At 48.0% G+C, this 103,243-nt stretch overlaps 5 protein-coding genes across 7 annotated transcripts; 1 reads left to right on the forward strand and 4 right to left on the reverse strand.

Moving 5' to 3' along the window:
- Positions 1-3,613: 3,613 nt before the first annotated feature.
- On the reverse strand, positions 3,614-35,752 carry BAG6 (BAG cochaperone 6). 3 transcript variants are annotated; one of them, XM_063122368.1, is made up of 26 exons: positions 35,499-35,752; positions 26,898-27,006; positions 24,666-24,783; positions 22,617-22,837; positions 20,393-20,446; positions 15,814-15,888; positions 15,522-15,697; positions 15,163-15,292; positions 13,601-13,798; positions 13,215-13,494; positions 11,865-11,951; positions 11,628-11,741; positions 11,358-11,470; positions 11,152-11,236; positions 9,943-10,283; positions 8,897-9,245; positions 7,846-8,015; positions 7,712-7,765; positions 6,864-6,966; positions 6,637-6,761; positions 5,817-5,963; positions 5,381-5,440; positions 4,685-4,825; positions 4,462-4,569; positions 4,086-4,232; positions 3,614-3,947 (listed from the first exon to the last, which is right to left on the reverse strand). In XM_063122368.1, the coding sequence occupies exons 2-26, from the start codon at positions 26,973-26,975 to the stop codon at positions 3,849-3,851; spliced, it is 3,573 nt and encodes a 1,190-aa protein (XP_062978438.1). In that variant the 5' UTR covers positions 26,976-27,006; positions 35,499-35,752; the 3' UTR covers positions 3,614-3,848. The 3 variants fall into 3 exon arrangements, with proteins under 3 accessions (XP_062978438.1, XP_062978437.1, XP_062978439.1); XM_063122367.1 differs by having other exon boundaries at positions 26,898-27,003; positions 35,495-35,752; XM_063122369.1 differs by lacking the exon at positions 35,499-35,752 and adding an exon at positions 35,147-35,244.
- Positions 35,753-39,794: 4,042 nt separating this feature from the next.
- APOM (apolipoprotein M) lies at positions 39,795-52,164 on the forward strand. Its single transcript, XM_063122372.1, has 7 exons — positions 39,795-39,969; positions 42,031-42,173; positions 44,288-44,361; positions 46,653-46,751; positions 46,881-46,979; positions 48,092-48,132; positions 52,022-52,164. Exons 1-6 carry the CDS (start codon positions 39,859-39,861, stop codon positions 48,115-48,117), a joined length of 552 nt encoding a protein of 183 aa, XP_062978442.1. The 5' UTR covers positions 39,795-39,858; the 3' UTR covers positions 48,118-48,132; positions 52,022-52,164.
- Positions 52,165-59,359: 7,195 nt separating this feature from the next.
- Positions 59,360-66,251, reverse strand: C3H6orf47 (chromosome 3 C6orf47 homolog). Its single transcript, XM_063122370.1, has 2 exons — positions 66,139-66,251; positions 59,360-61,610 (listed from the first exon to the last, which is right to left on the reverse strand). Exon 2 carries the CDS (start codon positions 60,981-60,983, stop codon positions 60,357-60,359), a length of 627 nt encoding a protein of 208 aa, XP_062978440.1. The 5' UTR covers positions 60,984-61,610; positions 66,139-66,251; the 3' UTR covers positions 59,360-60,356.
- A 6,758-nt stretch (positions 66,252-73,009) lies between these two features.
- DDX39B (DExD-box helicase 39B) lies at positions 73,010-85,904 on the reverse strand. The gene is made up of 11 exons (XM_063122371.1): positions 85,846-85,904; positions 82,326-82,561; positions 82,068-82,195; positions 81,817-81,909; positions 80,437-80,620; positions 79,406-79,524; positions 77,297-77,428; positions 76,353-76,462; positions 75,584-75,728; positions 75,150-75,297; positions 73,010-73,819 (listed from the first exon to the last, which is right to left on the reverse strand). The coding sequence occupies exons 2-11, from the start codon at positions 82,534-82,536 to the stop codon at positions 73,803-73,805; spliced, it is 1,287 nt and encodes a 428-aa protein (XP_062978441.1). The 5' UTR covers positions 82,537-82,561; positions 85,846-85,904; the 3' UTR covers positions 73,010-73,802.
- A 3,651-nt stretch (positions 85,905-89,555) lies between these two features.
- Positions 89,556-96,303, reverse strand: ATP6V1G2 (ATPase H+ transporting V1 subunit G2). Its single transcript, XM_063123520.1, has 3 exons — positions 96,148-96,303; positions 95,663-95,763; positions 89,556-90,206 (listed from the first exon to the last, which is right to left on the reverse strand). Exons 1-3 carry the CDS (start codon positions 96,227-96,229, stop codon positions 90,033-90,035), a joined length of 357 nt encoding a protein of 118 aa, XP_062979590.1. The 5' UTR covers positions 96,230-96,303; the 3' UTR covers positions 89,556-90,032.
- Positions 96,304-103,243: the final 6,940 nt, after the last annotated feature.

Here is a 103,243-nt window from a genome sequence, read left to right on the forward strand (position 1 = left end):
ATTAATGAATTTACAGTTAGCTACTAGGTTAACTGCAGCTTGTCTGACACTCAGTTATCCCATAGTTTCTGGGTTCGGATGTCATGGAGCAACCTCCGATATTCCAAACGGCAGACCAATGTCACAGGCGTGGGTTTCTGTTCCGTAAAACATGTGTTCAGCGGAGTGAGGAATTGGGGAAGAATAAAAACTCTTGGCAGCAGGTGTTGGCAGCTTCTGGGGGTCAGCGGGCTGCATTGCCCTCCCCGCTCCTAATTTATAGGAAATTGCTTCAAGTGGAGCTGGAATACAACGCAGGAGTATCAGGGGCTGTGTGTTAATGCTTCTGTTTCCAGGTTGGCTTAGTGCAGCCTTCCTCAACCTGGGGCGCTCCAGATGTGTTGGACTACAACTCCCAGAATGCCCCAGCCAGCTCTGGCTGGGGCATTCTGGGAGGTGCAGTCCAACACATCTGGAGCGCCCCAGGTTGAGGAAGGCTGTCTTAGTGGGAGAACACCTGCTTTTCATGCGGAAGTCCCACGTTCGATCCCTGGCCATATCCAGGTAGGGCTGGGATATCTCCCACCTGAAACCCTGGAGAGCCATTCAGTGCCAGTCAGTGTTGGCAATACTGGGCTCGATGGGACTTGCGGTCTGACTCAAGTCTGGCAGTTTTCCAAGTTCCCAAGTCTCTAGATGAAAGAATGACTTCGGACTTCCTGCACGATTCACGACGGACTGCTCTGATTATATGGGGTAGCTTCCTGAGTCAAAGCCATTGGTCTACCTAGCTCAGTATCTGCCTGGTCGCTCCAGCAGGAGCCTTTCCCAGCCCAACCTGGAGATGCACTTGTGTTACCACGGACTTGGAGGCCGCTGTTTTATAACAATACCGTTCTGCAGCTGAATTAGCTCAGAAAGCTTGAGGTACTTCTATTGGGAAAGATGCATTCATATTTTCTGACATGGAATAATATAAAGTAGGGATGAGCCCCCATACATGATGAACTGCAGTTCCCCTTATCATTTACTGTAGCAGCGAGGAGCAACACAATCAGAAAAGCTGGATGTGGGGAGCCTCTGACCCATAAGCCAAATCCAGCCCTTCTGTGGTCCCACTCGGGGCCCCAAGGAGCCCCACCTCCTTCCTCCCAACCACCAATTGTTCTGTTGTTTCTCAGCTTCTGTACAGCTTTAGCGCCAATTCAAAAAGATTGGGATGCCTCTCCTAAGGCAGGAAGAGCATTTAGCTAAAACATGCTACCGTATTTCTTTGATTCTAAGACTCCATCGATTCTAAGACGCACCCCATTTTTAGAGATGTTTATTTGGGGGAAAAGGGCATCTTAGAATACTTCCCTCACCGCCCAGCCAACCTCCTCCCCCCCCTCCATGCTTTCTTCTAATGGTTGTGTCCTTTTCTTTTTTCCCTCTGTGAGAGAAGAAGGGGGGGCGTTGAAACAAAGAGTAAACTTAACTCTCCAGTCCCGCTCTTTACTTGTCTCTGCACCAGGGGAGGACGACACACAAGTAAGTTCCATGAAAATCGATGGGACTTACGAATAAATTTGCCTAACAAAAAACCAGGCGCTTACCCTCCCAGCTCCTCCTCGCTCACATGGCTTGAGGCTGCTGCAGGAGCGTTCTCTTTTCCTCTTACCGTATTGCTTCGATTCTAAGACGCAGTCCATTTTTAGAGCTGTTTATTTAGGAGAAAAAGTGTGTCTTAGAATCGAAGAAATACGGTAATATCTTTTCGCCCCATCCATCAGTGGTCAACAGCTTAAAAAGCCTCTCCAAAGCTGAATTTGGTCCATGGGCTCAAAAAGATTCAGCACCCGAGACTTAAGACAATGGTTTTCAAACGGCTTACTCACAAGGAAACTAATTTGTCTAAAAACCCCTCTGGATTCCTAAAGAGCAAGGGGAGCAGCAGGAAGGTCCTATCTCTAGAGTGTATAAGCAATGCCAAGAAAGCTATTTGAGAAAAAAGGTTTCCTTCAGGAAGTGGAAATTTTGACCAGATGGTAACACAGGTACACAAGCATGTAGAAAATAAACAGAAGCAGACGAGCCTATTGCTAATAACATTAGGACTAACAATTTTGTTTTTTAATATATCGCAAGCAAGAAACCAGTCAGGAAGGTGGTTAAAGGAGCACTAAAGGATTAAGAATATTGCAGAGAAACTGAAGAAAGTCTCTACATCTGTCTTCACTGCAGATGGCAACACTAAGGCAAATTAGCGGCAACAAGAAGTTCTAGCCCTTCACGATGAGTTGAAAAAACAAATCAAATCTGGATTATCCATCTGAGAGTTCGTAGTGAACTCAAATGTGAAATTTTTCTAATAAAAATATGTAATATGTTCTTAAGATCAGTCTCTGACTGGAGAGTGATGACAATTTTTAAAAGGTAGCCAGGAACGTATAGGCTGGTTAGCTTAACATCTGTTTGGGAGGGGGGAGGTAAATTAGAATCGATTATTAAAAATAATCAAGCAAGAATTGTTTGGAGATCCAAAACAATCTCTCCAAACTAGTAATAGGAATTAAAATGGCAAATGCAGTTCAATGCAAGATAAGCACATTGGGACAAAAAAAAAAAATCCCAACCACACAGATGGTTAGTTCCTGCCACCTCAGACCCCTACAAGAATAAAGTCTTGAGGATGTGGTGAATAGACTGATACAACAACCCAGTGTTCAGCAGTTGTAAAAAAATCATGTTGGGGTTAATTAAGAAAGGAATCAAAAATACAACCGCCAGTATTATAATGCCTTTATACAAATCAATGGGGTTTGTGACCACACTTTGAGTACTGTATACAGTTCTGGTCACTGAGGAGTTAGAAAAGGGCAACAAGATGATCATTGGAACAACTCCCCTATGAGGGAAGGTTAGAACAACTGGGATTAGTTAACTTAGAAAAAAGTATGTGGGGCCACGAGAGTGTTGTATAAAATTATGCATGAAAGCGGAGTACTAGAACCCAATAGGATCACTGAACAAAGCAGGGAGATTAGGGCCAGATAAAGGGACAGACAATACCAGCACTTATGAGCCTCATGTGGCGCAGAGCGGTAAAGCAGCAGTTTCTGCAGCTGAAACTCTCCCCACGGCTTGAGTTCGATCCCAGCGGAAGCTGGCTTCAGGCAGCCGGCTCAGGTCAACTCGGCCTTCCATCCTCCCGAGGTTGGTAAAATGAGTACCCAGCTAGCTGGAGGGAAAGGGAATAACGGCCAGGGAAGGCAACGGCAAACCACCCCGCTATAAGGCCTGCCAAGAAAACGGCAGCTGGCGTCCCTCCAAGAGTCAGTAATGACTCAGCGCTTGCACGAGAGGTTCCTTTCCTTTTCCATACCAGCACTTCGTTAAACTATGGAATTTTCAAGGCCAAGCAAAGCTTACGCAAGTGTGCAACTTTTTGGTAAAAAAGCCTTCGCTGGAGAAAGGTCTAGACGGAGAGCTACCTGCTTACAGCTTTACTTCCTTTTTACACAAACAACAAGCGCTCTGCAAAATAATTCCACAGCTCAATTATGCAGATGTGCCCAAGGGGAGCTACAAACCAAGAGATGAATTATTCCCCTCTCCCCCACCCCCACCCCAGCACACAAAACACACTGAGGGATGCAAGTACAACCAGGCCCTGGACAAGTGGCTTTATTGACTTGATTTCAGCAGCAACTTGGACACTCCACTGGGGGAGAAGGTCACAGCAACCAGAAGGTGGGGGGGAGGAAGTGGGAAGGAACTTAAATATCTGGCCTGAGAAGGGGGATGGCTGCCTGCATCGTGCGCGACGGGCAAAGAGGCAGCCCCAGGGAGAGTGCGGCCCCAGCCCAGGAGGGCCTGGGCAGCAGCCATTACGAGTCCTCGGCCACAAAGGCCTGCTGGGCGTTGGGGAACCGCTGGGGAGTGAAGCTCGCATCAGCTTGCAGCCGCTTCTGCAAATCGGATTTCAGCTGGAAGAGAAGAGCAGAGGGGAGGAGGAGGGGGGGGCATGAGCTTGGGGTGACCCCAAATCCCCCAACTGGGGGTGGGGAGAGGCAACATTTGCTGGGAGGCAAAGGAAGACGCCTGCCTGCCGACCCGTCCCTCACCTGCTGTCGGTAGCCTTCCTGCAGCGCCGGCTCGGCGAGGTCCCGGCTCAAGCTCTCGGCGCTCGTCAGAGGTTTCACGCCGGCGGCTTTGGCAGCTTTGTTGACCGCCTCAGACAGCAGCAGCTGGGGGCCGTCGCCCTGCATCGTCTGCGGCGCAAGGGAGAGGCTGAGCGGGGGGCCCCACAGGTGCCTGAGGCCCTGATCCGAGGCCCTCGGGGAGGGGGGGAGGGGGCCGAGCACCTGGAAGCGGCCCACGAGGCCCCGGGCCGAAAAGGGCAGCCCCCGACCAAAGGCTGCAAGGGCTGCTTCAGCAGCGCGCCAGTCCCACCGCTCGGGCCTAGGCCGCCCCTCCCGGCCCCGGGCAGGCCGCTCTCACCTTGCGCCGCTTCGCGGGCATGCCGCTCAAGTAGGCATCGCTGAGGGGCGGCTGCTGCTTGAGCTTGCGCTGGCTCTGGATGTCCTCCCGGATGATGGGCACCCACTCCTGGGGGAAGCAAGAGGGAGAGGCCGGGGCCGTGAGCAACCCCACAGCATGCCCTGCAGCGGGCGCGAGCCCTCCGCCGCCCCCACCGCCCCCTTCTCTCTCCCAGGGAACTCACGGGGGGCACCGCCGCAGCCCAGGGCTCCGCGTCGGGGGCAGGGGGCTCTCCTTGCGGCTCCTCGTGCTCCGGCTCCCCTCGCTGCTGGGGCATGGCCTCCTCCGCCGTGGTGGCCGGGGCCGGGGAGGCGGCACTGTCGCGCTGGAAGACAGGGACAAGAGAACGGGCGCGTCCAAGAGACCTCACTGCAGCGCACCCGCTCCCCACGCTCTTCCGAGAGGGGCAGGGCCCGCCCTTCGCACACACAGAGAGGTGCCGGGCTCCCTGGCTGCCATCGCGACTGGGGGAGAGGGAAAGAGCCGGAGCTCAAAACCCAGCACAGACCAAGGGTGGGACACTGCAGGAAGCAGCTCCTCGCGTCTCTCGGTTGCCTCTTGGGGCGCTGGTAGCTAAGAGGCTGAGCTGTGGAAGCAAGACGCCGCTGGGGCCAACGCTTGCCTCCACCCCACACTGGTCCATTAGATGGCCGGGGGCAAGGCAGCCAATCTGCGAGAGGGGACCATGAGGACGCGCCTGCCCCTGGCCGGGCTCCCATAAAGATCCCTGGTGATTGACACACAGCAACTCTAGGAATGGGCATTTGGATACGAAGGGTTACCGTACAGCCCCTTCCCCTCTCTGCCATCCCCCCCCCAAACATACACACAGAGCCTCCAGCCTTCCCACGTCAGCCCCTCCCCTCCTGCTCCTGCATACCTGCAGGGTTTCAGGCAGCTGCTCTGCAGCCTGGAGGTCCATGGGCTCTTCAGGAGCAGGCTGAGAAGGGAGGGCAGGGGGAGAGAAGGGAACGCATCAGGGCCTGTCCAGCCCCTTTACAACATGCCCATCCCCACAACCGCCCTCCCCAGGCCAAGCTGCTCTGCACCAGCCCCAAACCTCCAGCCGGCAGCCCCCTCGAGCCAGGACTCGCTCCCTGCCACCACCACGGCCGTCCCCTCTGGCTCTGCAGGCTGGCAAGCGGCACGACGTTTTAACCCGAGTGGGTCGAGGAGCGAAGGGAAGCCCCCTGCGCTCCCACCTCTTTCCTCTGGGTGTGCGGACCACGAGCGGCTCAGCCGTAAACCCAAGGGCCCTACTGCGAACCCTGCTCTGCTGCCCCCTATCCAAGCCGACGGCTGCCCGAGAGCCTTACCTGTGGCGGATCGCCCACCCGGCGCACGTAGTGCAGGATCTGCTCCTCTGTGACGGGCATGTGCTCCAGGATGTCCTGCAGGCGCATGCTCATCATGGTGGTGAGCCAGCTCACCAGGGACGGGTTCATGTCCGCCGACATCCGCCTCTGGCGCCGGGATGGGCCAAGGACAAGGGGGGGGGGGTGAGAAAGGGCCATCAGGACTAGGAAGGAAAACCGCTCTCTTTCACAGCAGGGGCGGCTGCTGCTCATGAGCTCCCCCTCGTTGCAATGGGCTCCAGCACCTGCACAGTGTGGAGAGTGTGGACAGGGAGACCTTTTTCTCCCTCTCCCGTAATACTAGAACCCAATAGGGTCATGCCACGAAACTGATCGGTGGGAGATTCAGGAGGGTTAAAAGGAAGGGCTTCTTCACACAGCGCAGAGTTCAATTATGGAACTCACTACCACAAGGTGTAGTGACGGCCACCAATTTGGATGGCTTTAAAAGGCGGGATACATTCCTGGAGACAAAGGCTATCAATGGCTACTAGCCCTGATGGTTGTGTGCTATCTATGTACCCAGGGCTGCTGGGGAACATGGGCGGGAGGGTGCTGTTGCACCACGTCCTCCTTGTTGGTCCCTGGCCGATGGCTGCTTGGCCACTGTGGGAACAGGGTGCTGGACTAGATGGACCCTCGGTCTGATCCAGCCGGGCACTTCTGACGTTCTTACACACACCCCACATGGGGGAGGAAAACAAATCCCCAGCCACCCGCGGGAACGGGGAAGCCCGAAGCCAGGCCAGCCAAAACGGGGCACGGCCGTCCGCCCACTCACAATGCGGTCGCTGATGACGGTGGTCAGGGCTGCCTGCTCGCCTCGCAAGCAGTAGAGGTTCAGCGCCAAGCACTCAAACAGGCCCTGGTTGCACAGCTCCAGCAGCCGGTACCCAAAGGTGTTATCTGGAGGAGGAGGAGGAGCAGGAGGAGGAGTCATACGAGGGGGTCGGAGGGGACGGAAGGGCCCCTCGGACGCCCCAGGAGGGAGCTCTGCCCTCGGCCTACCTGCGCAGTGCAGGATGTGCGTGGCGATGCGGTTGAACTGCTCCTGCAAGAACTCCAGGTTGGAGCGGGTGATGTCGACGCCGTCGTGGACTCGGACAGAGGCCTGGGGGGGGGAGGAGGGGAGCCAGGGGGGAGAGCAAGGTCAGGCCGGAGACCGGGAATGCAAGCAGAGAGTCCGCACGGAAGCGTGGGGCTGCAGACGCGTTTGCACATCGCCAGGATTGCGTCTGCCGGTATTCTACGGATGCACAAACACCACCACCACCCGCAGAAGGGGGCCGTGGTTACAAAATCCAGTTTCCAGAGAATCTGGGTTTATTTTTAGCTTATTTTTGAAATGAAGTTTCTAGCCCTTAAGGTTGAGCCAGTGGCTGAAAGGACGTGCCGGGCAAGAAGGGTGGCAGAAGATTTCCAACTGTTCAGGCGAAGGATTCCGTCTGCCACACTGCTCCTTGCTGAGCAAAGATATGAGGACGTCTCCCCCTTCCCCCCGGCACCTTTAGGATACCTAACTTATGGAAAGTTGCAGAATCCTGCATTGTAGGGCGTCATTTCAACTCCCTGCCCCTTTTTTGTAAGAGCACACAGGTCTGCCCATGATTGTGGACGTGTAGGACGAACGCTCTTCCCCGGGCAGCCCAACCGTCCCAATGGGCCCGCGAGACGTTACGGAAGAGGCCGGGGCCCTTCTGAGCCGCTCCACAGCTCCGCCTCTGAGAGGACAAGAGGGGGCTGGCTCCCATGCCCTAGCCCACGCCCACACGCTGCTGCTGATGCATGGGAGGAGGGGGAGGGGGGAGGGAGGGAGGGGGGCTGTGCAGATTGAGGGGGAGGGAAGCGAAACTTACAAAACTCTCCCGGATGTACTCCTCCAAGCCGTCAATCAAATGGTTAGTGGCCATCTGGAAGAGAGGAGGGGGGCGTTAGCGAGCGCAAGAGGAGCGGGAGTGATGGGGCTGGGGGGGCGGGGAGGTTGCCTCACCCGGACGTTGCGCTCGGTGGGCTCCTGGCCGTGCAGGTACTCCTCGCGGAAGAAGTGGCTGAGCTGGGGCTGGATCCGCTGCAGGGGCTGGAACTGCCCGTGCAGGAGCATCACCACGTCCACCATGGAGAAGTTCTGGCAGATCAGAGAAAGCAGGTCGCCAAAGAAGCCTGGGGGGAGAGGACAGGCACAGAAGTGAAGAGGCAGCCGGGCGGGGGGGGGGGGGCGGGGGGGAGGAGGGCTGCCAACCCTCCCCTCCGGCCCGCCGTTCAACCTGAGATGGCCTCTTCCGGGCCCAGGGCCAGAGTGCCGTCGGAAGAGCAAAGGGCCCCAGGAAGGAAGAGCACAGCGGCGCTCACGCCTGGCCAGGGAGAAGGGAGCGGGGCGAGTCAGGAGCTGCCCCCCCCATCCTTCCATCGGTCCAGTGGTGAGAGGTCTCCTGGCATGATGCCTGCGACGGGGGCAAGGGAGCGGCCAAGAGGCCGAGCTGGAAGCCAGGCGGTCCCATTTCTAATCTTGCCTCCGCTAGGAGTGCATTATCAGGAGAGCCTGAACTCCCCACCTGCAATAAGGCTGGCCTGCCTGAAAGGGCAGAGAAAGGGAAGCCTCAAGACCCCGGAACCATCATCGCAGCAGCAGCACCAGCACCGTCCTCTCTAGGAGGTGGGCTGAGCACTGCGGCTGCTGGAAAATGAGGGCGGAAGGCGGGAGGATCAGAGGGACGGGGCTGCCACGAACAAGGACAGCCATGATGGGGGGATTCCTTTGTGTCGCAGCCCACCTCTCCACACAGGAAAGAGGAGAGGAATAGTCCCTGGAAGGGGCCTCAGAGGTCATCCAGTCCAACCCATAGCCAGGGCAGGAAACCCCCTGCCAGGGCATTCTCAACAGCTGGCCACCCGGGCTCTGATTTAAAAGCTCTGAAAAAAGAAGAGCCCACGGGCTTCCAGGCCTCTGGGAAGCAGAGTATCCTGCCCGTCGGAGGGCGAGGCATTGGGACCATCGTGGGCAGAAGGCCGCCGGCCGGCCGTGTCAGAGGGTCCCCCCTTACCGAGGGCCCCTTCCGTGCCGGGCTCAAAGATATTGCTGGTGCCGCTCAGGCGCTGGATGAAGTCGGCGATGCTCTCGGTGCTGCCCTGCTGGGCGCTGAGCGAGCCCATCATGGAGGAGAGCACCCCCTGGACCACGCTGGTGAAGAACTCCAGCGGCAGCGCCTCCGCCGGCCCACGCCCGTTGCTGCCGCCGCCGCCGCCGCCACCGGCCACACTGGCTGGTGGCGCCTCCGTGCCGCTTTGGGGAGGAGGGGGAGGGGGCGGTGGGGGAGGGGGAGACGCCGCCGGCTGCGGTGGGGGCGAAGCCTGCTCAGGAGGGGGCGGGGCAGCCGCCCCCATCTGCGTCGCCTGGGGAGAGAAAGAGGGGGGAGCTCAGAGGCGGGCCCAGTGTTCCAAAGCCCCCACAAAGGCTTCTGGGACGGCGCCTGCTCACGTGAGCAAGAAGAAGGCATGATGGGAAACGCTGAAGGGGCTGCCGTGGGGTGCCAGGGGCCCATTGGATTTGGCCACTAGCCATCTGGAGCAAAACAGCCTGAGGTAACGCTGGCCCCAAGAAGCTACTTTCTCCCACGACGGCTCGAGGGCCCGGCAGCATCATCCACAACGGGAAAAGCAGAGCCGACAGGGAAACGCCGTTTGCACGGCCAACGCCGCCCCGCTGCAGCCACCGCCAGGCTTCCGCCCACGGCTTCCTCAGCCTCTTCTCAATCACCCTCCCCTTTAAAGGATCTCCCGGAATCATTTGCAACATGCTGCAGTTCCAGGGCAGTCCTTCCCCCTCCCCAAAACGGACAAAGGCGGGCAACAGCGGGCCAATTCCTTGCCCAAACTGGCTTCCATTGTGAAGAATGAACCGAGGCTTGAAACCAAGACGCTAACTGCAAGGCCGCCTTTGCTGCCCTCCCACCCGCACCCGTTCACACATTTCCCCATATATTTTAAAAAGCCCGAGAGAAGCCACACCTCCACCAAGACCCGCTCCCCGGCCTGGCAACGCAGCGTCCCTTTTTGCCAGGCCCTGAGGGGTTTTGACGGCTCAGCTCACCTGGAGGAAGTCCGTCATGCCTTGCAGGAAGGCCGGGACGCCCGGCATGGCCACCGTGATGGTGGGGGAGCCCACGCCCGCCACCCCGGCCATGCTGGAGCCCGCCGCTCCCAGGATGTTGCCCAGCAGCTGAGAGAACTGGAGCTCGGCAGCCGCCGTCGGAGGCTGGCCAGAGGGGAGGGGCCCCCCGGGGGCCCCCGCCGAACTGCCCCCCGCAGCGGTGGTGGCCGTGTTGGTCGTGCCGGCGCTGGCTGAGGCGGTGGGCGGGGAGGCGGAGTTGCTGGGGCTGAAGGTCGCTTGGGTGCTGACGGAGGAGGAGGAGGGCGGCCCGCTGCCCTGAGCTGGGGAAGGAAGACCGAGAGGGCTGCTGGGCAAACAGAAGAGACGACACCTGGTCCGTCACGGACCCGCCTCCCAGGTGCCCCCACTGACCTTGCACGGGGGTCTCCGACGGCTCAACTCCTGCCCAAAGGGCATCAACCACAAAGCCAATTTTAATAGTTGCCTTCCAGCTGGCCAGCTACTAATCCCACACCCACCCTGGCCCGGTTTGTCCCTAATGCTAACCCGTGGCCTGGGTTGTCGGCTGGTGCAAAGCCCGCCGCGCGTGCGCCCGTGGCCTGGTTTACCCATGCTATAACCCCTGGTTTATTTAACCCACGGCGTGGCCTGCTCCAAGTTTGCCTGGCAGACGGTTGAACCAACTGGTTCGTTTCCTCAGTCCCTGGGTTGTTTATTCCCCTCTTTCTCCCGCTCCAGAACACTTCTGTGGTGGTTGTAGGGTGCTGGCATGTCGAATGGCTGGATTTTTTACTGCTTTTGCTGTGCTGCCTTTGCAGACGGGTGAAACAAACCATGGTTTAAACAACCCAGAGTTCACTATCCAGCAACGACAACAAACCAGCAGTTGTTCCTTTCCTGGGTTGAGGCACCTCAACCATTGGGAATGGAGGGGGGGGATGCACAAAAGCTGGGAAGCAGGCCGTGGGCAGGGCTGTCTGGGGGACCCCAGATGGCCAGGCTGAGGATTCCGGAGGGGCGGATTTGGCCCCCGGGCCCGAGGTTGTGCACCCCCATTTGGAACTGTGCTCTGGACAAGGCGGCCGAGGGATTTACACCCACCCAGACACCCACCCACCCACCCCACCCACAGGGAAGCAGCCCCCATCACCTGGAGGCTCTTCCCCCGCCCCATTTTTTGCCACCCACCTACTATCACCGGCTGCATGAGCAGCTGCCCCACCAAGCCACTGATCATCTGGGCCAATGAAGCGTTCCCGCCCAAGCCGGGCGCCTGAAAGAGAAGCACAGGAAGAGGAAAGGTTTTCCAGGGCAGGGCAGGGCAGGGGGAGAACGGCCCTGCCCACATGGCCCGCGAGGCCTCCCCTCCCCCATCGCCCCCACCGTGCGCTCACCCCTTGTCCCGGAGCCTGGGGCGACCCAGGGTGAGTGGGCCGGACGGAAGGCGCGGAGGGCCGGGCGATCACGACGCGCGTCGGAGCCGACGGAAAGCTGGGGACTTGCTGGCCTAGGAGGCGGGAAAAGGGGACTCGGTCGCACGGGGAATCCGGGCACAGCTCTCCGGATCACCAAAGGGGGGGGCGGAGGAGGGACCAACCCCCGTCCTCTGCCGGGTGCTTCCGCCCTGTCACCTCCCCCCACCCCGCCGGCCTGGGGGGGGTTACCTGCAGCGGCAGCAGAGGCAGCCGCAGCCATGGCTTGCTGCGTGATCTGATGGGCCACCGCCTGCATGAACTCCGGCGGGAGGCTGGGGAGCGGCAGGTGAGCGGCGGCAGCGCCTGGAGGGGAAAGAGGGCGAGCTCAGGAGGCCCGGCCACAGGCGGCCCACAGCCCCGCCGGCTGGCCATGCGGCCCGTTCAGCCCCCGCCTCGCCCAGTGCCGGAGGCCTCCGTTCCCCTTACCCATTCCTTGGGCGTGCCCGGTCGGCCCGGCCGGTCCGGTGGGCGGCACTCCGCCAGAGGCGCTCCCTCCCATCGAGGAGCCGGAATCTGAGGAGGGGGAGAAGCCAGGCAGCTGCTGAGGAAAAGCTGAGCGCCGGAGCCCGCGTTTGGCAGACAGACGGTCCCGGGTTCTAGTTCCGGCACCTCTGGGAAGGGCTTGGAAAATCCCTGCCTGTAACCCTGGAGAGCTGCTGCTGCCGGTCAGGGTAGGCAGGGACTGAGCGGGGCGGACCAGGGGCTTGACTCGGAAGGAGGCTCCTTCCGGTGTTTCCGAAGCAGGCGACATCGGGGCTGTGGGTAAATTGGGAGCCTGCAGTTCCCGTCGTCCTTCACCACTGCCTGTGCTGGCAAGGGCTGATGGGAACTGTAGTCCACCCACCAACACCCCTGTGCTAAAGCCCTGGTCGCTACATGGAAGCTCCGAGTCTGGGAGGAGCCGACTGCTGAGAAGCAGGAGCTGGGGACAGATCGCGGGGAGGGGGCCGCTGGGCACGGCTTGTGGGCCACCGGGACGGATCCAGCCAGCCCCCACGGGAGCGAGGGAGGGGGGGGTGGATGGAGCTGGCCAGGTCTCTGGCAAGGCTGCTGCTGCTGCTGCTGTTCTTAGGCTTTCGTTTGAAATAAATCCATATTGCCCCCATCGAAAGATCACTTTGCACTCGCACGGCTCCTTTAAGGCCCTCAAAGCCGCTCCCCTGGCCTCATGCCGGGACCATCCTCAACACAACCCTATAAGGTAGGTCAGCACAGCCCTCCTTGCATCTCGTCAAACCCGCCTGGGAGGAGAAGAGTTTGTCAAAGAGCACCTGGGTCAGCTTGGGGTCCTCCCAACACGTCCGGCGGCAAGTCCCAGAACCCCTGACCCTGCCTTGGCCACGCTGGCTGCCTGGGACTGATGGGAGTTGCAGTCCAGCACGTCCGGAGGGCGACAGGGAGGGGAAGGCTGTGACCTAGCCGGGTCACGGCGGAGGTGAGATTTGAACGGGCAGCTTCTCCGTTACACCAGCTCCTAAGGGGGCCTCGCGCCCCACAGAAAGGGGGCCTCCATGGCGGGGGCACCGACAGCCTCCGAGAACAGCAGGGGAAGAGGCACGAGGCATCTGGAAAACCTCTGGGGCCTGGCATCCCCCCCCCCGCCTGCCCAGCCCCAGCCCCAGTCCCTCCTACCCACCCCTCCCCCAAACAGCCGAACAAGAGAACCCTAGAAAGGCGCCAGCGTCCGCCCACCCCCAGGAAAAAAAAAAGAAAACCTTCCCCCCCCTTTCCTAGAAGAGGACGCCCCCCCACTCCCCCACCCCCGAAAGTACTCACCCTGTATGTTCATGTGCATCATGACCACGGGTTCCACCGTCTGGTGGGAGATGCGGATCACGCGGGGGTGGCCTGTCTGGGAGGCCTGCGTCTGAGTAGGGGCGGCCCCTGGGGCGGAGGGCGGAGCCGACCCCTCGGAAGGCCGGCCGGCCTCTGGCGTGCTGGAAGTGCACGGCTGGGAGGGGGCGACAGCCTGGGGGGGGGACGCGGAGCCTTCCGAGCCGGCCTGGGGGGCGCGGGCCCCGTTGCCCGTCATGGTGACCGTGGTGCCGACGTTAATCTGAGGCGAGACAGCGAGAGGCGGGCCGGTGAGGGACAAACAGGCCGGGGCTACAGCTGCCGACGCTGCTAGGAGGAAGGCAGAAGGGCCCCGGGAGCCCCCTCACCTGGATGGGGATGGCCGCCTGCTGCAGCACCATGGGGGCTGTGTAGTGGGACATGGGCCGCACCACATGGAGGTGGCGGGGGGCACTGCAGGAGAGGTTGCAGCGCAGGTCCGAGAGGGCGACAAAGGTGTTCCCCAGGAGGCGCAGCGACTCCCCCACCAGGTTGATCATCCGCTGGTCCTCTTCACGGCCTTCAGTCTGGCAAAAATAAAAAGGCAGGGAAATAAGAGCAAGCAGGCGCAAATTCCACCAGGAAGGAGAGAAGAGGGCCACAAGCAACAGAATCGGACTTTTAAAAATGCTCATGGCCTCACAGCCCAGGAGATGAGTGGGTAAATCAGAGCCATTCCACCAACCCGGCAGAACGTCGACTTCATTTTTTTCCTCTTCCCTCCCCATTCCTTCTTCCTTGTATGTCATGTCTTTTCTCTTATTATTATTTTTTGGGGATTATAAACTGCCAGGCAGGCACAGTCTTGTTTACTGATTGATTCTAAACCACTCAAGGAGCCTTTTTTTTTTGGCTGGGAAGTAGGATAAAAATACTACAAATAAGTAAATAAAGACCAAGAGAGGGGCTGAGAAAGCAGCTTGGGGGCACCTCGCACAGCAACACGGCTGAAGCTAAACACGTGTGGGCCTGATCTGAGGAAGGGGAAAGGAAGACGGCCTGCCACCAGAAGAGGAGACTGCGAGGAGCCCCAGGATAGAACGAGAGAGAATCAGTCATTTCAAATGACCAGCAGGAGCAGTTGCCAGAGAGAGCCACCCAGTCAGACAGAGTGAAGCTGGCTGTTCCCATCCACCCCCATTCTGACAGCTGCCACGCGATACGTGGACCGGGCCACCTGTCTTCCCACGTTTCTCTCTCTCCCTTTCCCAACAAAGAGGGCTGCCTCAAAAGCAAAGGAATGGAAGAGGACAGGTGAATTACCCTACCCTGAGAAGGGGGGCAGAGATGCTCCCCGTGGGCCTCTTTTACAGCCCGGCAACGTGGAAGGCCATAATAAGGTGCCTCTGAGCATGTGCAAAACGCCCTTGCTTCCCAAGAAGCAACCACCGGCAGCCTCCACATGGACTACTAACATCCAAGCCACAACTGCCAGTCCCAGCGTTTATTTTACAGCACAGTAAGAAAGGGGAGGGGGCAGGAGAAAGTAGGGTGACCCTATGGAAAGGAGGACCGGGCTCCTGTATCTGTAACAGTTGCATAGGGAAGGGAATTTCAGCAGGTGTCATTTGTATGGATGCAGCACCTGGGGAAATTCCTTTTTCTATGCAACTGTTAAAGATACAGGAGCCCGGTCCTCCTTTTCACATGGTCACCCTAGGAGAATGGAACTCTGTGTGGGCTGACTGTTTACTGGACGGGGTTTTACAGACTGTTGGGCAGTATAAAAATGTAAGGAAGAAAGAAATAAAGATGGATGTGACAGGAAACCCCCTGGGAGTGAAGACAAAACCGACTCCGCCGTGATGTGGGACACCCTGAAACTAGGGGCGCTGCCGGTTCCCCTCCACCCCACCACCCTGCCACGGGACGCTGCCCCCGCCCCACTTACGTTATTGTTGTAGTCGGCGGTGCCGGCGGTGCCCAGGATCTCCTCGTACCTCTGCAGGAAGGGCTGGAGCCGGCTCTCCACCCCACGCAGCTCGCCCAGCACCTCCACGTACTCGCCTGGCGACGGGTGGCTGTGAGGGAGAGGCGAGGACGCTCAGCCGTTGCTGGGGCCCTGGCCAAAGAGACAGCCGGCCACCCATCCCCGGCCCTGCCCAGTAATCCCCCTTGCCCCTCCCTACATCCTGGCCAGGAACACATCGCGGCTACTGCTCAGGACAAGGGAGGCCCAGGGCCCTGGCCCCAGCCTCCAGGTTGGCCTTGGTCCAACGCCCCTCCCTGCAAAACGGGCCCAGGCCTTACTTGGGGGCGGCAGCCTCGGCCGCGGGGGGCGGCTCGGTCCCGGACGGGGGCGTCTCCTCCGCAGGCGTGGGCTCGCTGGGAGGCTCGGATTCCGCGCCCTCCATCGGTTCCCGTTCCGCGTGGCCGGCGGGCGCCGTCTCCTCGGGCCCTGATGCGGCTTGGCCGTTGGCGTGACCCTGGAGGGGAGAGGGGCATGCGACCGTCACGGCCCGGCGGCAGAGCCCCGCTCCGCATCCACGCGCCCCTCCTCGGTCCTCCCCGCCCCGCCCCCCGAGGGTAAAGCTTGGCTCACCTCCAGCCGGCCCAGGATGCCCTGGATGTCCCGCAGCATATGTTGGGCCATGACGAGACGGACGCGAGGCTCGCTCTGCAACAGACAGGAGAGTCAGGACCCCCTCCAGCCCCAGAAACCCCGCCTCAGACGAGACCCAAGCGGCCCTGCTCAGGGCCAAAGCCCCTCCTGTCCCCCCTTCAGACTGGCTCACGGGGGTCGCGGAACAAAGCGGTGCTCAGAGCCAGGGAGTCGGCAGCCACCCCCAATCCCCCCTCCCCAAACTGAGGGTCCCTCAAAGACACCCCCACCTTCGCAGCATGCCAGGAGGTGCCTTCCGCCAAGTCAGGCCTTCCGTCCACCAAGCCCCGCCTCCCCCTGGGGGGTGTGGCCCTTTAAGAGCTCCGGTCGGCAGCATCACAAGCCCACCTGGGCTTCTTTTTCATTTCTAAGCTGGAGGTGTCGAGGACGGAACCTGAAACCCCCTACGCACAGAGCGACGGGGCCGGCCGGCCCGCCACGGCAACAGCCCCGCCATCCCCCCCAAAGCGGGACCTCTTGCGGCGCCTCACCTCTGAACTCCCTCCCGCAGAGAGGCCTGCCAGAGCCTGCGCTCCCCGAGAGCCTTTAGGAGGCCAGGGGAGCCGCCTCCTTCCAAGTGGGCTTTTGGGACAGGAATGGAAATAGCTGGGGGCGGGGGCGTTGGATGGAAACATTTCGTGGCCTTTCTTGCTTTGTTCCTTGCATCTTACAAGGGTTTGAGTCACAGGACCTGCACAAGAGTTTCAGGGGTAAAGACTAGTCTCTTCCAGCAGGCCCACCCAGGTGAATTTTAAACCAAAGAATTTTAAGACGTTGCGATTGTTATTTTAATATTGCATTGGTTTTATATGCTCTTTTAACCAGTTTTTTTAAAATTGTATTGTATTTCATGTTGCTTCCTGCCTCGGTCCAGAGGGAGAGGCAGGTAAGAAATAAATTTCTTATTATTTTAATGATGTTGAGGCACAACACCTTGGGCAGGGTTTATTAGTAGTAGTAGTACCACGACTATCCTGACTTTTTCCCTCTTGCAAGGAACCGAAGATGGCTTGCATGGTCCTCCTTCCTCTCTCCATTTTATCCTCACAACAACCCTGTGAGGTAGGTTACGCGGAGAGTGGGCCCTAAGTCACCCAGTCAGCTTCATGAGGACTAGAAACCGGATCTATTTAATCCCCAGTCCAACACTGTAACCACTGCCCCACACTAGCTCTCTTTTACTCTGTAAACCCACAAAGGCACCAGACTGGGGGAAGCCGTGACCAATTTTTTAATATTATTTTAAAACCTCCTTTAGTGATCTTTCCAAAGATCAATGAGTGGAACGCTGAAACCACACATGCTGGGGGGGAAATCATTTGGCCACAAAAAAAAGAAAGAAAGGAACCCCCAAAATAGCAAAGGGGGGGGAAAGGCCAAAGGCAAGGGGTGGAACCAAAGACATTGCTTAGAAAATATTTGTCTTTGCCAACGCGATTCGGGCTGGTTTAAAGTCCTTCTTCAGGGCAATTCAAATAATTTCAGTTTCCTCTAGAGCAGCCTTCCTCAACCTGGGGCGCTCCAGATGTGTTGGACTACAACTCCCAGAATGCCCCAGCCAGCAGGCTGGGGCATTCTGGGAGATGCAGTCCAACACATCTGGAGCACCCCAGGTTGAGGAAGGCTGCTCTAGAGCAAAATGATCTCCTATGTGTGATGATCCTAGGAGATCATTTTGCTCTGGAGGAAACTGAAATTATTTGAATTTCCCTGAAGGACTTTAAACAACCCTGAATCGCGTTGGCAAAAACAACAAATATTTTCTGAAAAAAGCATTTGGACCTTTGCTTCCAGCACAATTTTTGCCGAAAGAAAATGGGGGGGTGGGGGGGGGGCGGGGCGGCAAGAGGCGGGGGGGGCTGCTCGCTTGTGCCACGCGAGAAGTTCCTGACCGAGGACGCCAGGTTTGACCCGTCAAATAAGAACCGTGGATTTCAAAGAGGAATTGACCAGCACGAAACACCAACGGCCGTGGCGCTCGCTCCAAAGAGTGGCCGTTTTCAGGTCGCTCCCAGCGGTCGTACTTTGCATTCGTGGCCGCAGGGAGGCCCCACCTTCCCAGAGTAAATGCCACAGACTCTGTGGCGCCCCCCGATGCCTAGGCATTGGTGACCTATCGGCTTCTTAAGAATGAGTGGCCTGGACCATGTGCAGAGTTCCTTTCCAATGGGAAAGCTGTCTTCAGGTACAGAGCAGAGCACCTCTCTGCTATTAAGGGAACAGTCCGTTGTCCCAAGGCTGGTCACGTATCAACACTTTTCCTTCTGCCTGAGTTGGGAGTGGGGGGGGCGCAAAGACTCCACGGACACTGCCCAGCCCAAGAAGTGAACCAGGATGAGACGGCAGGCACTCCCTGCACGGGGACGCATCTGTAAGGAAGGGGTACATTCATACTGGGAATGGCTGTTTTTAATATGTTAAATTATTTTATTGTTATGGTTTTAGGAGCGGAACAGATAAGCGGCCAGCTGCATGGGGGCGTTCTGGTACATCTTGGAACCGCTTGGGGCAAGGCCGACCGGGCCTTGAGCGAAAAATTAACATCTTTGGGGAAAGGTGTGAAAGATCTTCGCAGGGAGAGCCGAAGGGAGGGGGGAAGGAGTGAGAAAAGTATCTATAAAGGGTATTCTTTGAAAAGGGGTTTTGTTCTGAGCTGGCTGACATCACGGCTGGGCGATGTATGATTTTGCAACTTAGTTTTAGTTTGCTTGGTCTGGGTTCTTATATATATCTGCATGTTTTAATAGATTTAGAATGCTAATCCTGTGTATCCTACCCTTATCCTGAATAAATTTGGGCTTAACCCTCCAAACTGTGAGCTGTGTGCATTTGTTCCGGGGATCTGTGCAAAATCCAGTGGGAAAGCCAGCTTTGCTGGGGCGTGCTTCCTTTACAGCATCTACCCTAGGCTGGCTGGCTGGCTGGCAAGTTTGTTTGCAGGGCATGTGGTGGACAAGCCAAGGCAGAGGCAGGTCAACTCCCCAAACCCAGCAGCCGGGGAAATCGTCCTGCCCACCCCTGGCCCTCTTACTGAAGGGGCAAAGATGTCTGGGCCATTTGCATTCAAAGCGCATGCAAACAGAGCTACAACTACCACACATGTCAAATTGAGGCTAGCCGGCAACTGTGGGGCCAATGTGAGGTCTGTGTGTTTGTTTATTTATTATTTTATTTATTGCATTTCTATACTGCCCAATAGCCGAAGCTCTCTGGGCAGCTTCACGTTTCCTCTTGAAACCCTGCTCCTGTTCCACGATGCCAGCCAGAGAAGGCAGGGGAGGCATGATAGCACTCTCCAAATACTTAAAAAACTTGTCACACAGAGGAGGGCCAGGATCGCTTCTCGATCCTCACGGAGTGCAGGACTCGGAATAACGTGCTCAAGTTACAGGAAGCCAGATTTCGGCTGGACATCAGAAAAAACTTCCTGACTGTTAGAGCAGTACGACAATGGAACCAGTTACCTAGGGAGGTTGTGGGCTCTCCCACACTAGAGGCCTTCAAGAGGCAGCTGGACAACCATCTGTCAGGGATGCTTTAGGGTGGATTCCTGCATTGAGCAGGGGGTTGGACTCGATGGCCTTGTAGGCCCCTTCCGACTCTGCTATTCTATGATTCTATGATCAACAGACCGGGAAAGGAAAGAGTGGGAGCTCTCGGGACAGAGTAGCAGGCCAGGGGGGCTACTCCTAAGTGAAGCAGGGATGTTGCATGTGGGAGAAAAAGCGGCACAGCCAGTCAGCCTGACTGCTGCAGGGCTGGGGAGCAAAGGGGCCTCACTCCTGCCATGACTCCCAGGCCATCTCAGGCAGCACTGCAACAGAATGGAAGGGTTAACGGACTATGTGGCTGAAGTCAAATAACATGTCGACAAGAACAGGTCCCCTTGCACCACGCCAATAGAGTCTATATCTGAGCAACACTTCCAACGCTCCCAGAAAATTTGGGCAGGCACCACTTCAACAGTCTGTCAACATGTAACTATTTTCAGCAGGATCCCTTAATGAACTGCAAAACTCCCCCCCTCCCTCAAAAAACCCAAGCATCACTGAGATGCTCCTGAAATATAGTTAATGCCTCCCACATATTTTTAAACCACACACACACACGCACACAGGGCCTGTTCAAACAACGTATGAAGCCATGGTTAGGCTGCGAAACCTTTGTAGCAAATCTTTAGTGTGTTTAAACCGTGGTTATGTAGCTACCGTGGTCAGGAATGGTTCACATTACACATTAAGCCAGCCTTCCTCAACCTGGGGCGCTCCAGATGTGTTGGACTACAACTCCCAGAATGCCCCAGCCAGCTGGCTGGGGCATTCTGGGAGGTGCAGTCCAACACATCTGGAGCGCTCCAGGTTGAGGAAGGCTGCATTAAGCCAATGTTTAGCTTAACCACCATGGCTTAGCATGTTGTCTGAACAGGTTTTCTCTCTCTCTCTCTCTCTCTCACACACACACACACACACCCCAACAGATCTTTCAAACTTAAATTCCATCTTTCCCGCCCCGCTTGTACCTGTATGGGAGCCTGGTCCATATTTATATGAACGTCCACAGATGATCCATCGCTCTTTGGAAAGCAGGGGGTGAGAAAAGGAAGAGACAGGGGAAATAAATTAAAAAGAAACAAAACGAAAGAAAAGATGGGAGAGAGGAGATGAAAGAGAAAAGAGAAAAACAAAATGGAGCAGAAAGAAAGGCAAGGAAACACCGGGGGCCCCAAGCAGTAGATAGATAATCATCCAGGGATCCCACCCTACCCTCGAGGTCCCTTCTAACATTACACAGAACTTGCCAGGTATTTTCATTTAGCAATGGTAACACCTGTATACGGGAATTTATGTCCCATGATATTCCCTCTTGGACAGACATATCATTACACAGTATTGAAATGTTATTCAAGACTGCGTGTGCAGGCTATGCAAAGGGGAAAAAGATATACTGTGCTGCAGCAATTCAACTTCTGCGCCGGGGGAGGCAGCAATCTGAGATCTGTACCAATGGTAACATTTGGCATGGTTTCGTCTTGTTCGTCACCAGAACAGGCACTAAAAACCCACCCGCAAACAATGGCAATCTTATTCAAACACCCACCCACCCCGGGGCTTCTAAAGAGTTCAGCAGATGTTGTGCACACACTTTCAAGAATAATGTCATTAAGGGCTAGAAAACTGATGTGCGTGGGTTTTTTTTAAAAAAAAAGCTGGGATTCTCAGGAAGTTGAAACCTGGGCCAAGAACACACTCAACCCTTTTTTGGTGCTCCAGTGGAATCACAGCATGTACAGTCCTCAATATTAGCCCAAGCTTAGGGTGACCATATGAAAAGGAGGACAGGGCTCCTGTATCTTTAACAGTAATGTAGAAAAGGGAATTGCAACAGGTGTCAATTGAAGTGGGTGAAATTCCCTCTTCATCACAACAGTTAAAGCTACACTAGCTATGGTAGAGTGGCCAGATACAAAAGAGGGCAGGGCTTCTGCAGCTTTAACTGTTGTGATGAAGAGGGAATTTCACCCACTTCAATTGACACCTGCTGAAATTCCCTTTTCTACATTGCAGTTAAAGACACAGGAGCCCTGTCCTCCTTTTCATAGGGTCACCCTACCCAAGCTACACAGGTGTAGGCTCACAAAGAGAAGCCGCGATCAGGCCCGACCGCAGCTAGCTGTTGTCTGATAAGGATTTCGGGATCCCTTGTGGCTATTTTTTTTATTTTTCCCATGCCAAAAAACAAGTCATTAAAAATGAGTTTTGGAAGATGGGCTGGCACACTTAGGCCGCAATCCAGTAGAGACCTCTCTAGGAGTTCGACGGGGGTCACTGCTGAGCAGACAGACATGGGGGTTGCCGCCTTAGACACTGAACAGCATCTTGGGAGACCTCGGTCCACAGTTTATTTATGATCCATTGCATTTTTATACCACCCAACAGCCGAAGCTTCCTGGGCGGTTCACAAGCCTCCGGAACGGCGTTCAAGGCACGTCAGCAAGGCGTGTGTAACTTCAAAAGCGGCCCTGCTATAACCTCACTGATCTTTGCGCCGCTGCTACTCCCTTTAAACACTGCTGCCACCCCGCACACACCCAGTCCAGCTGAGGTCATGCAGGCCACCCAGGCAATCCAGCAAGAAGTGAGGAATGCAAAGAAAGATACGAAAGAGAGAGCGAGAGAGAGATTTGTACCTGACGAGACCCAGCAAGGTGCAAAGCCAGGGTTGCCACTTCTTACTCCGGATACCGGACCCAAGCCTTTCCATCTCCCAAGCAGCAGGAGAGACGGCCGCCGTGGCTACTCTAACCAACTCCCTCCCGGGTGCTGTTGCCTTCCCCATCCCAGCCGTGCAGCAGACCGAGAGAGTGGATCGCCACAGAAGACGGAAGGAGGGAGGGAGGGAAGGAGGGAGGGGGGCGGCCTTCTCTCCTGCAGCATTGAGAGATTTCCAAGGCGCGTGCCTGGGGGCGGTGAGAGGTGGCTGCCCCAGATGCAGCACAGCGCCCCCCTCCCACAGACTCCACTGCGCACAAATGTGGGCGGTGAAAGCACCAAGCCGCGCACAGCCCACCGCCGCCGCCACGCCTCATCCACTGGTGCCCCCCTACCCACAAATGCGCGGCATAGCACCAGCGCATTCCTCCCCCTTCTACGGGGAGGAGGAGGAGGTGTGGGGCTGAAAGCATCGTGGGGAGGCCTGATCCTCCCCCTCCCCCTGCAGTGCGGCACCCTCTGGCTAACACTCACTTGCGTGGGCGGTTGCTGATCCATAATGCTTACTGGTAAGTTGAAGGTTCCCACCATGACGTAGCTGTTGGCGTTGCGGTCGTGCACCGTGGGGCCGCTCCCCCGGGGGCCCGCACCGTTGTGAGGGATGGAGGATGAGCCGGCTCCAGAGGGGCCCCCCGAGGGCGACTGCGTCTGCGGGGGGGCACGTTCCACCAAGTGGATGACTTTGCCTCCGACATCTGCCACAAAGAGAAGAGCGCGGGGGAACGGGAGCCAGAGGGTTAGTGGCTGATCTCCTTGCAACGGTCCTGTGGGGTAGTTTGGTCCGAGAGGGATCCGCCCAAGCTAGGGCAGAGAGCTCAGGGCCCAAGCAATCCCGTAACCATTTATTTATTACATTTATATACCACCCCATTGCCGAAGCTCTCTGGGCGGTTTACAAAGGTTAAACACGGTAAGCCTTAAAAACTATACAAAATTTTAAAACCAACAAAAGCATAAAAACAACAATATCCATTTAAAACAACTATTCTGGGGTCAGTTAAAAACTCAGCATATGCTGTTAACTGCCTGGAAGAAGAGAAAAGTTTTGACCTGGCGCCGAAAAGACAACGATGTTGGTGCCAGGCGAGCCTCATCGGGGAGATCATTCCACAATTGGGGGGCCACCACTGAAAAGGCCCTCTCCCTTGTCGCCATCATCCAAGCTTCCGTTATGCGGGGATAAGCCCCATCAATGGGACTTCCTTCTGAGTAAACCAGGATAGGATTGCTCTGCCTCAGCTTTGAATAGCACAGCACAGTAGGGGCAGAACTGCAAGTTGCATTCAAATACATGTAGTGAAGTCCCAAGGGTGTCTCTTTTTCTTCTTCCAAACGAAGAAACATCCTCAAGAACCTAAACTGATGCAGAGGAGTGACAGAAGGGACGCTTGAACCCACTTCTCTGCCGGCCATTTCGGTGCTCAAAAATCACCCACTCCCAAGCTGTTCGCCCCCACATTGGGTTCCAAACGTACATTTACAAAGATGAAAATGTGCTTGGAGCCCTGCTAGTAAAACAGCGACAACTGCAGAGGCAGAAGCAATCCTGGTCGGGGGGGGGGGGGGGAATAGCTGGCAGAGAAAAGGTTAAGCACCCCTTTCTTCCCCTGCCTGAAACGGCACTCTCCCCAAGCCGTTGACGGAGTGCTTATTTCTAGAAGAAAGAACAAGGGGACAGGAGCAGGCAGAAGAAACATCATGGCCTGCTGCTGTTGGACTCTTCCCCCCCCCCCCCCACAGGGCAAACTGCCATCTTGGCCCTGTGGGGAAGAAGAAAGAGCAAGGGGACAGGAGCAGGCAGAAGAAACATCATGGCCTGCTGCTGTTGGACTCTTCCCCCCCCCCCCCACAGGGCAAACTGCCATCTTGGCCCTGTGGGGAAGAAGAAAGAGCAAGGGGACAGGAGCAGGCAGAAGAAACATCATGGCCTGCTGCTGTTGGACTCTTCCCCCCCCCCCACAGGGCAAACTGCCATCTTGGCCCTGTGGGGAAGAAGAAGGACCGAGGGGACAGGAGCAGGCAGAAGTAACATCGGGGCCTGCTCCTGCTGGACTCTCTCTCTCTCTCTCCTCCCTCCCTCCCTCCTTGACTCCTTTTCCTTGTGTGTCATGTCTTTATTAGACTGTAAGCCTGAGGGCAGGGACTGTCTTTTTTCCTAAGTGTAAGCCGCTCTGAGAGCCTTTTTTGGCTGAGGAGCGGGGTATAAATATGATAAATAAATAAATAAATAAATAAAGGTCGGAGGGCCGCATCACACGGCACCTGCATCGGAGCCTCCGGCAGTTTTGAGTACACTTCAAAACCATTCCATAACAAGCTTCTCTTTAATGCTGATTTTCAGAGCGATTGAGGGCCTTTGGGGAGGCAAAACGGTAGCGCTTTTTCAGTGCCCTCCGCAGCGATGCCCCTTGCCCGTGTCAGATGCCGTCAGATCCCCCTCCAGCCGCTCCCTTTCCTGCTCAGCCTCCTTCCCACCCGGCCACCCCCCCCCCCATTTTGACCCACAGCCTCCTGCCCACTCACTGTATTCTTTCAGCTTCTTGTCGTCTTGCAGGACTCTCCCTTGGTAGATGAGGCGCTGCTTTTCCGAGGGGATGCTGACCGAGCCCGCGATGTGCTCCTTGAACTCCTTCACTGTGATCTGCAAAGCGGAAGCAAAGCTGAAAAGGCCCAGCAGGGGAGCCCATCGCTCTCGCCCACCGCCCTCGCTCTTGGGGGGCCAAGCCTTGGCCCCTCCTCCATCTCATTAGCCTAAGAAGTTCTGAACCTGCTGGGGACTGGACCACTTCCATCTGGTAACACCACACTGTTGCCACCTGAAGGGCAAAAGTTATTACTGGGGATGCGGGGTGGGTGGGTGGACGGACTATGAAAATAAGAGGGAACAAACCAGCTATCGCCTAGTTGGCCAAGCTGCACCATGTGGTCCCAGAGACAGGAAGTGGGGCTCCCATCCCCGTGGGCCGTGTCACAGGAGGGTCACCCTGCAGCAGCCTTCCCTATCCTGGTGTCCCCCCTCAGATGTTTTGGACCTAGTTTTTGCCATGGAATTTTTGTGTATTTTTCTTCCTTGTTTTTAAGCAGTCTTTTATCATCCGACCTACATTTAATAAGGCTTCCTAGGGATTCCTCTGGTGGTTTGTTACGAGATTCCCTTATTTATTTATTTTTGGTCAGATCTTTCTTAGCCACTTTGCACTGGTCGTCCAACCAGCCACAGCAGGGTGTCCGTGGGCTTTTGTTGGCAGATGTTACCCAAAAGGGCCTGAATTCTGAGACAATTTGTTGAAAGGTGTCTTTGATCGGCGCAAATTTATCATATGATGGCTGTGTGATTTTTCTTGGATGTTACTGCTCGGTTTTAAAGGCCATTTTAAAACCAGCATTTCTCCAGTCAGATTTACAGTTTCAATCATAGAATAGCAGAGTTGGAAGGGGCCTACAAGGCCATCGAGTCCAACCCCCTGCTCAATGCAGGAATCCACCCTAAAGCATCCATTCAATTAGACACTAGCATTGGGAGGTGGCCACTTCCAGTACGGTCAAGCACTTCAAAAGGGAATAATGATGGTGAGACCATTACATGGTCAATAGCACTACCACCTCCTTTGTTCAAGTAAGTAAAATGACCTCTCGAACGCTCCACGGAACTCCCATGGAGAGTGTATAGATTATGGTAATATAAAAATTCTAGAAACTTTAATCCCTGCTTATTGTATTTACCATCCACGGACATATGGGCTGTTAGGAAAATATCTTCCAGCTCTATGCTAAGTGGCTGCAACTCCTAGCATTGGCCACGCTGGTTGGGGCTGATGGGAGTTGAGGCCCAAACCATCTGGCGAGCACCAGGTTTGGAGAGGCCGCCTTAAACCCATACCCTGTACTAGAGAGCTCAAGGAGACCCTCTTCGGTGTGGCCCCAGCTGTGCTAAAGGCAGGATCCAAGGCAGCTCATGACGCTCTTTTGTACTGAACAACACAGAAGAAATCTAATGCAACTGGCCCTTCTGACCCCCCCCCCCCGCCCCAGTGGCCTCTGGCAAGTGCTGTTTTCCAGCATTATCAGCCCAGCCACACTCCATTTTTCTTACTTCTGGGTCAACAACTAGGCCCAGGGGTCACCAACAGATGCCGTTCTAGCCTCATCTGGTGCCTAAGATGATCCTGCCACAGTTAACACCACGGCCCCTTCACCACAGCCATCATAGTATTAGTATTTAATATAGCACCAGCAACGTACTTGGTGCTGTACAGAATATACAAATAAAACTGCAATACCCTGCTTAGAGGCTTACAGTCTAAAAATCACATTAAAACATATTTAAGAGAAGATTGAGGGGAGACATGATAACACTCTTGAAATACTTAAAAGGTTGTCACACCGAGGAGGGCCAGGATCTCTTCTCAATCCTCCCAGAGTGCAGGACACGGAATAACGGGCTCAAGTTAAAGGAAGCCAGATTCCGGCTGGACATCAGGAAAAACTTCCTGACTGTTAGAGCAGTACGACAATGGAATCAGTGACCTAGGGAGGTTGTGGGCTCTCCCACACTAGAGGCCTTCAAGAGGCAGCTGGACAAGCATCTGTCGGGGATGCTTTAGGGTGGATTCCTGCATTGAGCAGGGGGTTGGACTCGATGGCCTTGTAGGCCCCTTCCAACTCTGCTATTCTATGATTCTATGATATGAAGGGGGAAAAGGGGTTACCCGAACAGAAATGAGGGAATAATCCCGCCTCCCAGCTGCTCCTCACCTCTTCCTCCACCGTGAAGGTCCTTGTCTGAGAGTCCAAGGTTTTCACCATCACCTCAAGGCTCTCCGGCTCCGCCATGGCGCCCTGTGAAACGCGTCCTTAAATCCTCCTACGAGAGTTGGGGAGGAGAGAGAGATACAGGTCAGTCTGGAGATTGCAACCAGGAATCTGGCACTGCCAGCAGATGTGAGGGTATCAAAAACCAAAGGGGAGCTGCTTTCTCAAATGGATCTTGGGTTATTATGTTAAGAAAAGTAACACATAAAACACATCCATCCACGTACATCAATGTAGGACATAACTGGGTTGTAAGATGTAAGATTACTACGGAGCACATATCGTAACACAGCATATATAAGAAAGGAAGAGAAAGTGGGACTGTAACAATCTAGAGGTGTGAGGGTCTAGGGATGGGGGGGGCAAAAAAAATTGAGAAAACTTTTTTCCCCAAAAAATCCCTAGGGGGGAAGAAGGCTTTTTTGAATTTGTTCTGGGTGTTTCTCGTCTTTTTCGCAGGCATTCGTATCTTTATAGCCATCTCGCATTTTAGCGCCAGAGAGGTGTAGTGGTTAGAGCAGTGTTGGGAAGCCTACGTCCCACAGTGTCATCCAGCTCTCTGGACACTGCGGTGCAGCGTAGGCCCACGTTCTGTCCCTCAGGACTGTCCTCGGGGAATCGCTTCCCCTTCATATGGGTAAGTTTGAGAAAGAGAGAGACAGATCAGTTCAGACCCCTGTTAATGGGCGTAATGCAGGAGAAAAACATGAGGAAAGCAGTGACAGGTGAGGGAGGGGGGAGAGATGGGGGCTGAGCGAGAGAGAGAGAGAGAGAGAGAGAGCTATGTGAGCACAATACCTGTCGGAACGCCTCTCCCGACATGAACCTCCCCGTACACTGCACTCAACATCCAAGGTCCTCCTCCGGGTGCCTACTCCGAGGGAAGCTCGGAGGACAGCAACAAGAGAGAGGGCCTTTTTTGTGGTGGCCCCCCAATTGTAGAACAATCTCCCTGACGAGGCCCAACTGGCGCTGACATGGTCATCTTTTTGGTGCCTGGTCAAGACTTTTCTCTTCTCCCAGGCATTTAGCAATATGCAATTAGCTTTTGTATGTTTTTGTGGTTTTAAATTGTATGTTTTTTGTGATTTTAAATTTTTGTATATTGTTTTTCAGTGTTTTTATCCTATGTAAACCGCCCAGAGAGCCTCGGCTATTGTAATAAATAATAATAATAATGTTCTTACTCCACCCACTCTTTTCTCTGGTTGCACACCACCCACCCAAGTTAGCATCAGGCAACGACTGGGAAGACCCAGATCCATAATTCTCATTCAGCCATGAAGCTCACCATGGGCCGGACACAAAGATACAACGTCTCTTGCTTAAGCTACTACATAGGTCTGTTTTGAGAATAAAATGGGGGTAGGGAACCCACCCCTGCCACTTCAAGCTCCTTGGAGGAAGGGCAACGGTATAAATGCAATAAATAAGTCTCTCATTTTATAAACTCATAGTGCATGAAGGTTTACACTCCAGAATCCAATATAAACGTCTCCTGTTGACCTTCAAAGCTTTTCACGGTCTAGCTCCTGCCTATCTCTCCTCTCTCATCTCATACTATTGCCCCGCTCGTGCTCTCCGCTCCTCTGATGCCATGCTTCTCGCCTGCCCCAGGACCTCCACTTCCCTTACTCGGCTTCATCCTTTTTCTTCTGCTGCCCCTTACGCCTGGAACGCTCTTCCAGAACACTTGAGAACTACAAACTCAATCACAGCTTTTAAAACTCAGCTAAAAACTTTTCTTTTCCCTATAGCTTTTAAATACTGAGTTTGTTCTGACTCTATAACTGTTTAGCTTCACCCTACCCGGTGCCTGTTTACACTTCCCTGTGCCTGTTTGCATTCTCCTTCCCTCCTTATTGTTTACTACAACTTTATTAGATTGTAAGCCTATGCGGCAGGGTCTTGCTATTTACTGTGTAATCTGTACAGCACCATGTACATTGATGGTGCTATATAAATAAATAATAATAATAATAATAATAATTCTTTAAAACAAAGGAGCAAAGTCACCCCTCCTGCTCCTGTCTCTGCAGAGGCCATCAGTAGGGGAGGAAGCAGCAGCCAGGTAACGACTAAATATGGCTTAATTAACCAAGCCATGGAGGGCTGGGGATGCAAGCGAAGCGCCCTGCCTCTCGGCCACTTGCCATTTCTGTTTTGCTTCCAATTTAGCAAACAACACAGGAACATGATATCCAAACTTGGGCTGTTGAAGAAGAAACAACCCAGAGTCTTAACCCAACAACAAACCATGGCTTGTCCGAACCAGAAAACTATGTTTATCCGCATTGGATCAAACCAGGGTATTAAACCAGCATCAAACCTCTCCATCATGCCTGGGTCCAGCTCCAGCTGAGAGCCCCCCTCCGTCCTGCTACCAACTGACACTGCTAAATTTTGCAACTAAGAATCTCGTGCCTGAATTTGCTTTGCTTTTTTTTTTCCTCCTCTCTCCCAAACCTCTTTCCTTCTGTGACATGTTTTTTTAGATTGTAAGCCTGTGGGCAGGGACTGTCTTAAGAAATATTTCTGTAAGTCGCCTTGAGAGCCCTTTTTGGCTAAAATAAATAAATAAATAAATGTTTTTATCTTATGCGAACCGCCCAGGGAGCTTCGGCTATGGGGCGGTATACAATTGCAATAAATAAATAAAAGGGGTGCAAGACTGTAAATTGAAAAACGCAGATCAGATGCCTGGGAAACTCACAAGCCTCATGGAACAGACTTCGCATCCAAAATGTACATGCAGCTCAGACAAACAAAACTCTGGGTCCTATAGTCACTTAACGGACCAACAGTCTGACTCATTGTCAAGCAGCTTCCTATATTCCTGTGCTATGTAATGTTCAATAGTGCTGATGCCCACATCTTTTTCACTCTGCCAAAATTAAGAAGATGGCACATTTAGGAACTCTGGCTGAAGCTTGCCAGCTTCCTAGAAAAACACCATACCGATATCAGCATCTGTTGCCTTGGAAACCGCCATTCATCTCATAAACCTAGCACGGTCAAGGCAACATCATAAATGTAAGCGGGGGGATATCTATTTGGAATACACAAAGGCACATGTATGCTGAGAAGTTCCACTGTGAATCTGATTAATCAGTTATACGATCCTTAATTTCTCGATAGCCCCAAAGAGCACTATTTTTAAAATTGGCTGTTACCTGCTCTTTCTGTTCCAGGGAGGGGAGTAACTGTGTTAGGTCATAACAACTTGTGTTATGACCTAAAAATTACTACTTGTGTTCTCTGCAACAGTAACAATATACAAAAGTGTGCCTCTGTGAAGGATTCAAAACTAGACTATAAAGAAAAAATCGGCAAAAACTTCTGTGTTTTTTTGCACGCCTTGGGACTGAGAAAGGAGAAGCGTCCTAAAGGCTGTAATCCTATGCCCCCCTGGGAATAGGCCCTCCTCGTCACAGAGGGACCAAGTAAATATGCACAAGATTGCTCTGGAAGTCTCTCATTTCTTCATCAAGGGAAGCTATCACTAACAGGTATACTAACCTTGCAACAAAGCCACAAAATGTACTAGCCCACACAAGCCTGTATTAGTCATCTGTGGCTTATAAGAAAGAGCAGCTTAGAAATGCTGTCCTTGTCTGGTTATGTATGAGATGATTCTAACTCAGTGGTTCCCAAACTTTTTCAGGTAACCGCCCCCTTGGTTCCACAAACTCATGCCCAGTGCCCCCTACCCTACATTATAAAACTCATTATTCAGAACAGCGGTTTTCAATGACCCACTAAGGAAGAGAATCACAATAAAATTCAAAACAGTAACAATTAATTGAGTATTTATTCAAAATCCAAAGCACCCGCCGCAGGCTTGCCAAGGGAGGGAGGAAAAAGAGAGTGAATGCCTCTGTTTTGCAGCCGGCATGGCAGGGCACACCAAGCAGGGTATGTCTCTTCATTAGCGTTTTGGTGCTTTTGAAACATTTCAATTCACCATTAAAAGGACTCTTCTTAAATGGTATTAATACATGTGTGGATTCTTCCCCTATATGTCTTGGGACCAAACTACCTTCTCCCATAAAAATGCCCCTGGGTTTTAACACCTCCTGGAGAGGCGCTTCTTGGAAAAGACCACCTCGAGCGCCCCCCTGCTGCCCCTTTCCCTCTTAGCACCCCCCCATGCAATCCCACCACCCCCAAGGGGGCAGTACCGCCCACTTTGGGAACCACTGTTCTAACTGATACCAGCTGAACATACAAGTGGTTGTTTAGAAGCCAGGACAAGACCCTCCCCACAGGGTGCTAAACACATTTCAAGGCACCAGTCCTGAACAGAGGCTGAGTGGAGAAGAGAAAAACATATCAACTCCTAAATTCCAGCCTCACTTTTTTCCCCACCCTCAATGGAGGACTTTGAGTCTGGATTTCTCATATGATTAGCCAAGGAAGTAGCTCTAAACAAGCAACATTATGAACTCCTACGAAGAAACTTTTTTTTTAAAAAAAAAAATCCCTTTTACTGTTTAAAAAAATACAATAGCAAATGTAAGGCTGCAACTAAGCATATCCACTTGGGAGCATATGAAAATGAATGGACTTACTGCTGAGTAAACATCGCTAGGACTGGGGGTGCTCAGCCTCATTTCTGCTGAGCGCAGTGCTGACATCAGCTTTTCAATCACTTTTTAAGACAGGCCTCTTTGACTCCTATTGCAAAGGTTCCAGTTCCTGTGTTTTCTGTGCCATTCATAATGCATTGCACAAGCAACAACTTGTTATCTCTTCCAGCAAGAATAAGGTTGAAACCGCTACTGAGCGATGGACGCTCATTGGGCAACTCTGGTCACAGACTCTAAGCTTAATCTGAAATGGGATAATAACACCTCTGTACAGCATCCTGAGCTCCTGAAGAAAAGCCTGTGACACAGGAAGTTCATATACTGAGTCAGACCATTGGTCCCTCCAGTCCAGCATTGTCAAACCTGACTGGCGGAAGCCCTACAGGCAAAGTCTCCTACCCCTACCTGCAGATGCCAGGGCTTGAACGTGAGACCTTCTATATACTCTCCCAGAACATCTACAAACTACGAGTTCTATCTTAGATTTTAAAAAGCGTTTGAAAACTCATCTCTTTTCCATAGCTTTTGGAACCCTAGCCTGATTTATTGTTCACAATGCTTTGATTATTCCCTTATTCTGTCTTTGCGTAACCCTTTCCCCTCAAACGAAGTGAGGAAGGTGGCTACCAGGAAGAGGGCCTTCTCTTTTGTGGCACCCCGGCTGTGGAACGAGCTCCCTAAGAAGGTTCGCTTGGCACCTACGTTATATTCTTTTAGACGCCAGGTGAAGACCTTTTTATTCTCCCAGTATTTTAACAGTCTATAAATTAATTTTAACTTTGCTGTTTAAAATTTGTATTTTTGCATTGCTGATATTTTTATCTTGGTTGTGCTTTTTTAAATTGTATTTTATATTATGGTTTTATACTGTTGTTTTAAACTTTGAGTTGACTTAATTTTGTAAACCACCCAGAGATCTTCAGCTATTGGGAGGTATAGAAATGCAATAAATAAATAAATAAATAAATAAATATGTTTTAATATGATTTTAGATTGTAAGCCTCTGGGCAGGATACTGTTGCTGTTTTATGTGTACATTACTGCACAGCACCAAGTACATTGTTGGTGCTATATAAATAAATATTAATAAAAATATTAATATACAAAGCATGTGCTCTACCTACTGAGACACAGCCGCCACCCCCCACCCTGGCATGGCCTTCCCTCCTCCAACTACATCTCTTTCAGCCCAACAAATCTATAGCCCACCCTGTCAGCAGGCTTTTCAAGGCCCACTTTTCAGTCTGCAAGGGACTGACATTTTAAGTAAGAAAGCAAATGCAGTAAAATAATTTTTTTAAAGTATTTTATAAACAACTTTAGGCATAAATTAGGAGACTGGTTCTCTGTCTCCACAAAACAAAACTGGTTTCAAGGCTAAGTGGCGGAATAAGGCCATCCTCCACAGCTCATAAATTGCAATGTACTGCTCTGACCCTCTCTCAACTCGCAGTAACACTTTGCACAACAGTAATACACACAGTGAATGAGAGGTAGCAGAAGACCTTTAGGTGGCTCGGAGTGGCAGAACAGGAGACGCAAAGGCCACAGCACAGCAACATTATTTCCTTATCACATTTCTATTCTTTTCTTCTTCTAGAGAGCTCATGGTAGTGTACTTAAAGGCATTTAAGTTATGCTGCAAGACAGCAACACACCCAAGAACACCCAATTTCCTTCACGGTTGAGCAGAGTTTTAAACCTAGCGTTTCCCAACACTCTAGCTACTACACCACTCTGCACTCTCCCACGCGGTCAAAATGTAAGTTCCTCTGGACAGCAACCTGTTTGGTTTGGTTTTTACTTGTTACTCTGCAAAGCAGAGTACTGGATGGTGCTACACAAACAAACTTTATTTGAACTCCGTGGAAGCAAAGCCAATCCAGTTCACCTTCTCAACCAATCTGACTGCAATACCCACCTCTGTTATCTACAAAGCAGCGCCTGAAGTAAAACTAACTGCCACCACAGCAAGCAATGCAGGGAGATAAGAATACAAGAGGTTTAAAGTGGAGGAAGAGACTTATAAAAGTCTAATGGCAATTAACAAAACCAAACAAAACCCAATGGGGAATGCTGCTACTCCTCCCCACCATCACTTGGTTACTGGTGAGCAAGTAATCGGACTCAAAGAGTACTTATCAATGGAACCTTCTCAAACTGGGGAGAGGCAACAGTGGGGTACCACAGGGCTCAGTCTTGCGCCCAGTGCTCTTCAACATTTTTATTAATGATTTGGACGAGGAGGTGCAAGGAACGCTGATCAAATTTGCAGATGACACAAAATTGGGTGGGATAGCTAATACCCTGGAAGACAGAAACAAACTTCAAAGTGATCTTGATAGGCTGGAGTGCTGGGCTGAAAACAACGGGATGAAATTTAATGGGGATAAATGCCAAGTTCTACATTTAGGAAATAGAAACCAAAGGCACAGTTACAAGATGGGGGATACTTGGCTCAGCAATACTACAAACGAGAAGGATCTTGGAATTGTTGTAGATCGCAAGCTGAATATGAGCCAACAGTGCGATATGGCTGCAAGAAAGGCAAATGCTATTTTGGGCTGCATTAATAGCAGTATAGCTTCCAAATCACAGGAGGTACTGGTTCTTCTCTATTTGACCCCGGTTAGGCCTCATCTAGAGTATTGCGTCCAGTTCTGGGCTCCACAATTCAAGAAGGATGCAGACAAGCTGGAGCGTGTTCAGAGGAGGGCAACCAGGATGATCAGGGGTCTGGAAACAAAGCCTATGAAGAGAGACTGAAAGAACTGGACATGTTTAGCCTGGAGAAGAGAAGATTGAGGGGAGACATGATAGCACACTTCAAATACTTAAAAGGTTGTCACACAGAGGAGGGCCAGGATCTCTTCTCGATCCTCCCAGAGTGCAGGACACAGAATAACGGGCTCAAGTGACAGGAAGCCAGATTCCAGCTGGACATCAGGAAAACTTTCCTGACTGTTAGAGCAGTACGACAATGGAACCAGTTACCTAGGGAGGTTGTGGGCTCTCCCACACTAGAGGCATTCAAGAGGCAGCTGGACAACCATCTGTCAGGGATGCTTTAGGGTGGATTCCTGCATTGAGCAGGGGGTTGGACTCGATGGCCTTGTAGGCCCCTTCCAACTCTGCTATTCTATGATTCTAAGTGTATCTAATTAGGGCTGCAAGGTCTCAGGGTTTGATCTGAAGTTTCAGTCTCATTCTCAGGGAGAAGATATCAAATCTCACGCCAAGGGGGCCAGGCTCAAGGAACCAGGCTCATTTCTGCCAGCCTCCTCACACTCACACCCACACCCACCACCATGTCAAAGGGGTCTATCCAGAGAGCAATCAACTGTTAAGCTCTGGGCCTAACGGGCACAATTCAGCCCCTCCCCATAATTCTCAGGACCTGCCTCCTTTATGTGTCTGGCATCTGAGCCTCATGTGACTTTATATATTTATACCACCAACCACCAAAGCCTTTGTCCACCATTACGATGGAAACACACTCCCTCTCTCCCTCCCTCCCTCCCTCATTTTTCCCTTCTCCTCCACTCCCCCATACATCAAATATACTGAACCCCAACATCATTATTATTATTATTATTTTCCAACCTGGCCCCCTGTCCTTTCACTTCCCGTCAAATCGGAACCAATTCCAGCACAAAACTCCCACTTCCGCTCAGAAGCCAGACACTTCCGGTCAAGTCAACGTCCGTTCAGATACGGGCTCCGTAGAGATAGGGAAAGCAGCAGCACCGCGGTCCTTAGGAACACTACCGGCCTCGGGCGGAACCGCCCTTCTGCTCTTTAAAGCTCCTGGGCAAAGTTCCAACCAAGAAGCAACCCAGGGATCGAGCAACGTCACTCCACACGTCATGAACGATCAAGGCGTTCAACCCGGAAGTTTAGACTCCCGCTACGCTTTTTTCCCTTTCTTATCTCTATGAGCCGCACTTCCACTTGCCTCTCTTCAAGATGGCGGCACTTCCGCTTCCCTCGGCGACAACAGAGAAAGAGGGTTTTCTTGATAGCCGGATTCTTCGGCTTTCTTTTCTCCCTCACTAAATTCCTTTTCGCAGCCCCAGTGCTCGAAGTCCACGAGACTCTGAAGTGGGCGTTGATGGAGAAACCGCCGCCGGCCTCGCGCCTGAAGCGTCTCCTGCCTCCTTGTGTCGCCGCGTTCCCCGGCTACTCGCTCCTACGCATGCGCGGGAAGCTCGCTAGGCCCCCTTTTACTCGTTGCTTTTCCGTTTCCCATTTATAGCTGACCCCCGCAGCGCCTGCTGCTTTTCTTAGCAACGCGTCTCAATAATAGCAGCTGTTTAGCATCTGAACGGAGACAATATTGTATACTCAATAACAAAAAAATAATAACAGTTCAACCTTCGGTCGGTGTAAGACGAGTGAGGCAGCTTCACGCCTGCGCAATGCTCACTTGACTCAATTTTTCTGTGACGCAATTATCGCTCTTGTTCATGGTTCGTGGTCGCCATGCCACTTCAGGGCAAATGGCCCGCGGTGAAGCAAGTTCGTCTGCCATCTTGGTTACAGGCATTTGCTTTGTCCGTCATGTTTGTTTAGAACAATCTCACCACTTATCCTACAATCCATCCTTTCGCCGCCATCTTTGTTTACCCTGTATCCTAGCAACGTCACAGCATGGGAACAGCTCTATAGTCCTTTAGAGGCAACTCTGATGTGATCACTAAATGAATGTAATTCAAGATATTAAGAATGGGGCGCGCCCTCCTCCTCGGACCCTTCACTCCACCCCCTTAGAGTCGTTCAGTTTTGGGGTGGGCAATTTGTGGCCCTCCAGAATATTTATTTATTTATTACATTTATTATTATTATTTATTTCTATAGCACCATCAGTGTACATGGTGCTGTACAGAGTAAAACAATAAAATAGCAAAACCCTGCCGCATAGGCTTACATTTCTATACCACCCAACAGCCGGAGCTCTCTGGGTGGTTCACAAAAATTAAAAACATTCAAAGTATAAAATAACAGTATAAAACCATAATATAAAATACAATATAAAAGAATAGATGATGATGATGATGTCCTACAACTCCCATCTTCCCTCACCATTGGCTATGCTGGCAGGGGCTGATGGGAATTGTAGGCCAAAATATCTGGAGGGCCACAAATCCCCCACCCCTGCTCCAGCCTTTCATTTGCTGCCCTCCAGATATGTTGGACTACAACTCCCAGCATCTCCTGCAAGCATGCTGGGAGTTGTAATCCAACAAATCTGGAGGCACGAGGTTGGGGAAGGCTGCCATAATCTATAGAAGGTGCCAATATGCCATTCCTTATCATAAGATTTACAAGGGCTTTCACTGCTAAATACGACTTTTGTCCGAAAAACTAACCGTAGATCTTTTGACACTCTTTATAAAGAATAAATTTGCCATTCCTCCAGAGCAGAGCAGAACTCCAATGGGTGTCTGACAGGCAGATATTCAACTGAAGAGAATTTTCAGAGGGGGCAACCATGAGTCTTATGGCACCTTAAACACTAAAAATGCATTAAGTCATAAGTTTTGTTCTTTAAAGTCAACAAGACTCTGTTGTTTCAATGAATGAGGGTTTGTCCCATCATTAGATCTGCAGCCTCTGAAAAGCTGCGCCAATATTTCTGCCTGTGATGCTGGAGTAAGAGGTGATGTAGTGGCTAAGAAGTAGAGCTACAGTTCAGGAGTTCCCCAGTTCCCATCTCACCTCTGCAGTGAGTCCAGTAAAGGAAGGATAAGCAGACTTCAGGTTTTGTACTAGAACCCAAAGATCCACTAAATGGAGCGTGGTGCAAATTCGAATTCTTAGAATTAAAGAATTCTGAGCCCGGGAATTTGTACTGAGTACCACAACAACATAGAGCTCACACACAAAAATCCATTCCAAGTCACCTCAAGCTTTTCTTCATTTTAGAGCACTATAATTGGGGCAGGGGATTGGGGGAGGTCATTTTATTGCTGCTGTTAAAACACTTGGATGTTACAAGCCCTTGCTGTGGTCAACTAAAAATCATCCAGAGATCTATCACTAAATCCAGACTCCGCCCACCCCAGCACAAGAGGGTCTAAGAAAGAAACCACTGTTCCATCAGCCTTAGTTTCACCTCTGCAATATGGGAATAATAACACTGACCTACTTTATACCACATTTTTGTAAAGATGATAAGATAATGTATGTGAATCACTTTAAATGCACCACTTAAATGCTACCATTTTAAAAAATGTTGTTGTTGCTACTCAGCCCTAAGCCAATTTCTGTTCTTCATCACTGAGGGGATGCAAGAGAAAAGTTTGCAGCTTTAACATGACCTGCCCCCCTTGTTTAAAAAAATCTTTTTGGCTGAAATTTGTGTTTTGTGTTTTGCTTTTTAAATAAACGCTTCCTGCCAGCAGATTTGAAATGTACATGGATTTGACAAACATAAACTCATTTACAAATGAGCAATGACAGCTCACGAGGCAGAGCCAGACTCTCGCCAAATCGCCACCACCCACAATCCAGTCTGCCGTGTGCCCCCAAGCAGGGAACTTTGCCTCAGAGTAAATCCTAAAAGGTGGGTGTTGCTTGTCAATCACCTCTTAAACCCATCCACCACCACACCTTGCCATTGGCTAAGCTGCCGTCATGTCATGACATGTTGAGTCAATATAAACCTTTAGTATCTAAGACAGTCAGACCTGTTTGAATGCTTTTCTACATATAGCGAGACTTGGGATCAAATATTCCACTGAAGACTCTGCTGACTGAAACACATTGGGATTCTCTTTGTTCTTGTAGAACCACATCATTTCTATGCATCTTTTATAGTTGTCCCTCTCTGGAGTTTTAATAGCATGGCCCTCCTTAGTGGCAATGAATCTGTTCACTAACAATGCTCAAGGGGAAACTGCCAGCAATACAACGTTGACGTCAGTGGAGTTTTGGCAAAGTACATGGAAGAGAGTTTTCAGGGACATCATACGGGAATGGGGACAGAGAAGATGCGTGCTGTTAGCCAAAAAGGAGCAGATGGCAAGGGTACTTTGTAATAAGGTGTTCGTTAGGGCTGTGCAAGGACCCCCTGATCTGCCTCGGGGCTGCTTTGGGGGTTGCCCGACTCGCCTCGGCGCCGAAGCCAAGGCGAGATTTGGGCCCTCTGAGGCGACTCTGACTTTTCTGCACAGCCGGCACCCAGAAAAGCCTCCTTTTCCCCACTTACCTGCCACTACCTCACTACTGCTGGCTTCCGTCACCAGCAACGCAGGTAAAAATAACCAGGCCGCGTGTGATTTTAAGATATCGTGGGGCCGCTGAGTTATGAGTGCCTCTGCGGCCAACTACAGTGGCCATAGAGGTACTAATAACTCAGAGGCCCCGCGATATCTTAAAATTGCGCGCAGCTTGGTTATTTTTACCTGCGTCGCCGGCAACGGAAGGCAGCAGAAGTGAGGTGGAGGAGGCATGTAAGGCCCGCCTGATGCCGCTCCAAATCGGCCCGAGGTGAACTGGAGCTTCGGAGCCAATCAGCTTCGGGGAGCCTTGGGCTGAGCCGGAACCACCTTGGAACCGAGCCAAGCCGAATCAGCCCACCTCGGCTCGGATTCGGTGCCTTGACCCGAGGCGGTGCACAGCTCAAATGTCCATATGAAAAGAAGGACAGGGCTCCTGGAACTTTTAACAGTTGTCTAGGAAAGGGAATTTCAGCAGGTGTCATTTGTATGCATGCAGCACCTGGTAAAATTCACTCTTCTTCACAATGGTTAAAGCTGCAGGAGCTATAGTAGAGTGACCAGATTCAAAAGATACAGGAACCCTGTCCTTTTCATATAGTCACCCTATTTGTAAGCTGGTGGGGAAGGGGGGAATAGGCAAGAACCCAAGCAGGCAGGGGAAGATAAGGAGTGGCAGAGATGATGTTAAAATGCACATACTGATTCAAACCAGCCAGCTGAATCTGTGGATCAAACCTCACACAGCAGGAGAACCATCACCCCCAAGCGAATTAGCAGAGTGGTCAAACTAAAATAGGGGGAAATCCCTTTCCAGCTCCAAATATTACCTCCTTGACCAGTGATAGCAACCTCTCTGCCAGCCCAAACACTACTGGACTCATTAATCCCCCTTTGTTTGTTCCCAAGCCCCTGGTTTTGCTTGGTAGGGGCTTTCTGGATTTCAGTTTCACGTACTCTATGAGCTACAGGGCAGCCCAGCATGGACTCTAGACCCCAGAAGGCAAACATTTAACAAGTAGGGGGGCAAAGGTCAGCCTCGCAGGATGTCAGAGCAGAGGTGATTCTCAGAGCAAACTTCCCATAGCTCCAACTATGGAGGGCCTGTGGTCCTATCTCCTCTACCTCTGTGGGGTCCTTGTGAACGTCTTCTCCCTGTGCGAGAGTCCCATGAAGCTGCAGGCCAACGAACTGGACCGAGACCAGGTAGATAAAAACTCATCAAGGGGTGCTAGTGGTGTATTGAGGGGAGCAACACAGATCCAGTTATTTTAGGGGGACCCTATGAAAAGGAGGACGGGGCTCCTGTATGTTTAACAATTGTATAGAAAAGGGAGTTTCATCAGGTGCTGCATGCCTACAAACGACACCTGCTGAAATTCCCTCTTCATCACAACAGTTAAAGCTGCAGGAGCCCTGCCCTCTTTAATTAGAGTGACCAGATACAAAAGAGGGCAGGGCTCCTGCAGCTTTAACTGTTGTGATGAAGAGGGAATTTCACCAGGTGCTGCATGCATACAAATGACATCTGATGAAATTCCCTTTTCAATACAACTGTTAAAAATACAGGAGCCCTGTCCTCCTTTCCGTAGGGTCACCCTAAGTTATTTCCAAGTCCCAGCTCGGCGCCAGGCAGAGTGGGAAATAATAAACACCTCAGAGGAGCGGTAGTATTTGGAGTAGGAGTACTAGTAGACGTTTTCTGTCAATATAAATGAAGTATAAGGATGAAAATTAAAAGCATAAAAAAGAACATACATGATCTGGTGTCCTCCAGATGTGTTTGGACTCTTAACACCCATCAGCAATATCATAAGCTGTGCTGGGGGTTGATATCAGTTGTAGTTTGACAGATCTGCGAAACACCAGGTTACAGAAAGTTCTATCAATGTTAGGGTGACCATATGAAAAATAGGACAGGGCTCCCATATCTTTAACAGTTGCATAGAAAAGGGGATTTCAGCAGGTGTCATTTGTATATATGGAGAACCTGGTGAAATTCCCTCTTCATCACAACAGTTAAAGCTGCAGGAGCTATACTAGAGTGACCAGATTTAAAAGAGGGCAGGGCACCTGCAGCTTTAACTGTTGTGATGAAGAGGAAATTTCACCAGGTTCTCCATATATACAAATGACACCTGCTTAAATTCTCCTTTCAATACAACTGTTAAAGATACTGGAGCCCTGTCCTCCTTTTCATATGGTCACTCTAATCAATGTCCTATTTCTAACTGTGGCCAACCAGATGCCTCCAGTGACATACACACAGGGCATGAGGACAAAAGACCACTCTAGCTTGCTTGCTTCCCTAGCATCTGGTATTCCAAGGTATACTGCTGCTGTACTTGGAGGTTCTATTTAGCTATCATGGCTAGACTTCTCTTCCAGCACTTTTTCTAATCCCCTTTGAAAGATCTAAACTAGAGGGATGTGGCATATTTTTTGCAGAGAAAGCAGTGAAATCCATTATATCAATATTTGTCATTCCATCCCACTACATCACAAATGCAATTGATCTTCTGATAAACTTATTTCCCAGCTTCCACGTTCTCACAAAATGCGATAAATCGTATCATGTGCAGCTGTCTGTTCTCTCTTGAACAGAAGGATTGTAGTATTTTTTTTCCATGTGCAAGCAGTGAATATTTCTCCTGCTGTTAGGAGACTCATTACTAACAAAAAAAAATGCTGTTAAATTGCTTTTTCTTTCAGATACATGACAAACATTATTAAATTTGATTGTGCAATATAAAATGCCCTGTATATGGGATCTGCAATAAAAAATTTCAGTGTGAAGTGCTCCTATTCACAGTTCCAGTCAGTCAGCCATGCCTTTCTCTATACTATTTCTCCTTCCACCCAGTTTCCAGGTCCCCCCCCCCCCCACACACACACACTGTCAAGAGTCAGTCAAAGTTCTGTGACCAATGAATACGTTCAGTCCTCCATTCGGCTGTGGGCCGGATTTACAAAATTTATTATTATTATTATTATTATTATTATTATTATTATTATTATTATTTCTACAAACCCCAAGTCTATTGGTATTTCCTTCTTCCTTCTTAGGGTCTTATGTTCTTGCTCCAAGGTTATTTATACCCTGTTTGGTGTCAAATGTGGCAGCAGAAATGCAGCAGCTGGGGAAAGAATCGCCCTCTCTGAAAACTGGTTTTCCCTAGGAAAAGCCTTTGGGTTTTAAATACACACATGTGCATGCAAGATGTAGTTTGTCCCCAAGAGCGAGTAACTCATCTCTTGCCTTTGTAGTATCTCGGCAGGTGGCTCTTCATAGCCGCCGCTTCGTCATCTCCGTCCTCGCTGGAGAAGTTCACCACCACCGACAGCACCATGTTTAGCATGACTCAGAGCAACAGCCCAGAGCGATTGCAACTACAGGCCGCCATCCGACTGTAAGTCTCCCTCCCGACAATGCTTCTGGCCTCTGCATGGAAGTGCATCCCTTCCCACCTCACTCCTCCAGGGATACGTTTGAAACAAAGGTGCTTCCAGATGGACGGACCCTAGCACAACCAATCAAAAGACGCTGGGCTGATTAGCACATAACACTAAGACATGGTGTGGTTTGCTGAAATCTGGATTGTTGTGTATAATCCATGGTATCTTAATCACCAACAACCCAGAAAAAGTACCCATGGTTTGTTGTTGTTGGGTTGTGAACTCTGGTTTGTTTAAACCTGGTGTGGGCAGAAAGTAGCTCTCTCGATGCTTTGGGCTTCAACTCTCAGTATTCCTAGCAGGGGCTTCTGAGAGTTAAAGTCCAAAACATCTGTAGATCTATCTTCTGCCCAGCCCTTTTAAAATCATGGCTTGTTGCAATGTGTGAACCCAGAATTGTGGCTTATCCCTGGCTTGTTTCCGGTGCTATCTACCCTGAAACAGAGGCGCCTAGCAAGAGCAGCCTGAAACTGAAACTGCTCTGAAAATTGGCAAAATGGACAGGAGGAAAAAACAACAACCAGAAATAGAGGGGGAAAGCCACAGTTTGTTTGCTCATATGAAAGTCAGAAAACAAAAATCGAGGGAAGACAATTCACGGCTAAAGCAACAAAATATGATTAAGGGAAGCCATGGCTTAGCATTATGTGTGCACACAGCCATTGTGCAGCTATTCTGCCTTTTCTTCCTCAAGGGCTTTTTTGAGAATAGTCCTTTTAGCCTGGGGCCTAAATGGGAGGGGAGAATTGAGATTCTTTCACCCCCACACCCCAGTCCTTTAAGCTGAAAGGGGGCACTCGTCCCCTGAAGTTTAAAGCCTCACAGGACAAAAGGCCATTGGTCATGGATGACATCCTCTTTATTATCCTCTCTTGTTTTTCACCCATGAAATAAATCTTCATGGGTCTCGGCTTATAGTAATAAATTAAACAGACAAATTTGCCACCCTTCAATGGCAGCCAAAATATGATGCCTGAGGACGATGTTCCTCTCTCTCTCTTGTTCTCCCTACCTCATGGCAAGGGCAGAGAGGACTGAATAACTCCGGCTAGGGAAAAGGCTTCCAGGTCAGAGGTCATGATTTCCAGGTTGAGTCCAGAAATCTCTCACCTTGTAACTTAGTTACCATATCCCAGCTTTCCCCGGCCATAAAGGGATGATGGGAATTGTATTCTGGAGGAGAAAGCTGCCATGACCATGCTCTACCATCTCCATACAGCTCTGTTTAGGCAGCTACTCAAACAACCATCACTCATTTTCTCCATAAATCCATCCGTTTGTCCATCCTTCTGTGCAGTGTCCAATTTTTGTTTTTAAGGGAAGACTTGGCAGGCATCAACCAGGGATCAACCAGTGATGAAGGATCTTTCCCTGGATTTATTAATGTATTGGGATTGAATTTATTGTAATTCAGATGGAGTGAGCCTGAAAAATCAAGAGGAATTTTTTTTAAAAAAACAGAGATGGTCAGTGGATTTTCCCCCCTTTTCCCCCAAAACTTTCAGTTCTCTATGGTTCAAATGACACTTTAGGCAACAGAGGGGGGAATAGGCAACTCACCATGCATTATTTTGCCGGTACTCCCCACATGACATGTTGGGCCCCCCCTCCCCGCCCCGGTCATGTGGCTGAAACTGCTGTCGTCCTTCTGGCCAGCTGTTGCTACATCCTCCCAGGGCTATCCCATCAGCCATTGCAAGTTCTGCTAGCTGTAGAGAAGCGGCCGGGGCGCCTTCAGCCACTCCTGCCAGAGAACTCTATGTCTTTCCAAAATAACACACGCAGCACAAGAAAATCAGCAACGGAGCCCGCCACAAATGGAGCAGGCCATTGTTTTTTTCCGTTGCTTAATTCCAGAAAATAGCACACCATGAGTTGTTTGTCATCCCCCCACCCCAGACAACACGATAAGCAACGCAACGAACGATTGCCTAATTAATCAACCGTTGCTTATCGTGTCGTCCAAACCCAGCCTATGATTCTGTGTATCAAAGCATTCACTACATTTGGTGGCACGTCCTTCCATCTATCCTCCCATAATTTTTAAATCTGTCTTTCTCTTTCCCAGGAACACAGGTCAGTGTTTCCACAAATCATGGATTTACTTGCTTAAGGAAGAGAGCCCTGATCTGGGTACAGAAGGTAAGAGACAACTTTCCTTTCTGCCAGTTCAGTGGAGAATCCCACTCTCAAAGCTAAGTTCAAAAGAATCAAATGCTTAGGGTGACCCTATGAAAAGGAGGACAGGGCTCCTTTATCTTTAAGAGTTGTAAAGAAAATGGAATTTCAGCAGGTGTTATTTGTATGCATGCAGCACCTGGTGAAATCCCCTCTCCATCACAACAGTTAAAGCTGCAGGAGCCCTGCCTAGCATGAGCAGATTCAAAAGAGAGCAGCTTTAACTGTTGTGATGAAGAGGGAATTTCACCAGGTTCTCCATATATACAAATGACACCTGCTGAAATTCCCTTTTCTATGCAACTGTTAAAGATATGGGAGCCCTGTCCTATTTTTCATATGGTCACCCTAACATTGGACAGGGCTCCTTTATCTTTAACAGTTGTAAAGAAAACGGAATTTCAGCAGGTGTTATTTGTATGCATGCAGCACCTGGTGAAATCCCCTCTTCATCCCAAACAGTTAAAGCTTCAGGAGCCCTGCCCTCTTTTGTATCTGGTCACGCTAGTCAGGGCTCCTTCAGCTTTAACTGTTGTGATAAATAGGGAATTTCACCAGGAGCTGCATGTATACGAATGACACCGGCTGAAATTCCCTTTCCTATGCAACTGTTAAAGATACAGGAGCACTGTCCTCCTTTTCATAGGGTCACCTTACTGAAATGTCTTGAAACTGAATTTCCTTGGGCTGAAAGAGGTTCTGCACCCCTAGTATAACACTACTAGGATTGTGAAGCATTTGATGCAGCAGTCAAAAACTGAGAGAAGAGGTGTTGACAAGGACGAAGGAGGCAATCCTAGGTAGTCACACTGAATTCCTGTTGAAATCGTCGAGATTTATGTTAGCCATGACTAACTTTTCCGATGATTTCAAAGGGAACTAAACTCAGTCTGGATCTAACCCAGTATCGGGGGGAAAACATGTGTCACACCATACCCCTAGTCGTTAAAGAAAAGCAAACATAATTTAAAGATAGCAAAGTTGCAAATCGTTTTTCATGCACTTTGGTTAGAGCCTGGGCAACTTTATGAAAATGAACAAGATGTGCATTTATCAGTCCAACTGGTAAAGCAATATATCAAAGATTGAATCATTAGTCCTGCATCACATATCAGAAGCTTGTTGTATAGAAGTTGTGGGGAACGTGGAGCTCTCCGGATGCTGTTGGACTGCGACTCCCATCAGCCTTAACTATCGTAGCTAATGGTGAGGCATGATGGGAGTTACAATCCAACAACATCTGGAAGGCCACATGTTTCTCATCCTTGATGTAAAGCATCAGTCTCACAGGTAAAGCAATAGTGCTTATTCAGTAATTAATCTGGTTTTATATCTTTCTGGAATAGTTAGAGATGCAGGATAATCTGCTTTTATTGTTTTATATGCATATAACAACTTAAAAACAAAACAAAAGTATCTTAGTTCTTCTTGTTAAAATTTGTTTTATGATTTAGACATTTGCAATTTGTATGTTATTCTCTCTTGTAGTATTGACCTAAAAGAATAGTTCAAAATGAATTGGGCTTCCAAATATCAATACTTGTAATACATTTACCTCTGCACTGAGCTGCTGAATTTGTTGTCTTGTACTTCACTGTACTTGAATGTGAGCCTCTTTAATGGCCCTTGACAGACTAACTTTCCACAGGCAGGGATTTTGTCGTTTGGACACAGAGGAGCATTCAGACACACAATTTTCTCATCTGCATTCTGATGTGGTACAGCCCTAGTAAGGCTGTACCACATCATTCTCTTGCATATGCACATGAGCCCTCAGCCTTGGGTTACAACGTGCCTCCCTCTTGGTCCATCAACCTGTCTTTGAGCCTGTTCAGAGGACATGCTAAACCGTGGTTAGTCTGCTAACCCTTTTGCAGGAAATGGTTAGTGAGTGAGTTTAAATGGTGGTTATGAGGCCACCATGATTAGGAATGGTTCACACGACATGCTAAGCCATAGTGACCCTGTTCAGAAGACACGCTAACCCACTGTGGTTAAGCACTTGGGGCTAAACATTATGGCTTAGTGTGTTATATAAACCATTAGTTAGCGTGTCTTGTGAACCATTCCTAACCATGGTGGCTATTTAACCATGGTTTCAACATGCCCACTAACCATTTATTGCAAAAGGCTTAGAAGCTTAACCATGGTTCAGCATATTGTTTGAACAGGCCCAGTTTTTAGCTCAAAAGGCTTAAACACGGTGGCTTAGTGTGTCATCTGAACAGGGTCTTTGTCTGGTTTCACCACTACAGGTCGGCCCCACATGAGGACACAGCTGTTCTCTGCCAAGTGTCCTGACTCCATCATTGTCCAGGAAACAGACCAGGACTATCATAGGATCCTTCTGTACTGTAAGTCTTTTGCATGGACACCTGAGTCCAGGAGGGAAGGAAGTGCTGGTAGATAGGTTATGAGATAGTGCGTTCAGGACCATGGGTTCTCTCTTTGGGTCTGAGTTGCACCGCCCTTTCTCTCCTCAGCCCGGGTCCTCCATCCTGCTGAAGACTGTGTTGCTGATTTCAAGGATAAAGCTTCCTGTCTTGAAATGAGTGAATTCCTACTTATACCCAGGACTCAAGGTAGGCATGAACAACAGAATGAAATTTAATAGGGATAAATGCCAAATTCTACATTTAGGAAATAGAAACCAAATGCACAGTTACAAGGTGGGGGATACTTGGCTCAGCAATACTACAAACGAGAAGGATCTTGGAATTGTTGTAGATCGCAAGCTGAATAACTTAGCCCCATGGTGCTGGCATGAAACACAGGGCATTAGGAAGAGGGTCTCAGAGTTGCATGTTTGTGCAGGAAGTAGACAGGAGTTCAAAGTCTGGATGTGCGAAGTAGTGCCAACACACAAGCCTTGAGAAGCTAATGTATATAAGTGAGAAGTGTGAATGGGCAAAGTAGTGTTCACTGCCACAACACCCACCCTAATATGCCCTGTTTGTGAACTTCCTATGGGAACCTGCTGACCGTGGTTAGAGACAGAACACTAGAATAGACAGATCTTTATGTATGTATATTGACTAAGGGGGCATCTACATGACACCACTTTGGTAACTGATTCCCTTAAAACCCTGCAGCATCACTGCTTATACGGCAGGAGGGAGCGCGGACAAAAAAACGCAACGCTAGCGGCCCTTCAGCTTGTCAAGCCCACCCCTGACCTGCGTTCCTGTACTTGCCCTGCATTTGCATCCGCCCCTAGGAACACCCACTTGCTTAACCCGATTGGAAGCCACCACTGGCAAATGAAAAAATAACATGGTGACCTCAGAGCAACTGAAAAATCTGATCCAGAAAGGGCCTTCTTATGTTTAAAGTGTCCTGTTTGTTCGGTTGTTATGTCTTTCGCCCTTTCCGCAAAAACTGTTTCGCAGAACCTCAGATTTGAGAACTTCTGCCACACCTCCACCCTAAACAGAAGCATATTTTGCAAATGAAGTATAGCTCAACCGTAATTTCCTGGGAGTGGAGATTGCGAAATTCCTAGTCTGTGACGGGCCAGTATATGACAACAACTTCACATTACTGCTGCTGAGATTGTCTCTTCTTGTGCCAAGATAGGCACAGACTCACAAATAGACTTCTGGATTCCAAAGGCCAGGGTCATAACACACGTGGCAAAACATAAATTAAAATAATCCCACTCTTCTAAGCATTTGTTTTCTGCCCTGTCACTCAGGTGCCTGCGAATTCCAAGAAACCTGAACCTTGAACTCTGAGGTAAGATAAAACGTCCCGTTTCCACCATCTACACATAAACAGATTTGTCACTACCTCCTAGAACCACAGTCTCCCTGTTCTAAGAATAAAAACAACTTCTTGTACAGCTGTAAACTGTAATGATTTTAGGCCCCAGCCTTAGAGGTCTGAAGCAGGGAGCTTGAGGCCTACTTTGATGCAGCTTACAGAGATGGGGTAGCATAGAGAGAGAGATGGAGTAGCCGAGAGATAGAGAAGACATGCGCTACAGTGTGACTGGTTCAGACAACACGGTAAGCCGTGGTTAGGCCGCTAACCCTTTTTTGCAGCAAATGTTTAGTGGGTGTGTTTTTAAACTGTGTTTATGTAGACACGGTGGTTAGGAATGGTTCATACGACACACCAAGTCATGGGTCACATGACATGCTAAGCCATAACGTTTAGCTCAAAATGCTTAAACACGATGGCTTTGCGTGTCGTCTGAACAGGGTCAGTGTGTGGAACCTCTTTCAACCTGAAGGCCAAATTTCCATTTCGGAGAAGTTTACGGGGGTCACATTCCAAGGGTGGGTGGGACTGAAGGTAAAAGGGGTGGGCGCAAAATGCCAGCATATTTTAGCTTACTGCCAGGAACTGTCCGGAATCATTCCTCTTCCTTGTCCGGCTTTGGCACTCGTGTACGGATTGACCCTTCCCTTGTGTTTGGAACCGTGGGGATGGCAACAGGGAAACCACGTTGATGAGGATCTCATCACGGTGGTGATTAGCTTTTGACTGTTCTGGGATTTCTTGGAGCCTACAGCTACTGACCATCAGCGGTACAATTTCTGAAGTGTGTAACCATTAAGCTTTTGCCATGGGATTTCCTGCAATAAAGACGTCTCACTGATTTGGGTGTCCTGCATCAGTTTGCCTGAGGGACCGGAAAACCTGACGGTAACTAAGCCTTAGGAGAGAGAGATTTCAACCTTTTTGAATGGAAGAAACTGTTTAAGTTCAATGGGAGCAACAACGTGGTATCTAATCCAGAATTCCTCTGCAATGCAGTGGGGTTCCATGAGAAAGGTTGATGTGGAAAGGATTCCCAGACGTTTGATGAACGCTGCTATGGAAACACGTGACACACAAGCACTTTATAGAATTGTTTTTATGAGGGCATGTTTCTAGCCCTTAAGGCTTCAATAGTAGGCCTAAAAGTGTGGGAGTAACGACAGGTGAAATCCCATAAGCCAGGGAGGAAGTGGGGCTTTGCTTCAGCGTGGCTGGCTGTGGCCAATCATAGAATCATAGAATAGCAGAGTTGGAAGGGGCCTACAAGGCCATCGAGTCCAACCCCCTGCTCAATGCAGGAATCCACCCTAAAGCATCCCTGACAGATGCTTGTCCAGCTGCCTCTTGAAGGCCTCTAGAGTGGGAGAGCCCACAACCTCCCTAGGTCACTGGTTCACATTATGAAGAGCTTCTTTGCCCTTCAAAACTCCCTCAGAAGCAATTTTGCAAAGTAGGCAAACTTATACAAATATGCACATTATGTAAATTAGTATGTTTTATGCAGATTGTGACTTTCCTTGATGCAGCGCTTGAGACCCTGGGCCAATGATTTCGATTGTTGTTGTTTTGGCACAGCGTATACAGTCCTGTACATTGTTTCTTGGTCTAGCAAGTTCATAGTAACGTGCCCACGTAGCTGGATCTGCGGTGGCCAAAAGATCTTTTAGACTGGCATGAAAATTAATCGTTTCACATCTATCAATGGCTACTAGCCCTGATGGTTGTGTGCTATCTCCAGTATTCGAGGCAATAAGCCTTGATGGTTGTGTGCTATCTCCCTCTCCCATAATACTAGAACCCTGTGGGATCATCCCATGAAGCTGACGGGTGGGAGAATCAGGACAGATAAAAGAAGGACTTCTTCACACAGCACATAGTTAAACTAAGGAATTCACTGCCACAAGATGTGGTGATGGCCACCGGTTTAGATGGCTTTAAAAGAGGATTGGGTAAATTCCTGGAAGAGAAGGCTATCAATGGCTACTAGCCCTGATGGTTGTGTGCTACCTCCAGTATCCAAGGCAGTAAGCCTGTGTGCACCAGTTGCTGGGGAACATGGGTTGGAGGGTGCTGTTGCTCCCTGTCCTGCTTGTTCATCCCTGGCCGATGGCTGGTTGGCCACTGTGTGAACAGAGTGCTGGACTAGATGTACCCTTGGTCTGATCCAGCAGGGCTCTTCTTATGTTCTTATACTCTCTCAAGCCCTCCCTGTCCCTTTCTGAGCCATAAATGCTTTTATGAATAGAAAGTGCAGCCTCCAGTGGGGGTGCTTCTGGATCCGTCACTCCAAATGACAGCCCAGATAGATGCAACAGCCAGGAGAGCCAGTGTGGTGTAGTGGCTAGAGTGTTGGACTGGGAGTCGGGAGATCTGGGTTCTAGTCCCCACTCGCCCATGGAAGTTGACTGGGTGACTTTGTGCCAGTCAGACTCTCAGCCCAACCTACCTCACAGGGTTGTTGTTGTGAGGATAAAACGGAGAGGAGGATTATGTACACTGCTTTGGGTTCCTTGGAGGGAAAAGGGCAGGATATAAATGCAATAAATAAATAAATAAATAAATACTATCAGCTACATCTGTTATGCCAGCTGCGCCCTTTCCTAGAATTGGAAGACCTAAAGACAGTAGTGCACACACTGGTAAACTTGAAGCTCGACTTCTGCAATGCACTGTACGTAGGGCTATCATTGTACCTAGTTCAGAAATTTCAACTAGTTCAAAATATGGCAGCCAGGTTAGTCACCAGCACACCTAGGGTGACCATATTACACCAACATTAAAATCACTCTACTGGTTGCCAATTAGTTTCTGGGCAAAGTACAAAGTGTTGGTTATTATCTTTAATTCTCTACATGGTTTGGGTCCAGGTCACCTTCTCCTGTACAATCTGCCCCACACACTCAGGTCCTCTGGGGAGAATTTACTCCAGTCAGCCAAAACTAGGCTGACGACTATTTCCCAGAGGACTTTTTCTTCTGTTGCCCTCAGACTGTGGAATGGCCTGCCAGGCGAGATTCATCAACTTAACACACCCTCGGACTTTAAGACAGCCATAAACTGTCTTTAACTCCAGCAGGCCTACCCAGAATTTTAAACCTAAGAATTTTAAGATGTCCTGATTTTATTTTAATATTGTATAGGTTGCATATGCGCTTTTATTTAATTTTATGGATTTGATTTATATTGTATTGTTGTATTTAATGTTGTTCCCCGCCTTGATCCAACGGGAGAGGTGGGCAATAAATGAATACATTTATTATTATTTCCCCTTTCTCGCTCATGGCGGTTTTTCTAGACGGACATGACGGGCATTGCCAAGTCATGCTGTCTTTTACAGATTCAGGAATTTCCTGACAATTGAGCATGTTTTAATTATGACTGCTTTCTGGGTGGTGGGGTGGATGTATTTTGGTAGGCCCAATTTCTGAAGGTTTTCTGTATAGTTTTTTGATGTGATGCTGGTGACTGATGTGACTAATGGAATAATAGTGACCTTTTCCTGTTGCCATAGTTCTTTGACTTCCATGGCCAGTGGTGTAATATTATTATTATTATTATTATTATTATTATTATTATCATCATCATCATCATCATCATCCATGGTTAACATTTATCTCAGTGCACATGTAACAATGCATCATGGGAAAAGGGAAGGAGGGGAAATTTGCACACAAGGCAGAAGCATATGAGCCTGCATGGTTCTCCTGAACTCCTAACGGGGGCTGGAAACATTAAGTCTGCAGCAAGCAGAGTTGGCTGACCAGATCCAGTTCCCCAACCAATGAAATATGAAGCCTCAGATTCCTTCGTTATCACCCTTCTCACTTCCTCAATCCTTTCTTTCTTGTTCTCTCTTCAGCTTCAGACCCACGACGGCAGGAATTAATCATCTACTGAAGTTTCTCTCTCTCCCTCACTTGGAGAATCGATTGCGTCACACATCTCATGGCGTTAAATAAAGTTCCTTTTCTGGTGGCCATAAAACAACCCGCCACCAACAAACTGTAATGTACAGACAATTGAATGACAACAGAGCCCAGGAATGGTGGCCCTTGGGAACGATTGAAGCTGGGATCTCAGGGCTGTATCAAAGGAATGCTTGAGGATCTTGACCTTTGTGAATTCCAATGTGAAATGCCCCAATCTGGCCCTTTGGGATTAATGCACAGCTGGGAAGCATGTGGCCCTCCAGATGCTGTAGGGCTGCATCAGCCCTAGCCAAGACAGCTAATGGTGAGGGATCATAGGATGCAGTCCAACAACATCTGGAGAGCCACAAGTTGCCTGCCCCTGGAATGACTTCACTTTCCACAGGATTTCACACTTCTCTGAATATTGCAACACAGTTCTCATCTGTTGTAATATATCAAAATATGCATTTAAGTATGTATTTTGAGAAAGCTTTTAAAAACAGGTTTATGCAGAAATAAGACAGAAATAGGGGTAAAAACTTATGCATGAAAGTAACAAGGACTAAAAATAGTCAGATCTGCCCATCCTTAGGTTGGAATGAGTACAGTCAGTGGAAAAGGGGGCAGGGTTGTGGAGTCAAGGACTGAGATATACGAGTATTAAATTGCTTGGAGACACAATCTTCTAAAAAAAAATCTGGAAATGTTGCAGTAATTTTAATCAGAACCTTTCAATTTCCTAGATGCTGCTTTCAGAATAAACGATTCAAATGGGACAAGAACCACTTTCAGGTCGTCATCGACTGATTTTGGTTTCAGTTTTTTAGGCACACTCCCTCTCTGATAATTTGGAGTATTTAGTTCCTATTTCTTTTTCTTTTAATCAGCAAGGGCAAGGAAGATTGAAGGGTTGGGTAGGGTGGAAAGAGGCATTAAGCTTGTATACACCAATTGCTGGGGAACATAGGTGGGAGAGTGCTATTGCACCGTGTTCTGCTTGTGGGTCCCTGGTCGATAGTTGGTTGGCCACTCTGGGGACAGAGTGCTGGACTAGATGGACCTTTAGTCTGATCCAGCAGGGCTCTTCTTATGTGCTTATGAAAGGTGGAATTGGTAGATGGAGGCAAAAAGGCAGAAGAACGGAGTAAACCAATGTACCTGGAATAATTTAGCAGGTCAATGAATTGGAAGAATTGGAGAAGGACCGTAGTACAGTGGTAAAGCACACATTTTGTGTGGAGAAGGTCTCAAGTTCCATTGCCACCATTTCTTGCTAGAGCTGGGAAAACCTCTGCATGATACACCAGAGCTGCTACCAGTCCAATCATCCCCAACCGGGTGCCTTCCAGATGTGTTGGACTATAGCTCCCATCCTCCTCAGCCAGCAATCCTGGGTGGGAATATGAGAACTGCAGTCTAGCACATCTGGGGGGTGACCAGTTGGGGAAGGCTGATGGAGACAATACTAAGCCAGGTGAAGCAATGGTTTATCTTGGGAAGAGGCATCTTTCTATGGGTGCTTCTTCCAGGCAACACTTTTTTTGTGCAATGGGCCTTCCCTCCTTTACAGAATTTTATGGGGCGTCCAAACAACGGCATCTTCCACTCGTAACCCTCCCATTTTTTCCCCACTGTTTCTTCCGCCTTGTTTCTTTCCATATACGCACAGACACACACAAAATGTTAAGGAGGAAAAGACGGAATAGCTGCTCAATATCTTTTGATGGGTAGCGCTGGAAGAGGAAATTCTGGAAGCTCCCTTTGTTTCTATTGCCTCTGGGAACTGAGTTACGGACGTTCCCCAGCCTTGGAAAGATATTTTAAGTGGCAATCGTGCCAAGGACTGAGCATAGAAACGCATGGAAAGCATGCTGTTATATCTCCTCCCCTTGGGCAGAACTACATGTTAGGAGGGAACTTCAAGGTCCCAAATTTCCCCCCTCAAAAATGTCAGTTTGGCAGCGGAAAATCGGCAGGCAGGAAGTACTTCCTTTCCCACCAATTTGTCACTGAAAATATCTCCTCTCAGCCATTTAAGATCATTTCTCCCCAGCTGAGCTGCAAATGTAGAAACCCAACTGTGGAGGGAAACGACCCAGGAGGTATTTGCAGGCGAGAATGGGCAGGTCCCTGTGTGGTTAGGGACCTCCCCCTCCCTCCCATTCTTCTCATAAGTGCCTCCTCTACTCCATTCCCATAATCTTTGCTAATACACATTTGAGAACACATCTTCAAAACACATCAATTCAAAAGCTCCAACCTGAATTGTGTAAATTATTATTATTAATTTATATAGCACCATCAATGTACATGGTGCTGTACAGAGTACCCTGGTTCCTGGAAACCTCCGCCATAATCAGTTTAAAGTTTGTCAGAGTTTAGCAAAAGCTGCTTTGCAGGCCCATGAGGACTAGCGGCATCTCTAACTTTGACCCCCTCAGGTTGAAATCAAGTATCGTGGAGCATGTCCTGTTCTTTGACGCTTCCCTTTTTATTTAAATATATATATTAACACAAGTTGGAAAAATAAACAGATCCAGAACAGTATCATTTAGAGGATAAACAGTGGTCAGGATATAGATACACAGGTTAGTTCACATACTTCTCCCACCCACAACCCACCCTATTCACATCCCATGCATTCCCGAGTAAAAGAGAGCAAAGATAAATTCGGTTACCCCTGAAGGAGTACATCCACCATACTTCCAAACCCACATACAGCAACATTCTCTCTAGAAAAGTCACCAGAGTGGTGCAAAACAGAACAGGACAGGAAAGAGGTATATTTTGGCTCTTGGTGTTGACAGCATGTTTTTGGAGTCAGGGAAAAGTACTCCTCTTCCTTCGGTTGTACACAATACACATATTTATTATTTTTCCTCCTGCGCGTCCATCACGGGCAAACCGTTTTCTCGTGGTTTTCATAATAATGCCTCAAGATGTACCTGTTAAAATCCTAGAGTCACAACAACCAGCAGCGCTACAAGACAAGTACATAAGTTGCTGTGTGAATGTCACACGCACCAATTGGCTAGTGCCTGCAGCGTCACTGACAAGCACACAACCCCTTCACCCATCAGTACATGCAGTTTTGGAATTATTTTCAAATTATATTACTTCAGTAGAATGTGAGCGCTTACTAGCTTTTCCAGATAAACAGCTGTAGAACTCTTTAAGACTTTGTCCCCATTCAGAAGACACCTTAAACCATGGCTTTAACCACAGTGGTTAAACCAGAAAGCCAGGCTGTGTTCAGAAGACACCTTAAACCACAGCTTTAACCATGGTGAATAAAGCAAAAAGCCTTATTCGCCGTGGTTAAAGCCATGGTTTAAGGTGTCTTCTGAACACGGCCTAGCTTTCCAGCTTAACCACCGTGGTTAAACCCATGGTTTAAGGTGTCTTCTGAATGGCCCTTTTTAAAATAGCTCTAAGTCCTACAGAAACAGACGAGGTCAGACACAGCTAACTTAGAGTAGAACTTCACGTTATGAGGAAATTTCACGTTATGAAGTTCCCAGCTTCATATTTTCTTCTTAGGGCAAGTGTGGGAGTCAGGACACTTGCAGAGGAGAATCAGTAAGCAGACAGAAGTGCTTAACTCTTCCCTGCTGTCTGAGGAAAGAACAGGGTGTATGTAGTGAAGTAATTGCAGTGGGAAACCAATACCCACAAAAGTAGTGTACACACACACACACGCACACACACACACGTCTCCCTCCAACTTATTCTCCCCTACAAAAGCTTTCACTGCCCCATTCACATTACTTCAGCAAACACAGGCTTGCCAAGGTGGTTCTTTGAATGGACTTATTTGTAATTATTATTTTTGGCCCCGGGATGGGGGTGAGGGGGAGCCAAAGTATCCCCTTTGTACCTCAGCAACACTGTCATTTCAAGCAGGTTTGTTCCCTGTCATTTTCTTTGAAAAATGGGGGAAATATGTTTTTCCCCTGGCGGAGAGGAGGGGTCTCTCCCATTGCTCAAAAAAAAAAAGAAGTGATTTTCTGTAGAAGCTCTCAGAAACCCTGTTCTGCCCTGCATCTGAAGCTTGAAGTCTCTCTAGACACGCCTCAGTTTATTTTCTACATTGGCCCTTCTTCTAGGAATGACCATTTCCAAGACCTCTCTGTGGATGGAAAGATGGCTTTGTTCTAGAGGGCTCAGCTAGCAGAGTTGAAGCAAGATTTGTATCCCAGGGCAGAATTCTAGATATCTTTGTGCTACATAAGGAAAAGATGCTGGTGGTTTTGTTCCAGACTGGCTAGTGCCATTCCAGACCGCGTTAAAAAATGTGTCAACATTATAGTTCTAAATGTATGCTCCTGAGCCCTAATGGGCTGTAGTCCGTCTCAATCAGTTTGGGAACAGTGCAAATTGAGCGGCGAAGGCCTGCTGGCGCATGCATGACTTCTACAGTTGCACGGCTGCTGTGCAGCTCCAGATGTGCATTGTGGGGAGAAAGGGAAGTGGACCTCTTTGTGCAGCACACAAGAGGGATTTTGTGAGTCATCCAAGGACATGGTACCAGAGACATCATGTATCTGACTGGCACCAACAATTCAGCTGGATCCGTCAGCTGCCAAAGTCCTGAGAATGGGGGAAGAGACCTACCCTGGTGTTTTTTCACGAGGGCCAGCACGATTTCAAATGGACCCTCCCTTCTCTCACTGCTCTTCAGAAAACTGATAGAAAATGGGTGTCCTGCTTCGGATACGAAGAGACCATAGTGCGGAGGCCTCATGGCACAATTCCAACCATTCTGCCTCCTGGTTGTTTTCCTCAGTGGCAAGAACAGCACATGGGGATGTTAAGGCAGAAATGCACCACAAAGGAAAATAAGCCTAGTGCCTCAGACTCACCCCTCAGCCAGGGTAAAGAAAGATTGTGATGGCAGGGGTGAGGGGGAAATGATGGGCACTTCAGACCTGTTGCGAGTTCTAAAGACATTGAAACCGTTTCCTCTCACTTCCTGACTCTTCTCTAACGGAAAGTACATTTTATCGAAATAAATGGAAACTGCTTCCAGGGCTGTATGCTTTGGACCAAGCTATCAGAGGGCCTCAGCATGATGACAAAGCCCAAGTTGATGGCAGGAACAGTAACAAGCCAGAAACTTGTGCTGACAGAAAGAAGGCATTCTACAGTATAACTGGGAGGCATACATTGTTATTCTTGCCCAAAGCAGATGGCACGGAACATTCCAGAACTACCCAGAGAGAATCCTTAAACTTGAAGACGGAGATTCGCCTGAAGATATCACATGGGTATTATCTTACAGGGTTAGGAAATATTCAGAGAAGGAAATTAAGATGAGAAAGCTACTGCAGGAATGTTCCCTCCTAAACGTAACGTGGAAAACTTCTGCTCAAAATGAGATGGGGCTTGTTATGAATGTGGCTGCCGTGAAGAATGATTTCCTGTGCTCATTTGAATAGTCGTTTGGTTTTGCTGCATGCCGATGGGTGGTGCCAGCCGCTTCGTTTGTCAGTGCCTGGAGGTAAGGGAGGGCCCCAGTTAAAGTGGATGTCCTGGAATCTCAAGGAGTCAGAAGCTGAGATCTAAATAAAAATGGACGCCAGCAAAAGAATTAATGAGAAAAAAGGGGTGCATAACCTAAATTTAAGAGATGTGGAGTTAAATCCTGTTTTACACTTTACTGTCTGCATTTGAAATCATATCCCCAAGGTTCAGAGGAGAGGGGTTAACCCAGCCTTCCCCATGTGTTCAACTACAACTTCCAGCATCCCCATGGGGATGATGGGCACTGTAGTCCAACACATATCAGGGGAGAGCCCAGGACGAGGAAGGGAGTGTAGTCTTAACATATCTGAAGAGCACTGTGTTGGAGAATGCTGAGCTAAACTGTCTTTACATTTGCAGAAGGAAGGGGATTGCTTGAGAGGGAAGAATAATTTCATGAGCATTCTAGGTAATTCCAGTTAAGACTGAGAGCAGTTTTTGTTCTAGAATCTAGAAGTTCACAATGGATCTGATGGGTGAAGTGTGCCAAACTGAGCTGGAAAAAATGTTCGTCGTCAGGAATTCACAAGCCTCGCCAGAATGAGTTTCCCCAATTCGAGAGAAAAGAAACAAGATGTCCATTTTCGTACCACATCTGCTCTAATGGTATCTGGTTTCAATGGTCGCAGGCAGCCATGCCTTGATATAGCTTTCTAACCTCCTGACAACAAGCACAAAGAGGGCCTTGAAAGGAGGGGTTGATTTCACCATGGTTGCCAACAAAAGAACATACACTTGTGATTTGAGATAAGGTAGATGAAAACTCCCATCAGCAAGCCCAAACACAAGTACATTCAGATGACCACATTCCTCTTATCCTGGAGTAGCTTGGTCACCAAGAGGCAGGATGGGTTTTAGCACACATCTGGTACAGACATGCGATGATAACATGGCCATTTGTATCTCTGTGAGGGTCATGCAGAAATGGGCCAGAGAAGGGGTGTTTATCTTCTTTCTTGGTTGTACACAGCTCTTCAGGGCACTCAAAGATTGACTCAGTGGAATAATCATAATATTACAAAAGGTTTGAGTGGGGACACAAGAAAACAGGATGAAGTGCTAGTCAGGGCCTCAGAAGTTTCTAGACGCTGGTGAAAGAGGAGCAAGTGGGATCTATCTGAAATTCTAGGCTCAGAACTGCTTATCCCTGAGGTTTGGGTTAGGGACAGAAGGTAGGTGGGTAAGATCACACTTTGTAAATATCTATTCCCCACCCATCAACATCTTCATCAGAAGCAGCTGTGGAAAGCCAGCCCACCCCTAACAGGGAGTAATGAATGTTCTGGCTCAGTAGTTGTCTTTTTTTTCTGCTGGTTTTCCTGAAAAGTTGTGCTAGACTCAATGTGGTCTCTTTCACATCTCCTTTAGATCCACCATTCCCCAGATTATGATCCCACTGAGTTGGGTCCGGACAAGACCATACTGAAAACAATGGGACTTAAACTAGTCATGACTAACAAGTTTCATAGATTTCAATGGGTCTAGTCTAAACATGACTACATTTGGATCTGATCCCAAGAATCCTTTATCCCTCTTCCTCCCAACCATATTAAAACCAGCCTCTCTTCAGATATCTGCTTTTCTCAATCCTCTTGTTCAGGTATAGAAGATTTCTCATTCACACACTCAAACACCCTTGAAGACAAACTTTACTCCAATCTAGTGGATCTGACCCTTACTTCTAAAATACACCCAATCCCACTGCTAAATCTACTGTGGCTCAGATTACAATAAATCCACTCTTTGGTCCCAATTAGACTGGATTCCCTCCATCCAGTCCCACTTCTCCATGACAGGACTGGATTCATCCCCTGGCCCTGGTACACTGCATCTGGCCCCCATGAAATGCGATCTTCTGGTTCCTCCTAGGTTTTCCTCTCCCATCCAACCCCAAAGGCCTTATCCAAAGGGCCAGCCCTTTTCTCTCACAGACTTGACCTGTCACTGCAGGAAGCAGTGCTTACTTTCCAAGTTCAAAGCCCAGATATCTCCCATGGTTGATTCCAGATGGCTCACACGGGGCCTAGTGGAAGGGAAGATGGCGAAGGCCAGGCAAAGGGCCCAGGGCAAGATGAAATCACAGGCCTATGTAGATGGCAAGAGCTGGGTACATGCTGGTTGCTCTTCCATTCACCTTTGAAACAGCCAGCCAAACATGCTGTATGTGGGCATGTCAATACTACAAATTTAAACCACTGGTCTCCTCCATCAAAGAAACACAAGAAGGGACCTAACAATCTCTGTCCCTCCCTCTGACACATAAAACTTCTGTTCCCAAGGTCATCAGCAGGCAGCCATGACAGGAAAACCTGGGAGACCGAAGTGTGTTGCATTTGTAGTGTAGATGAGCCCAGTCCTCTTCCTTAATTCCTGCTCTCCAAGGCCAACTTGACAAGGATTTATTCTGGAGGGATTTCCCTCCCACCTAATGGTTCCTCTCCTCGTCAACATTCCCATACTGGATTTGGAACCACCTACAGGGAAAGGCTCTGTCATTCTAGGTCTTATTCCCTGAGCCGTTACCTTACTCGTTTTCGCAAACATACGAACACTGCAAAACCATCGCTTTTCTTTTTCCCCCTTTTTTTTTTTGGTCTGTCCAGCCATCCTAAATACAAGGGTCCATTTTTCTGCCTCCCTCGTGGAAACCATCTTGGCTGATCTCTGTGGCTCCCATCCCCCAATTCTTCTCCAACAGCTGCAGGAGGTGGATCAACATTGGGAGGTGGCTCAACGCCACCTTCCTCCTCATAGCTGAGCTTATTGCTTGCAAGTGTCAGCTGTCGACAGTTCCTCCGCCTTGGCCACGTCAGGGCCAGTGTCCTGTTCTGACTCCTCTTGGGGCTCAGACGATGCAGCCTGGATGCTGACGCACAAAACCAAAGTCTGTAGGAAGCCATAGAGGCAGGCAAACTGCACGAGATACTCCTGCACCAGCCAGAGCACCAAGTACATCCCATAGGCGGTGACCAAGAAACAGGCCGAGCCATGGAGCCAGACCTTAAGAGGACCGCCAAAGCCCAGGATATCCAAAACCAGTCGGAACGCCGGCGAGGAGGCGCATAGCAAAGTCACCACACACAAGTCAAAGAGGTGGCGAGCAAAGTTGAAGCAGATCTGGAAGTGTTCTGGCGATTCAACGGACGGCTTGTGGGGGGCGAGATGCTGAGGGATTCCAGCCAATAGGGAGTGTTCTGCAGCAGCAGAACGTTGGCCCCATCCAATGGCTTCCAAGAGCCGGCGGCCATTCCACCACTTGGCCTTGGTAGGCACCGTGCAATCCTGTTTTCCCTCTGGCTCTTCCTCCACCTGCTTTTTCAAGTCCTTCACCTTGCCTCGCCGCCAAGGCAGCCCGGGGAGCCATGACTTGGCTCTGCTGAAGAACATGGCACAGTCTTCTCTGGAGAACGCCTCCAAGCCCAAGAAAAATAAATAAATAAATATTTTTTTTACTTTATTTTTTAGAAAAAGCAGAAGTGGGTACTTACAGCCAGATCAACTAAAGATAACTTGGGACCTGAGCTTCTTCAAGTTCAGCTCCTGTTGCAAAGAACGGGCTAGGGTTGTGTGTTTGAAACTCGCTAGCATCAGCTTGATTTGCAGGGCTTCAGAAGCAGCCGTTGCTGGCTTAATCCTCAAGGAAACCACAATTGCAACTTATCCATAAATCAAGGCTCATCCAGGCTTGGAGCTGTTCTAGGCCTTGCCTGTCAAGAATATAATTTTCTCTGTTCCAGGAAATACATATGGTGGGTATTGGTTGACTTATATACAAGTAAATTCAGCTGCTTGCCACATCACAATGAATTTTCCAATACCCTTGACAATTCAGCCCACTTAAGACATGCAGGGCCATTTCCCAAAACAATCATGGAGGATTCTCTTTCCTATTTCCAAAGAGGTGTATTTGTGAATCCCCAAAATGAAATCGCAGTTTCTTATTAATTCAAGGCTTCCAAACATCACACCACCTCGGATCCAAGATGGGATCTTTCGTTCCAAAATGGCCTCCTCCTGAAATAAAACCAGCAATTGTCAAATCAATGAATTGATTGCAGAAGGAACAGGGTGGCAGTAATGTGACAAGTGGACTCCCAGAGCCATAGGAAATAGATGGCAGGGAAAGATTTAAGCTCTGTAAGGCAGGGGTTGGGCAGAAAGTAAATATTCTAAACTTCATCTCCCAGATTCTTGACCATTGGCTACGCTGGCAAGGGCTTAGGTGTACTGAAGTCCAAAACATTTGGAGATCTCCCTTTTACTCAACCTTGCTGATAGAACAGATAAAATCTTCAGCTGATAACCCTAAGAACAAGTATCTAATGAGAATACAATAGGACCACTTTTATTATTTTGGTCTATAATTTTACCTACTTTTGCAACTTGAAAAATAGGGATAACAGCGACTTACCCCTCAAGTTTGTTGCGAGGGCCTTCCCTAATCAAAATTCCCATCATCCCCAGCCCATCATATCTGAAGGGCAACAAATTGGGGGTGGCTAACATGATAAAAGATCAAAATGTGCTCTGCATGCAAAAAGGTACAGCAGTATGTGAAGGCAATTTTCATTTTAAAAAACCACAAACACAAATAAATCAATTCACATGTATCCAAATCGTCATTATTTTATCGATCACATTTATATCCCCACCCCTCCTACCCTGACCTCAGTGTGGCACAAGCAGGAGTATCCCTACTGTATCTTCACAACAATCTTGCATGGTAAGTGCTGAGAGGCAGTAATTTGACCAAGATTACCCAGTGAATTTTCATAGGCAAGCAGCGATTAAGGGCCAATTTATACGTTTGGCAGAAATTGGCCCCGTTCAGACGCCACCGTTAACCACGCTGGTTAAGGGATTTTGGTTAAACAGCAGGATTAACAGTGTTGTTGGACATGTGTTTTCCTTAACCAGGTGTCTCCGCTAACCACATTGTGGTCGGATTCACTAACCCGTTCTGCAGCAGGGTTAGTGCTGCTAACTTTGGCTTAAGGTGTCGTCTGACACGCACCTGTAGTTAAGGGGCCTAAATTGCACAACTGCCCTCTGTCTTAGCACAAGGGCTGATGGGATATAGGGCGGAGCATTCTCAGGATTCAGGCGCTCATCTAACTACTTTGTGGTTAGCATGTGGTTAAGGAAACCGGGAACCGGACAGGTTTAATGGAGTTGTGGTTAGTGCTAACCACAGAGAAGAATGGTTAAGCTAACCAGAGAGCCCTCAGTGTCATCTGAATGGGCCCAAAGAGTGGTAAATCTTTTCCTGAATTGTACTACTTCAGAAATCAAAAATCTGGGAGAATTCAAACTACAAACATTATAAGAAAAGGAATTGAGAATAAAACGGCCAGTATCATACTGCCTTTACACAAACCTATGGTGCGACCACACTTAAAATACTGTGTACAGTTCTGGTCACCACACCTAAAAAAGGATATTATAGAGCTGGAAAAAGTGCAGAAAAGAGCAACTAAAATGATCAAGGGGCTGGAGCATCTCCCCTACGCGGGAAGGTTACATCAACTGGGATTGTGTAGCTTGGAAAAAAGGAGGCTAAGGGGAGACATGATAGACACACAATTATGCATGGTCTGGAGAATGTGGATAGGGAGACATTTTTCTCCCTCTCTCAAAATACTAGAACCCGGGGTCATCCCATGAAGCTGATTGGTGGGAGATCCAGGATAAATAAAAGGAAGGACTTCTTCACACAGCGCAGAGTTAAATTATGGAACTCACTACCACAAGATGTAGTGATGGCCACCATTTGGATGGCTTTAAAAGGGGGGTGGATAAATTCCTGGAGAAGGCTTTCAATGGCTACTAGCCCTGATGGTTGTGTGCTACCTCCAGTATTCAAGACAATAAGTCAATGTACCCCAGTTGCTGGGGAACATGGGTGGGAGGGTGCTGTTGCACCACATCCTGCTTGTTGGTCCCTGGCCGATGGCTGGTTGGCCACTGTGTGAACAGAGTGCTGAACTAGATGGACCCTTGGTCTGATCCAGCAGGGCTCTTACGTTCTTACTTCCCTATGAAATAGACCAATCTTAGTAGGCTTGTGGGTTTTCTCCTCTAATAATCTCTTTGGGATGGCACAAACCCAGAATATTTAACAAATTGAAAATAAGCAGATGGCTATCGGGTGACTGTTGCCGCAAAACAATATTCCAATGGCGTAATAGGTGGGTAATATATTTTGCAACATCAAGTTGAAACCTGTTTTCATTGCCGCTGTAGAGAAAGGATGACGCCAAAAATATTTCACCCCTCGAACCCTAAATTGAAAAGGAATCAAACTCTGGGAAAACAGACAGATCTTACAGTGCAATCCAATAAATGTCTACTCAAAAGTAAATCCCACTGGGTTCAAGGGAGTTTACTCCCAGGTAAATGGGTATACCTCAAAGGGACATTATTTGCTGGCCCGCATGAAAAAACGCTATACACACCAAATAAGATTTCCAGCACCTAGAACATGATAATTTGAAAACACAGGCTAACACATATCAAGAGCCAGAATATTACAACCGAAGAATGTATGGAGTAGTCATAATTAAGATAATGACTCTGAGCATATTCAGAGTGCTTTTCCCTTCACCACCGAGTAACTGCAAGCAGAATTATGGCTAAGAAATTAATTCCATGCAGTCCAAGTCCGTACCACTCTCATGCTAGAAATTAAGCAGGATGTGGAATGGGCTCCCAAGAGTGTAACCTCTGCCCCTCTTCACTGTCTGCTTTTTGGTAAGCAATAAAATCTGTCTTATTTAAGCAGGCTCCCCCCACCCCAATGCTCGATTTTATTTTGTATTCTGCTGCTGTTTTGAGCTGCTAACCTGTGGGGCATTTGCTCATTACTCTGTTTCTGTTTTTAAAATTGCATTTTTATTTTCTACTGTACTGATTTCATGTAAGATGCCTTGTGGATTTTTTTTAAAGGTAATGTATAAATAAAATAATTATTATTTGAAACATACTGAACCAAAATATTTGAAGCTGGAACGGCTTCATAACCACACACACCCCAGTGATCCCTACAGGATTCATAGCCTGACTACTCAACCCTTTTGCACATAGCTACACATGTACATCATACCTCAAAACATCTGTGTGAGTGTGTTTGGGTCTTTTTTTTATTAAATGGCAGTATTAAATAAATACTTGCTCACTCTGCAGGTGAGCAAGATGGGTGAGGGCATGAAGCATTTGGGGACCGTTGTGTTGGACTTTCAAACTGGGCATAGAGTGTGTTTTGTGGTCATTATGGTGTGAGACGTATGTTTCTAGGGCACCTGCTGGTGCTGGGAGCGCAGGAGTATTCATCCCATGAAATTTATAGAACCTGGTGGATATTGTCTCTAGGGAACTAGAGCGAATTGGCAGAGGGGGTTCTGATTGGGAGTATTTCTGGTATCATGTCAGGAAGTTTTCCCTGATGTTCCGGCTGGACATTAGGAAAAACTTCCTGATTGTTAGAGCAGTACGACAATGGAACCAATTAGCTAGGGAGGTTGTGGGCTCTCCCACAATAGAGGCCTTCAAGAGGCAGCTGGACAGCCATCTGTCAGGGATGCTTTAGGGTGGCTTCCTGCATTGAGCAGGGGGTTGGACTCGATGGCCTTGTAGGCCCCTTCTAACTCTACTATTCTATGATTCTATGTGCTGTTTACTTTCTTTAGTTCTGGAGTGGTATGCACACATTTCGCAGGAAGAGCATCTGAAATCTTCAGCAAAATTTCTACTGTGGGACTATATCGATAGGATTTTATATGTTCGTATTTATAGTGTAAAGGCATAATCCTATGCACATTTAGACAGAAAAAAGTCCTACAACTCCCAGCATTCATGCTGGCTGAGAAATGCTGGGTTTTGTAGGGCTTTTTTTTCCTGTCTAAACATACATAGGATTGCACCCTAATACTCCTTTCATGGAGGCCTCCGGGTTGTTTTAAATTCTGCAAAGCTTGTGCGTGTGTCTTTTGTAGCGTTGCACAATAACGGTACTTCGGATTTACACATTTCAAATGGTCAAAATGTTTCACACGTACACAGTAACGTATGAACGTGTTGCGTGGGGGACAACATCTGATCTATTTATAGGCTTGCATATCTGTTTATGAGGCTCCCCGCGGAGGCCATTGGAACTGTCCTTATAGGCCTTCAATTGTATATACGTGTAACACCCTAAATCGGGGAATCCCGCCCTCTCCTCTTCCCTAATCTATGAAGACACCCCGCTCAGAAACAAACATTAAAAAGCAAATTGTCAGGAGGTTCAAACCTCGGTTCCTGCTAACCCTCCCTCCAAGCTTTTGACGCACGCACACACACACACCCAAGCTCCTTAACTACAGTACTCAGTGATCCTAATAAGGGTCGCTCTCCTGATCGCCCCACACCTTGAAATAAACCTCACGCACCATCTCACCCCAGAAGTCTCCCAACAGCTGCCTGGGTTTTTGTTTTTTTTCCCGCGGGAGACCGCAACGCAGCAAACCCCGCACCACCACCGCAGCGATTTCGGGTTAACACATACCGGGAGAGAAGCAGATGCCTCCGGAGCAACTTTCTCCCTTCCTTCGGATTCCTTTCCTTGCGATCTCAGATTTGCATTGCAAAAGGGTTGATTTGATTTTGAAAGGGCTTATCCTCTCCCTCCCTTCCCCCGGACCCCGCAATGATTTTGTTTAATGTTATTTAAAATAAAATCCAAGCTCCAGCAGCAAAACGCGGAGAGGATGGTAGGGAGCTTTGGATCCGTTGAGCAAAGGAGGTGGAAAGGAAGGGAAGAGAGAGCCGCCCAACCCTAGATGTGGCGAGGGAGGGGTAAGGAGGTCTGGAGGAAGATGGGGGTTGGGGAGAGAGAGGGAAACTCTCTTCCTCGGGATTTTCTGGCAGGACTGGATCAGGAGAAGCGCCTCCCCAAAGACGGGTGGAGCCTCTGGGGAAATGCAGCGGGGAGGGAACGGAGGAAGGCGTGGGGAAGCTGGGAGGCCCGCTTGGGCTTCAGCCCGCTTCAGGGGAGGGAAAGAGCTCTCGAGGCTAGTTATGCAGTCGAAACTGATCACTAGGACTCCTGGGTTCGGTAACCGGGAGCTAGGAATAGGGTTCCTACGGCTGCAGTAATAATGAGATGAAGGCAGCCAGGATTCCTGCGTCCGTCCGTCCCCCAAGAGGCAGAGGCCGGGTTCGGACGACACGCTAATCAACGGCCGGGGGTGGGTGTTAATAGGAACAAAATGGCCAACAGCCATTGATTAGCGTGTCGTCCGAACCCGGCCAGACAGTTTAGTAATAATTAGTGAGGCAGGGAGATTGGACTCCAGGGTTCTTTCGAGAAATTGTTGGGAGTAGAACTCCTATGTTTTATAGTTGGAGGAGGAGGAGGAGGAGGACAGTAGTAGTAGTAGTAGTGCAGGGCATCTCAGTTCCTTCTCTGCAAAGAATCCTAGTTTCCCCAGCCCCTAAGTAACTATTAGTGCTAGTAGTTGTTGTAGTAGTGAGGCAAAGGCTGGGCAACTAGGATTCTTTTTTCTGGAGAAGGAACTGAGATGTCCTGCTTGTGGGCTTCCCTGTGGCATCTAGTTGGCCAGTGGCTGTAAGGTTGGTGTCTGGGTGGGAAGACTCCTAGCTTCTTTGGGAAGAAGGTGGGGTTGTGAGCAGGAGAAGGCAGGAGTCCTGGTCCGCGTTCGGATGACACTTTGGGCAGCAGATGGAGGGACTAATTAGCTGACAGTGCGTTATTGTGCAGCTACTCCCCACATGACATGTGGCCTTGCCACTGTTGTGTGGCTGAGGCTCCATGAATAGTAGATGCTGCGCTTGAGTGACATTCTGGCTTGCCTTTGCTCCTTCCTCCCTCCTCTCAGGGCTGTCCCATCAGCCAGTGCAAGTTCTGCTGGCTGTAGTGGAGCAGCGGGGGTGCTTTTTGCCGCTCCTGCCAGAGAACTCTATGTGCTCCTGAAATAGCGCACTCCGTGCGTTAAATTTGACTACAGAGCCCGCCACATGACATGTTAAGCAACGGGTCTCCAGAGAAGCAACCCAGTGTTTTTCTCCGTTGGTTAAATCGACAAAGTAGCGTACTGTGAGTTGCGTGGCTGTTGTGTGTTGTCTGCCAGACAACACGATAAGCAACCCAATGGATGATTGCCTAATTAATTAACCGTTGCTTATCGTGTTGTCCAAATCCAGTCCTGGTTTCTCTGGTAGTGGAAATGGAGTTTAGCTGGTTAAAAAGGAGCAGGTTAAAACTGGGTTTTACTAGAAGAAAGAGGGAAGGGAATTAGAACTAAGCACTGTCCTGGATTCTTTTGGCATTAAAGGTGCATTATTATTATTATTATTATTATTATTATTATTATTATTTGTTATTAATCGTAATAATATTGAAGTATTTGTAGGCTGCCTTTCAGAGTGAAACCCTTCCAAAATGCTGTCTAACCTATAAATTCCCTATAAATAACTTTAAACCATATCAGTAAAATTAACAAATAGCAAAAGTCATTAATAATACCTTTCAACCCAGTAAGAATAATAAAATCAATGAGGGGAGGGGACCCAGATAAATAATTAAAAGCAGAGCAATACTATGAATACAGCCACCCTGAAAGACACACATTTAAGACAAGGAAGTTTTAAATGGGTCTTTAGGGCCTATTTAAAGGCTTGCAATGATGGGAACTTTGCCTATTTCCAATGGAACAGTTCTGCATGAGTTGGGCCACTGCAGAAGAGTCCCTGTTCTTCATGCCACCCAACCATAATGTTCCCACAGGTGGGCATGCAAATAGAACCTCTGAGGCTGAGCTCAAAGTGTGGGCAGGCTGATATGGTGAAGGTGGTCCTTCACATAATCTGGTCCTGAACCATTTAGAACAAGGAACTCCTACGTGGTGCCAGTAGGTGCCAATATGGCCATAGACACCTCTCTTGGTGTTCACTCTCTTGATTTATTACTTGAGATTATTGTATTTTTTTAAAAAGTTTGTTTTATTAAATGACTAGCATGCTACAAAACAAAGTGTGGCCCTCCAGTGTGCTTTGGCTATTGGGCGGTATAAAAATGCAATAAATAAATAAATAAATCTTTATTTGGGTTCAAAAGGGTGGTTTTGTATTTTAGAGCTCAAACGTTACCTCTGCCGTGTGCTTAGGCTTTTGGGCATGTTACTTTTCTTTAAGTCTCACAAATTTGCCTTCTGGGAAATTCTCTGATCAGCCATGCTCACCATGGCAGCCATTTCATGAATGAGCAAGACCTTTCTCCATGGGAGCCATTTGGTGAAGTACCCACAGCACTCCCTCAAAATTACAAATCTGTCCACTGGCAGCTGGCCCAAAAAGGTTTACCCTGGTTTAGGGCTTTAAAGGTCAACAGTCACAAGAGGGGAACCACCTTGTGCCCGAAAGGGCCTTTGTGAATGAAGGGATGTGGGTGGGGGAATTGCTAGCTGCTGGTCTAGAGCGTGAAGATAAACCACAGCCCAGATTGGGTACGAGCTGGGTGTGGAAAGAAAATTGCTTGAATAGTCACAGGAATATACAAATTGGGACTGTAAGCCTAAAATCTCTGGGTTCTTGAAGCGTGCAGGGAGTTAGCAGAGTTTATCTACTGTTGATGTTTGTATAGGGAAAAAGGGAAAACGAGGGTCCATGGAATCCAAAAGGGATCCTCATGATTTCACATGATTTTTTACAGAGAACACCCCCAAACTACAATCCAATCACAGAGCACATCTGCCTCGGCAGACCGAACCACAAAAATCATAGGTCTGACACTTGTGGGCGTGGCAAAGGTGCAAAAACATGGAAAACAGGCAGGGTTCCTCTTGATTTCATGATTATTACAGAGCAACCCCCCAAACTACAATCCAATCACAGAGCCCATTGGCCTCCACAGAATGAACCACCAAAATCAGGGATCCACCACCCGTGGGTGCAGCCACATCCCTGTCTGTTATCCATGTTTTTGCACCGTGGCTGCACCCACGAGTGGTGAATCGCTGATTTTGGTGGTTCAACTCCCATCAGCACCAGCCAGCATGGGCAGTGGTCAAAGATGATGGGAGTTGTATTCCAACAGCATTTGGAGAGCCACAACTTCGTTACCACTTATTTACACCAATTTAATTTATTGTTAAAACAGTGCTGTTGATCTTTTTGCTTTTGGAATTTCTTTTAAAACAATAAATATGTTTTGTTAAGACATCCAAAATTAATCTATCAGGCCCCTACTCTCATCTTCTTAGGTGCCTGGTCAAAACTATTTAATTTTCGTATGCTTTTGGCGAGCGATAAACTGATCTCTCTTGCTAGTTTAATGTTGCTGCAAATTCCATTGTAGTGCGTATTTTCAACCGCATATCGTTTTAATTTAGATGTATTTTATTGAAAGCTTTGTTATTCTGGATTGTAAGATGCCTTGAAGACCCTGCAAGGGAGAAAGGTGTTTTAAATGAAACAACTGTTTTAAATGAAAATAAATTGGGAGTGCATATATGCATTAGAAGTGGCTATGTAGGCAACTTCACTACATTTGGCTGTCGGAAGCTTTGCTTTCAACAAACATGGATAGAAATAAAGAATTCTTTAGAAATTTCAATATCTGAGATGAAAAAATATTCCCCCCCCCCGACACACACAAAAGATCAGAAAATACTTCATTCTGTGGTATTAATAAATATTTAGAAATCAAAGGCAGCTTCCTAAAAAAAATAAATCATGGCAATAACCAAAGGCTCAGATGTGAGAGCTCGCAAAGCATTGATTTACAGGATTCTCAAATTCTTCCTTGCCTCTTTGGCTTCAAACCCTGTCGTTATCAAAGGTTTTTAACCAAAAAGAAACATTTCAGTAGGCATTCAGGCGTTTATGAAAACAGTCTCAAAAGCAACAGCGGCTTTGTGGCAGCTGCACATGCTCATTTTCATTAACGAGGTAAAACTCCTGTTGCTATAGAAACAGTTGCTACCTTGGGGTCTTTTCCAGTTCAGGCAGAGTCCATGTTAGCCTGTTGCTATAGGCAAGTCAAAACTCCGCAATACCTTAAAACAGTGGTTCTCAACCTTCCTAATGCCGCGACCCTTTAATACAGTTCCTCATGTTGTGGTGACCCCCAACCATAAAATTATTTTCGTTCTTCTCTACACGATCCATTGTCATGGGATGGTTTGCTAATGAAAATAATACATAACAATAGCTTTAATAATACAAAAGATGATACATGACACTCAATACAGTTTCCTAAGACCATCGGAAATATGTGTTTTCCGATGGTCTTAGGTGACCCCTGTGAAAGGGTCATTCGACCCCCAAAGGGGTCCTGACCCACAGGTTGAGAACTGCTGCCTTAAAAGCTATTAATGTGGCAGCAACAGCTTCAGGTGGGACAGGATCCAAGTGCCTCCACATTACAAATTTAAAACAATTCTGAGCCTGGTCATGACCTTCATGATCGCCTTGAGTGCCATTTTTTTTGGTAGAAAGGCAGAGTGCAAAATTTTTAAAAAATGGAGAACTACTTCTGCTTAGAGGTCAATTTCTAACGCAGGAAACACAGCACCAACACAACTTCTAGCATCAAGTTACTTCTGTCCTATATTTGATCTGGTTTCCCATTCTCAATTCTCCCTACAGAGTACATGCTTTCACCAGACATACTGAGGTCACAAACACCGCCATTTCACACGAAGAGAATCAGGGGCAAGCAAACCCTGGTGATCTGAGCCACCACCTCAAATGTGTTATGACTAGACCAGACCTACCTAAATCCCCCAAATTTTTTGTCAAAGATTAAGGTAGTTCAGCCTGGTGCTGATCTTGGATTTCAACTCAGCAATATTAGTGACACTACTTGTACAACCTTGGTTCATAAGAACTTAAGAAGTGCCATGCTGGATCAGACCAAAGGTCCACCAACCAGGATGATCAGGGGTCTGGAAACAAAGCCCTGTGAAGAGACTGAAAGAACTGGGCATGTTTAGCCTGGAGAAGAGAAGATTGAGGGGAGACATGATAGCACTCTTCACATAATTAAAAGGTTGTCACACAGAGGAGGGCCAGGACCTCTTCTCGATCCTCCCAGAGTGCAGGACACGGAATAACGGGCTCAAGTTAAAGGAAGCCAGATTCCGGCTGGACATCAGGAAAAACTTCCTGTTAGAGCAGTGCAACGGTGGAATCAGTTACCTAGGGAGGTTGTGGGCTCTCCCACACTAGAGGCATTCAAGAGGCAGCTGGACAACCATCTGTCAGGCATGCTTTAGGGTGGATTCCTGCATTGAGCAGGGGGTTGGACTCGATGGCCTTGTAGGCCCCTTCCAACTCCGCTATTCTAGGATCTAGTCCAGCATTCTGTTCACAGTGGCCAACCAGCCATCGGCCAGGGATGAACAAGCAGGATGTGGTGCAACAGTACCCTCCCACCCATGTTCCCCAGCAACTGGTGCACACAGGCTTACTGCCTCGAATACTGGAAATAGCACACAACCATCAGGGCTAGTAGCTGTTGATAGCCTTCACCTCCAGGAATTAATGAGAAGTAAACTAAATGCTGTCAAAATCAAAGAGCTTTACATATCTCATAATGAATTACTGACTACACTGCGGTGTCCAGTGGTAAAACATGGATGTGGCAAAGATCTGTAGGACCCCAGAACTCCACCCTACTTTATATATGAAACTGAGTAAGAGATGGATGTTATGAGAATACCTTTCTTCCCCCTACCCAACTGGTCTCTGCTTGCTCAGTGCTTGGTTATGATCAACATGCCTGACCGATGCCAGATTCTAGAAAACTTAAAGAATGGAACAATGGCATTATGTGTGAGAGGAGAAAACAAACTCCCCCATTGGCAATGTTTTGTCCTCCCCGGAATGGAACGTCCTCAACAAGGAAATACACCTAGTAAAGCTTTGTATTTAAGCACTAGCTTGGCAGCTGTGGGGTGACCGGATCTACATGCAGGTGAGTGCATGGAATTCCATGCAGGCACATGATGAGACTAGCAGGAGGACCAAGCACTCTATCCAGTAAAGAAACCAAGCAAGCTGCCACAGGGGTGAAATTCTACATCCCAAATTTGGGGAGGAAAGGGGCAGGCTGTGACACTTGAACTTATTTACAAGGCTGTCTTAAGGGCCAATTGTGTTAACAGGATTTTTACAGCACAGAATTAAATGGTTGATTAGATTTTATCCACTCTACTGAATTTTGTCCATGTTTTTATATTGCTATTTTTTTTTATTTTCTTATACGCCTTCCGTTCCATTGAAGGGAATTCTTTTGAGCACTGTCACAGCCTCCATCGACTTTTGTATCTTCCCAACAAAACATTTGTCAAACATACTCCTCAGGAAGAGAAAGGAATTCCTATCTTAAAGAATGAAGCCACACCAGCAAAAGGTTACTCACAAGTCTAGTTTAATTAGACACTCATAAGAGCTGGGCTCCTTTATTACCAAAAAAAAATAAAATAAGAGGGTATCAAGGGGAAAGAGAACAAGCCACAGCTAAAACATTACCAATTTTTCACTACTAGTGTTCCTGCCAAGAGATACCAGCTGGGACAGGGGATTAATATTAACATGCAGACAAAATTAAAAATGAGGGGGAACACACACGTAAGAAAAACAAAACGTCTTAAAAACAGCATGAATGGGCATACAAAAGAATGTTCGTGTATTTAGCTTTCCCCCCAACAAAACATAATTTGAAATGCCAGGGATTCTCAGAGCACCGAAACTTTCCCCCCCGTTTTGTGCTTCCAATCATGGAGGCAGATCACTGGGTAGTGCTGACGTAGGGATGAACTGGAGCAATACAATAGATGAAGACCCAAAATGTTGCTGGCAGGCAGGCAGGCAGGCAGGCGGTGGAAATCCATCTGGAAGTGGGTCTCGTGTGGAGGCACCAGCATGGGACCCTCCGCGACATCTTAGGGCCAGCTAAGCAATGGGACTTTTGCCCTGAGGGCTCTCCTAGGGCTCTGGAGGTCTGCTGAGGTCAGCCCCATCTCCACTCTGCACAGCCTAGTGACAGAAGCGCTTCCATTTCTGCCAAGGGAGTGGGGTGTGTTTGTGTGTTCCAGACTGTCAGTCACCTCATTCTCCGTCAGGTGAAATTAAACGTGAAGTTTCAGGGGAGTGAAGGAGGTCAGGAATTTGAACCAAGGTCAACGTAGAGAGGCGAAGCCCCCTTTATCGGGTCTGTTCAACTGAAACAGAGACAGTGTGTTAGGCAAAAAAGCTCTGGCTGTGGGTTCAAATTTAATGTTTCTGAACAGTCTTCTCACTGCCCTTCAGACTTCTACCGAAGTAGGTGCACTGTTACCAAATTAAATGCTCTCCTGCCTAATGCCACATGGCAAACAGCAGCTCCCGCTGAGCAAGTCAGCCTGTATACCACCACTTCCTAACCTAAGTCACCCAATTTCCCCTGCTCTCCCATACAAAGCCAAGTACCATTCTACTTCACCTGCTTACAGGGTGGATAAAACAAAATTTTAAAGATGGGTTTTAACTGTCCCCACACCAGCCCAAAATTGTAACTCCTAAGTTTCCCTTAAATTTGGTTAATATTAAATAATTTAAATATATTATTTATTTATTTATTTATTACATTTCTATACCACCCAATAGCCGAAGCTCTCTGGGCGGTTCACAAAAATTAAAACCACAGTAAAACACCCAACAGTTTAAAACACAATTACGAAATACAGTATAAATATAAGCACTTTAGCCCTAGTTAATCTCTCAGCTGAATCAGTTATTATTATTATTATTTATTTATATAGCACCATCAGTGTACATGGTGCTGTACAGAGTAAAACAGTAAATAGCAAGACCCTGCCGCATAGGCTTACAATCTAATAAAATCATAATAAAACAATAAGGAGGGGAAGAGAATGCAAACAGGCACTGGGTAGGGTAAACAGGCACTGGGTATAAAGTCAGAACAAAATCAAGTTTTAAAAGCTTTAGGAAAAAGAAAAGTTTTTAGCTGAGCTTTAAAAGCTGCGGTTGAACTTGTAGTTCTCAAATGTTCTGGAAGAGCGTTCCAGGCGTAAGGGGCAGCAGAAGAAAATGGACGAAGCCGAGCAAGGGAAGCAGAGACCCTTGGGCAGGCGAGAAACATGGCATCAGAGGAGCGAAGAGCACGAAGTTACACAGAGAAGGCAAAATTGTGCAGTGTGCAGGTTCTGTATTCCATACTTAGCCTCATGAGCTGTTATGACTGCTGGCCTTTAAGAAAGGCCTTGTCTGGGAATGTTTCAAAGGCATTCCCTCTATAGGTAAAGAAAGGAAATGTGCAAAATATATGCAGTGTGACCAAGATGCAACACAATAGTGTAAATTATGCTCCTATTTAGATTTATGCCTTTCTTTAGGAAGTATAGATCAGCCTTTTTTTTCTTGGTGAATTTATCCCTACCTTCAGGCCCCAAATCCCTGCTTGGCTTCCTAACTCCACCAAGCACCACCAGCAGATGCCAGATCTACCCACCCTCACTGCAACTGCAATCAATGATTTTCTGCTGAACTCACTGTAGGAGGAGATGTCGATTTCATCAGGCAGCTCACTGATGTTCACCTCGAAGCGGTCCTGCACTTCGTTCAGGATCTTAGCGTCATTTTCATCAGACACAAAAGTGATGGCGAGACCCTTTGTGCCGAAGCGCCCAGCACGAGCCACCTGGCAAGACGACAAAGGGGAATATGGGACCTGGTGACTTTGCAGTAGTCCTAACTGGGAGCCTCAGCAAAGGGAAAGGAGACTCGGCTCCCTCTAAAGTTTAGAAGATGACCGGAAGCAAAAGGCACGAGGACAATCCCACCTGGGCCAAGGGTGCTGCTCAGGGCTTGAAGAGACATCAGAGCAAATCAGAGACTCTAGTCTGAGCAAACTCATCAGCGCAACTCTACCTTGGACTTTTCTACCCATCCCAGCTTGGACCTCTAGGCCCGTTAGCTTCACTCACCCGGTGCAGATAGGTGTCTGAATCCTCCGGCATGTCATAGTTGAAAGCTATGTTGACCCGCTCAATGTCCATGCCGCGACCAAAGAGATTAGTGGCCACCAAGATACGGCGCTGGAAATCTTTGAACTGCTGGTACCGTGACAACCTGGGAGATCAAAAAAATGTACGGTAACATCTCTTGCCTCCGAAAACCCCCACCCATTAGAAGAACACCAGAAGCCCAATTTCCCCTCACTCACTGTTCTAACACCACCGCTCTTACCGTTTAACCCATTGCTAAGTAAGCTTTGGTCCCCCTCCGACCCCCAAACCAGGCAAGGATTTGGTTCCGAAGCACTCCCCTAGGACTATCAATCTTCTCTCAAGTGCTGATCCTGACACATTAAAGGAGCTATGTGCAACACTAAAGGACCCTGTTGGTAAACTTAGGATCAGGTTTTCAAACAAGGATTTCCCCCCTGCTAGGTCCAAAAGAAGACTCCATGATCGTATCCAGGAGGAAGGTTGCATTACTTGCACCGACCATGCGCTGCACATGAATCATTTGTCAAACACTTTCTCCTACCAACAAACGGCACTTGGTAAGGTCAACTCCTGCTTGGGTCTCAGCAGCGGAGCTTCTGCAGGGGCCATTGCTCAGGGCTTTGAGAAGCATCACTGAAGGGAGTCAGAGACTCTAGTCTGAGCAAATTCATCACAGCAAATGAGCCCCTCAGATGACCACCTGGCCTCGGGCCCCACCCCTGCCACAGCCGTGGGCCCTCCTCACCTCTCCTCCTGGGGCATGCCCCTGTGAATGGCGATTGCGGGGAAATTCTGCTCCACCAGTAGCTGAGCCAGTGCTATGCAACGCTGCACAGACTTCACGAAGATGACCACCTAGACGGGGAAGGGCAGGGTCAGCCACATCGCCTCACAGCCTGGGAGTGCCAGTGGAGGGATCACACTCCGTCACCAGCGGTGGTGTGGGTGGGGCACGCATGAGCCAAAATGGAACATTTCTCCAGTGCTTAATTTTTTCCATTTCATAAATCCATTGGTAATGATGAATGGATGCCAATTGCAAATACAGTATGAGACAAGCTGGGCAGTTCCAAAGTTGTAATTAATGTTTTTTTCAGGTAATCCAGTATTCCGTTAAAAATTCTATGCAATGTTTAAATCACTTACATGAGCGTTCATTTTTGTCCCTCAAGTATTTCATGTCAAACACTTAAGGTGCATTGAGGCAAAAAAAATAACAACATGCGGTACTTCTTTAGCTTTGTTTACTAAATACAAGTAAAACGAAGAGGCTAAACTAGATTATTCTCTAGAGTAAGGGTGAGCATCTTGTGGCCCTCCGGACATTTTGGCTCACAACTCCTAACTTTCACCATTTACTATGGCCTCCTGTCCGACCCCTTCTCAAACTTTTAGAGCTTTTATGCACAGGAAGCAATGGCGGTACAACCAAACTCTTCCACAGCTGGGCTAACCCTAGCAATAGTCATTTTGTGCTGTAATTCAGGTTATAGTTAAGCTTTACTTTCAACTGTTTTTGTTCAGCCTTTGGGACTTGGATCGATAAAGCCAGTGACAGACACCCACAGAGTTCATACTTTATCAAGTCAACCCCTCTGATCTTTAAAGGTGGACTGGATTTAGCAAGGGCGGACCCCTCCTTCATTGGCAATCCCCATCCCTGAGGCAGGATCTACTTCCAGAAGGCACCTGGTTGAACTCCAGCACGTCAAGCAGGTCAAAGAGCTTGCGGTTCTTCTCGTTGTCTTTCAGTTTGACATAGTACTGCTGCAGACCGTGCAGCGTCAGCTTGGTCTCGTCATCCACGAAGATCTCCATAGGCTGAGGAGCAAACCCAGGGCCGGTTAGACCAGGGCAAGGCTGACCTGGGCTTGGAGGAAGGGAGGGAGGGAGGGAGGGATGGGGATGGACAAGAAGCACAAATGTGCACGGCAGCGTCTTTCCCCAGCACACACACAGACCCCCTAGTTCTAAAGTCCCTTAGAAAAGGTCTGAACAGCAAGGAGATGACAGCTCATCCCTTCCCCCACCAAAAAGACTCAAGCGGCCAAAATCTTCAAAGCAAAGCGTCCCGGGAAACAACATTGTCCCCACCCAGCCGAAAACTTCCCCTGCAAAGCATTCTATGAAAAAGGGTCACACTGTCACATCTTAAAAATAATTTAAAAAAGGATTCCCCTTTGGGAAGCACAGCAGCCCCAAAGGCTTCGTTGAGACCTTTTTGGAGGACTTGAATCTTTAAGAAAAGATTCACAAGCCCTCTTCCAAAAGGTTTATCTACCAATGTTGTTTTTGCTCTACCCGGAATAAAAAATCTCTCTCTCAAAGGTACCTGCAAAGGGAAGCTCTAACCACCTTCACTACGCTGCCCTTTGACCATTCCGCACGGCTTTCTTCCTAGGAGCATGCTGGAGGGAGGGGGGAGCTTCTCTGGGGCCAGGTCCCACTTCCCCTGCAATTCCCAACATGCACTATCCAGTGACCTATTGAACAAAGTATGTAGGGCAACAGCAGAAAAGGAGCTGCTTCTCCTGGCCTCCTTACAAGCATACCAGAAGCAGCTTCTGACAGGCCCATCCCTCCCCAGGAATTCTTCTTTCTGTTTGACCCAGAAGTCCTGCTATTTGCCTCACAGGGGTCACTGACTTAACCCTATACATTCCAGGATTAATTTAGCACTCCCAGAGCCACCATCTAGAGCAGGGATAGGCAACCTTGTTCTCCTTACCCCCCTGATGTTCTGGACTACAACTCCCATAAGCCCCAGCCAGCACCACAAATAGCTATGGTCTGTGTAAGTCGTAGTCCAAAACATCAGGAGGGAACCTAGTTACCTACCCCTGATCTAGCGATAACCGACTTCCACGCCTTTCCTGCCACACGACTGGATGGCTCCTTCAGGGAAAAGGTCAGCCTGCTTTCCCCTGCCACAAATCCACCCCCCTTTCCCACACGGCGCAAAGGAAGGAAAAAGGGGCAATCGAAAATGAAACGACGCGCTTTTGCCAGTTCAGAACGAAAAAAGGATAAAACTTCTCCTCCAGGTCGCCAGGCGTCGGCTCCACTGGCTGCTGCCGCTCTCTCGGATCCCTCGGGGAGTCCTTCGCCGCAGGTCTCCAGAGTGCCAGCCAGAGTGAGTGGGCAGGGAGGGGCAGGGCAAGGAGGGCAGGAACGTGGACATGCATGTGGCAAGTGTGTGCAGGTCTGCGTACACCTGATTAAAGCATGGCGGTGAAAGAGCTACACTTGCCTGGGTGTGTGTGGGCCAGGATCTTCTGAACATGGGGGTGTGTGGGCCAGGATCTTCCGAACACGCTGTTGACAGGTCGGTGGATCCCACGCTGAGGGAGTGCAGGGAAACAGGATAGCAGGGGGGCACTAGGAATTGTGCACCACCTGCCAGGTGTGAAGGCATGAGAGGATCCTTCTGGGATGGATCCCCCCACCCTGGACAAAATGTGGACGATCTCTATGCCAAGTGTGCCGGCGGGCAGAACAAGGTTATGGCGTGAATGCTCTCTAGCCCTTTTGGGAGAGGCCTGACATTCGTATTCGTGTGTGTGCGTGTGTGTGTGAATATGCTGGCTAGCGTAACCCGAATGATCTTCCGGAAGGTATGTACCCTATAAGTGCCTTAGGGGGGCTGGGGTAGGAGATGGGCAGCAGCGATGCAGCCCAATGTGCTGTAGACAGTGGTGGCGTTCTAAGCTCCGCCCCCCTGCTCCTTCCCTCGATGGGGAGGGAGGGAGGCTGGCCAGCCGGCCAGGTGGATAAAGAAGGTAGAAGGGATTTAATTACGTCTTGCATGAATCTGCGGCACACAGGGCGGATTTCCTTGCTGAGAGTGGCACTGAACATCATGACCTGCTTTTCATGTGGGGTCATGCGGAAGATCTCCTGGACATCCCGGCGCATATCTGCGGGGGGGTGGGGGGAGAGAGAAAGACCAAGTGGTTACAAACGGCAATTTGTCCTACCTTGCAAACTCAATAAGCCTTGTCTCCTCCTCCACCTGGCCACTTTCACATTAAATCATTTCTACAGTTTCGCACACTTTTAATCACTTTGCTGCTGGTCTCTCACGGCCTTCAAAGTAGGGACAGGAGTATGGGCTACATTTTAAGGGGTATGAAGCCATATCACTCCACTATTGGTTGTGTTTGCTTTAACTAAGCCATTGCTATCTCTGCTTTGAAGATCTCTATTTAATTGTAAGCTTTCCTGAGTGCTAAGGGGTGGGATTAATTTTTAAAAAACAAATGGTCTCAAAAGAGAACCTCCTCCATGCCTTCCCCGGCATGTCTACCTAAGAGAGTAGAGTTACCTTTCTCTCCAAAAAATAAATAATAATAAATCCCCCAAACTTCATCCAAGTTACAACTATTGCATTGCAGTTATTTGCTGAAAGGCACTCAGTAGGGAAAGCTACCTCCACCTGAGAATGCCATCTCCAATTGTGATCTTTACCTTTTCTGCCAGGTCAACAGGGCCACTATATTTGCTTCCTGCTCCTTGCTGAGGCGGAGCAGGATTGAGCCCCAAGGAGAAGTATAAGCTGCTTCCTTGTCCAGCCCACAGCCAACTCAAAAGCTTGTCCCCCAAAAGACCAAAGTCAAAGAAGACCTGCCAGAGGAGCCAACGGCCTGGCAAAGCAGGGGGGAAGAGGGACCCCGCCTTCTTCGCGTTCAGAAGTAGCACTGTGTTGGAAGCACAGCTTCTAACGAGGCAAAAGTCAAAGACTTGTAGCTGCCTCAAAGACTACTCAGAGAACTGGCTGTCCACCCCACAGCATCCCCACCCCACCCGAAGCACGCTCTGCCCATGCTCACCAAGCTGCTCAAGCATCTTGTCACATTCGTCCAGGATGAAGTGCTTGATGTGCTTGAGGTTGAGGCTCTTGTTGCGGGTCAAAGCCAGGATGCGGCCCGGGGTCCCCACCACAATGTGGGGGCAGTTCTTCTTCAGCACCTCCTCGTCTTTCTTGATGGACAGGCCCCCAAAGAACACCGCCACCTGGGTAGGGGGAGAGAGACAGAGCACACTCACAAACAAAGCCCAACAACCGCGGGAGGTCAATATGGAAATGGGATACGCAAAATGGTTATCAGGACATAAGGCAAGACGCAAATTCTGCAGCACTTATCAAACACAGTAAGTTGAAGCATAATTTATTTATTTATTACGTTTTCATACCGCCCAATAGCCGAAGCTCTCTGGGCGGTTCACAAAAATGAGTTTCAGCCCCAACTAGAGATGTCACATTTTTGGAAATGTTGAGGCCACAGGAAAAAAAAATGAAAAATAAGCAATACCTCTGTAGTTCAAAACATCCAGAGGATGTCAGGAAGGAATGCTTTAGGAACATAACACAGCTTTTCCGTTCCTAAAGTTATTTTATGTATAACTGTTTGCTCATAAAATTTTCATATTTTAAAACTTTTAAAAGTAAGCCCATCTAGTTAATTTGTAATTACTTTCTGAATAGATTAGAACTACATTAAATGACTGCTACAGCATCAGAAACACAGTGTTTTTAATTTCTGTGAACTGCCCAGTTACTTTGAATGGTTTTAATTTTAATTTTTGTGAACCGCCCAGAGAGCTTCAGCTATTGGGCAGTATAAAATGCAATAAATAAATAAATAGAAATTATAAAACCCAAACTGTCAAGAATGCACATTTATTGTCAAGAATGCACAATGGTGACTCTACTCGCATGTTGGGAAACGGAGTAGAAGTGTCCTTCAGTAAAATATAATTTAGATCAACAATTTTAATAAGGAATCGGGTGGGGGGGGGAGAACTATGCTGGGAAACTTACGGAGGATTAAGAATGTTTTTCCCCAGTTTCATTTTTTCCAGACATTTTACATCTCTGATCTTTCTATAAAATTGTTCTTATTACACAGTTTTTAGAAATCGTTTTTTGGAGGCAGTAAAGGCTGGATAAAAATATATAAATACTTTATCTTAAATTCTAAAAGAAATTATTTCATAATCCAAAGCTGTTCAATTTTCCAAAATATTAAAAACAGTCCTCAGAAAAACAACGGTTTGCCTCCCCCTTTTCCTCCCCAGCTCTAGCCCCAACCTGTCAAATCATCCAACCCTTTATCACAATTCCCTAGATACTGTTCGCTCTCATGCTGACGAAGAGTTGTGCAGACACTTGTTGAGGAGAGGACACAAACAGCTCACTGGGCTCTCACCTTGACACTGGGCATGTACTTGGAGAAGCGCTCATACTCCTTGCTGATCTGAAAGGCCAGCTCACGGGTGTGACACATCACCAGCACAGACACCTGTCAGGGAGAGTGGAAATCACTTTATTTCTCCTGCCACCCAAGCTAACACTCATGCAAGTCCATTTACCTGGCAGAATTTCATGCTTCCTCCCCAACCACCAACCCAGCCACCCTTTTGAAAATCATCATCATCATCTGTTCTTTCCCACACATACCTGTCCCGTGACTGGCTCCAACTGCTGAAGTGTAGCAAGAACAAAAACGGCAGTCTTGCCCATGCCAGATTTCGCCTGGCACAGGACATCCATGCCCAAGATTGCCTGCGGGATACACTCGTGTTGCACTGCATGGAAAATGAAAATGCAATGAGTGTTTCCTGGTACTGCAATGATCCCAGAAGCCCTGGCTTTCAGCTCTTCACCAATTTCCCGAACTCTCCCCACCAGCTTCTCGCAAGGCTTATCTGCGCTCACCTTCTGAGGGGTGCTCAAAGCCACAATCAACAATGGCACGTAAGAGCTCTGGTTTTAACAGGAAATCACGGAAGCCAGAACTGTGGATTGAGACATACGATCCCTTGACGTCTTTCTTAGATGGAACGTCAACTCCATCTCCAGCTGCCTGGTTTTCCACCTCATCGTCCTCATAATCCAGCAGCTCATTGTCAACATCGTTCTCAGTCATGGTGATGCCTCTCTCTCTCTAAAAACTGAGACCAAGATTCATGTGAAACTGGAGCCAAAGCATTCTAGAGGAGCAAACCCTGGCCACTGTCCTGATGCAAGAGGACCAGATAGACCAAAGTGGTGCACATTTCAAATAGATTAGAACTTGTTATTGCTTTAGAAGTTAGAGTGGTATTGTGTCAGTCTGTTGGAGCAAGACGAACAACAATCCTTTTGACATCTTAAAGACTAACAAGATAATATAGCATCTAGGAGGACATCACAAACCTGATGAAGAGGACTCCTGGATCCCTGCAATGAGCAAAGGGTTGGACTCAATGGCCTTATAGGCCCCTTCCAACTCTACTATTCTATGATTCTATGACTCTAATCTTATATTATGCCACAATATAAGTGTCAGCCTGGCCCTGTTCTGAAGACATCTTAAACCACAACTTTAACGATGGAGAATAAGGCAAAAAGCCTTATTTGTGTGGTTAAAGCCATGGTTTACTGTGTCTTCTGAACAGGGGCCCTTTAAGACGCTGAAAGACCCTTTGCAGTCTAAACTGTTGTGTGCACTATCAGAACAGGACTTTCTGTGGCTCTTGCTCTTGCAAAAGTGCTTCTGCCTATCACAGCTAGAATATATTGCATTCTAAAGAGGTAAAATTCAGTGCAAAACACAGACCCTCACATAATGACTTGACGTGATCCCCCTTACAAGAAACACACTGCCCATAAAGAACACGTGCAGTAAAGGAATGGATACCCTCATGGACAGCACTTGAAGAGCCTGGGTTGTGCTGCCCCAAAATAAGCTGACACTTTTAGACGTTACTAACAAACTTATTATGGAATAGGCTTTCATGGACTGGAGTTCATTACAGCAAAATCATATTTTTTTTTAGTTTGTAAGGGTACAATCCATTTAGGGTGCAATCCTAAGTATGTTTAGACAGAAAAAAGTCCTGCAACTCCCAGCAATCCCGAGCAGACATGGGAAACATAGGTTTTTTCTGTCTTAACATGCACAGGATTGAGCCCTAAGTGGCTTTACTGTCATATACTCTCCTCTCTCATCTCACACTATTGCCCCGCTCGTGCTCTTCGCTCCTCTGATGCCATGTTTCTCGCCTGCCCAAGGGCCTCTACTTCCCTTGCTCGGCTCCGTCCATTTTCTTCCGCTGCCCCTTACGCCTGGAACGCTCTTCCAGAACATTTGAGAACTACAACTTCAATCGCAGCTTTTAAAGCTCAGCTAAAAACTTTTCTTTTTCCTAAAGCTTTTAAAACTTGATGTTGTGCAGACTTTATACTGTTAGTTTTACCCTACCCTGTGCCTGCTTACCCTACCCTGTGCCTGTTTGCATTCTCTTCCCCTCCTTATTGTTTTACTATGATTTTATTAGATTGTAAGCCTATGCGGCAGAGTCTTGCTATTTACTGTTTTACTCTGTACAGCACCATGTACATTGATGGTGCTATATAAATAAATAATAATAATAAATAATAATAATATAATCCATGAATTGGGGCCCCAGCAGATACACCCAATAATCTAATTCCAATGCAGCAATGTTTGGGGTGGGGGAGAATGACCAATAAAGGTCATGTGAGCTGGTCTGGTGTACAGGTTAGAGTGCTGCACTTAGGTTAACATTCCCCACTCAGTCATGAAATTAAACTGAGTGCTTCGGCCATTGGGCGGTATAAAAGCGTAAATTCTGGTTCCTACAAGATATGCAGTTCTAGGCGTGCATCTCTAACCCAGCCACTCTAAGCAAGCATCTCAACAGTGAGAAAATGGGTTCAGGGAGGCAGGTCTGAACCAACATTTTCACACTTCCAAATCCATGCAGGCGCAAGACTGCTTTTTAAGCCACTGGGACTAACATCCTGCCAGCAATAGGGGATAGAATAAGGTATCAGTGTTGTAAAATGACATTTCACATTCACTATCAAGAATTTCTCATTCCTGAGTACCCCTCTCTAGCACATTTGGGAGGTGAGGAGGAGATTCAGAAATAGCAATCCAAAAATCCTCCTACAACCATCTCAGTCACCAACATTTAAAGTTATGAGTGGCATTTCTTCTCTACACTTCCTCAGGTTTTCCTGTGGATTTCCTTCTTTTTCACCAAGTAAGTTTCAAGACTGAAAGGAGATTTGAACCTGGTTTTCCCTGGTCTTACCCTATAAATCAACGGCGGGGGGGGGGGGGGGGGGGAAGAGAAATGAACTTGTTTATTTTATCACTATGAATTTCTTGGCAACTTTCCCCGGCAATGTAGATCTGTGCATCCACCTAACTTTGAGAAATGCACTCCATGTAGGCATCATGGATGAAGACGTTACACCCACTCGTCCTGTCCTTACCATTCAAAGGGCAATAAAGAACAGATGCAGAGAAAAAGGGAGGAAGACAGCTTAGTGAAGACTACAACAGATACAGCAAATTAATCCCAGAATCCACCACCTAACATCATATGTTTCCTTTTTGTGGGCCAAACTAACAGCAACATTTTTTTTAAATTAAAAAAAAACCGACAGCTTTCTTACTTCAGCCTATCATTCGTTGCTTTCCCTCAGCTCTATTTCCACCCATAATAGCCAAACCTCATAACCCAAATTATACTTTTAAATCATTACAAACTGTAGTCTACACCTAGAACCCCACCCCCAAATAACAGGCTATAATATAAGTAAAACCTTTTAAGAACTAAATTGCAAAACCTCACGGGGAATGGAGCAAACCGTTTGGACTAACCCTCAATAACGATGCACTACGCAACAGTATTTGCCCTAAGAGAGCCCCCCAGCCCCCCCCCCACCAAAGTACCGTATGTCCCCATATTATTATTATAATTATTTTTACAATACATCAGAGAAGGCCCTGCTGGGAGGACGGAAGGGGGGGCGGGGTAGAGACAACAGAAATAAAGCCATTCTGTGTGTAATTTCTCCACCCCTTTCTGGCTCACGAGGAACACAAGCGGCTCCTCTCTCGAAATGCCCAGGCGTGCAGAGCCCAGTAAAGAGCACACGGCCGATGTTTCTCGATTCCAAAGCGTTCAAGGAGAGCCAAGCGGCGCGCAAAGAAAGGCGCCATCTTGAATTCTACGGCTCCATACTACAATGGCAGGAAAGGAGGCCACCCCCCCACCCCTTATTCCAATTTAATTTTTGAGCATCTGGGCGGGAAAATTATCCCCCCCAAACGAACCAACGGATAGAGAATCGCTTAGACAAACTATATTCATCCCAATACGGGGCGGATGACTAAACAGAATACCGATAGAGGTGCGATTATCGGGGAGCATCTTACCTCTAGCAAAGGGGAGGAGCTCGACGACTACGCTGCGCGGCGACCACAGTAGCGAGTGAACAACTTCCGGCAAGCGAGGAGCGCAGCGGAAGTCCCAAGAGGGGCCTGCTGTGAGGACCCCGCGGCTTTCTCGACAGGTTTGTCAATCTCAGAGCCTAATTCTTACTATATATATATAAATAATAGAGATACATATCTTTGAACTCAGATTTTAAAAAGATAATATGTAGAAATCAAATCGTTCACGAAGCATTCGTTCAGAATATTCAGCTGTGAAAGATATTTGGTCAGGCGTTTGCAGTGGTCACCCACTGGGAGAAATTTAGCGCAGGCCTAGGTTTGGTCCCTGAGGCCTAGCCTCAATTGAGGAAGGGGGATCTACACTACTGCTTTAAAGCGCTTTATAACAGTGTTGACAACTGTTGGGGCCCAGGACACACTGCATGTACAGTTTTCAAAACGTTTTCAAAGTGCTTTAAAGCGCTTTTAAAGCAGTAGTGTAGGCTTGGGAGAAATGTTGCGTTGCGGATGGTTTGTTTTCACATAGGGGCTCTACGGGTTTTTCACAGCCACGTGTGACAAATTCAACAGGAGCTGTACACACACAGTGTGCTTTATTTATTTATTCCATTTGTATACCGCCCCATAGCAGAAGCTCTCTGGGCGGTTCACATAAGATAAAACACTTAAAAACAATATTCAACGATTAAAAACAAGCAAAATACACATACATTTAAAACCACTATAACAACTTTTAAAAAAAGTGGCAGCCAACATCTCTTCCTAAGATGGCAGCCTGAAATGGACAAAAGAAATAGCATGCTTTTCCTAAAGAGAAAAACCTTCAGCTACTACATTTCTACATTGGGCTAATGGAGCAGGCAGGAAGGGCCCTATAAAAAAAAAAAAGTTCCCGCAATTATTTTCTTCCCGTTCACACAGTCCTTTGGCTTTTGTGGGCAGTCATTTTTTGGCATTATGCAAGACTTACGTCCCAGCTTTAAATCTCACAAGTATGAACTCAGAAGATCTGCCTCTATCTCTCACCCACCTATTACTAATATTGCGTTGATGGTGATAATTACACAGAGTTGTTTCCAGTATGGCCTTTGTGATGTATAAGCCTTAAGGTTGTTATACTTTAAATGTTGTAGTATAAGTTGTTGTCACCAACATTTGACTGCATCTGATCACTGTCTGTCAATGGTTGTATTATGGCATTTTCTTAAGAGTAGCACCTAGTCTTATCAGTATAAGCTGTAACTGAATTTCAAAGACCTAGAGCTGGCACTGTTTGCTACCACAAGATGCATTGATGGCCACCGATTTGGATGGCTTTAAAAGAGGGTTAGAGAAATTCAGGGGGAATACTAGCTACTAGCCCTGATGAACTCCAGTAGCAGAGGCAGTATGCCTATTTACACTAGCTGCTGGAGAACACAACCAGGAGGGTGCTATTACACTCATGTCCTGTTTGGGGGTTTCTGATAGGCAGACGTTTGGCCTCTGTGTGAACAGAAAGCTGGCAGACATGGACCCTTGGTTTGATCCAGCAAGGCCCTTCTGGTATTCTGTGTTCTAATAATAATAATAAAAACTTTTTTAAAATGCAGTCAACTCAAACCAGAGACAGGGTATTGTTGCAATAATTTAAACTGCATACGAAGAGGATGAATGTTCTTTTGGTTAAATATATACCAGAACAAATTTAATTGTCCTGTAAAGTCGTATTGACCTTCCAGTTCAGTATATGCAGTTTGTACTATACAATTGAGAACAAATCATGCCTGCCTCAGCTTACAATCCTATACTCAAGATCCAAAGGTGGAAACCTCCACAAAACTGGCAGATTTTGAGACACGCTGCCAGCAGGACAGATACTTTGGCAGAACTCCCCCCAATATACCAGCAGGAAATTCCACCAGTGGAGCAGGAGTCATGGGGGAAACACTGTTTTGGAATACGGCACACAAAGGGAGAGAAGAGAGGCCACTGAATATGTAGCAGAGCACATACAGCCCTCCTGGGCCAAGGGTTAAATACCCTCACAGAGAGGGAAAGACTCAACAAGGGGAGCCACAACCACACACCAAGAGCAATATGTCCAATGGCTCGCTGCACAGGGCAGTTACGTAGAGTGGAGTGAGGGCTGTTGGGTGTTTTGTGTCTGAACCGCCAAGGTGAGGTTCCCATAAAGGTTTTGGCCAGACAGGCAGGGCCGGCCCTACCATAAGACAGAAGGAGGCAGTCTCCTCAGGCGGCAGACGTTGAGGAAAGCAGCAAAGTATTGCAAGAGAGACCTGAGTATTGTGAAGCCTGTTCTGTGCCCTCTACCTTACCTGCTGCTTTCAGATGCAATGAAGGATGCCATCCCACCATTAATGTTGAAGACAGATTAATCTGCCAGTCCACTCTACATTTGTAGGTGGAATGGAAGGGGCGTCATCTTGGGTTTTTTTACTTCAGGCAAGTTGGAATTCGACGGCAATCAGTTTGAAGTCCTGCACTTCGTTACAAAAATTAACAAATGAGAATCATAGAATCATAGTAGAGTTGGAAGGGGCCTATAAGGCCATTGATGTAGGAATCCACCCTAAAGCATCCCCGACAGATAGTTGCCCAGCTGCCTCTTGAAGGCCTCTAGTGTGGGAGAGCCCACAACCTCCCTAGGTAACTGGTTCCATTGCCGTACTGCTCTAACAGTCAGGAAGTTTTTCTTGATGTCCAGCCGGAATCTGGCTTCCTGTCACTTGAGCCCATTATTCCGTGTCCTGCACTCTGGGAGGATTGAGAAGAGATCCTGGTCTCTTCTGTGTGACAACCTCTTAAGTACTTGAAGAGTGCTCTCATGTCTCCCCTCAATCTCCTCTTCTCCAGGCTAAAGATGCCCAGTTGTTTCAGTCTCTCTTCGTAGGGCATTTTTTCCAGACCCCTGATCATCCTGGTTGCCCTCAAATGCACATGTATAGAATGGGAAGGACCTGGCTTGGCAACAGTCCATGTGAAAATAATCTGTGCCTTAAAGTGCAACCCTATGCATGTTTAGACAGAAAAAACTTCTACAACTCCCAGCATTCCCCAGCTAGCATTGAGAATAACGATAAACCTCTGTCTCGAAGCATCTGAAGATAGAAGGGGGTTTGGTAAAATACCAGCTTCACTTTTCAAACTGTTGGATCCCACTCATTTCATAGAGAAATTCGCTCCACCGTTGAATAAAAACTACCTTTTCTCCATTTTTAATCACATGTCACCTTTTATTAATGATATTGAGAAGTGACTATTGAAATGTCAAGTTGTAGATAAATACATTTTGAGGGTGGGCAGGAAGGATTCAGCACGGAGTATTGGGGTACAATGACAGCAGAGCAAAGAGAAGGAGCCAATGTTTCAACACACACAGACACACCAGCAGGAAAATTGGGGGCGCACCTGGAACCCCACTTTCCTAGACCTACCCCTTCATGCCATGGGGTGGGTGGAGCAATACGGACAGAAGAATCCGGAATTGTGATGTGAAAGGAATAGACCCATTTTGTAGGGATCTGCTATGCAGCCTTCCTCAACCTGGGGTGCTCCAGATGTGTTGGACTACAACTCCCAGAATGCCCCAGCCAGCTGCTGGCTGGGGCATTCTGGGAGATGCAGTTCAACACATCTGGAGCACCCCAGGTTGAGGAAGGCTGTGCTATGGGGACCTTACTGCAGAGAGACGGGGCTGGATGGAGACAGGTCTGTAGATGCAGATTTAAAGCTGGGACATGTCATTTTAGGGAAAGTGCTGAGAGCATTCATAATAGTTGTGGAGTCAATTCCTCTCCCCCTTCTTCCCCCTGCAAATTTGGGAAGAATGAAGTGTTAATACCATCAAATGAGATTCAGAGTCTTGATATGGAATATGACAAAGTACTAAAAATAATTGGCGGGGAAATTCTGGGACCACAGGAAGTTATTAATTGTTATTTTTTATTTACATACCACTTACCATATCTAAAATACATCTCTAAGTGGTTTAGATCTGTAGTTAGATTTATAGGATTCTGAGGAGTTTTAGAGAGAGATGGGGGAGCTGAGATTCTGGGGGATATAAAGCTAAATCTTTAGGGCTCAGGGATTTGTGGAGGCTGTAGGCCAATAAGGTCCCCTAGGCAACCAAGTGGCAACTCCAGGCTGGGTCAATGGGTCGCCTAGACAGCCGCACGGTAATTGGGGTGTATTTGGGGGCGGACATCCCAAACAATGGTAAGAAGTTGACGAAGGACCCGATCCTTGCCCCGGGCTTGTCCTCCATGCATCGCCTGCAGTTTCTTGCGTGTCTGGGCTTCCACCTCAGCAGACAGGTTCCCTTGCGAGCCCAGCGCCTGGGGAAGGAAAGTGCGAGGTTATTTCGAAATTATGATAGCCAAGGACTTCGAACACACACAAAGCACCAGGTGGAAGGCACTTGGCGCCACACTTTGCGGCGCACATAGGAGATATCATACTACTGTACCTGCAAGATCTCCAACCAGCCAACCAGCAGCAAATTGTAAAATACATTTTAATTACTTTTTAATATGTGCCTGGGGAGCTCTGGGGGATACGGGGATGCCCACATAACTGTGGTCATGGGTAGGGGGAGGTATGGTGCTAGGGGAGGAACAGGCCAGATGAGGAGAAGAGGGGATAGATTCCTTACAGCTATTCCCTCTTCTGGTTCCTACCCCAACCGGATAGTTCCTGGTGGCCATATCAGCTTGCTCTCGGGTCTGGTGGTGCTGCTGCTGAACACCAGGTCAGTCCAGAATAAAATCTCCCTCATCCATGATTTGATTGTGGATGAGGGGGCTGACCTGGTATGCATCACTGAGTCCTGGGTGGGTGAACTGGGTGGGGTTGCTCTCACCCAGCTCTGCCCTCCTGGGTACTCGGTGCAGCACCAGCACAGACTCGAGGGCCGGGGAGGGGGGGTTGCCGTGGTCTATAGGAATACAATCTCCCTCTCTAGGCTTCCTGTTCAGTCGAGTGCTGGTCTGGAGTGTTTGTACTGTGTGTTGGGTACTCGAGACAGATTAGGGATTCTGCTGGTGTACCGTCCACCCCGCTGCCCAACAGTCTCCCTGCCTGAGCTGACGGAGGTTGTCTCGGACCTGGTGTTGAGGACCCCCAGGATGGTGGTTCTGGGGGATCTCAACTTCCATGCCGAGGCTGCTGTATCCGGAGCGGCTCAGGACTTCATGGCTGCCATGACAACCATGGGGCTGTCTCAACATGTCATCGGCCCAACACATGCAAAGGGACACACACTTGATCTGGTTTTCTCGACTGGACAGGAGGATGGTGATCTGGAAGTGGGGGAACTAACATCTACCCCCTTGTCATGGTCGGATCACTTCCTACTGAGGTTTAGACTCTCAGCGGCCTTTCCCCTCTGCAAGGGTGGGGGGCCTATTAAAATGGTCCGCCCCCGGAGGCTAATGGACTCCGATGGATTCCAGAGGGCTCTGGGGGATTTTCCTGCTGATATGGCCGGTGCTCCTGTCGAAGCCCAGGTCGCTCTGTGGAATGCAGAGATGACTCGGGCGGTTGACACGATCGCGCCCAAGCGTCCTCTCCCTCTGAGCAGAGCCCAGTCAGCTCCTTGGTATACATCTGAGCTGAGGGCGATGAAGCAAGAGGGGAGACGGCTAGAACGCAGGTGGAGGAAAACTCGTGCTGGGTCTGATCGAACACGGGCTAGAGCTCACTATCGAGCCTACTCTGTGGCGGTGAGGGTGGCAAAGAGGCAGTTCTTTTCCACCAGCATTGCGTCTTCTCGGTGTCGTCCGGCGGAGCTTTTCCAAGTGGTTCGTGGCCTGTTACACTCTGGGCCAGGGCGTGAGATAGTTGAACCCTCGGTAGCACGCTGTGACGAGTTTGCACGGCACTTTGAAGATAAAGTCGCTCAGATTCGTCATGAATTGGACACCACACTTAATGCAGCACCACTAGTAGAGGCGTTCAGAGCGCCGTCCGGCTCAGTTTTATTGGATGAGTTTCAGTTATTGAGGCCCGAGGATGTGGACAAGGTGCTTGGCCAAGTCCGGTCGACCACCTGTGTGCTTGACCCTTGCCCCTCGTGGCTCATTACATCAAATAAGGAGGGGATCGCCGGCTGGGTCCAGGAGGTTGTAAATGCCTCCTTGAGAGAGGGAGTGGTGCCGGCCTCTTTAAAAGAGGCGGTAATTAGACCACTCCTGAAGAAGCCTAATCTGGACCCGGAAGATGTAAACAACTACAGGCCGGTGGCTAATATCCCTTTCCTGGGCAAGGTGCTTGAGCGGGTGGTTGCAGGACAACTCCAGGCACTCTTGAATGAAACGGATTATCTAGATCCATTTCAATCGGGTTTCAGGCCTGGTTTTGGAGCGGAAACTGCCTTGGTCGCCCTGTGGGATGACCTCTGTCGGGAGAGAGACAGGGGGAGTGCGACCCTGTTGGTTCTCCTGGACCTCTCAGCGGCCTTCGATACCATCGACCATGGTATCCTTCTGGATAGGTTGTCTGAACTGGGAGTTGGAGGTACTGCGTTGCAGTGGTTCCGCTCCTACTTGGATGGCCGATTCCAGAAGGTGGTGCTGGGGGATTATTGCTCTGTGCCGTGGCTCCTAAGCCATGGGGTTCCGCAGGGCTCTATTTTATCCCCTATGCTGTTTAACATATACATGAAGCCGCTGGGGGAGGTTATCCGGAGATGTGGACTGAGGTGTCATCAATATGCGGATGACACCCAGCTCTACCTTTCCTTTTCATCAAACCCAGGTGAGGCAGTGACTGTTCTGAACCAGTGCCTGGGCATGGTAATGGACTGGATGAGGGCTAACAAACTGAGACTCAATCCAGACAAGACGGAGGTACTGTTAGCGGGTGGTTCATTTGTCCGGCGAGGTGATGTTTGCCCTGTCCTGGACGGGGTTGCACTCTCCCTAAAGGATCGGGTCCGTAGTTTGGGGGTGCTCTTCGATCCAGAACTGTCACTTGAGGCACAGGTGAACTCAGTGGCAAAGAGCACCTTTTATCAGCTTAGGCTGATATACCAACTGCGCCCTTATCTGGACAGTGATAGCCTAGCTACTGTTATCCATGCTCTGATAACCTCTCGTTTGGATTACTGCAATGCGTTATACGTGGAGCTGCCTTTGAAAACGGTCCGGAAGCTTCAGCTGGTACAAAACAGGGCAGCCCGTTTACTAACAGGGACTGGCTGGCGAGATCACATTACGCCAGTCCTTTTACAACTTCATTGGCTGCCAGTCCAGGTCCGGGCCCGATTCAAAGTGCTGGTATTGACATTTAAAGCCCTAAACGGTTTGGGGCCAGGTTATTTGAAGGAACGCCTCCTCCCATATGTACCTACCCGGACCTTAAGATCATCTACAGGGGCCCTTCTCCGTGAGCCCCTGCCAAAGGAAGTGAGGCAGGTGGCTACTAGGAGGAGGGCTTTCTCCGCTGTGGCACCCCGGTTGTGGAATGAGCTCCCCAGAGAGGTCCGCCTGGCGCCTACACTGTACTCCTTTCGTCGCCAGCTGAAGACCTTTTTATTCACTCAGTATTTTAACACTTAATTTTAACTTAAATTTAAATTATACTGTTTTAACTCTGTATTTTAACCTTATATCAATTTTGCTGCGTGGTTTTATCCTGGTTGTGCTTTTTATATTGTATTTTGTATTTGTATTTTTAACTTGTTGGTTGTTTTATGATGATTTTAATTTTCGTGAACCGCCCAGAGAGCTTCGGCTATTGGGCGGTATAAAAATGTAATAAATAAATAAATAAATAAAATAAAGGAAGCCTATCTTGAAATTATGGCAGGTGTCCAAAATTACTGTGTGCTTTCTCAAAATTTCGTTTCCAGAGTAAAGGAAAGTCCACATATTAAAAGTCTGCATCATTCACAAATTAACATTTTAGCACTGGGGCATAGGATGCTTTTAGTTGTGATGGCTGTTACGGAATCACCATGGTCATAGCGACACACCGTTAAATAGAGGTCACTGGGGAGGACAGGCGGTGGGGGAGTGCAATGGCAGAAAAGGACTATTGCCTTCTCACCCTCCTTGTAAGCTTCCCAGAGGCATCTGGTTGGCCATTGTGAAGAGGAGGATGCTGGACTACATAGGCCTTTGGCCTGATCTGGAGTAGGGTGACCATATCAAAAGGAGGACAGGGCTCCGGTATCTTTTGCAGTTGTATAGAAAAGGGAATTTCAGCAGGTGTCATTTGTATGCCTGCAGCACCCGGTGAAATTCCCTCTTCATCACAACAGTTAAAGCTGCAGGAGCCCTGCCCTCTTTTGTATCTGGGCTCCTGCATCTTTAACTGTTGTGATGAAGAGGGAATTTCACCAGGTGCTGCATGCATACAAATGACACCTGCTGAAATTGCCTTTTCTATACAACTGTTAAAGGTACAGGAGCCCTGTCCTCCTTTTCACATGGTCACCCTAATGTAGTAGGGCTCTGGGATTACCCTAAATCAGAGATGGGGAACTCTTTTTCTATCAAGGGCCCACTCTGGGGTTTGGATAACTACTGTCCAGTTGCAAATATTCCCTTTTGGCCAAGGTTCTTGAGAATCTTAAATCCATAGCTTATGTCTTGGGCAGGCCCCAAGCCTTCACTTTGTCAAAAAGAGCCCCAGCCTGACAGCCAAATTTCCAAAACTCACCATGCTGGCCCATGGTGTAGTGTTACATTTTGAAGGGCAGGCACTCATCATGGCACTCGTCATGGCTACATCCCCAAGCCCAAAAAAAGCCCAGGCAGTTGTGTTGATCCATATCAACAAACCAGTTCTAGCAGTTTTCATCACTACCAGGAGCTGGTCTTTTGTGAAGCTTAAATGCCCAGTCAAGACCAAGCTGCCTCAATATAGTTTGAATTACAACAGGGAACAATATGTTCTTGCTGGGAAAATTTATCTCCACCCACCACATCTACTGGCTGGGTTCACACAACATACTAACATACTAATCTACTCAGTGGTTGAACCATGGGTTGTTGCGGAACTGTGGGTTATTGTGTTGTCTGAACGCAGGGTGGGTTATGTCTGAATGCAACACCTTTTCCACAGGGTGGCTTGTTAACCATGCAGTGTGGCTTAGCCACCCTAAACAACCCAACAGCAAAGCATGGGTTCTCAAGATGGATTGTTCGAGAAAAATAAGCCACACTGCATGGTTAACAAGCCACTCCGTGTTCAGACAACATGAAAACCCACTGTACAACAACAACCCGCATTCAACCACTGAGTGTGGGCTAGTGTGTTGTGTGAACCCAGTCACTGTAACGATTGCAACTAAGCTCAGAGGGGACAGAGAAGTCTGAGGGAGCGGAGATGGCAGATGACATCAGTGGGACTGCTTATAAACAAGTGCTGGCTCTGCATCCCTGTGATCCCTGGCTCCCCTACACTACTGATGCTAGCTGGGAATTATGGGATTTGCGGTCCAACACATTTGCAGGGCACCAGGTTGGGAAAGACTGTACTAACCAAAAAGAAAGTAATGAAGGCTTGCCATATATACCATCACCCTCTCCACAGGCCTCTGGGCCACCCATTTTTCTACTCCACTCCAAAATTCCCATCATGCCTCTTTAAACATCTCCCAAGAAATCCGTCATATCCCCCCTTGCCAATGCTGCCAATCTTTTCCGATTCCTCCTCCTGAGACCCATCCTCCATTTTCTATACACACACACACACACACACACACACACACACACACACACACACACACACACCAGGGAACCATAACACACCCCTTGAGGACACGACTCCCCACCCCCAATCTCACCGCCTGCTGCTTCTGCTGGAACTCTCTCTCACGCTCCAAGCGGTATTGCTCAATTTCAGCCTGGGCTTCTTCCTTGGCCTGCTTCAGCCGCCTTGCCTTGCCTGCGAAGGGGGTTGGGGAGAGACACATAGAAGGACAAGATGGAGAGAGAGCCCCTTTCCAGACCCTTTTTAGAGAGAGAGAGGAAAATGCCCGAGCCCTCACATGTGTGCCAGATCACATCAACGCTGACAAATAGTACACTGTCAAAAGAAGAGGAGGAGGACCTTAATGAACATTTAGCCCCTGGGCCTGAGTCATGGAAAGCCCTGGCCCTGTCAAGACCTTTTCAATGTATCCCCACTTCCCAGGGAATCCTAGTTCTAAGCCATTCCCCTCTCCAATAACCCATTCCACCGGAGCACTGAGACATCATTTCCCCAGCTCCCACCCCTCCCAACTCTCTTGTGCCAGGACCTTCCCTGGGAAACAGAGCCCTGCCTCACGTTTTCGAGCCTCTGCCACCTTCTCGGCAGCCCTCTTCTCCGCCTGCAGCAGCTGCTGAATTCCCTGGGTTTGGCTGGCCATGGTTCCCTAGCAATGATGCTCAAGCCTGCTGATCCTCCTGCATCCACTCAACCGGGTACCATATCCTAGCAAGGCAGCCCAAGGTCCTAGTGCCCCCTAGATTTCCTTCTGTTCTGCCAGTGCTTCTTAGTGCTTATTTGCTATTGGTGGGCAGATGCAATGGAGTACAGGGCTTCTTTACTGTGCCTTTAATAGTTGCATAGGAATCTATTTAGATGGATGGATGGATGGATGGATGGATGGATGGATGGGAGACATGATAGCACTCTTCAAATACTTAAAAGGTTGTCACACAGAGGAGGGCCAGGATCTCTTCTCGATCCTCCAAGAGTGCAGGACACGGAATAACAGGCTCAAGTTAAAGGAAGCCAGATTCCAGCTGGACATCAGGAAAAACTTCCTGACTGTTAGAGCAGTACGGCAATGGAATCAGTGACCTAGGGAGGTTGTGGGCTCTCCCACACTAGAGGCCTTCAAGAGGCAGCTGGACAACCATCTGTCAGGGATGCTTTAGTGTGGGTTTCTGCATTGAGCAGGGGGTTGGACTCGATGGCCTTATAGGCCCCTTCCAACTCTACTATTCTATGATTCTAGGATGGATAGATGGATGGATGGATGGATGGATGGATGGCACAGCTTGTTGTGTCAGAGGGCAGAGTCGCAAGGACGAGAAAAGCTGGTCCTTGTCATAATGTGACTGACCTCTTAAGGTCTAGGAGCACCATTAGTTCATCAAAACTTTAGTAATGTATTCATTTTTATCCCATCTCTTTCCTCCAAGGAGCGCAGGGTAACATACATAATTCTCCGCCACCCCTTTTATCCTCGCAACAACCCTGTTGTGTAGGCTGGAAAGGCAGTGACTACCCCAAAGTCATCCATTGAGCTTAGGCTGGACAGAGATCGCCTAGCTACAGTTATCCATGCTCTGATAACCTCTCGTCAAGATGACTGCAATGTGTTACATGTGGGGCTGCCTTTGAAAATGGTCCGGAAACTTCAGCTTGTCCAAAACTGGGCAGCAAGATCGCTAACGGGGACTGGCCAACAGGTCCACAGCCAGTACTTTTCCAGCTGCCCTGGGTGGCAGTCCTTGTCCGGACCCAATTCAAAGTGCTGGTATTACCATTCAAAGTCCTAAACAGCTTGGGGCCAGATTATCTGAAGGATTGTTTATGTACCTGTGTGGATCCTAAGATCACCTTCAGGGGTCTTTCTCCGTGAACTCCTGCCAAAGGAAGTGAGCCGGATGGCTACCAGGAGGAGGGCCTTTTCTGTTGTGGCACCCAGCTGTGGAATGAGCTCCCTAAAGAGATACGCCTGGCACCTACGTTGTCCTCTTTCCAGCACCAGGTGAAGACCTTTTTATTTCCCCAATATTTTAGCAATTTACTATTCTAGTTTTTTAACCCTGCATTTTAAACCTCTGCATTGCTGCTCAGTTTTATTCTGGCTTTACTTTTGTATTGTGGTTTTAAGCTTTCATATTATATTTGATGCTGTCCTTATGATTTTAACTTTTGTGAACTGCCCAGAGAGCTTCAGCTATTGGGCGGCACAGAAATGAAATGAAATAAATAAATAAATAGATGGCTGAGTGGGTATTTGACCCCAGGTCTCACCAGTCCGAATCCAACACTCTGATCACGACATGACATAGCTCTCTTCCAATTGACCTCTCCAAAGTCTCCATTAACTATCTTGTGGACTTTTCTTTCGCTTTTTAATCCTATTCAGAACCTCTGACCAATCCTGTTCTTTACAGACCTCTACAACCAATCTTGTTGGTTGAGCCCTTGACCAATTCTAATTGTACTTTACCATCCACTGGATAGGCTAAGCCACCGTGGTTAAGCATTTTGAGCTAAACATGATTATGGCGTAGCGTGCCGTGTGAACCATGACTCAGCATGTCACGTGAACCATTGCTAACTGTGGTGGCTACTTAACCATGACTTAGTGTGTTGTCTGAACAGGCCCAAAGGCAGCTTCCTACACTAATCATTTTCAAACTGCCAGTTTTGAAGCCTCCCTTCCATAGCAACCATAACCAAGGCAGCCACTATTATCTTATGCCCAATTCACGTAGGAAAGCCAGGCTTACTCAATTACATTATAGCCTCATTCAGAGGTCACACATTACAAAATAAAAACACTACAAAATGAACAAACAGGTAAAGCTACTGTGTTTCTTTACACAACATTGTTATATTTTCGGCGCCAGGTCAAGACTTTTCTCCCAGGCAGTTAACAACATGTGCTGAGTTTGTCTGTTCTTAACTGACCCCAGAATACTTGTTTTAAAAGGATATTGTTGTTTTTATGCTTTTGATAGTTTGAAATTTTGTATATTTGTTTATAATGTTCACTGTTCTTAACTTTTGTAAACCGCCCAGAGAGCTTCAGCTATGGGACAGTATATAAATGTAATAATAATAATAATAATAATAATAATAATAATAATAATAATAATAATAATATAATCCATTCCCCCCCCTCCACCACTCTTGGCCAAAGCACTACACTAAAAGAAAAAAAAAGTTGCATAAGACATTTTGAAAATAAGACCGAGAGAGCCAACAGTTGGTGTACAGCACCATGTACAGCACTCTGTACAGCACCATGTACATTGATGGTGCTATATAAATAAATAAATAATAATAATAATAATAATAATAATAATAATAATAATAGTGAAACAAGACTTAATTTATTCCTCTGCCTTTTAGTTGATTAATCAATTAAAATGAAAGTTGCCTAGTAACAGAACCACAAGATAGATTACTTTTTGAGATGCTGGTCTAAGTTTCTATTTAATAAAACCTTGTTAAAAGAAAAGACCATCTTTAATATTTTACTTTTCTTTCCCTGTATAACATACCAGAACAAAAATCCCCCCCCCACACACACACAGACAAATAAGCAATACTTTGCTTCATTACGGCTCTACCAGTTAAAACTGGCTCTGTTCAATTAACTAAAGGACCCATCCCAACCCGGTGTTCTCCAGATGTGTTGGCCACATCTCCCATTATCCCCAGCCAGCATAGTCATGCTTAGCTGGGGATGGTGGGGGGTAAGGGGCTTGAAGTCAAATACTTATGGAGGGAACCAGGTTAGGGAATGCTTAACTAAAGCTTTATTGGATTTGGCTGAGAAAGTGCGAAACACTGTGTGCTCCTTCTGGAACTATAGGCTGCTTTTATTCTAGGAATTATGCCTTTTAAAAAAAAATTATTGTAAATTTCAACAGAAGAAGGCAAACAAACTATTAAAAAATGAAAAAGGCAATATAATTGAATATAGCAATTTCAGTTAATATATGTGAAATATATAACATATATGTGTGTGGCCCCGTTCAGACAACACACTAAATCATGCTGCTTTATCACAAAATAATTAACGGAATGCATCATTTTGTGATAAAGCTGTTGGTTCAGTGTGTTGTCTGAACGGGGCCTCTGTGTGTGTGTGTGTGTGTGTGTGTGTGTGTGTGTGTAACATAAATCTTTCTAAAAAATAAGACAGTGGGCCTGTTCAGAAAACACGCTAAGTCATGGTTAGGCTGCTAACCCTTTTGCAGCAAATAGTAAGCCATGGTTATGTAGCCACCGTGGTTAGGAATGGTTCACACAACACACTAAGTCATAGTTCACATGACATGCTAAGCCATAATGTTTAGCTCAAAATGCTTAACTACAGACTTGACCTTGGGGGAGCTAGGGGTGGCGACAGCCGACAGAAAGCTCTGGCGTGGGCTGGTCCATGAACTCACGAAGAGTCGGAAGCGACTGAACGAATAAACAACAAAACAGTGGCTTAGTGTGTCTTCTGAACAGGGTCAATGTAAATAAACTTCAACAAAGCGGACCAAATTTCCATACATATATTCAATTGCGAGTGGCACCTATATACTACCCTTTCAAATGTTGGAAGTGTTATTAAGTCGTCAACCAACTGCATTATAGAAAGTCAGGATTTATCCTTCCAGTGTTGTAGTATCAGTCTTGGGCATCCCTGTCTGGTAACTCTCTCAAGTAAAGAGGGGTCAGGGAAACTTCAGTCATAATTATAGCTCTTGGGGTTGAATATAAAATTCTATCCCGTTTCAGAATTTTTGTGGGAAAGCCAAAATGACTCAGCATGTCAAAAATAAATTTCCAATGAATTTTCTCAAAGGCCTTTGCAGTATCCAAGGAAACAGTAGGGTGCCTGGTCTGTTCTATCCATGTTTAAAGCTATCAGTTCCACTACTAATCGAAGATTATCAGCCCCCTGTGTTTAATAAATCCCAATCTCATCTGGTCAAATCAGCATTGTAATAACATGCAATCTATCAGCCAGAATTGCAGTTAATATTTTAATATCTACGTTAATTAATGAAACAGGTCATAGTTACCACAATTGGTGTGATCCTTCCCAGGCTTAGGAATCACTGTGATATAAGCATCATTTAACAATGAGGAAAGAGAACCTGATTCAGAAATTATAAAGGCGATAAAGATGTGGACATAAGAGGCTAGAAAATGTTTTATAGCACTTATTTATTTATTGCATTTATATCCCGCCTTTTTTCCTCCTTTTGTAAGGAACCCAAGGCGGCATCCATAATCCTCCTCTCCATTTTATCCTCACAACAACAACCCTGTGAAGTAGGCTGGGTTCAGAGTCCGTGACTGGCCCAGAGTCACCCAGTGGGTCTCCATGGCTGAGTGGGGTCTAGAACCTGGATCTCCCGACTCCCAGTCCGACACCTTAGCCAGTACACCACACTGTCTCTCTTGACTGGAAACACATCTGGACCATGTGATTTCCCAGGATTCACGTTCGTAATTGCATTCATAATTTCCTGCATATGCAAAGGGGCCAGGAGAAACTGTAGTAAAGAATCTAAACAGGGAAGATTCACGTGAGAGAAAAACAACCACGCATCCATAGGCTACTCCAGTGTTTCACTACCTGTTCTATACAGATCAGAATAAAAATTTAAAAATTGTCAATTCATATCTGTGGGGAAAAAAGTATCTTATCATTGTCATCTTTGATAGACCTATTTATTTATTTAATTACACTTATATACCGCCCCATAGCTGAAGCTCTCTGGGCGGTTTACAAAAGTTAAAAACAATGAACTAACATTGCAATGAGATGACATTGTAATGTTTTTGCTGTTTAAGATGGTGTGCCACAATCTTACTGGGATATTCCCCAATAGGCCTCGCGTAAACAAGTTGTGCAGTTGGGGAAATGGCAAACTGGGCTAAAAGAGATTTTAACTTCTTATTTAGAGACATTTGTTGCATTGCACTAAAACCATTCTTATCGGAAACACAAGCAATAATTTTGACCCGTGTAAAAGCTTTATTGGCCTCCCACTCAACGGCACTAGAATCAACAATACCCCCATTAATTTTAAAATACTTGAGTAGCTCAGTAGAGATCTGATGTTTAAACATCTCATCCTTAAAAAGAGAAACATTAAAATTCCAAAGACCAAGGGGGGCCTTGGGAAATCTGAAAGTTGCAACTCCAGGCATATTGAGGCATGGTCTAAAACTATCAGTATATCAATTTTACAGACATTTATTTGATACAGAAAAGATGTAGAAACCAAAAAATAATCTAATCAGAAGCAATTATGATGGACAGGTGAAATAAAGGTATTGCCTCTCTCACTAGGATGCAAAGTTCTCCAAGCATCAATCAAACCAAGTTCAGCCACATAAGCCTGAAGTGCAAATTTCACAGAACGTATAGTTAAACTATGGCATTTGCTATTGCAAGGTGTAGTGATGGCCTACAATTTAGATGGACTTAAAAGGGGATGGGACAAATTCATGAAGGAAAAAGCTATCAATGACTCTGTGCTACCTCCAGTATCAGAGACTCCTCAGTACCAGTTGCTAGCCATGTCCCACTTGAGGGTTTCCATAGGCATCTGTGAGAATAAAACATTGGACTAAATGGGCCCTTTGGTCTGATCCAACAGGGCTCTTCTTATGTTTTTACTAGCTTCACCGTAAAAGCAAAGAATGCTGTTGGCAAAAATCTGATGACAGATGAGAAAAGACTATGCCTCTACAAAGTCAAATAGGAAAGAATACCCTCAGCACTTGCTTTCCACTTCATCCCCAAACCCGGACTCATTGTCAGTGACATGGCCATGAAAAAACGTTAATGATCATGGCTGTCAGGATTATTTTAAAAAACTGAGTCAATCCGTTTGTGACGTACAGACCCCCAATATCAGCAATGAGCCATGAGAGTTAAATGGCTCACTGTTGCTCTAGGACTCCAGAGCTGATGGGTGGCATGTTCTGGCCTCACCTGTCGGCCTGAGGACCAAGGGCCACCAGGAGGCTGCTCTCCCACTTCCCAGGAAGAACATCACAGCATGGCAGAGACCAACCTGGTCCCATCCATCGTCCCGAGAAGGAGCAGCTGCTGCCATCCCTGCCAGAAACAACCCTTACGCAAACTTTTCAACCAAGAAATAGAGTCTGGATTTGCTTGTTTTCTCCCCAATCCCTTTTCCTTTTGCGTTTTTTTTTTAATTTATTTTTTATTGGAAGCCTGAAGGTCAAGGATGGACTTATTACTAATCTTTCTAAGCTGTTCCATGAAGATTGTGGAGGGGATATCATTAAAGACATGCATACAATAAATACACACACCAATAATTTTGTAAGGCCGCCTTGAGACCCCCGTATCGGGCAAAAGGCGGGATACAAATAAATATAATAATAATAATAATAATAATAATAATAATAATAATAATGTTTTAAATCATGGAGGCTTGAGACAAATGATGAAGGAATAGTTAAACTATGGAATTCACTACCACAAAATGTAGTGATGGCCACCAATTTGGATAGCTTTAAAATGGGGTTGGATAAATTGTAAACCGCCCAGAGAGCTTTGGCTGTGGGGCGGTATATAAATGTAATAAAAAAATTAAACAATAAATAATTCTTGGAGGAGAAGGCTCTCGATGGCTACTAGTCCTGATGGCTG

This window comes from Elgaria multicarinata, chromosome 3 (assembly GCF_023053635.1).
Source record: "Elgaria multicarinata webbii isolate HBS135686 ecotype San Diego chromosome 3, rElgMul1.1.pri, whole genome shotgun sequence".
Taxonomy (NCBI): Eukaryota; Metazoa; Chordata; class Lepidosauria; order Squamata; family Anguidae; genus Elgaria; species Elgaria multicarinata.

Bases quoted from the DNA above. Each gene is read 5' to 3' on its own strand.
- C3H6orf47 (XM_063122370.1), bottom strand. From the start codon at position 60,983: ATGTTCTTCAGCAGAGCCAAGTCATGGCTCCCCGGGCTGCCTTGGCGG.
- BAG6 (XM_063122368.1), bottom strand. From the start codon at position 26,975: ATGGCGGAGCCGGAGAGCCTTGAGGTGATGGTGAAAACCTTGGACTCT. The intron at 7,766-7,845 runs GTGAGGCAACCT...CCTCTCTTCCAG, and splicing joins CCACCGAGCGCAACGTCCGG to ATGGCCACTAACCATTTGAT. The intron at 3,948-4,085 runs GTGAGGGACGGG...CTTCTCTTCCAG, and splicing joins AGGAAGGCTACCGACAGCAG to CTGAAATCCGATTTGCAGAA.
- DDX39B (XM_063122371.1), bottom strand. From the start codon at position 82,536: ATGACTGAGAACGATGTTGACAATGAGCTGCTGGATTATGAGGACGAT. The intron at 80,621-81,816 runs GTGAGAGCCCAG...CCCCCTACCCAG, and splicing joins AGTACATGCCCAGTGTCAAG to GTGGCGGTGTTCTTTGGGGG. The intron at 76,463-77,296 runs GTGCCTTCTGGA...TTCCCCGTCTAG, and splicing joins ACGTGCTGGAGTTCAACCAG to GTGGTCATCTTCGTGAAGTC.
- APOM (XM_063122372.1), top strand. From the start codon at position 39,859: ATGGAGGGCCTGTGGTCCTATCTCCTCTACCTCTGTGGGGTCCTTGTG. The intron at 42,174-44,287 runs GTAAGTCTCCCT...TCTCTTTCCCAG, and splicing joins CTACAGGCCGCCATCCGACT to GAACACAGGTCAGTGTTTCC. The intron at 46,752-46,880 runs GTAAGTCTTTTG...TTCTCTCCTCAG, and splicing joins TCATAGGATCCTTCTGTACT to CCCGGGTCCTCCATCCTGCT.
- ATP6V1G2 (XM_063123520.1), bottom strand. From the start codon at position 96,229: ATGGCCAGCCAAACCCAGGGAATTCAGCAGCTGCTGCAGGCGGAGAAG. The intron at 95,764-96,147 runs GTGAGGCAGGGC...CCCCCTTCGCAG, and splicing joins GGTGGCAGAGGCTCGAAAAC to GCAAGGCAAGGCGGCTGAAG. The intron at 90,207-95,662 runs GTGAGATTGGGG...TTCCTTCCCCAG, and splicing joins TCCAGCAGAAGCAGCAGGCG to GCGCTGGGCTCGCAAGGGAA.